The 144,179-nt window shown below is 37.2% G+C and overlaps 8 protein-coding genes, 1 long non-coding RNA gene and 1 other non-coding gene across 14 annotated transcripts; 6 read left to right on the forward strand and 4 right to left on the reverse strand.

Moving 5' to 3' along the window:
- The first annotated feature begins 19,192 nt into the window (after nucleotides 1–19,192).
- Nucleotides 19,193–22,213, forward strand: LOC103433421 (receptor-like cytoplasmic kinase 176). Its single transcript, XM_008371685.4, has 6 exons — nucleotides 19,193–19,764; nucleotides 20,066–20,370; nucleotides 20,637–20,772; nucleotides 20,904–21,046; nucleotides 21,150–21,273; nucleotides 21,549–22,213. The coding sequence occupies exons 1-6, from the start codon at nucleotides 19,713–19,715 to the stop codon at nucleotides 21,971–21,973; spliced, it is 1,185 nt and encodes a 394-aa protein (XP_008369907.2). The 5' UTR covers nucleotides 19,193–19,712; the 3' UTR covers nucleotides 21,974–22,213.
- A 2,401-nt stretch (nucleotides 22,214–24,614) lies between these two features.
- TRNAK-UUU (transfer RNA lysine (anticodon UUU)) lies at nucleotides 24,615–24,687 on the forward strand. Its single transcript has one exon. It is a non-coding gene; the product is annotated as a tRNA-Lys (tRNA).
- Nucleotides 24,688–32,287: 7,600 nt separating this feature from the next.
- LOC114824388 (expansin-A4-like) lies at nucleotides 32,288–34,629 on the reverse strand. Its single transcript, XM_029101183.2, has 3 exons — nucleotides 34,114–34,629; nucleotides 33,633–33,951; nucleotides 32,288–33,023 (listed from the first exon to the last, which is right to left on the reverse strand). The coding sequence occupies exons 1-3, from the start codon at nucleotides 34,259–34,261 to the stop codon at nucleotides 32,714–32,716; spliced, it is 777 nt and encodes a 258-aa protein (XP_028957016.1). The 5' UTR covers nucleotides 34,262–34,629; the 3' UTR covers nucleotides 32,288–32,713.
- A 39,982-nt stretch (nucleotides 34,630–74,611) lies between these two features.
- On the reverse strand, nucleotides 74,612–87,031 carry LOC103433423 (ribonuclease II, chloroplastic/mitochondrial). 4 transcript variants are annotated; one of them, XR_011579677.1, is made up of 15 exons: nucleotides 86,613–87,031; nucleotides 86,050–86,209; nucleotides 85,772–85,885; nucleotides 85,586–85,663; nucleotides 85,385–85,516; nucleotides 84,362–84,583; nucleotides 83,967–84,149; nucleotides 83,741–83,803; nucleotides 83,523–83,629; nucleotides 83,298–83,447; nucleotides 82,551–82,710; nucleotides 76,577–76,972; nucleotides 76,322–76,448; nucleotides 75,716–75,940; nucleotides 74,612–75,349 (listed from the first exon to the last, which is right to left on the reverse strand). XR_011579677.1 is itself a non-coding variant. In XM_070819961.1 (14 exons), exons 1-14 carry the CDS (start codon nucleotides 86,891–86,893, stop codon nucleotides 75,227–75,229), a joined length of 2,376 nt encoding a protein of 791 aa, XP_070676062.1. In that variant the 5' UTR covers nucleotides 86,894–87,030; the 3' UTR covers nucleotides 74,612–75,226. The 4 variants fall into 4 exon arrangements, 3 of the variants coding, with proteins under 3 accessions (XP_070676062.1, XP_028957017.1, XP_028957019.1); XM_070819961.1 differs by lacking the exon at nucleotides 76,322–76,448 and having other exon boundaries at nucleotides 86,050–86,191; nucleotides 86,613–87,030; XM_029101184.2 differs by lacking the exon at nucleotides 76,322–76,448 and having other exon boundaries at nucleotides 86,613–87,029.
- A 921-nt stretch (nucleotides 87,032–87,952) lies between these two features.
- LOC103433422 (RHOMBOID-like protein 2) lies at nucleotides 87,953–91,612 on the reverse strand. Its single transcript, XM_008371686.4, has 6 exons — nucleotides 91,077–91,612; nucleotides 90,161–90,324; nucleotides 89,809–89,972; nucleotides 89,446–89,711; nucleotides 88,762–88,888; nucleotides 87,953–88,244 (listed from the first exon to the last, which is right to left on the reverse strand). Exons 1-6 carry the CDS (start codon nucleotides 91,406–91,408, stop codon nucleotides 88,122–88,124), a joined length of 1,176 nt encoding a protein of 391 aa, XP_008369908.2. The 5' UTR covers nucleotides 91,409–91,612; the 3' UTR covers nucleotides 87,953–88,121.
- Nucleotides 91,613–95,137: 3,525 nt separating this feature from the next.
- LOC114824389 (uncharacterized) lies at nucleotides 95,138–97,028 on the forward strand. Its single transcript, XR_011580102.1, has 3 exons — nucleotides 95,138–95,928; nucleotides 96,596–96,662; nucleotides 96,830–97,028. It is a non-coding gene; the product is annotated as an uncharacterized lncRNA (long non-coding RNA).
- A 5,071-nt stretch (nucleotides 97,029–102,099) lies between these two features.
- On the forward strand, nucleotides 102,100–107,248 carry LOC103427580 (oxysterol-binding protein-related protein 3A-like). The gene is made up of 10 exons (XM_008365641.4): nucleotides 102,100–102,608; nucleotides 103,046–103,139; nucleotides 104,052–104,168; nucleotides 104,266–104,338; nucleotides 104,472–104,590; nucleotides 104,783–104,904; nucleotides 105,128–105,304; nucleotides 105,874–106,018; nucleotides 106,386–106,564; nucleotides 106,806–107,248. The coding sequence occupies exons 1-10, from the start codon at nucleotides 102,505–102,507 to the stop codon at nucleotides 107,050–107,052; spliced, it is 1,377 nt and encodes a 458-aa protein (XP_008363863.1). The 5' UTR covers nucleotides 102,100–102,504; the 3' UTR covers nucleotides 107,053–107,248.
- A 3,285-nt stretch (nucleotides 107,249–110,533) lies between these two features.
- LOC103427581 (telomere repeat-binding protein 5-like) lies at nucleotides 110,534–116,355 on the forward strand. Of its 2 annotated transcripts, none has more exons than XM_017330173.3 (11): nucleotides 110,534–110,822; nucleotides 111,374–111,453; nucleotides 112,601–112,737; nucleotides 112,842–113,628; nucleotides 113,830–114,021; nucleotides 114,162–114,218; nucleotides 114,305–114,384; nucleotides 114,989–115,224; nucleotides 115,372–115,686; nucleotides 115,773–115,836; nucleotides 115,937–116,355. In XM_017330173.3, the coding sequence occupies exons 3-11, from the start codon at nucleotides 112,657–112,659 to the stop codon at nucleotides 116,087–116,089; spliced, it is 1,965 nt and encodes a 654-aa protein (XP_017185662.2). In that variant the 5' UTR covers nucleotides 110,534–110,822; nucleotides 111,374–111,453; nucleotides 112,601–112,656; the 3' UTR covers nucleotides 116,090–116,355. The 2 variants fall into 2 exon arrangements, with proteins under 2 accessions (XP_017185662.2, XP_008363864.2); XM_008365642.4 differs by having other exon boundaries at nucleotides 110,726–110,822; nucleotides 114,159–114,218.
- A 7,341-nt stretch (nucleotides 116,356–123,696) lies between these two features.
- LOC103433499 (scarecrow-like protein 9) lies at nucleotides 123,697–125,678 on the forward strand. The gene is given in 2 exon segments (XM_029101658.1): nucleotides 123,697–124,023; nucleotides 124,110–125,678. Coding segments are annotated over 2 exon segments (1,896 nt in total).
- Nucleotides 125,679–134,724: 9,046 nt separating this feature from the next.
- Nucleotides 134,725–137,863, reverse strand: LOC103433424 (uncharacterized protein At5g02240-like). The gene is made up of 7 exons (XM_008371688.4): nucleotides 137,354–137,863; nucleotides 136,291–136,562; nucleotides 136,140–136,176; nucleotides 135,957–136,054; nucleotides 135,746–135,807; nucleotides 135,151–135,274; nucleotides 134,725–134,997 (listed from the first exon to the last, which is right to left on the reverse strand). Exons 1-7 carry the CDS (start codon nucleotides 137,607–137,609, stop codon nucleotides 134,878–134,880), a joined length of 969 nt encoding a protein of 322 aa, XP_008369910.1. The 5' UTR covers nucleotides 137,610–137,863; the 3' UTR covers nucleotides 134,725–134,877.
- Nucleotides 137,864–144,179: the final 6,316 nt, after the last annotated feature.

The raw sequence follows: 144,179 nt of genomic DNA on the forward strand, positions 1-144,179 counted from the left end.
ATTAGATGAGGCCAATTCCTAGCCCTCTCACCCCCTCTCAAAGCTCTCACTCTTAGAGCTCTCTCTCCCTTAGATAAATACATAATCAATGTAGATGTAGCCCAAACCTTAGGGTGAACCATGATAAATCTTGTGTTATTTACATTTCATGCAGATTCACAGTCGGATTTACATTGTTCCAAGACCTTCGGTTTTGTGCATCAACAACTTATAAGACCCATTTATGTGCCACATCAACACTTAACGAAATTTTTTAACATAATTGTTACGGAATGACCCTATTGATTTGCCACACCTATTTTCAAATACTACATTAATTGATTTTCAATTTCAGGGATCATCTTGATGGTAAGAGTCAGTTTCAGGAACCATTTGTGATAAAAACCCTAAAACTTATTACATGTGATGTTCTCTATCCCTGAATTTCACATTTGTGTTACAAATAAATTGCTTTCACACATTTGTTTTGATCTTATATATTTTTCTTAGAAATTTTTTGGATAATCCAAAACACCATAAAAAATTTACTCCTTTTAAATTGAATAATGTAATGTTTGCCAAAGAATTATAATGACATAATATATGTCACATGGATGGATGTAGAATTACGAAAAGAGACATATAACAAGGGCAGCATTAGGTGAGTGAATCAATGTCATCGAGCGCCTGGGTCCTTTTTGGTCCCATAGGTGGGTTGCCCGAGTGGTATTATTTTGGAAAGTTCAGAGCTGATGATTGCGTAGGAAGATTCCTTCCTCTCCTAATCTCTTTCTGTTTTTTATTTAAATGGTTACGATTAAGCCACGTTAACATTTTATATCGATTTTTTTTATAGAAACAATAAAACGAAAAACAATAAGAAAAGAGGAGGAAAAAATATGAAAATAGAACGAAAGAGAATCTTACTATGATGATTGCCCCTGAGTCAGTAGTCGATGGCGTACTACAATGACCAATAAGACCGCATTTGGCATTATTCGATTGCGGGCCATATCATTGCACGTGTCAACTAGTTGGGTCCGGAACCCTCCTCCCTAAACTAAGAATTTGGGATCTTCTTATATTTGATTGGAAGTTTGTCAGACTAGCATCAGAGATCGGTTGTTCTTGATAAAACAAGAAAAGTCTAAGAAAAGTATCAAAACATAGAACTTCAGCTGCGAGGTTCTTACTTTACTTGAGTTACGAATTTCTTGAGGATTAAAGTCGGGAAAAACTCCATAAGCTGTTGAAAATCAACCTTGTTAGTTAGATTATAACAAGACATTTGTTAGACCACAATATAAGAAGAAATTGATGCATGTTCTTATAGCACATAAAAGTGTGATTTCGTCGATAAATGTCTCGAAAAGCTGATTAGTCTTGGAATGGAACCTTATATCTTTTTTTTACAGTAGAGTATGACTAATTAGTGAGAATTAAACTTCAACTTTAATCATAGTATCAAAGTGAGTTGGTATACGTAGGAGTGTACAATGATTATACTATTCCACGTAACTCATGGTCACTTTTACGAATTAAAAAGAAATATTCTTTTAATATCAAGTGACCAAAAAATGTATGATCACTTATAAATTGAATATGTTTTTAATGTTTTAACCCATAATATCAAACCGACAGTAAAGAGAACGAAACTCGAAGAATAAAATTTCAACTTCCTTTTAATTGAGCCCTAATTATATAATTGAACCCTTTAACAAGAGCAATGTAACCTATTTACTTCTTTTGGCAAACATTGTATATTTCGAAGAAGTTTTGTTTCATAAAATTTGTTTTATCCCAGTTTTGTATGATTGTAGTAGGGATGCAAATTAAGAGCGCCCCCGTGCATGCTGCAAATCTGACCATCGATTAAAGACATCAAGAACGAATTGAGAGAAAAAAAACTAGGATTCCAAATCCATTGACATTAGGATCTTCCCAGAAGAGACAGGGCTAGTGCTAGGATTGTTTGTTTTGATGATTCTACATATGTACCTCGCACCTTTGTAATTACCACCCTACCCTAAGGAACCCATCTCGAGCTACCCTATTAATTGGCACCCTACCCTACGAACCCATCTCTTTCCCAAAAAGACTTATGGTACGATACGTTGAAATCCACAAAAAAAGATAAAAACAATTTAAATAGAATTATCTCATTTTAATTAATATCGAGTTTTTTTTATAAAATTCTATACCTAACGGATTGTGCAAATGGTAATTACCAAGTTGAGACAATATTGATGTTGTTAGAAGTGGGTACTCGGCCCTTCTATTTGATAATTCTACATGATATCAAAGCTAGGGAGCGGACCCGTACTACCACGTCCCTTTGGCCACGCTCGATGATGGTGGGTCTGTTGGCCCTGCATGTAGGGTGAGTCTCATTGGCTTCGCATGGTTGCCGATGTGTTGATATCCACGTGTGATCCACAAAAATAGAGTCTCACATGCGGGAGCATGTTGAATCCCACAACGGCTAAAGGCAAAGGATAAATGCAATTTAAATAGAATTACCCCACTCTAATTAACACTGAAGTCTTTTGTGGTGCAACCCCACACCTGACGGATTGTAAGCCATTTAAGCACAATCAATCAGTTAATTATTAGAATTCAACCGTGAAGGGACCAAAGAATTGACTACGTTACAAAATTCTCTCATCTATGAGAGCACTTCTCTATGAGAGTTCCTCCACCGTGCGGGTTTGCTAGCTGCCTTATGATAAACAACCATTGAATACCCATCCACTGATCAAATTTATTGCTCACTCAACCATCAGATCCCTTTGAAAAAATTTCAAGTAGAACCCCTTTGTAGAATTTAATTCCTACCAACCAAACCCATTTCCACCATAAATTCAAATCCCCTTTTCCATTTCTATTCTATTTAATCATTTCAACACAATTTGTATTGTATCCCTTTCCGTTGTCAGATCATTCCCACTGAGGGTTAGATCTGGGTTTGAGGTGCCGTTTACAGGGATGGCAAGAAGTAGACGGAACAGGACTCCACCCACCAAACATAAATGCATCAGGAAACCTAAGGAAGATGGCAGATAAAAAACGCAAAGCAGTGGGTACAACCATAAATTCAACCAACGAAACCTAGGTAATAAAATAAGGCAAAAATACCTCCAACTGCTCTCTATATCAGCAGTGAAAGCCAACTACTCAGCAAAAATTAATTTGGGCATTAATGTCAAGGTATATGTTTCAATAGATGGATACAAACCCATATTATTATGCTTGTGGTACTAGGGTACCTACAACTAGAATCAAAAAGTTGTGAAGGCCAAAAGAGAGTAGAAAAAAAAAAAAAAAACAAAGTGAGAAATTGGGTATTGGGTAGAGACTCAATTGTCTATCTTTCGTACACTTCGATCAAACAGTCTGTGAATCCAATCAGACTCAGAGACAAATGGCATGAGCAGAAGTAGAGAAGTTAGTGGTCCATCTGGAGAGAAATATGGATCTATCCACCATGGAACAAAGAATCAAACTAGTGGGCACTGCATTGGTTAACAAAACCTTAACAAATGGGGCATTCGTAATATACTTAGATCCTCTTAGAAAGAGTTAAGGGAGGTAGAAGTCAAGTGGGTTAAAGACAACACTTTCATTATCACTGTCCAAGATGAAAGCACCGCAACTATGATCCTAAACTAGGTACCGTGGGCAGTCATGAAGCAGAATTTTTCAATCAAAAGATGGCCACAGAAGTTAGCATTGGAGGAAGTCAATATGGAAGTTGTCTTGTTTTGGATACAAATCAAGGGTGTGCCGCCTTATCTTAACTTAGAAGAAAATGTGAGACGTCTGGCTTCAAAACTTGGAGAGTTTAAGGAATTTGAAGATCCAGCGAGGGCAAAGGGATTCTTGAGAGTGAAGGTAGCTATTAATACCTCGAAACCCCTAAACATTAGGTGCTGACTTCCAAATGACAATGACAACGAGACATGGATTAAGTTTTGGTATGAAAGTGTAAGATCCCATATCGTCCAGGGGAGAGGATGTGATGTGCCTTATATGTACATGCCCACCTCCTAATAGTAAGACGCGTTTTGGGTGGGAAACCAAAAACAAAACCATAAGGGCGTGGCCCAAAGTGGACAATATCTTACTATGCAGACTGGGATATGACAATTTAGTATCAGAGTCACTCCCTAGCAGAAAGTGTGCTGACGAGGGTGTTGGGCCCTTAAGGGGGGTGGATTGTGAGATCCTACATCGCTCGGGGGAAATGAAGTGATGTGCCTTATATGTACATGCCCACCTCCCTATAGTAAGACGCATTTTGGGTGGAAACCTAGGAACAAAACTGTGAGGGTGTGGCCCAAAGCAGACAATATCTTACTATGCGGACTGAGATGTGACAATTTGGTATCAAAGCTACTCCCCAGCCGGATGTGTGCCAACGAGGGCGTCGGGCCCCTAAGAGGATGGATTGTGAGATCCCACATCACCTGGGAGAGAGAAGGTGATGTGCCTTATATGTACATACCTACCTCCCTATAGTAAGATGCATTTTGGGTGAAAACCCAAGAACAAAACCGTGAGGGCATGGCCTAAAGCGAACAATATCTTACTATGAGAACTGGGATGTGACAGAAAGACTACAGGACACCTATTACCGATGTGGGAGAATTGGACACTCAAACACTGAGTGTTCGTTTGAAGCTATGAAATGTGGTATGGCTGGGTATGGAGAATGGACAAAAGCAGCATCAGTTCGGGACTTCATTGAATCTCCAAGACCTCTGGCTATTACTTCGGGGAAACCTAGGTACGCTAGGGCAACAAGAGTAGGATCCAGGATCTCGAATCAACGACGGATAGGGATTGTACCGAGGAAACAAGTGTGAAAAGTGTAAATGATGTTGTGGACCCCAATCCAATAGGACTGTAATAGGAAAAAGGTAAAAGAATGAAAAGATGGCATAGATTACAAAGAAGAAGTGAATGACAGAACCTCAACCTGGCCTAGTGGATAATGGAAGGCAGTAGGCCTCTGGGCATCATCAATTCGTTATGGGCTTCAAGCTTGTGAAGTTACGAAGTGAGTATAGAAGAAACCCATCGGTCATGATTGAGGAAATTCAGGAAGATAACTTTACATAATCCGAAAGAGTAGTTGTGGTGCCACACACCTAACCTCAAAACAAAGTCCAACATGGAAAAGTCTGAAAGTGGGAGTGATTATACTCCATAGGTGGAGGGTTACAGAAGCCCTACATGGGTAAATCAAGAAACATAGACCCTCTATGATCTTTCTTTCAGAAACAAAAATGAAAGATCATAGAATAGTAGGGGTGAGGCGGGGTATGAGATACTCTAATGGGTTTAATGTTGCACCGATAGGAAGAGCGAGATGTCTTAGCCTCTGGTGGGATGATTCGGTACAAGTGGAAATGATAGATTCATCAAAGCATTTCATTGATGCTAAATGTGATTTTGTTTACTCGCAATGTGTGTTCCGATTCACGAGAGTATATAGAACGTCTTATCGAGCTGAGAAGGCAGAATTTTGGAGGGGAATGATTCAAAAATTCGACCTAGACAACATCCCATGGATATGTGGTGGTGATTTCAATGAATTATTGTGGGGTCACAAAAAATCGGGCGGTGCCGAAGTGGGATACAACCGACCAAGATACTTGGAGGAGTTCATGTGCAAGTTGGAGATCATGGATTTGGGTTTCAATGACCCCAAGTTCACATGGAGAGGGACAAGAAATGGGCAATTGGCTCGGCTCGGCTCGATAAGGGGCTTATGAATGAAAGTTGGCAGTCACTTTGGCCCAACACTACAATCACCAATGGTACATGTCCAGTATTAGTGCAATGTGGTCTGTATGTTAGAAAAAAGAAAAAGCTGTTTCATTCTGAGGCCTTCTGGGCAAAAGATGCCGAGTGCAAATAGATTGTGAGAAGAACATAGGATAACACCTGAAATGGGAACTCTTTAGAATGATGGAACTTTAAGATCAATGCTTGCCGAGCCAATTTAATCAAATGGAATATAGAGAAATTCAAATAGCGAGGGTGGTAAATACAGGAGATGATGAGCCAACTGGGTAGTTTTCAACATGATTGGAGTAGTAACTCTCAAAAAATTAAAGCTCTATTAAAAAAAAGTGGACCATCTGTGGAGTTAGAATGAGAGTTTTTTGCAACAAAGATCAATGGTTCAATGGCTAAAAGAAGGAAATGCCAATACGAAGTTCTTCCATGAATCTACCCTACATAGAAAACGAAAGAACAAAGTGGTGTCTTTAAAAAACAGTAATGGGGATTGGGTTGGCAATCCAAGTCAAGTTCGACGGTTGATTGATGAGCATTTCGTGGACCTGTTCACTTCATCGAGGCAGCGGGATTAAGGGCCATCTTAGATTTTGTCACCCCAAAGGTTATTGAGGAAATGAATGCAACACTCACAGGCTTGGTCTCAGTGGATGAGAATAAAATAGCAGCTATGCAAATGAGAGGTCTTAAAGCTCCGAGCCCAGACGGCTTTCAAGGGATTTTTTTACCAATCTTATTGCGATATTATTGCAGCGGATGTGAATGAAATAATTGGAGAGATGATGAACGGGACTCAGAATCCAATACGGATCAATGCTACTCATCTAGTGTTGATTCCGAAAGTTCAACACCCGGAGTCTGTATCTTAGTTCCACCCTATTAGTTTATGCAACTACTCATATAAAGTTCTTTCGAAGGTCTTAGCTAACCGTCTCAAGCAGCCTCTGTTAGATTTGATTTCACCAACCCAAAATGCATTTGTGGGAGGAAGACAAATTCAAGATAATATAGGCATTGCGCATGAGCTTTTCCACCTCCTCAAAACGAGAAAAACGAAATGCAAATTTGAGTTGGGAATCAAACTGGATATGTATTAGGCTTATGATAGGGTGGAGTGGGATTTCTTATTGGCAGTGATGGAGAAGATGGGTTTTGATAATCGATGGAGAAGTCTGATATTGGGTTGCATTTCATCGGTGAACTTTGCCATCCTTCTGAATGGACAACCTGGCTTCAAATTTGCTCCATCGCGAGGCCTTCGGCAGGGAAACCCTTTATCTCCATATCTATTCCTCTTGGTTAATGAAGTACTATCACTTCTTATTCAACAGGTCAGTGATCGGAAATAGATTGAGGACGTACATATGAACCTAACAAGTCCGACAATATCCCATATCTTTTTTGCATATGACACACTTGTCTTCTTAAAGGCAAAAAAGGAAAAATGTCAACACCTAATTCAGTTGATTGATAAGTATTGTTCGGCTTCGGGATAACAAGTCAATAAGTCAAAGGCAAGTGTTTTTTTGGGCAACGTGCCTAATGCATTATTACAACAACTAGTTGGCATTCTTGGCATGGAGAGGGTCGGGGACCTGGGATTGTACCTGGGAGTACCTACCATATAAGGCCGATCGAAGAAATACGGGCTAGCCTATATTAAATGAAGGTTAATGGGAAAGATTCAAGGGTGGAAGCAATCAACTCTTTTACAAGCAGGGCGCGAAGTTCTCACAAAGGTGGTAGCACAAGCAATTTCGGCGTACCCAATGAATATTTAAATTTCCCACGTCGCTCTACAATGAATTAGATGCAATGATTTCAAAATTTTGGTGAGGGCAAAAGAGGAAGAGAATCAGATTCATTGGGTATCCAGGGAGAAGTTGGGACGTTTGAAAGAGGATAGTGGCTTAGGCTTGAGGAGCTTTTTGAAGTTCAACGACGCCCTTTTGGCGAAGCAATGTTGGAGATTGATAATGGAGCCAAGCTCCTTGTGAGCGTCAGTGCTTAAAGCTCAATACTTCCCTAATTGTTCTTTCCTCGATGCAAAGTGGGGCGGGAAAGCTTCATAGGCTTGGTCAAACCTTTTAGTTGGAAGAGAGTGGTGGCGCGAGATAAAGAATGAAGGTTCTTGGCTACTTATAGGTATAGACTGAAGGCTATAAGTGTAGCAATGGCGGAAGTAATAGCTATCATGCACGGATGTAAGCTAGGGATCCATATGGGTTGGAATTCTGTAATCGTTGAGTCAGACTCCCCGGAATCAATCTCTTGCCTCCGGGACACGACAACGATGGGCAGTTAGGAATCATTTCCCATTCGAGTGAAGAGCAATAGATTGGGGGAGGCTTTTCAAGATTGCCACTGGTCTTGGGTTCCAAGACTGGCCAACATGGAATCGGACCTTTTGGCGTCGTAGCAATGTAGGGAAGTATGTGATTATATTTGGGACAATAGACCCCCATCTTCCCTTCTTCATATTCTGTGTAATGATGGTCTTCCCTGCCCCCCCTAAGTATTTAAATGGTACTGTGAGGGGTGATGCTTTTAGCATTAGATGCGGCGTCGTGGAATTATGTACCTCATTGCACTACTCGATTTAATAGATGTTGTTGGCTATTTGTCTTAGGGTAGGCCTCTCTATAAATCTTTGACATCTTTGCCCAGATAATAAAATGTCTTGTTCAACGAAAAAAAAAATCAATTAATCATTAGAAAAATTTTCATGTACCAGTATGAACATTTATACCTGAGTACCGACTCGTGTGCTAGCTGCAAGTGTACCCGAAACACAAGTTTATAGTATAGGTAATGCTAAAGAGATCAAATTTTTTTAACTAAATTGCAACTGTTGGCCAATCAAGGAAAAAAAAACTTTTTTTCCACTTTTATAATAACATATGATCTACTGGTCTATGTTTTTGACACACCTCTTGTTAATTTATGTCTTTTGATCTTTTCTAATTTATTCAATCCGACGATCGAAATTAAAAAAGTGTGTAAAAAATAAAAATGAACAAGTGAATAGCATCTCCGATAATGTGTAAACCCCAATACGATAGAAGAGAGTAGAGTAGGAGTAGAGCGTAGGCAGGCTGGGCAGGGATCAAATTTGAAAAGGGAGAAATGTCATCATGAGGAGGCAGGATGGGACCTAGCGGTGATTGGAGGGGACTGTAGTCCGTGTTTCGCGGCACAAGGAGACGAATTTGATGGAGACTCGACCTTCTGCTCCGCTCAGAACCCCCGCTCAGATGTCAGTGATACGTCTTACGTCCATTTTCCTTAATTTGAATCAAAATTTTAAAATTAAAATGCTCTCTCATTCTTTATTTATATTTTGGTCTTGTCTAAATTGGCACTAATACAATGAGTTTATCTTTGGTCCTTGCAGTTTGTTTTCTGATTGCAATTTTACCCTTCCAGTTGAACAAATCTTGTGTTCATACGGAGTATAACGTTACTTGCATGCTCATAAACAAAATCAAAGGGGACTCCTCCGTAGTGAGAACCATCGTTAGTTTGCTTTCGCCAATTCCGGTATAAGCGATGTATAGGCGAACGAATGATGTAGTCCTCGAGTGAACAAAAGAATGAATTGGCAAATCAAGACAGTGCTAGGTTTAGGATTAATGAGGTGAGACTAGCGATCCTATCCCATGTCAGCTGATGCGTGTGAGTGTCGCTTCTTACATCGCCCCCCGCCACTTTATTCTGTCAAATTAGGTAAAATTTCTTCAAATTTACTAAGAAACGTTTCATATTTCAAAAAACTGAAAAGAATTAGGTAAAGGTCGTACCCAGTGCACAAGGCTCCCACTTTACGCAGGGTCTGGGAGAGGTGAATGTCGGCTAGCCTTACCCCATTTATAAATAAAAAATGCTCTCTCATTCTTTATTTATATGAAAAGAATTAAAATGCTCTCTCATTCTTTATTTATATTTTAAAATTAAACTGAAAAGAATTACCAAAAAAAATTTAATATTCCAAAATATAAAAACGAAATACTGAAATGGTAGAGATACGGCATGCCAACGCATATATATTTCATCTCTACTTTAAAAATGGTATACAAATAGATAGTTAAAATAATATTTTAGCGTTTGTTAGCATATTGAGCCATATGAAAGAATAACGAAACTACAAGAATGAAATGGAAACAAAAAAGTTACAAGAACAAAAGTGAAAACTCAAACAAACTAGGGGGACTTGCTAGGGCAACATGTCCTTTGGTTACTAACCGCATCTGCCTTAGCTGCAGTGCTGTGGGTGGTGGTAAGGATCTTTTATATAGGGAGTGACAGCGCCAGTGAGGAAAAACCCTTCAGGCCACCACTTGCCACTTCCTCCTAATAATATTACCACTGCCAATCTGCCATGCCAGCTGAGCTGCTGCTGCTACCATCTCAATTCTCACATTCTTTCTTTTCTTAATCTGCTTACTCAACTTATTACCATTCTCATATCTCAGATTCCCTGCCTTTAGTTTGTAGCTGACTATTTACTGATTGGGTCCTATATAAATCTTTTTCCTGTCTTTTATTATAAAGGACCCTAAACCCTAATATGCTGCAACAGTCTCTTTTATTTTATTTTATTTTCCCGCTTGTTGACTTCGAATTTTGTTCAGGTGCTTGGTAAAACTTATGGTCAATGGGTAAATAATGCACAAACAGTCCCGTATAATGGTTTTTAACTCCGCACGTAAGATTTTAAGTTTGTTTCGCACATCATGTTGTATACGAAGTGAACGAACGATTGAATGTTTGACAAAGACTTCATGATCATCGTTGTTATCATGGCACGAAACCATTTTTCATAGTTTTGAATTCGATTCATTTATCATGACAATTGGTAATTAATCTGGTAGGGGTATAATTTCAACTTTCATGCAAATTATTATTCATAATTTAATGAGAACATCCAATGGTTTTGTTCTTCCTTTATTCTTTCTTTTCAAAATTTAATTTCGAAATTAATAAACAATATAAAAGTAAAATGTCGACATGTAACATTTTCAAATTAATTCTACTCTTTTATTTTGGTACATTTTAATCCTTTAGAGATTTGGGATGATTAAAGATTTAGTATACAGATACATATGACTTGGAAGAGAATCACTGTTACGGAAAGTTGCTGCTTTTTCTTTATCGTTTTGCTTGGTGCATGGGAGTGCACTGAACGAGTAGCAGTGCAGAGCACAAGGGTTGGGTTTGCTGGGTTTTGATGAGAGACAAGTACATGTACATGCAGCTGCTACAGAAAGAAAAACACTCTCATAAACACAAATAAACTGCTACCGTATCGTCTTACACTAATAATACAACATAATGTATAGGTTTCTAAGTTAGATCTTGATTTTTATGTTTTTAACCATACACCAAACAACAAAAATATCTTAAGCATTTGACATGGAATTTTTTTTTTTTTTACGCAGCACTGTATTATCAGCATAAAAGATCACATTACTAGTGTATCTGTAACATGTAAATTATTTTTGAGATAACCTTGAAATTAGAAAAAATAAAAAATGATTGAAAACTTTGAGTTTAAACGATAAGGACAACATAAAGAGTAAAATAAATAGTACCAGAATTAATTTTTTAATGTAAAAATATAATTTTTTATTAAAATGAATCGTACCGAAAATTTTTCATTAAAATTTTTAAAAATAAAAGGTAAAAATATTGAAGTGACACATCAAGGCATTAACAAACAGACAAAACTCATACGTGTATAAAATTGAGGGAGATCGTCCCCTACAAATCTCATCCCTCTGAGCCTCTGATCCCACATCTGAATTTCCCTGAAAAGCTTAGAGATTTTTCTGTGGTGGAAATCAATGAGTGAATTGCAACTGTCTCTCGGTCCACCAATCACTGTGATAGACTTTGGAAATATAATATTTACTATTTACTTGTTTATTTATTACAGTAAATAGTAAATTGTATTAGTATAGGGATCGGTGAGATGGAGAAAAGAAGAAGAAAGAAGTTAAAAAATGGGAGTCCATTTAACCTCAGCTGGGTATATGTCTGACCTCTCTCTTTCGGTTCAGGCTTTCACCAACTTTGGTTCGGTGAAAAGGAAACATCTTCAGATCCCTTTCTACAAATTCCCCCCTCTTTCTTTATTTAAAAACTCTACCATGATTTTTACTTGTACAAAAATACACATCAATTGGTGGGTCTGTCCCTCTAATATTGTTTTCAACTTATTGCATTGCGGATTCAAAATCTCCTCTTTTTCTTTCATTTAGCTTGTAGTAGTAATATTGATTTGTAATAAAATTAGAAAATTGCACAAAAATGTACACAAAAAAAAAAAAAAAAAAAAAATTGACGATTTTACGGTGACGTTGGCATCAAATCATGAAAGATGAGGGGTTATGTTTGTGTTTTTCTTTAACACTAAAGCCCACGATTGATGGGCCTAACAGAATTTGTCATTTTATGTTAGAAAACCCAAATCCATATTGGCAGCAAATTGTTCAACACCAAATGGGCTAATTTCTCAGGGCCAAATTTTGATGCTCCTTTTGTAAAGAAACTTTGGTATTACTGAGTTAAATTAAATTGTTAACTGTTAGAGAGGGAGATCGGTAGAGATTGAGCCCCCATTAAAGTGCATAGCATGATTGATTTCCGTTACTGCGGTAAAGAGCCATTGTGTTGATGGAGTTGTATACACTACTGTATTTAGCTGACAAGATTCTATGCACAACCGTCAACTTTCCCATTAACTAAAATTCAAAAAAGAAATAGTAGTTACACAAAAATCCATTGCGACTCGAACTAAGGAGCTAGGAACTTGGACAAGGGATTCCGGCCTTTGAAGAAATTACACTATATTTGGATGAAGAAAATAAACTTGGAATTTGGATAAAAGTTAGAATTTTTAAATTGACATGCATCAATTTCCTTATTTGGATTTATAAATATAGAAATTTAGAATTTCCGCGTGAAAAAAAACTTGGAATTTGGGGCCTCCAATTCCCAAGTTTAAATTTCATGTAAATATGTGTCATTTCCCAATTACTATGATTGAGAGTTTAAAATTAACAAATTTCATTCTCAATTTCATTGTTCTTTTAGGTTAATCAAACAAGAAAGTTCACAAATTCTAGAAAATAAAATCCCGTCATTTCAATTTCTGTCATTTTAAAATTCCTTAATAATCTTAAATTTCTTCATCTAAATGTAGTATTACAAATTCCGAAAGACTCAAGTATCTAGTTTTACAACTTGAATGCAGGAATTTTATAAATGACATGGATTTTTTTATAGGAAACTTAAGGAGGCCCCAATCCACTATGTAAGTTCCACCTAGAGAGATGGACCTAAAACAATTATCTCGCCTCTCCTTCGCTTTCTTTTATGGCGTATCCACAGCTTCTCTTTTCGTGTCTCCTCTACTTTTCTTCATCAAATTTCAAGCTTTGATCTTTTGCAAATCTCACATCTTTTCCGTTTAACCTCATATATCACAATTAGACCTGGCATTTTGGATCCGATCTGACCCGACCCGTTAATATTAGTATTTGGATAAATGCTTAAAGGGTCGGGTCGCTAACGGGTGAACTCATTAAATAATTGGTCACTTTGGGTCAACCCATTAGACCCGTTAGCATCTGTTAGCACCCGTTAGTTGATGATGTTTTAGTAATTTCAGTAAAGTCTTAACAACAAAAAATAAACTCTATGTAAAAAAAATAATAATAATAATTGTTAATGGGTGAAACGAGTGATCAGTTAGTTTAACGGGTCGGGTTCAGATGACCCGTTAACTTAACGGGTCAGATTAAATCCGACCCAAATCCAATAAATCCGACTCGTTTACAGGTCTAATCTCAATCCCTTCTTCAACTTCATATCTCATGAGTCATGCCATTCCTCAACCTAAGATGTCAAATCTCATATCGCACTTGCTTGATTTGCACACCGCGTTCTCGATGGCATGCCCCGATCAGAGGTAGATTTGTTGTTGAAAATCGTCAAATTTGGCACATAATCCGTACGCCTTGGTGGAACGGTAGGTAGGAAATTTAGTCTTGAACTTTCGCCATGTGTTCGGACGTTGTTCTAAAGTCCAAAACATTGATAGAACATAAATCTAAGGTGGGCCAAATGAAATAAAAATAAAATAAAATAAAATAAAATGTAAGGTGATTACATTTTTTTTGTTTTGACAAAAGCGATGGAGTGTTTGATACCATGAATAACCACGAACAAGAGGTACCAAATTGGTATATTTTTTTTTAGTGATCAATCTCTTGATCCGGAGACTATTTGCATAAAACACTAATAATTTTGACCTCTATATGGCCACAACAAAAACCACTAAAACTAAGTGTTCTGGAGTAGATATGTTACAAAGACTATAGATGCGACAGACCTAGAGCCAGTGTCTCACATTAATCCATCGCAAACAACGAGGCCACACAAATTATTGTAGCCACACACAAATTCTACATATCTAGCGGTACAACCAATAAACCAAAATACATAAAACTAAACTAAAACTGATACTTGTCAACAAAGAAGAAGGATATGGGTACGAAACTGGCACGAGGTGTTGGAGCATGACACGTGGGTCGTAAGCCAAGCAATTTCTTGCACAACCAATTAACTCAACAAAAAAAGAACAAGTTTTGAGTCAATCAGTTAACAAGCTGGGTTGTTATCGGATCATCCGTTAAGAACCGATAAGATATTTTAGCATTTCTCTTAAGTAAATTGTGCACGCTTGGTTGGAGTTAATTAGTACACAATGCTGTGGGGAGATTACTTTTTCATGAATAGAAGGGGAAATGGAGTGATTGCTTCTATTATTTAGGTGAAGAATGAGAAATAAATTTAAAATATGTTGTTCAATTTTTTATTTTTTTTTAACAAACGAAATTTTTCACACTAAAAAGGGAAGATGGATGGCCTTAGTTTCATAATGAGCTAGTAATAATGTAGTTCAAATCCGCATTTGGAAAGAATTGAACCATAAGTGAAGAGAAATACTATTAAACTGTAATACTAAGTATCAAAATATGTTGTTCAATTAAAGTGGAGACAATGTTCAAAAGTGAATTGATAGCTAAAATAGAAGCAAGGAGGACGCTGTACCATGCAGATGTGTAACCGACACAGCTTGTTATCATCACAATTACGAACAACTATTATGTCCTCTGATAATTAAGAAAAATTGTATTTTTGTTCATTTGATAATACTCACCACTCTGTTTATTATCGTTTGATTAGCTTAAAATTTGATATTTGTGTTTATCCATAATACAGATGTCGAAATTTAGATTCATCAACGATGATAAATAAAGTAATGAACATCAACATTAGTTAGCGATAGTGAGCAAAAATATTCCTATTACAAAAAGCTTTATCTCATTTGCTATATTAGGGTGAAATAGTCCAATGCAAAATAAGTTACTGTTATTACAAGTAAATTAAGAAATAAGATTGAAATCCCATCAACTTATGATTTTTTTAAGTGTACTTATCTTCTATAAACTCCAAATTTCGAGAAGGTCCGTGCGCATACGTTACCAACTGATAGTATTCCTCAAAAGTCATGTTATGGAAAATGGAATTTATGGATGAGAGGCCTAAAATTCTGAGAATCCAATTGAAACCATATTAATTAATTTTTTTTGTCGAAAAACCATATTAATTAATTAATTACATCATGTTTGTGGATGATTCATAAAAAAACGTGTTATAATCCAGGAAAAACTCAATCAGTCTACTCATTCTACAATTTCTAGGAACAAAAAACTCGACAACAAATTGAAAAATGAGACCCTTATTCCATGACATGGTCAGAAATTTGATTAATATAACGTTTAAGATAATCAACTTGATTTGACCAAATAAGTAAATAAATATAGGATATTGATCTAAATTCGAATACATACATAAATAAATGGGTAAATTACATTTTACCCCCTCAGATTTGAGGTCAATTTCAATTTCTTAAAATATTTTTAAAACATTTCAATTTCATACATTTACTTATCATTTAATTTCAATTTCATATATCCGTTAGAAAATACGTTAAGTTAACCGTTAAGTGATAATGTGGCAAATATGGGCTCCCCATTTGTCCTGACGTGGCTACCACATTTGTGCCACGTGGCTAAACACTTAATAATAAATTTAAAATATTAAATAATAATAATAAATTAAAAAAAGAAAAAGAAACCCAGAAATCCCCGACCCACTTCTCCCTCTCCTCCCCTGCAACCCCCCATCCCATCCTATCCCACCCGCACCTCCCCTCCCTTCTCTCTCCCCAGATTAACGCCGCCCCTCCCCATCACCACCGCATAGCTCTTTCTCTGATCCGTCTGCTCTTCATAGAGGTCCTCCGTCACTTCTCAATCTCGCTGTCCATCGGGCCGATTTCCCTTCCTCACAAACCATAGTATCTATGCCACCTCCCTAGGGTTGCTCACAAACCACAGTATATGCACCACCTCCCTAGGGTCTCTCTCCTCAGGCACTTTCGAGTATCAAGCATTTGGGGTAGTGACTTACAAGCTGCGACACCACCTGGGCCACCATTGCTTGCACCTTCATCATACCTCCCCATCACCACCGCATAGCTCTCTCTCTGATCCGTTTGCTCCTCATGGAAGTCCTTCGTCACCTCCCGATCTCGCTGTCCACCGGGCCGATTTCCCTTCTTCACAAACCACAGTATATGCGCCACCTCCCAAGGGTCCCTCTCCTCAGGCACCTTCAAGTATCTGGCATTTGGGGTAGTGACCTGCAAGCTCCGACACCGCCTAAGCCACCATTGCTTGCACCTTCATTGGACCTTCTTTGAGGATTTTGGCAAACACTGAGCACACACCGATGTGAATCATATGCTCCACGCTCTCCAGATCATGGCCGAGCAGCCCGAGTGCCTCCGCCATGTTCTCTTGGCATTCTGGTTTGCCCTCTTTGACCAATTTGAACAAGGGTCCGACTCCACCTTCCTCAATTATCAGAGGTGAAGCATGAGAAACCAACGGCAACCAACTACCACCAGATTGGGAAGGGAGGTAGGGGTGGGGTGGGATGGGATAAGGGGTTGCGGGGGAGGAGATGGAGAAGTGGGTCGGGGATTTCTGGGTTTCTGTTTTTATTTTATTTTAATTTATTATTATTATTTTAATATTTTAAATGTTTTATTAAGTGTTTAGCAACGTGGCACAAATGTGGCAACCATGTCAGGACAAATGAGGACGCCATATTTGCCACATCATCACTTAACGATTAACTTAACATATTTTCTAACAGATGTATGAAATTGAAATTAAATGATAAGATAATGTATGAAATTGAAATGTTTTAAAGATGTTGTAAGAAATTGAAATTGACCCCAAATCTGAGGGGTAAAATGTAATTTACCCTAAATATATATATGGCTAACCCGAAATATATATATATAAGACACATATTTTTATGGGCTTATTTTATAATGTATTTTAACTATTAGAATCGTTTATTTTTTAAGTATTTCCTCAAAAATCATTTCTACAAAAAATTAATCAAATCCGAGACTATATGACCGTTGTATTAAATTTAGTATTTTTTTATAGAATTGTATTCGTTAATTTCTTTGGATTAAATTTAGTGTTTTTTTATAGAATTGTATTCGTTAATTTTCTTCACTATAAGTGAATATTTTAATAATTTTAAATTTTTCTTTTTTTTTCCTTTCTTTCTTTTATTTTTTATTTTTTATTTTTATTTTTTATTTTTTTGCAAATATGATCTATGGCTATGAATAATGTACTAAAATACTGGTTGGATCCTTGAATACATTACGAAGTGAGTTATTACTAAAATAAAAACGGTTTGAATCATTGAATCCATTACGAATTGAGTCCTACTACAATATGAACAGTATTGATAAGCACTAGGCATGCAGCAACACAATATGCATCATGAGCCCTCCATCACAACCATCGAAATATCATAAGTAATGAGTATCAATTAGCTTATTAATTAGAAAAACAATAAGAGATGACACTTTACTTCAGTAACAGAAATCAATAATGTTTATGCACCTTGATGAGGGTTGATCCTTACTGATTCCCACCCTTAAAAGAGAGATAAAGACGAAGAATAGTGAACTAAAACCGACTAGCCTTTAGGCTTGTTGAAGATATTTTGTAAGAAGTATTTGTACTCATATTTGCCTTTTATAAAATTATTTTATTAGAAACACATTAAAATTTAAGTGCTTCTTAAAAAACACTTAAGCAAGGCTTATTCTATTTGCAGCCCAAATATTGTTGAATACACCCCACATACTTAATACACCTCACATTTACTTTTTCAATTAAAAGTTATCTTTATACACCCCACATACTTTCCCTTAATACCTTCACACCCCACATTTTTTTACCTGCACTCCACTTCACATTTTTATTATTTTTTTATTTTTCACTCAATGAAACCAGATTGAAGAAGAATGTGGGGCTGATAGAACGCATCCATGAATCATTGGATTGAATAATTTCATTGTATGTACAAAAGAACCAATCATATGTGCATCTGCGAGAGCTTTTGGTATCACAACCAAAGAGACAAGTATCTTGACTTGGACGTTCCTCTCTTCCCCTTCCTGTTTGGGTTTAATTTGAGGCGTCATAACGAGAATCTGCAAGTTCTGAGTCTCCTCTGTGAAAATCGTCATAACAAAGTAGATTTGTTGATTTCATACGGAGATGAAGTTGTAGTGATACAGTGAATGAAAATCAGGAGGCTATTGATCAATATCCCTGGGCTTTAAAGTTGTGATCAACGTGTTTGTAGTTTCATTAATTTGGGTTTTGTACTACAATAGAGGATGAGATTGGTTTTGAAAGTTGAAGAAAAATAATTGTAGCATATACATGTTAAAGTTGTGATTTGGGGTGTATTTAGATTTTTTATTTAACTTTATGAGGCTAAAATTGTCATTGCATATTAGATATATAAGTGATTTAATATTGAATTTTAATGTGGAGTGTATTCAACATTATGTGAGATGTTAATAAAAAAAGCCAAAAGCAATCCTGTATTTTTTATCCCTAGATTCTCGACATTAAGATCTAGAGTGGATCAAATTCCATGACCATTGATTCCAACGTCTAATTATGTAGGAATAGAATCCTTTCCGTATCTTCTTTGTGGAGATCCGGATGATCAATCAATCGTATCCATTCATCGTACATTATGCAGTTAAAAAATTAAAATTGAATATAAATAGTATCAAACGAAAGCTGATCGCACGATGAAACAGACATGATTGATTGATCTTCGGATTTCCCCCAAGAAGACCAAGAGAAGATCCTTGTCCAATTATGTAGACATGACTGATTCTCCTCTAAGATATTACAAAAAAACGAAATGGAAAATTCAGCACACAGACCAAAACAAAACCAGAGAAAATTATGCAATTTGTAGGCACCAATGAATGTTTTTGTTGGAGTAAAAAGATAAAGAGACTCAAAAGCAAGTCAACCGCGTATAGCTCTGTGCTTCACGAAAGTCTAAAAAGGCTACCAAGAAGCTCCAATGGCAAGAAACCTTCACAGCGACTTTTCCATTCTTTTCTTTCTCCTTGCTTTTTGTTAGCTTCTCATCCAAAAAAACAAAACCCAAAAAAGTAAAAGGAAACCAACCCGAAAGCACCAATCGTCGTCTTTGCCATCAGCTACTGCTAGCTAGGATCTCTGAAAAGTAAAAAGTTGCAATCTTTTTCGTGTCTGAATTGCGGACTTCGCAGTTGGGTTCTTAGTCTTTATGTTCCTCTGCGGAAAGAGTGAAAAATCTTGCTGGCAGATTGAACCCAGAAAACAAAATCTCAGTCTGCAGTTGGGTTCTTGTCTGTTGAATTTGAAGACCTTGGTGAGATACAGAGATTTTGGGAAACTTTTTTTTTGATGGGGGCTTGCTGGAGCAACAAAATCAAGGCTGAAAGTCCTTTGAATACAGGTAACTTTTTTTTTTTCTTGTTCTTTTTTTCTGGAAGGAAAAAACTAATCTGTTGTTGATTTTTCCTCAGAAAATATTAGACTTTATTTTTCCTGGATGTCTTCTTTTTGTTTGACCAGATGGGTTTTTATTTTTGAGGTAATTCTATAGGTTTTATATAGAAATCATGGGTATTTAAAGGTTTTGTTGTGGAAGAATTGTTTTGATGATGGATGATAGAAGTTTATAGTATGAGTTCACCACTACATTGTGGAGTGAATCTTTTGGTGATGTATGTCAATTGGGTTGCTTTCTCTGACAGGATTCAATTCGAAACAAGGGAGTGGTTCAAGTGGCAGGAACTCATCGACTTCCATGCCGGTGACTCCTCGGAGCGAGGGCGAGATCTTACAGTCTACTACTCTGAAGAGTATCAGCTTCAGTGAGCTTAAAACCGCCACCAGAAACTTCCGTCCTGACAGTGTGCTGGGAGATGGGGGTTTTGGTTCCGTTTTCAAAGGTTGGATTGACGAAAGTTCGCTTATAGCATCCAAGGCCGGGACTGGCATGGTGATCGCCGTGAAGAAACTCAACCAAGATGGGTTCCAGGGTCACAAGGAATGGCTGGTGAGTGCAATTACCTCAACATTTTTATGAGTTTTGATGGTGATCTGAAATAACTTGTTATCTGCATTGTATGCTTATGGCTTCATGCCATAGTAGTTTACTGCTCTTTAATTGCGAGAAACTTGCCATTCGAAATTCTCCATATCACCTAACTGTGACTTGTCTATGACTTGCAACTTTTGTTAGATTATGTAATGTCAATTTGGATTTGTTTTCGAATCATATCTTGATACCAGAGTGATGAATCCTACATTTTGGATATACAGGCAGAAATCAACTATCTAGGAGAGCTGCATCATCCTAATCTTGTGAAACTTATTGGATATTGCTTAGAGGATGATCACCGGCTCTTAGTTTATGAGTTCATGCCTAAGGGCAGCATGGAAAACCATCTATTCAGGAGTGAGTTCATTACGTACCCAATAGTGGCATTCGTTTTTGAACCTTTCTCCTCCCCCCTTTTTCTTCTTAGAGAAAGCATGTTGCAAGTTGAATATGATGCCTTGGTACTGAAGAATATACTGTTGCAACAGGAAGTTCTCACTTTCATCCACTTTCTTGGAGCTTCCGAATGAAAATTGCCCTCGGTGCTGCAAAGGGACTTGCCTTTCTCCACAATGCTGAAACACAAATTATACACCGTGACTTCAAGTCAGCTAATATTTTGCTCGACGCGGTATGTTATTCGATACCCTATTTTCATCAGATTCAAGTATGGTTGGATATGCCAAATTTCACTATATCAGGGTCTCCTCACTGACTCCTTGTTTCAATTTCAGAACTACAACGCAAAGCTGTCTGATTTTGGGTTAGCCAGGGATGGGCCAACTGGTGACAAGAGCCACGTCTCTACTAGGGTCATTGGAACCCAGGGATATGCTGCTCCGGAGTATTTAGCCACAGGTGCTACACCTACTTCATTTTTGTCTAAAATCCTTGACCAGTACGAACCTCTTTGGCCTTTAGAAACCAAGCTCCTCTCCGAATGTCACGATTTCTCGTAGTTTTTTCCATTAAGTACCGATTCCCGGCCTTGTCTTAAAACTAATCTGTCAATTTACCGTCATTCAATTGTTGGCCACCGATGGAATGCAGCTGCAATTGCCAAAGTTAAGGTTTAATAATTAATAGAACCAAAGTTCAGTTAGTGCTTATCTAATTGCTGTTTTCTTCGTCAGGTCATCTTACTACCAAGAGTGACATATACAGTTTCGGAGTTGTTCTTCTAGAAATGTTATCTGGACAACGAGCTATAGATAAGAACAGGCCAACTGGAGAACACAATCTGGTGGAATGGGCAAAACCATACCTGAGAAACCAACGCCGAGTTTTTCGTGTCATTGATTCTCGCCTTGAAGGCCAGTACTCAGTCAGTTGTGCCCAAAAGGCTGCTGCCCTTGCGCTTCAATGTCTTGCTGTAGATCCCAAGGACAGACCTGACATGAATGAAGTAGTAACAGTACTGGATGAGCTTCAGGACGTCCCCAAGGGTACTCAGAAAGAGCATAATGCAACTAGTCCCAAGTCCAGCAAAAGGAGTGTTGACGATGCTGCCAACGTGACTGCTTATCCCCGGCCTTCTAGAGACCCACTTTTTGCTTGAAGAAAGAGCTTTCGTGCCGCCCGAGATATAGTGAAAGGTGCGAAGTGAAGTCTTGATAGATAAAATTTGTACATAGCCGAGAATTGTTCAAAGTAGTGTGTAGTGATTGTGTATAATGTCTTCGAGCCTACTGCCTTTGAGTATTTTTTGGTTATTTACGCGCAGAATCACTGAACTTGCGGAGTTGTTTTCGGGTTACTGAAATTTAAAAAATGCAAAAGTGCAACGTGTGTATGAGAAGTGCGATTCGGCTCATTGAGTGATTTTCGTTCCTCTCGGAATTATGGGACCTTGATAACGGCCTCCATTAGTGTATGGATAGTCTGTTTTGCCTCATAGTTGTGTCTCATATTCAAATATAAGATGTAAATCGTAAGTTTCCGATGCATTGGAGATGCTCTAACTCTGTATACAGTTTATGTAATTTTTTTATTCAAACTTCAAGCACAAGAATCAACTGTAGCACAACTTAAACTGGATTGATGTTAAAATCCAGGTTCGAATCCCGGCAGTGGAATTGCTCTTTGCATATCACAAACCTCTTTAAGAACTTACAGAAGGGATCTTAGCCCCTTTTTTGGTTTTTACCGACTGCCCACCAAGAAGGATTGCTGGCAACGAGTATTGAATTTAAATCTTGGTCTAATGAAGAGAATGATCTTCAACAACTCAAGTGAACTATCTGCACTCTTTTTTCAAGTGGGCGCAACTGCCCACACTAGGCATTCCGCCAGTGTTCATGGATGGTCCTTCAGCATAATTTCGTATTGTTTTTTTTTTAAAAAAAAATTGTTAGAATTGTAACATAGTTTTCAGAGTTTAAAACATCGTTAAGCTTGGCATATTGTACAAAATTGTGGGTGTCCAGAGAAAAAGAAAAAATAATTTGGGTGTTCAAGGAAATAAGAGTGTCCAGAGACCATTTTAGGGGGCAAAGTGGAATGTGATGTTTAAACAGGTTCCACTCCTGACAGCGGAAATAGTGTTTGTATTTTCCCTTCTATTTCTCCGCAAATCACGCAACAACAATTGCTCTCACATGTTAGGGTTTCTAGTCAATTGATACAAGTCTTGGTCTTCATCTTTAAACGACTGACTTTAACATTCATCAATTCAATTTCTTGGTGGACCAGCTAACCAAAACCACATAAATCGGAGATAATTTATACTCTGAAGCACTATATCGTTTTCGTTAACTAGTAGTCCAAATCATATATCATCCCTACAACCAGGTAATATGAACAACCGTACCTGCTATCAAGTTCTTCTGGTTAGCAAGTACTAAACAATTAATAAACAGCACCAAATCCACAAGCAATTATTCCATACAAGTTTCTGACGTACCTGTATAGATTACAACGCAGCCGGAAAAAGAAAAACATAAAAACCAATTTGTACGTAAATATAATTATTGGCCAAAAAATTAATTATTTATATAACACCAATTTGCATGGGACGACCAAGACTTATAATTCCATTATCCAGCATCGATTTTGAACCAGTTTGAATTTCCCTGAGAGAGAGAGAGAGAGAGAGAGGTCCCGCCGCCCCGGCCGGGGGGGGGATGGAATTCGTGGTGTGTCTGTGAGAGAGAGAGAGACAGAGAGAGAGAGGTCCCGCCGCCCCGGGGGGGGATGGAATTCGTGGTGTGTGTGTGTAACATTGCTAGGAGATTAGATTTCATATGGACGGACCATTTAAGGATGAGGACCGTAAATAATTGACCCGTTCGCATGTTTATGGTTGATGATCGCGAATTAAAGTAATTGGGTTAGTACTATATATGTATTCAATGTAGGAGGATCAGGAACAAAACCAGTTTGGACTGAAAAGTTTACATTCAACGTAGAATGTCCTAGAGACGAAGATCACAAATATATGTTTTGGTTTCGTATCATGGACACCTAAAAGCTCTTGGACCATGATGTAGTTGTTAGAGATCCTGTGCATATCTTAAGATTTTGAATTCAGGATTTACGTAAAGAATGTACGTGATATAGTATATGTTACTATGACAAATGTTATGTTACTATAACAAGGTGTTAAGTTACATAGACCAAACGATCAATGATATAGTATATGTAAAATAACACTTTGTTATAATTGGTAATTGTACCAATTATTTGTAGGATGTACGTGGAGGATGTGATAGCGTGGGCACAGAGAGTGGAAGGGCTGAACTTCGACTTGCAAAACAGAGTTGTCCTTGAAGACAAGACTTATGCTGGAGAGATCTATTGCTTTAACTTTCACCTTAAATTCATAAGCTAAATCCTACACCGTAGATATATAATTGTATATATAAAAAAGGAAATTTTAACAAAAAGCTTCTAGTACTGTTCACTTTAACAAAAAACCACATTTTTACACTAAAAAGTCAATCCTGATACTATTTACTTTACCCTTTATTTTGTTCGTATCGTTAAAACTCAAAGTTTTTAAGCTCTTTTCATTAGCACACATTCTTCTCAATTTTTGGCTAGCAGATAAAATGGATTGAAGAATATTAAATGATAGAAATTAACAGGAAAGGTGTGTAAGAGGCAAAAAAAAGTGTGTGGATAGCATTCTATAAAACATGTTTCATAAAATCCAATTGTCTTCCGATTTAAATATAAACTATAGCTTAAGATAGCGTCAAGCCGTCTTAGCTCAGCTGGTAGAGCGCGTGGCTTTTAACCACGTGGTCGTGGGTTCGATTCCCACAGACGGCGTTTTATTTTATTTTAATTTAAAATTTTTTTGGATACAATTAGAAATAAAAATAAGGCCCGATCCATTTGAGGCCACTAGAAGGCACCTTTGGGCTATACAAGCCATAGATTATGTTGGGCCTCCTTTACAACTTAGTGCAAAAAGAAAAAATAATTTATGCGCTCTCTTTCGATTTCCAGCACTTTAAATAAGAATAAACTGTTGATTTGCTCTTGGCTTATCACTTAACTTTCGATTTCTTCCTTAAACTTTTTAATTGGAAAATTAAAGACTTAAACTAATTTTTTTGGCTGATATGCCCTTACTGTTAATTTTTCATTCATTCCATCCAAATTTTTGTTAAATGGGAAGCATGTTGCACAACATGTGAGGATAGTTCGGTCGCTTCATTCTTTAAAATTATTGAAAATCTTATATTTCTTAAATATAAACCTATGCAAATATGTGTGATTCTATAGTTTTTGTGTCTGAAAGTCTAGCAAAGTGACGCTTTTGTCCACAAAGGAGAGTCACGTAGTGTGCGCGTGATAAGAGTTAATGTTAATTTGGATGAAATCTATGAAAAACTAATGGTAGGGGGAAGTCGGCCAAAAAAATTTAGTTTAAGTCCTTAATTTGCCAATTAAAAAGTTCAAGGATAAGATCGAAAGTTAAGTGATAATTCAGGGGGCAAATTGACAGTTTAGCCCTTAAAATAATATAGATAATTTCAAATACTATAAATAGAACCACCATGAGGGTGGCCCAGTAATTGTGGATGAATTCCCAACCCATATTCACACGGCACGTCCTGTGATCGATTCTTAGGACTTGTGAATCACACGATGGCCTCTAGGGGGAGGCTGTGAAATGCCTATAGGAATCTTTCTGGTCCTTAAAAGGGTAGACTGTTGTAGCAAAACTATAATTTAGTCCCCTTTTTAAGAAAGTAATAATGGAAAACTAATGAAAAATAGCTTGAAAACTTTGGGTTTTAGTAATAAGGATAAAATAAAAAGTAAAATGAATAGTATCAGGTTTGACTTTTTAGTGTAAAAATGTGTTTTTTCGTTGAAGTAAACAGTACCGTAGATTTTTCGTTAAAACTCCCAAGTAATAATATAAATAGTCGAAAATAGGTAGCCTTAAAGAATTCGTGGCCTCTTGACATTTGGCGTAGGTTGCAGTGTAAATTGAAGAAATAAAATTTTGATATGATTCCCAAGTATAAATTCAAATTCTACCTATATATCATGGACATGATTCATGTGGTCCTCATGACCTCAAAATCCATTTCCGATTCCAAATATGTGACTACTTGATCAAAAGCATATTGAAGGGATAATATGCGAGCAGATTGAAGAATTTTGTTTTTTTTATAAGGCAATATTATATTTTAAACTATTTTAATTTACGAAAACATAAACTCAAACTCAGATGCTGGGACGAATACATGTCCTAACCAACATATGATGCGTTAGAGCATCTCTAATGGGTGCTTTATTCTTCTTGAGGCTACTATATTTAAAGCCTTAGTAAGAAATTTCACTCAATGGGCTTAAAAATTGGGCTAAATCCAGTCACAAAAAGTAGTACGACCCACATGAGATCAAGGGCACAGTTTGATTTCAAATACATATCTCAATGACTATTTTTTGTTACTGTTTGTTTTTTGTTTTGTCAATGGCTAGTTTTTTTTTTGTTTTTGTCAGATATGAAATCCAACGGTGCATAAGTGATGAAATCTAATATTGTCAGAATTTGAGTTTTTTTTTTTTTTTTTTTAAATTGACAAATTTATAATAAATTTTTTTAAAAGAACTCATCCAAAAATCAACTTCAGAAAAGTTAAGACAAAAATAACTTTATCGTGTCTTCAAATTACTACATAGATAAATATATAGCTCCATATAGAGCCTGAAAAGTATATTACTCAACGCCAAGTATTTCTCGTAGCTCCAAAATGCGCTATATCCACCACTTTTTCAGCCTCATAGAGTCCTCGTTGAAAATGCTTTTAGAAGAATATAAACCGTTGACAATTGAGTCATAAACTACAAAGACCTTTGCAGTTTGCCCCAATAGGATTTTGATTTTATTTGTCACCGAAAGTTGTGAGATAATGTGGTGGATAAGGTATAAATGCCAAGCAACTTTTCCTCTTTACCAATTTTACTACTTTTTTTTATAAAAAAAAAAAAAAAAAAAAAAATTTGGATGGCGAACCACGATTATCTATTTCAGACTCAAAAGAGGCTAGTTAAGAATTGCACCTATCCAATTTTACCAATTTTAGTCAATGGAGTACTATTGTCCACTGTTTTTTGGGCACCAACGTTTTCTACCGATCTACATAGAACCTGGCACCGCCTCTCGGGGTTGTTTTGAAGCATTGGGCTTTTAGTTATGGAAGCAAATAATAATGCTCCAATTTTAGCAGCTTGACACATCCATCTTTGGTTTAATTTCAATGAAATCTGCACCGTCCATTCAATATTTTTGTGATATTTTCTCGTATATATATATGCACAAAAAGGGCCACAAAAATTGAGTGCAAAAACATGCAAGAAAGCAAGTAGACAAACAATGTTAATTGCGTCAAAGGGGGTATGAAATTGAAGGGCATTCAAGATATTAGCAACTTGTGTTGTGTTGTGACCATCGGATAGGAACCATTTGGTAACATGTGTTCGCGCAATCCACAATGTGGTAGTCTATATCGTAATTGGGACCTGTTTTAATTGTTCTTTTGAGAATATATCTTTATAGAAAACATTTTGACTCATAAATGCTATCAAAAGTATTTCAGTTATTTACAAGCTAAACTTGAATCAAGTTTAAACCAATAAAAAAGAAGGAATAAATTTCAAACATTAAAGCTTGACATCAAAACTTCTATTGTGCTCCGGAGTATCCAATACTCTGAAACTTTTAACCGTTTAATTTAAGTTTTTATGTTTTAAATAGAAAAAATAACGGTTAAAAATTCAGAATACCATAGAAAATCTTTGGAGCATCAAATTTAAACTGCCGTGGTACAAGATGGTTAAAGAAGAGTAATTATGGACAGGTCTGCATGAGGAGAGATTTTTCAGTGCGACTGATACACGGGATGGTACAGCACGTGTCACTATACAAATTGTAGGATATGTTTGTTAAAAACTTAATAACTTAAAATATAAAATTTTCTACTACTTATATAAAAACATGTGGTGCATCACCCATATTATCACAATAAAAAATTTCTCCTGAATAAGTGGCAGTGGCAGATACCAATAAGGTTTTGCTGCTCGCACTGTCTGGACCAGGATCCTCTCCTGAGCTAAGGATGAGGATCCTCCTCATCAATGAGTGTGGGCCGTTAGATGAAAATCCAACGGCTACAAACAGGGGGGTCCCTTTAAAGTTATAATAATTGTAGCCGTTGGATTTTCATCTAACGGTCCACATCCCTTGATGAGGAGGATCCTCATCCTTAGCTCACAAGAGGATCCTGGTCCGCACTGTCTACCTCAGACTGGTTGGTGTTAATCTGCCAATCACATATGAATAATGCATTAAAACATCTTTTATTCAACTTTATCTCCATTTTTAAAAGAAGATATTGTCGACGCTCTAAAAAATTATGCGATCTTTTAAGTCTATATTTCTTATTATTTAAAGTGCAGATAACTTATTTGAAGTGCTAATTACGGCTCATTTCTCCCAAATGAATTTATGATACTGTGGGACCTAATTAATTTGAGAGAGTTAAGACGCTAGAGTTCTTCGACAAGAGATTCAAGAATAAGAACTTTGCACTCATCCTAGTTCACGCAACATTTAATTTGTAATTAGTGTAAAAAGACCATAAAAGAAATAATTTGAAATGAAGCCACTAAACACGTTTGCCATGCTGCCACAAGTATATTCAGTAAATCAGGACTGAATTCCCTTTCGCTCTTAAAATTTCGAGTGGTTTCTATAAAATTTCAATCTATTAGACCAAAAGTTCAATAAGTACTAAGACCATCTTTAACCGAGGGCTGACCAGACGGCTCGTTTTAGCCATCTGGTCCTCCAAGATGTTAATATTTTAATGAACAGTACATGGTTATATTTGCCTCCATCTCAAACCGAGGGCCATAGGGCTTGTTTTAGCTCTGTCATAAAAAACCGTCTCCAACCAAGGGCCAAAGGATCATAGGGCCAAATATAATTTATTATTTAAAAATTACAACTTAAATGCAAATCTAACGGCTAAGTGACGTTAGCTAGCCGTTGGATTTGAATTTTTTTGGGCTATAAATAGGGTGGATATTGGGTTATAATTCACACAACTTTGAATTCAATCTATTTCAATTCAATCTCTTTCAATTCAAGTTTGCAATGAATTCCAACTTTGGATCCTCTTCGGATTCCAACTAGGGGTCCTCATCCAATTCCAAATTGGAAGAAAAATGGGTGCAGATGAGACGAGAAGATGAGGAGTCTGATGAAGAAGATGAAGCATGGTGCAACGCACAAAACATAGCAGCAGCCATGGCTGCGACCATGGTGTGTCAGCCAACTGCGCAACAACCTGAATGGGGTGGCTCTGTTGATAGTTGCTCTTACAAACCACAAAACAGAGTGATGACGCATGCTAATCTGATGAACAACTACTTCAACCCCAACTCGGTGTAAACATAAAAGGATTTCAGATGTCGCTTCCGGATGAGGCGTTATGTCTTCGAGCGTGTACTTCATGATATCCAGCAGGTCAATCTATACTTTCGAAAAAAGCAGGATAGAGCATGCCGCCCTGGTTTCTCACCTCATCAGAAGGTTGCTGTTGCACTCTGAATGATGGCCTATGGCTCCCTAGCTGATTTAATGGATGAAACTCATGGTATGTCTGAGTCTACAAGCCTTGAATCTCTTCAACAATTTTGTGTCATAATTGTTTAGGTTTACAAAGACGAGTACCTTCGCGAGCCAAATCAAGAAGATCTGGATCAGCTCATTCACAAAGCTAATGACCGTGGGTTTCCGTGCATGATAGGGCCTTAGACTGCATGCATTGGGTTTGGAAGAACTGTCTAACCGGATGGCAATGAGGCTTCTGCGGAAGGTTGAGAAAGCCAACTGTTGTGTTAGAGGCGGTTGTCTCGTATGACACATGGATCTGACATGCTTTCGTTGGAGTCCCTGGATCCCAAAATGACATTACAGTTCTTGGGCGTTTACCTCTCTTTAATACCCTGATGGAAGGTAAAACACCTCAACTTGACTACTACATCAACGGTCGTTCGTACAATATGAGGTATTACTTGGCAGATGACATCTACCCAAAGTGGGTGACACTTGTCCAAGCAATTCCAAACCCTAGGAATGACGTCGAAAAGTTGTTTACCTTACACCAAGAGGCATACCGGAAAGATGTTGAGAGAGCTTTCGGTATTCTACAAGCACGGTGGAAGATCATTAGAGAACCGGCAAGAGGGTGGAGTCGAGAAAATTTGGACTCCATCATAATGTCTTGCATCATATTACACAATATGATTGTGGAGGATGAGCGAGATGGGTATATTGATGGAGAGTCCGATGATGACCAAGATGATCCAAATAGGTTAAGAATGGCTCGTGTAAAAATATATGATGGGCCTAATTTGCCTTTCAATCCAAGAACTGGTAGTATCTCTATAAATGACTACATGAGGCGCTATACAATAATACGTTCCCGTGCCACAAACAAATACCTACAACAAGATCTTGTCGCACATCTTTGGCCAAATATAGCATGGAGTATGAGTTTAAGTTTTATGTTGTTAAATGTTTTTCACAATGTTGTTTAAGTTTCATGTTGTTAAATGTATAATTTTTATGTTGTTTAATGTTATTTAATGTTATTTAATATTGTTTAATGGTATTTAATGTTATTGAAAAAATTAAAGGAAAGATTATTGGAAGAGGTAAAAAAAATATAATGTGAAGAATTGAAATAGAATGGAGTGAGATAGTATGGAATGGTGAAAATTATGTGAGAAATGATGTAGGAATGGCTTAGGTATTGCTTGAAAAAAAAGAGGGAATTTTTAAATTTCATAAACCAAGGCATAATTTAAAATTTTAGGTGTTTATGAATGGCTTAGGAAAAAAAAAAGAATTTTTAAATTTCATAAACAAAAATTTGGCCCCCAAAAAAAAAACATTTGAATCCAATGGTAACTAGCCGTTGAATTTCAAATTTTGGCAACCATTCATGTCGGTCGGTTATATCCGACAGGAATAAGTACTATTACCGTCGGTTATATCCGACAGGATTAATCAAAATTTTGGCCCAACCCGTGGCTAGCTGGCTGGCTGGCTGGATTGGGCAAGCCGGTTGGCCCTTTCAGATTTCATGGGGCTCACCAGCCCTCTGGCCAAACCCTTGGTTGGAGACGGATTTCAGGCAATTTTCAGCCCTCTGAACCATTCGGTTGGAGATGGTCTAACTAGTTAGGGTTTAATCCTCTTTGATCTCAAAATTTATCAAAAACTTATTTGAGTAAAGTAGCTCGTACGTGGCACATACTACAGACGACATCAACTTACTACTGTCGTAGCCTCTTGTGTCTTGGCACAAAGGTATGAGAAGAGAAATTAAGACGTTGCAAGAACCAACTTGGGAAATTAGGGGAAAAGGGGAAAATAAATATAAAATAGGGTGGACCAAGTGGTGGTAAGTTGATATCATCTTTCTTCGTTTACGCTTTTGAAAATTCAAGTTTTGAGATGCATGGCCCTCCACGCAATCTGCTAGATTTCCTCATATGGAGCCATTTCTTCTTCTCATCACTACTTTCCTATGCAACAAAACGTCATGAAATATCAAAAATTTAATTGCACCTCCATCCTTTTCAACTCTAAATTATCACCATTTTTTATTTCTATTTTTCATTTGGTATTTATATGGACAATTTGTTTACAGATAGACATGGTTTTGTAGTCAAAGCAACTTCACCATCAGATGGCAGTCCTTTCCAGGGTTCCGTAACATTCTATAGATGTCTTCGGAAGAGATGGATAACTGTGGCTTGCCACAAGTTGTCCCCCTTTTAAAAGAAAAAAAAAACATTCTATAGATGGGTTTGATGCGAGCGTTCATTCATTTGATGGCGATAATTCTCGAGATTTAAGCTTATGGGTCGTCTGTTGAAAACTGCATTCCCCATCGAAATCATGTTAAAATAAATAACTTATATTTAATTGTCACAATTCCTAATTGCGTCGAGAGTATTTGTAATAAAAATCAGACGTTCCAGGCAATGCAAGTAATTAAATTGAAGGAAGTTTTGCACAAGTACCACCTGAACTTCAAAATATGTGCACAAATTCCACCTAAACTATCAATATATTTAGTAGCGTATTGTAGGTTTTGCGTTGTGGAGGCAAGGCAGCAATCGATCTTAATTTGGGTGATGTATGTATGTTTTTAATTTGTGTAGCTTTTGCCCGCATTGTTGTTTTTCTTAGACGAATTTGATGTAACGTTCAAGTTTATCAAATAAAATTATACTTTAATAAATAAAACACAATTAATCCATCCAAAAGAAAATATAAAAGTAACCCATAAACAGAAATTAAATTTGCAAAAAAAAAGGAAAAAAAAAGAAATATGCTAACTGAAATATATATTATATAAAATTCTAGAAAAGATATGGAAAGAGGTGCGGGCTGCATGTTTGTTCTTTGCAGCCGCTTCAACTCCTTTTACACACTATTTGGCCGGATCACCTAAATTCTTACCACCCTCCCCACTCAAACCAAATAAAAAAAAAGCACCAAAGTAAAAAGTAAAAAGTTGCCGCACACCACACTTGCAAAAGAAGTCGCTTTTCGACCTATCTTACCACCCAATTTTAACTTTTAACCCCCCATCATCTAATACTTTACTTTTATACTCCCACCGCTTCCAAATTTTCCCGGGAAAATTAAGGAAAATCAGATGGCGGGAAATTAAACTTTGATAGTTAAAAAAAAGAGTTAAAAACCCATGGAAAATTACAGATAGTGGATAAACTTTTTTTTTCCTTCTTAATTTTAGACCCGGAAATTCTTGCCGGTGAAAGTTTGTCCGAACTGCCAATCAGCGGGTGCCACGTTGTGGGAGGTGGATGTGCGCCTGTCACTGCCCGTGACTCGAAAGGACAGGGTCTGGCCCACCAGGTCTGCGTTGGATTGCCAGTTTTGTCCCCAGTTGCGGCTCATCGACATCCACCCAGTGTTCGCGCCTTTTACGCTCACCCTCACGATATCCCCTGCGCCCGCGACGTTGGTGATCAGAACCAGGTTGAAGTAACGGAAACCGTTAATTGTGAATCTCACTCCGCCTTGCTTTCTGCACGGAACTCTGAAAAAAGGAACAAATAATAAAAAAATATTAAACGGAGTCAAAATTTTATTACTGCGTTTAAAAAACGGCTTGAGTAGGTTTGACTGGTAAATTTCCGATGCGGAAATGGTGCGATTCCCCATAAAGTTAGTACCGTTTCAATACACGCGTCGAACGGCGTGAAGGGACTGCCCTAACCCAGTTAAAAGACCTATCTACCCTTCATGCCTTCACTAAATTACACTCACCTAAACCAAGTCAATAGGGTTTCCTAGAGTGAGGTTGGTTTGGTCATTTTAAGCAAGGGGGAAAGGGGAAATCGTATTCCCGTTGGTTAGTTTGGGTAAACGACGTAAAACGTGACGGATGCTCAACTAAACATTAAGGTCTGTTTGGTTCGCGAGAAAATAAAAACATTTCTGCCGTTTGGTTAATAAGAAAACAAGAATGTTCTTAACTGAGGAGCACTAAAGTCTAGGCTGGTTTCTCGGTGACCAAACATGATTTTAGAAAGCGATAGAGAAAGCAAAGGCGAGGGTATTTCCGTCCAAACGAAAAATAAACACAGAAAAAGCGAAAGAAAAGGAGACTGAAGTGAGTGTGTGACAGTAAGTTTGGTATACTCACCGGCGGTAGGAGACGGGGACGATGCCGGCCTTGTACTCGGCGATCTTGAGGAACATGGGCATGGCCAGGTCGAAGTGGGTGCGGGGAGGGTTGCACCACCCGCCGTCGTCGCTGGGCTGAGCGAAGTTAGGAGGGCAGAAGTTGGTGGCGGTGACTAAGATGGAGGGGTTGCCTGGGTGGCACCACCTGGGGTCGTCGCCGCACTTAATCTCGAAGCAGGCGCCGCAGCTAAGGCCATTGTTGAACAGAGCAGTGCTCAGCGCCGCGGTGTTGACGCCGTATCCTTGGCTGTAGAGGTTTCCGTACCCGCAAGCGCCGCCTGAAAAATACAGAGACAAATGGGTGGTTTTAGGAGGCTCAGAGCCTGAGACTTTTGAGTAGAAAACAAGAAAATAAAACATGGGTTCTGCAAATCAGAGAGAAAAACTTAAAAATTTGAGAAATGAAATGGGGTTTTGAGATGAAGAAAATGGGTACGTACCCATGGTTCCAGAGGCGTCGTTACCACCGTAGAAGGTGGCGTGGGCGCCCTCCCATGGGCCACCGGTGTAAACCCCTGGAATTCTAGCGTTGGCCGCCATGAAGAGTGAGAGCATGAAAGCAATGTAGAGCACGCGAAGGGAAGCCATTGCCGGAGAGAGTGAGCGAGATAGAAATGGGAGTGAGAAAGCAGAGAGGAGAGAGAGAGTGATGGATAGGATTGGTGTTGGGGCGAATAGAAAGCGGGAAGAAGGTGGGGGTACTTATGGAGGTTGCGAGCACGCATCAGGGGTCTGCATATAATTGGATTTGGATCCTCTCCTGAGCCAATGGAGAGGATCTCCTAACCAAGCATCGTGGGCTATTGAATTTTCATCTAACGGCTATAATTATTATAATTTTAAAATTTTTTTATGTTTTTAACCGTTAAATAAAAATTTAACAGTCCACAATACTTAATTAGGAAGATTCTCTCAATTGACTCATAAGAGGATCCAAATCCCATATAATTTACCTCTCTAATTAATGCCCACTCTCATATCTATTTATTTATTTTTAAACATTTATAATTCTTATTTTCAAAAAAAAAATTCTCGTTTTCATATTTTCCAAGTTATGTTTATTGGGTCACGACTCACCATTCATTCGGGAAACATGAATTGACGTGCATGTGCACCACACATGGGCTCTCTTCACGTTGATTTTGTTCGGTCCAGTGGGGGGGGCAAGTTGAAGAACCAATGGGAGAGAGGGAGATTCAATGAGATAAATTGACCATCTCTCAAATGTCAAATTATAAGAGTTAAATTACAACTAATAGCTGATATGACAATCTAAAATCTTATGTTAAATTTTATTATTTTTTAACTGAATTGTTAAATATCATTTTATTATTTAAATAAAGCTTTAAATGGTCTTAATTATTAGAAAATGTTGAAACAAAATTTTGTTTGGTTGAAATGTTAGTAGAATAAGAGACCTGATATTAAAATGAATTAAAATAGGATAATACTAGGGAGATCAAAACTTTAAACTAAATTTGCAAACCAAATAATATGTCATCAATAGGAAATAAGCACATTAATCAACATTTAAATAATAATTCAATTATCAATATCCACATCATTTGGTTTACAAAATTTGACATTGATGTTAAATATGACTCCAAATTACAAAGCTTTCAAATTCAATCAACAAATAACAATTCGGTTGGAGAGACTTTTGATGTGAAATATGCACAGTGGGTTCCACCTGGAATTTTAACATCTCATTTGAAGATGTTTTACACATTCTGTTTTGTCTTGCTACACATTCATGTTTAACTATATTGGTTGCTTTCAATTGATTTATTCAATCCGATAATAAGAAAGGTTAAAAATGATATAAAAAAATTCAGTTATCATCCTACTTAGTCTTTGATTAAGCAAATTAAGATTTAATTAGCATGAAATTAATTGTGAAGCTAGGGAGGGCCACCCCAATTTGATTTTTCAGATTGATGATGTGAACCTTAAGTATCATTAATCCAGCCACTTAATACTACGGTCTAGTACTGTTCCTCTTCACTTGCAAGTGAGAGATCTTAGGTTCGATTATAGACAAAAGAGAATTATCTACACTAAACGGGAATGAAGTGGGCTTAGCCTTACAATGGACTAGCAATAATGTGATTCAAATTCGCATTTGGCGAGAATCGAACCTAAGACCTCTCACTTATAAGTGAAGAAGAATACCACTAGACTGCAGTATTAATTGACGACTATTTTTTAATAATTAACAATTATCTATGCCTTAATTTGGACCTCCATGTAATACAATGAGTAACCTCATGATTCAGGCTTTTGCATGAAGATATTGGAAACATGATCTCTTAGAGGATGTAGGAAGATGAACGGTTCGGATTCGTTGATATTACGTTTAGAGTTTTACTATTAGTGAAAATATAGCTCGAAGTTTATAAAGTCTCTATAAACTATATAACATCAACTCATATTTTAGTTAACCGTAAATATCAGAATGTTATATCAACGATCCGAACCGTTCATTTTTCTACATCACTAAAAGATCACTTTTCAAAAAAGAAAATCTAAAAAAGAAATTTGGTGAGTAGAATAAAGCGTAAATAGCAATCGACAGTTAAATTTAAATCTGAAGTTTATGGATTATGGTGTTGAATTTCGAAGTTGACCCTTTCATGAAAGTTGTAAAGCTTGCTATTACGAGTGATTGTATATTTTGTTCACATTTTTCACACTTCTACATAATTATTGTTTATTTTATTTATTTTGCACTCAAATAAAAACACTATTCATGAGATTTGGAGGGTTTTAAAAATCTAAATTACCATGTAACAATCGTCTAAGCGTAGATGATGCAATCACAAGTATTTATAAATGCTTTCATATTTTTCAAACTTATACATTAATGATTATGAATTTTATTTATTTTGAACTTCCTTAAAACTAATATCCATGTGGGTTTGTATGGTTTAAAAAATTCAAACGGTGATGTACTTATCCTCAAAGCATAGAGTGACACACCCCGACCCTAAAATCAAGGCGTGCTGGCCGTCACGTGGGCGTAATGTAACCAAAAGTGCGACGCGGAAGCAAAAAGGAAAAAGAAATGCGAAGGAATAAAAACCAACTATTAGCAATAATATCCAAATAATATGCTAGAGTGAGTTTAAGTATGAAACACACATAATCAGAGCATAAGTACTAGGTGCAGTCAAGTAGGACCATTCCTAAATTACAACACCCGAAAGTGAGTCCTACATTTAAGTAGTCTGTCAGAACGCCGTGGGAATCCTCGTGAGCCACCACTACTGCTAACTAGAACCTGGAGGGGCGCAAAACAAAATTGAGTGGGTCAGTAAAACAAAGCTTTTTGAAAATATTTCATTTAATAACACTTCCAACCCATCGCTGTAAAACCTGTATACTTTCCCAGAAAAATATTATATATATAACCATATATAACAACAAATAACTCAAATCACAAGTCTTTAACACTTTCCAGGAAAATATGCCATGCTATGCTTCAAAACATAATAAGGATGAATCAATATAACAGGTGAAATAAGGAATCAACCGAAGACCCTGCAGTTGTCCTATACGGCTAATTCTATAGCTCAATATCCAATCCAGCCAGAGTCACCAACTGTGACTTGTACGGCACTACTTTGCACACAAATCGGAACTATCTGACGTAGTCTGTATGACAAGAATGGTGTAAGAATACGCTCTAGTGCTTCTCCCATCAACAGCTGTATAATAATCTAAAGTCACATACAAGTCGGAACCACCTCTAATGGTATGTACGACATGCACTTACTTGGATCCAAGGTGAGTGTGTGGTGCGGGGTGAATAATATAAGCAATAACACCAGGGGTGCAGGTTATGAGCTCTCAACACAATTCACATCATCAATAAATCACATGAACAACCTAAAACTCATCTGATACTTACCTGTGCGTCCACAACACCATTTAACATATATGCATCAAATACTAGTTCATATATTTCATATAATATGTATGCATGGCATTTTAAAACATACTATCATTTAAATTCAATTTCTGGGAAAAGTTAGTAGTATATAGGTATATACAGAAAATAACTGCCCACTTACTGGTATGTCGAAGGGTTGTAACCCCCGTGACACCCTTGAATGCGCTTGTCCTCGGGATAGGTCTCACCTATATGCGAAACAACTATAAAAACGTTATTTTAAAGCACATAGGCAAAACTAGCTAATAACTTCTCATACGATGCTCAATTTAGGTATATGAATATACCACAGTGACCTACTTGACGTCACGGACGTCGAGATATTTTTAGAATAATTTTCACCGTCGCACGCGCCCCCACGCGCTGGGAGGGACACGGTGCTATGCGCCCACACGCGTGTCATCCCCTACCTCCAGACGTCGGAAAATCTCGCCGGCACCGAAAAACTGGGAAAATTTCTAACTAAGGTTTCTCCCTCGATTCTTCACCATTTCTCACGTAATTTATACCAAAATGAAGCCTTAAGCATGTAGAATCACGTTAAACAAGTTTCTAGGTCTAAAATCCACTAGATTTTACCTGAGGAAGCTCAATAATCCGGCCAAATTTGAAAAGCTTCGTTCTTAGTCCTCCAACGTCCAAATTCTACCAATGAAGTACCCCGAAGCTCGTGAGAACCTCCTTAAGCTCATTGTGAGCTTGAAATTCCCTGAAACACAATGTTTTAAGTGTGCATGAACAGTGCACATTTTCGGGGTTAGGGTTTCACGATGATTTCGAAGGTCTTAAGTCCCAAAATTAGTATGTTTGAACTCAGGGACTCAAGATGAGTTCGATTCTTACCTTAGAACCTTCGATATGTGAAGAAATGGCGTAGAATAAGCTTGTCCGTACGTGCACAGTGCACGAGAAGAAGAAACCGAGAGGGGAGAAAGAGAGGAAGTCCACGGAAGAGAGAGAAGTACTTTAGGTGATGTGTGGTCCTCCTAAGACCCTAACCACACAAAATACACATAATTTTTAATCCAACTTAACTTTCCAAAAACTTAGGAAGGTATGTTTTATTCAAATAAATAAGTCACACATACCTTAGTAACCTTTAAGGGCAATTCCGTCAATTCACATCAAAGACAAATGAAATTTCGGGACGGGCTGTGACATAGAGGATGCGATTGAAAGGGTTTGCATATTTTGTTCACATTTTTGCACTTGCAAATTAATTATTATAATTTTTAATGTGTTTGATATTTTTAATTTTAATGTGTTCTGTTTGTACCATACTTGACCAATCCCGAAACTACTGAGCACCGGTCAACGTTATACCGTCAAGGACCTAGAAGAGTTTCCCTACAACTAGGAGGCCAATCACAGCGCGACACGTGTCGACATCAGAAGCCAATCATAGCGTGACACGTGTCAACATCAGAAGCCAATCATAACACGACACGTGTCAATGTCAGAATGAAACTAGAAACTCTCTTCTATAAATAGAGATCACTCTCTCACAATATTTCCTAACGTCATTTGTACTAAATCATTCACTAGTACTCACTAAAGGAGAGTTTGAACTTATGTACTTATGTAAACCCTTCACAATTAATGAGAACTCATCTACTCCGAGGACGTAGCCAATCTGGGTGAACCATGTACATCTTGTGTTTGCTTCCCTGTCTCTATCCTTTACATACTTATCCACACTAGTGACCGGAGCAATTTAGCGAAGGTTACAAACTTAACACTTTCTGTTGTACCAAAGTCCTCACTGATTTTGTGCATCAACATTTGGCGCCGTCTGTGAGAACGACACTTATTCCCACTTTCTTCAGCTTTGTCAAGCTGGTTTCCACCATTCGTACACTCTCTTTTGACCAAGCATCCCTCTCCAACATGGGGAGCGAAGGAAACCACAACACACAGAATGACACCCCTCTTGCACTTTGTGCGAAGCAACGAAAGAAGGAAGGAAAGAAGGTTGTTCTTCAAACTAAAGTCGATGAGCTAGAAGCTCAAAACAACAAGATAACAATGAAGAATGGTCTTCCAGGAGCAGTATGATAAGCTCTTTGAGACGCTCCACGAAATTATGCGTACTCAAACACGCGAGCTTGTTGCCCTTGTGGACATCAACCATTATTTGGGTGCCCCCTAACACGGCTGGTCACCTTCCTTCAACATGGGTATCCCTGATGAGGAGCGAGCTAATCATCAAAACATTGATCAACATGAGACTTCTCTCAACCCAACTGCTTCGACCCGAAGCAGGAGAAGTGGAGGAAGACACCTCCTTGCAGAAGGGTTGGAAAGATTGAAAGTCGTTTATCGTGGCTGCCGAGACTTCCTAAAGCAATGTCGAGAGAATCCCCTTCACATATGCTCGAAGATCAATGACCCAAAGGTTTCTGAAAAACTCGGTCCCCTCCCACGACCCAGGCCAGCTGCCAATCTAGGGAAGGAATGACATGTCCTAGAGGAACATGAAGGTACATGAGACTCTGAGGTATTCTGACAGACTCGCCCTAGAAGTCAGTACGGCGAGTCCAAGAAAAAATCACACGCCCTTGCTCAAACTTTCCTACTTCCAAGAGGTGATGGAGACTTACGAAAGAAAATCCCAGTGGTACATGACTCCACTCAAGACCTCATTGTCCTACAGCTCCTTGAGGAAGTAAACAAGTTAAAGGTCGAACGTCAGGTTGAGATACTTGACTGGAACCAACCCAGGCCTGGCCTTCTCACAAGGAGGATCCTTGACAGCCCCTTCAAACGAAGACAAAACAAAAGCTTGGTTTACAACTCTATACTGGAAGTGAGGACCTAATTGAACACCTTAACCTATTTGAGTCCACCATGGCATATTGGATGCACACCGACGAAGAGCGATGTCTTCTCTTCCCCTCTACCTTCTCTAGCGGAGTTCTAAACTGGTATTACCATCTTCCACCTAAGACAGTAGACTCATTTGAGGAACTGAGGAAACTGTTTGTCTCTCAACACATCTTCCAGACCGATCGCTTGCATTCTGTAGATGACTTGTACACTATTCGCCAGAAGCCGGACGAGTTACTACGAGAGTATGCTGGTCGTTTCAGCCATGTGTATGCTCGCTGCGCTAAGGCAGATGACAAGACCGCCCTCAAGGCCTTCACGGCAGGCCTACGTGATTGTTTCTTTAAGTACATGATCAATGCCAACACTTGGAACACTTACTCTGAGGTGATGTCATAAGCTTACAACCATGCTTCCGCCGAGGTAAGGACATATCAAGGGAAACCCCCCACAACTATCCCTTATCAGCAAGTAGGGAGTGGAAACCAGATCCAACCAAATGAGAAGACCTCAACCTTCCAAACGGCAGCGGTGCCTCCCCCTGCCTTACTTAATACTTTGCCAAGTCAACAGACACATCAATCTCAGGGCAAAAGGAAAGATTTACATCCTCACCAGTCTCATTTTAGTAAAAGGAGTAAGGGACACTACCGCGATAACCAAGGGTATTGCCATGATAATCCCCGACCTCAGGCCGTCAACACAGTAGGTCAAGCACGTGTCAGGACAGCCCCTACCCCGAAGTATGAGGCATCCACACCTTTGAACACCACATGCGTGGCCATTTACCCTAGCATAGCACACTTGATACCGAAGCTAAAGCCGAGGCACCCGGATTACAAGCCCACGAAGAACACATGCACGTTTTGCTGCTACCACGAGCATAACGGCCATGACGGCGAGAAGTGTATCACCCTTCGTGATCATATTGAAACTTTGGCATGTGAAGGAAAAATTGATCAATTCCTCCTTCACCCTCCAAGGGGTAACCGTAACCAACGCCAGGTAAATGTGATATATTCCATAAGTGGTGGCACACCCATATCTAAATCTTCCAACAGGGCCATGAAAAATAGTGAACGAGCTTTAAGGTTTGGCCACCAAGTGTTTCACGTGGAAGACATCAGGGGAGGTAAGTATCAAAAACCTAACTGGGATCCAGTCTAACTGGGATCCAATATGTTTCTACACTAAGGAAGAAAAAGGTATCATCTACCCTCACAACGACCCACTGATCGTGGAAGCTCACATAGCCAACTTTGAAGTACGACGAATCCTGGTAGACACGAAGGCTTCGGTCAGTATCATATTTGCTTAAGCTTTCAGGGCATTTAATGTAGCTGAACACTTGCTCGACCGCTCGATTTCCCCTCTGATAAGCTTATCCGGTGATATCGTGCAACTTTTAGGGAGTATACACTTACCTTTCACCATTGGTACAGGCCCTTACACAGCTACCATTACCACCAACTTCCTGGTGGTTGATTGCCCAACGGCATACAATGTTATCTTCGGACGCACATGCATTAATGATCTCAAGGCCATGCTATCCACACATATGTTGTTGATGAAATTTTCAACCCCCTATGGCAATGGTTACATCAGAGGAGATCAACTTAGTGCACGATCATGTTACAACACTTCGGTCAAGCAACATCACCTGCATGTGTCCAAGGAAACCCTTTCTATACATGACCAAGTCATAAAGACCAGCCCAGACGAAGCCAACTTGGATCCTCACGGTGGCAACAGTCAACCCGACGATCCTCGAGATGACTCTTTCATCCAGCAAGCACAACCCGCTGAAGAGTTGGAGAAAGTCTTTATCTCAAAAGATTATCCGGATCGCATGGTGAAGATTGGTACCACCTTGTCACCACCCATTCGGTTGGCATTGATCTTTTTTTTTGCAAGAGAACACTGAGGTCTTTGCCTAGTCATATGAGGACATGTCAGGCATCTCTCCCGATATAATCTGTCATCGCTTAAGTATTGACCCCAAGACTAAGCCAGTGAGACAGAAGCGAAAATCTTATGACGCTAAACGATACGAGGTAATGAAGGCAGAAGTTGGAAAGCTCAAAGGCATAGGCTTCGTCTGCGAAGTCAATTATGCAACATGGGTAGCAAATGTTGTCCTTGTTAAGAAGAATCCGACCAAGGAAAGTCTCCTGCTCCAAAAGGTTTTGTAGAGAATGTGTGTCGATTATACCGACCTAAACAAAGGATGCCCGAATGATAGCTTTCCTCTTCCTCTCATAGATAGACTTATAGACTATACGGTAGGGTGTGAACCCCTGAGCTTCATGGATGCTTACTCAAGATACAACCAACTCCTCATGAACCCTCCGGACCAAGAACACATAGCCTTCACTACTGACAGGGAACTATATTGCTATAAAATCATGCCCTTCGGCCTAAAAAATGCAGGAGCGACTTATCAAAGACTGGTCAATTCAATGTTCACCGAACAGATTGGGAAGAGCATGGAAGTTTACGTTGATAATATGCTAGTCAAGAGCAAACATGCTGACTAACATATTACCAACCTATCTAAAACTTTCACCATTCTGAAGAGGTATCGAATGAGGTTGAACCCCAACAAATGTGCCTTCGGCGTAGGCTCTGGCAAATTCTTAGGCTTCATGATAAGCAAACGAGGTATTAAGGCTAATCCCGAGAAAATCAAAGCAATCCTCGACATGAAGGAACCGGTAACTTCAAAAGTCATCCAGAGCCTTACTGGCAAGGTGGCAGCCTTAACTAGGTTTATCTCTAAGGCCACAGACAGATGTGCTCCTTTCTTCAAAGCACTTAAGGGAAGTAAGAAGTACATTACATGGACTGATGAATGTGCTGAGGCATTCAAGAACCTCAAAGACTACATGAGTAAAGCCCATTTGCTCTCCAAACCTGAGGTTGGTGACACTCTCATTATCTATCTGTCGGTATCGGCTTCAGCAGTAAGTTCCGTTCTCATTAGAAATGATGGTAATGTCGAACGGCCTGTCTACTACGCTAGCAAGGCCTTACAAGATGCGAAGACACGATACTCCAACATTGAGAAATTGGCTTTAGCATTGGTCATGTCTGCTCGAAAACTTCGCCCTTACTTCCAAGCACACTCCATCATCGTGCTTACCAATCATCCTCTTCGACAGATACTCCAAAGTCCTGACACTTCCGGGCGAATGATCAAAATGGCGATAGCATTGGGTGAGTTTGACATCTCCTACCAACCAAAGCCAGTTGAGAAAGGCCAAGCAGTGGCAGACTTCATCGCCAACTTCACATATCCTGTCGACATTGTTTCTACGCCTAAAGAAGTGGTTTCATTACCCTCGGCAACTCAGAAAATAGAACCAACAACCCCATCATGGAGTCTATATGTTGATGGCTCGTCCAACCAACAGGGTTGTGGAACAGGACTAGTCCCTACGACTTTTGACAAAGTGGCGATTGAGTATGCTCTTCGTTTCATATTCAAGGCGTCGAACAATGAGGTCGAATATGAAGCCCTCGTAGCAAGCTTACGTTTGGCCAAACACCTTGGGGTTAAACGAATTGATATCTTTAATGACTTCCAATTGGTGGTTAACAAGGTCACCAACAACTTTGACACTATGGATAGCTCAATGGTAGCATATCTGGCACAAACACAATTGTTGCTCAAGCACTTCCACTACTAGATCACCCAAATTCCTCGAGCGGCAAACAGTTATGCAGATGCTTTGGCTCGCCTCGCCTCAGCGGTGGAAGACAAGATTGGGAGAAAAATTCAGGTCGAATAGTTGGCAGCATCAAGCACCATGGCTGCAGAAGTGTGCAACTTACAACAAGGAGATAGTTGGATTACCCCGATTTATAGATTCCTTGCTCATGGCACCATTCCAAATGACAAAGTCCAACTAAGCAAATTCGATACAAGGCTACCTGTTACTTGATCATTAATGACCAACTCTACAAGCAGGGTTTTAACCTACCATACCTAAGATGCCTTACGCCCGCAGAGACGGAAGCTGTCCTTAGGGAAATACATGAAGGAGTTTACGGAGATCATGTTGGATCTTGATCCCTAGCACACAAGGCTTTTCGCCAAGGATATTACTGGCCAACACTCCACCAAGATGCCATCAGAATATCCCGCTCATGTGATAAGTGTCAAAAGCTTCACACACTCTTGATCAAGACAGTGTGAAGCAAAACCAATTTATGGTGCCAACAAGAGCTTCATCAATAGAGGGCAACCACAATTCTCCAAAGCTTCACACACTCTTGATCAAGACAGTGTGAAGCAAAACCAATTTATGGTGCCAACAAGAGCTTCATCAAAGGAGTTCAACCACAATTCTCAAAAGCTTCACACACTCTTTATCAAGACAGTATGAAACAAAACCAATTTATGATGCCAACAAGAGCTTCATCAATGGAGGGCAACTACAATTCTCAAAAGCTTTACACACTCTTGATCAAGACAGTGTGAAGCAAAACCAATTTATGATGCTAACAAGAGCTTCATCAATGGAGGGCAATTACAATTCTTAAAAGCTTTACACACTCTTGATCAAGACAGTGTGAAGCAAAACCAATTTATGGTACTAACAAAAGCTTCATCAAAGGAGTTCAACCACAATTCTAAAAAACTTCACACACTCTTGATCAAGACAGTGTGAAGCAAAACCAATTTATGGTGCCAACAAGAGCTTCATCAACAGAGGGCAACCACAATTCTCAAAAGCTTCACACACTCTTGATCCAGACAATGTGAAGCAAAACCAATTTATGGGGCCAACAACAAGAGCTTCATCAATGGAGGGCAACCACAATTCTCAAAAGCTTCACACACTCTTGATCAAGACAGTGTGAAGCAAAACCAATTTATGATGCCAATAAGAGCTTCATCAATGGAGGGCAACCACAATTCTCAAAAGTTTCACACACTCTTAATCAAGATAGTGTGAAGCAAAACCAATTTATGGTGTCAACAAAAGCTTCATCAAAGGAGTTCAACCACAATTCTCAAAAGCTTCACAAACTCTTGATCAAGACAGTGTGAAGCAAAGCCAATTTATGGTGCCAACAAAAGCTTCATCAATGGAGGGCAACTACAATTCTCAGACCTTCGAAGCAAATTCAATTTATATGGTTCATCCAAACCTTCGACTACTACAAGGTGTGGCTTGCATCACAATCTCTTGCTCAACAGTGTGGAAGCAAAATTTGTATATGTTGTCTCTCACACATTTTCAAATTTCTAGTTTCCCAAAAAAAAAAAAATTGGGAAATTCAACAAAGCTTCATCAATGGAGGACAACTACAAATTCTCAAAAGCTTCACACTATCTTGATCAAGATAGTGTGAAGCAAAATCAATTCATGGTACCCAACAAAAGCTTTACCTACAAAGCTTCAACTCCAAAACTTCACTTACAAAACTTCAACTCCAAATCTTCACCAACAAAAGCTTCATTGAATGGAGGACAACTACAAATTCTTAAAAGCTTCACACTATCTTGATTAAGATAGTGTGAAGCAAAATCAATTCATGGTACCCAACAAAAGTTTCAACTCCAAAGCTTTACCTACAAAGCTTCAACTCCAAAGCTTCACCTACAAAAGCTTCAACACAAAAGCTTCACCCACAAAACTTCAACACAAAAGTTTCACATACAAAAGTTTCACACTATCTTGATCAAGATAGTGTGAAGCAAAATCAATTCATGGTGCCCAACGAAGCTTCAACCTCAAAACTTCACCTACAAAGCTTCAACCTCAAAGCTTCACCTACAAAACTTCAACACCAAAAACTTCACCTACAATGCTAAAATATATATATATATATATATATATATTTATTTCTTTATTTTTTCGAAAATTCGAAAATTCAAAAATTCGGAAATTCAAAAATTAAAAAATTCAGAAATTCGTAAATTTGAAAAATCGAAAAAAAAAATCGAAAAAAAAAAATTGTCTAGGCTTCCTCTTCTTTGGGCTTAACAACTTTCATAACAAATATATATGAAGAAGGAGTTTTGGGCTACCACTTAGAAAGGAAATGCCTCATTCGTCAACTCCCTCGACCGGAGACTTGGGGGACTCCTACCATATGCAACTGCACCTTAATACTTGGAAGTCTCACGACAACTCGATGACTTGGATTTTTCAAGTCTCCAAACAAGAAGTTTTTCTCACTCGGGAAATTAAGGGAGCACTACCTCAACCTACATGCTTTACTCACAAAGCTTCAACAGACAAGTTTAAACAAAAGGAAAAATTCAAAGAACTTAGTGAAGAATGCCTTGGTGTATTTAACACAATACGTTGAAATGAAGCATAGCTTGTTTATTGATATCTTCGATAAGTTACAAATATGTACATATACATGAATCAAAATAAACAAACAAGAGGGAGCCTTCACAAAAGTTGCTCAGGAGAAGTCTCAGCAGTCGGCAGAGCCCCAGAAAAAGGAGGCACCAGAGGATGATTATTCAGAGCCTCAATACTAGGCAGAACCCCAGAAGGAGGAGGCACCGAAGGTTGATCATTTGGAGCTTCATTACGCAGTACAACCCCGGAAGACGAAGGCAATAAATGCCTTTGGAACAAACCCACAAACCTCTGATGATCAAGTAAAATCTGACCATCAGATTCCTGCAGTTGGTCGAGCTTCATCTTCATGTTTGTAGCATAGTTATGTGCGAGCCTGTGCAACTGTTTATTCTCATGCTTGAGCCCTCTGATCTCCTGTTTGAGACTTATCACTTCAGCCGCCAATGATTCAACTTGGCGGGTACGAGCAAATAGGCGTTGGGCCATATTAGACACGGAACATGCACACTGAACATTGAGAGCCAGATAATCCTTAACAGCCAACTCATCAGACCGTTTGGAAAGTAGTCTGTTATCTTTGGGAGTGAGAAGGTTCCTGGCCACCAATGCAGCGGTCATATCATTCTTCATCATCGAGTCCCTAACGGTAAGAGGACCAGTAGGGGATAAGAAGGATGGGCGCCATATGTTGTCTTGAGAAGGCTTGTCTGCCTCTTCACCAAAGTTCAAGTCAAAACTACAGTCGGATGGGCTAGACATTCTTAGAAATGATGAAGGAGAAATGAGGTGCAATAAATCTCTGAAGTAAAGGGAAAATTCCTACAAGCAATAACTCTTTAAATGTACTCCTTGCACACAATTGGTGCCCTTATAAAAGAAAGGGCAACAGGGTTGTTGGTTCAAAAATCGAAGAGGCACCACTCTCCGGATTCCGAAGAGGCAACACTTTCCACACGCAACATCAGCTCTTCGGGTACCATAGATAACTTTGCCAAAGATCTCTGACAAAGTTTAGACACATAAATTTTGAAGGTCCAGCTACCATACTATTACCCACAAGCGTAAAGGAACAACACCACTGCTTGATAACTAGAAAGTCTCAATGTGTGTCAACCTCCGTGCTCCGTGGCAAGGAAAACTGGCAAAAATGCCCAACCTTTACTCACATTCGAGAAAACACTCCCAACAAGATTGATTACTTAAAAATCGAAGAGGAACCACTCTTCGAATCTCAAAAGCCAGACTCCCAACATGATTACTTTCTCAAAAATCGAAGAAACACTGCTCCCCGAATCTCAAGAGTCAGACTACCAACAGAATTGGTTTCTCAAAAATCGAAGAGGCACCGTTCTCTGAATCTCGAGAGCCATATCCCCAACATGATTGCTTGTTCGAAAACCGAAGAGGCACCGTTCTCCGAACTTCGAGGGCCAGATTTCCTTGGATAAAACTTGTCTGCAATCTTCGCACGCAACATCAACTTTCCAGATACCACAGACTACTTTTTCAAATCGCTCTGACAAAGTTAAAACATGTGAAGCTTGCAGCTCCCACTACATTGCTATGACTAAGAAGGGTAAAGGAATAACATTATTACTTGCTCAAAAATCGAAGAGGCACCGCCCTCCGAATCTCGAGAGCCAGACTCCCAATAGGATTACTTTCTCAAAAATCGAAGAGGCACCGCTCTCCGAATCTCAAGAACCAGACTCCTAACAGGATTGTTTTCTCAAAAATCGAAAAGGCATCGCTCTCCGAATCTCAAGAGCCAGATCTTCGACAGGATCGCTTGTTCGAAAACCTAAGAGGCATCGCTATCCGAACTTCGAGAGCTAGATTTCCTTAGATAAAGCTTGTCTGTAATCTTCACACGCAACATCAGCTTTCCAGATACCACATACCACTTTTTCAAAGTGCTCTGACAAAGTTAAAACACGTGAAGCTTGCAGCTCCCACTACATTGCTACGACTAAAAAGGGTAAAGGAATAACATTACTACTTGTTGTTAGGGAGACTCCTATATATGTCGACCTCAATCATCCACGAACAAGCATACCTACAAAAATACTCAACCCTTCCTCATATCTGAGAGGGCACTCCCAACAAAGCTTCTTGAAATACTCAGCTTTCTTCCCCCTGATAATACCTATGCAAACCAGCCACACCAGAGCAAGAGTATCTCATATCATCAGGGTCAAAAGCAAGAGTATCCCACATCATGATTTTTTCCCTGTCTTTTCCTTTGCCCTTGTTCTTACCTGCAAGACAAGGAGAAAGAGAGCAAGCAGTCAGCACTTGGAATCAAGCTTCCAGTCAGAAATTGACTGCTTGGAACCCCTTGCCTGATTACTTACCTGGCATTGCTCTCGAGTACTTATCTTCAACATCTTATGCTTCCAGAAAAGATACCACATCTACCTGAGGAACAGATAGGGCAAGTAAGAATGATACAAGGAAGCATGTGGAGACAAGCGTAACAGAACACATGCCGATTCATCTATTACTTCGTCAACAGCAAAAGTATCCCATATCATTAGGGTCGAACGCACTATTGATTTGATGGACTTGTTTTGACCCTCAAATTCTTGAGTCGGCCTTATACTCTAGAGGAAACCCAAAAACCTTCCAGCCCAGTTCAAGAATAAGCCTATGGAAAGTTACTTCTTCAAAAGCAAAAGTATCTCATATCATCTCTTCTCCATTTGCTTCTCCTTATCCTTGTTGCTGTTTACGACACAAAGAGAAGGAGAACAATCAACCGGAAGCCGAAGTTGAACCTCCGATCCAGGTTACTTGCTTAGAAGTTTGATTGCTTACCTTGTCTGTTACCTCTTTCGGCAAATCTCCTAGCTCGGCGACCTGGGGGACTCCTACTACAGGGTTTTGTATCGCACTTGACCAAGCCCAAAACTACAAGTAAGCTTCAAGTGAAATTGATACATTACTTTGTGCATCTTCATCGGTTAAAGATACCACCCCTGGATGGAGGAAAAGTACTTCCAGAGAAGATGCCACATCTACGTATGAGACAGATAAGGCAAGTGAAAATGATACCACACTTCGGTACTTAGAAGTTTCGTGATTACTCAATAGCTTGGATCTTGCAAGTCCCCAACCGAGGAGCTTCCCTCACTCGGGAACTTAGGGAAGCACTATTTGTACCATACTTGACCAATCCCGAAACTACTAAGCACCGGTCAACGTTATACCATCAAGGACCCATAAGAGTTTCCTTACAACCAAAAGGCCAATCACAGCGCGACACGTGTCCGCATCAGAAGCCAATCACAACACGACATGTGTCAATGTCAGAATGAAACTAGAAACTCTCTCCTATAAATAGAGATCATTCTCTCACAATATTTCCTAATGTCATTTATACTAAATCATTACTCACTAAAGGAGAGCTTGAACCTATGTACTTGTGTAAACCCTTCACAATTAATGAGAACTCCTCTACTCAGTGGACATAGCCAATCTGGGTGAACCACGTATATCAATCTAACGAATGTCACAAACTTAACACTTTCTGTTGTAACAAAGTCCTCACTGATTTTGTGCATCAACATGTTCTATAATTTTTTAATCTCATTATTTGCCTATAGTATACTAAAAAAATAAACAAATAAAACTTAAAATTTTAAAGTTTATATAGAATAATAATTCATTAATACATATTTAATAAACAATATATACAAATCCACTATAGCCATTGTATTTTATAGTAAGTTTTTTTAGTAGTTTAAAAAATTGTGTCGAAATAGGTTACTTATCTAGCACTGCAGCCTATGAATTTTGTTTCAACAGTTGCTACCTGGGACGTCTACAGATAATGAGAAGCTTAAAAAAATGAAGGAAGAAAGACTTGTTGGGAGAGAAATATGCCTTGAAGAAGCGAGCCCATTTTAGAGAAAGCCATTGTTAGCTAGCGTATTTTCGTGTTTCACCTTTGTGTAAACCTGTTAAGGACCCGTTATAAATAGGTTCTTATTATGTGACCAAATAACGATCCGATTAGTTATCATGTTAACCTGAAACTCATTATCTTCGTATCGTTTACATGTCATGTTAACAGGTCGTGTAAGAAATTGTTAGGTCTACCCTTAATGTGGATAATATTTTTTGTTAAAGAAAAAAAAATTATAATTATTTGGGATATTACTTTCACTCATTTACTTTTTTTTTGTAAACATTTATGTATATTTTCGTCTCTTGATTCTCCTATAATTTATTTAATTTAAAAGTTATAAATTAACAACTTTTGATGTTTAGTAATCAAGATAATAACTTCAGCGATGTGTGATCTCAGCAATCTGTTTAGTCAATTATTTTTCAATGTTAACCACCAAGGGGTGGCCAGTGGTTCGGGATGAATTTTAGGCTCATATTTCACATGACACATCTTAAGTTTGATTCCTAACGCTGATGAATCGCACGATGATAGTCAGGCGAAGGCTGAAATGCCTCTACGAGTCTATCAGACTCCTAAAAGGGTGGAGCCACCAACTTATCTTTTTAAAAAAATATATACATACATATATATATATATATATATATATATATTTCAACGTTGTTTATTACAAGACATGTAGCGGCACGCTCTCCATCCCACCAAAAGCATGAAAATCTTGCATCGATCCACAATTTGTCCGATGTAAGTTGTGAGAAAACAATATGTACTCTCTCTCTATCTCTACCTTATCTTTTTAGTATATGAACTTTTTCCCAAATTGTAATTTGGGGAAAAAAACTAAGTCCAACCAAAGCAGACATGTTTAAAAGATCAAAGAAAACAATACAAAATTTGGGCAGCATAAATTACAAAAATAAATAAATAAATATCCATAGAATTTGTTCAAATTCATGAGGAACAACAGAAAAAAAGAAGCAAGTGGAAGCCACATCTGGCTTGGATCACAAGCTGAGCCATCAGCAATGGCTGCAATTTGTCGAGAAAATTGGCATCTTCCCCTTTTTTTTTTTTTTGTGAAATTAAATTTGTTTTGTAAAATTGAAAAAACGATAAGAAAGATGAACGTGGGAATCCAAAGCCCCGGGACCACCACTTCCTACTCTCCTCCTAACCTTAACTACAAGGGCACAAGGGACAAAATAGCAACCTTGAGACTCGAGATAAGTTCCGAGCTTGTGAATCTGCTCGACTACGGCCACGAGTATGGTAAAATTCTCCATAGTCTTTTCGGATCCGAAATGAGTGAATAACCGTGACTTACCACAAATTATCATTTAAAAAAAATAAAAAATAAATAAAAAGAAATAAAAACTGTAGTGTAAAGCGTGTAAAACTTTGGGACCCAATATCTCCTCAGCAGGGTAAGAGGCTTAAAAAGGGGTTGAGAACGGTTGGTTCTTTTTGGAATGGTTGGTTCTTTGTATGTAGACCTGTAAACGGGTCAGGTTTATTGGGTTTGGGTCGGGTTGAACCCGACCCGTTAAGTTAACGGGTCATTCAAACCCGACCCGTTAAGCTAACGGATCACCCGTTTCACCCGTTAACACCCATTAACAATTATTATTATTATTTTTTTTGCATAAAGTTTATTTTTTGTTATTAAGACTTTACTAAAATTACTAAAATATCCTCAACTAACGGGTGCTAACAGGTGTTAACAGGTCTAACGGGTTGACCCAAAGTGACCCGTTATTTAACGGGTTCACCTGTTAGCGATCCGACCCGTTAAGCATCTATCCAAATACAAATATTAACGGATTGGGTCGGGTCGGGTTAACGGGTTGGGTCCAAAATGCCAGGCCTACTTGTATGCAATGAGTAATTTTTCTTTATAGTTGACATGGCATTATTTCATACAAATGTTTTTTAATTTCATTCGTTTATTTTTTGCATCATCGTCTAGAGATGATATGTAAGAAGAATTCATTTGATAAGGAGGACGTTTTGTCATCCATATAAATCACTACAAATTGACATTTCATAATAAAAATATTACTAACATAACTGTTGATTTGTCTAACACATGTGAAAGGATAAACAATCTCCAAATCTAATGATTTTTTTCCAGAAATAATGTTATAGATGATAATAAAGAGAATGAACGGTTCTGATTTTAACGTTTGTCGATGAAATGTTATCACCTCATCTTTGACAAATAAATGAATACTCACATATATAATAATGACTAATTATTGTTTGTAAGCCATATTAATTGTGCATAAAGCAATTTACATTAAACGGATTCGCTACCATTATAGTGTCATAGTCTAACACTGTTCAGTGGAAAAGAGACATACTCAAAGCATTACATTATTAAATCATTGACACGGCATTGGCAGTGAAACCGTTTTGTAGATCAAATTTGTAAGCTATATGATGTGTTATTAATAAAAAATTTTAAGCTATATGAGGGTTCACGGTGATGCACAACTCATGCTTACTGGGACGAGCTCCGGTTTTATTCCGAGTTCTCGAGTCCCTCTTCCAAGTAAACTAGGTAAACCAACATTTTAGATCAAATTTGTAAGCTATATGATGTGTTATTAATAAAAATTAAGCATGTTAATCAACATTAAGTAATAATTCAATCATAAACAACTACATCATATGATTTATAAAATATGTTTAAATAGATATCATTTAGTATTACGGTTTAGTGGTATTCCTCTTCACTGGTAAGTGAGATGTCTTAGATTCAATTCTCGTCAAAGATAAATTTAAACCACATTATTACTAACTTATTGTGAAGTTTAGCCCACTCCTTCATCCCCTTAACGTAGATGATATCGTTTGATAAAAAAAAAAAAAAAAAAAAAGGACTCCGCCTGACTCCCTCCTTTATAATCTAGTTGCCTATGATTGGGTTGAGCACATGGTGCGTCCACCAATATCAACTGCCTGCCCTCCTCTTTTGTGAAAATCCATTTTAATTGCCTCCATTTCTTTTTCCATTTATAAACATCATGTATTTATTTCGGAGAAAGGGAATTCAATGATCTACTTCTTATATAAAATATTCAAAAAATAGAAATATCTTCCAACAAAAAAAAAAATGTAAATATATAATCCATATGTATCAAGAAGCAGAAACCCAACTTGAAAGCTACTTTACAAATATGGTAAATTGCTTCAATTGTATCTTGAATTTGTTGGGGGCTAGTGTGAGCTTATTATCTATTTAGCTTGTATATGTGCTCATGAAAACTTCTCGATACCTATTAGCTAATCTCGTGACGAAAGATATATAAAAATGATTGAACACTTGTTTCGATGACAAATTTTTTTCTAGGGTGATCCTTTTAACGACTTGAGTTATATAAGTCGAAGAGATATCTGTGTGGTTTTGGCAATTGAAAACCAATCAAATTGTACTGTTATATATATTGTCTCAACCTAAACTTTCGTGAGTCGTGACTTGCATTAACAATTCAATAATATAACATGCTAAGATGAATTTACATTGTATTAAAAGACGACTCACAATTGGAGAATTGATGTGTACCTTAACCCTAACCAAAGGATTAGAAGTAGTAGTTACAAGTTGCTAAGTATCTAAGTAATGCCCATCAAAGACCATAAGGCGCCGTGAGTCAAAGGGCGGAGGGAGGTAAAGACCAAACAGTGATGATTCAAAGTTCATACCTGGCTAGCTGAAAGTTGAAACCCTAATTGCTGAGATCCTCATCCAAAAAGGTTCAATATATCCATGTAACTGGAATTTTGTACTTGAAGTATCTTAAACTTGTCCTACATGAGTGACACACCCCGACCTAGATCGAGGCATGTTGGCCGTCACGTGAGGGTGACGTATCCATGTGCACAGTGAGGAAGCGACAAAGATATAAGGAATTACGAATAAACAAAAACCAAATCAACTAGAGTACTAACTAAGATAGAGTGCTAGTGCGAGATTAAGTGTGAAATACACAACCAGAGCATAAATATCCTAGATGCAGTCAAGCATGACAAGTACTAATTATTCAACACCCAAAGGTGATCCTACATTAATGATATTCTATCAGAATCCCCACCGAAATCCTCGTGATCCACCAAGCACTTCTACCTAAAACCTGGAGGGGCGCAAAACAGAAAGTGTGAGTGGGCAAAAACAAGCTTTTCAAAATCATTTCATTTCTCAAAATTTCTAACCCCTCGTCGTAAAACCTGTATAATTTCCCAGAAAATAATAGTAATAATAAGCTGTATCAGAAATCATACTCAAGATAAAAATCCATAGAAGTATACCATGCCAAAGTATCTCAATGCAATGCTATAAGTAATCCAAGCAAAATATATCAATGACAAATATCGCATCAACCAAATCCCTCTAACTCAAACTGCACGGCTAAATATATAAATAGCTCATAACCAATCTCAATCATATCAAATCAAATCCTGCACACGAGTCGAGACCACCTAAAGTGGTCTGTACGACAAGACTAGGTATAAAATAAATATTCTCTAGTGCTACGATCACGCGAAGGTTGTGCGAATGATTGCGGGTCACCTACGAGTCGAAACCACCTAAAGTGGTATGTACGATAAGCATGTGTATCTAACTTGGATCCAAGGTGAGCATATGGTGCGGGAGGTGAACATCACACGAAGGACTGTGCCCTAACTCTGGGCGGGAGCACTAACACCGAGGTGCAGGTTTATGTGCTCTCAAAACATCACATCATATTTCACATAACTGAAGTAACCTCATATCTTAAATTCATGAACTTACTTGGCACTTACATGTGCATCCGCCGCACCAATTATAAATATATGCAACTACTAAAGCATAATTAAAATAGGCAGATACTTTGCGTGGCAATTCAAAACGTATACTTATTCAAATTCATTTTCTGGGAAAATCTCAAGTATATAGGTATATATGGAAAACCAAAAGCCCATTCACTGATATGTCGAATGGTCCTAGCCCTGAGCCTCGATTGATGGCGCTCGTCCTCAGGATAGGTCTCACTTATATGGGAAATAACTGAAGAAAAAAAACGTTATTTAAAGCACATACACAAAACTAGGAAATAACTTCTTATATAATGCTCAAATGGGGTATTTGAATATACCATTGAGACCTACTCAACCTCAAGAACATCCTCATATTTTTAGAAAAAATTTCCGACCTCCCACACACCGACCAAGGCACGGCTAGACGCGCCCCAATGCGCAGCCAAACCCTAACTGAAGCTTAACTGCCGTTAGGAATATTCCATTAAATCGTAACAGAAGTTAATGGCATTACTTGATGCCGTTAGAATATTCCGTTAGACTTGACGAAATGTTCTTCTTCATCTTCCTTGGGTCACTGGCGCTAGTTTCTGGAAAAACAATCAAACCTTCATATCTTATTCGATTCTCAACCAAAATTCTCAAAATTTATATCAATTTGAAGCTTAGGATGAGAGGAACAAAACCTTACCACTTTAAAGCCCTAAAATCCGCGGGATTTCGCCGGAGAACCTTCGATAATCCGGTCAAACTTGAAACTCGCCAAACTCAACTTCCCGACGTCCAATTCACTTCATTTTTCTTCTCTGAGCTTTGTGAAGATGTCTTAAAGCTCACTAGTGGCTTAAAATCTTCTAAAAACTTCGAAATCACAAGTGCATGAACAATGATCAAATCAGAGATTATGGTTTCTCGGGATTTTTGGGATTTTCACGTCCAACCATCACTACCATTCGACTCCTAAGCTTGCAAGGAGTCCAAAAACATTGATCCCAACCTCGATCTGTGAAGTTTGAAAGGGTTTTGAGGGTTGTCTATATAGGTTGTACGGAAATGGCAAGAAATCAGAGAGAGGGAGGAGAGAGAGAAGTCAACATGAGTGGTGTGTGTGGTCCAGTTTTGGGCTACTAACAACCACAAAACCATAATTTTTAAGTTCTAAAAACTTAGGAACTAATTAGATTAGTCTAACACCCAACTTAAATCACAACACTACACCATATACTCAACATCCAAGGGTATTATAGTCAATTCACACCATCGAAAAATATATTTCGGGACGGGCTATCACAATGAGTGCTTTTAATAATAAAAAAATTGTTATTATGATGCGGGGTCTTTTGATTTAGGCCCAGTCAATTTTTCTAAAAACATGGGGGTGTTAATGAGGTTGAGTAAGCCATAGTGGTATATTCAAATACCCCAATTGAGCAATGTATGAGAAGTTATTTCCTAGTTTTGTGTATGTGCTTTAAATAATGTTTATATAGTTGTTTCGCATATAGGTGAGACCTATCCTGAGGACGAGCGCAGTCAAGCACGGCTTGGGGGTTACGACCCTTCTACATATCAGTGAGTGGGCTTTTGGTTTTCAGTATATACTTATATACTTGTTATTTTTCTCAGAAAATGCGTTTAAATGAAATTATGTTTTGGAATGCCATGCATATTGATTTATACTTGGAATATGAATTAGTATAGTATGCATAAATATGATTTGACGATGTGGATGCTCAGGTAAGTTGTAGACTGTTTATGTGTGATTTGATGATGATGTGAGATGTGTTGAGAATTTATAAACCTGCACCTCGGTGTTAGTGCTCCCGCCCGTGGCCAGAGCACAGGCCTTCACTTGATGTTCACCTTTCGCGCCATACGCTCATCTTAGATCCAAGGTAGGTGCATAATCCTGTCGTACAGACCACTATAGGTGGTTTCGACTCGTAGGTGACCCGCGATTATTCGCACAGTCTTCATGTGATCGTAGTACTAGATCATATTTATTTATTTACACCCAATCCTACCGTACAAACCACTTTAGGTGGTTCCGACTCGTGTGCAGACATACTTGTTGAGCTATAGATTCAGCCGTACAGGCCACTTTAGGGGGATCCGGCTAATATGTTATTTCACCTGAGTTACTTATTCTATTATTTTGAGATATTTGGCATGGCATACTTATGAATATCGTTTTCTGAGCATGGTATTGAGATATGTATATATATATATATATATATATATGCATTCTATTTTATGGGAAACTATACTGGTTTTATGGCGAGGGGTTAGAACTTTTGATAAATGAAATGGTTTTGAAAAGCTTTGTTTTTGCCCACTCACACTTTCTGTTTTGCGCCCCTCCAGGTTCTAGTTAGGAGTGCTTGTCGGTGGCTTACGAGGAATTCACAGCAGCTCTGACAAATTATTACCAATGTAGGATTATCTTTGTTGTTGTATAATTAGTATTCGTCCTACTGGACTGCACTTAGACTATTTATGCTCTGATTGTGAACACACACTTAATGTCGCACTTATACCTTACCTTATCTAGTGCTCTAGTTAGTTGGTTTTTATTTATTCACATTTCCTTATATCTTTATTGCTTCAGCACTGTGCATATGGTTACGTCACCCTCACGTAACAGCCATCATGCCTCGATCTAGGTCGAGGTGTGTCAGTCTAAGCGTAGATGATGCAATCACAAGTATTTATATATGCTTTCACATTTTTCAAACTTATACATTAATGATTATGAATTTTATTTATTTGAACTTCCTTAAAATTACTATCCATGAGGGTTTGTATGGTTTAAAAAATTCAAACGATGATGTACTTATCCTCAAAGCATAGAGGATTTGATTGAAAGGGTTTGCATATTTTGTTCACATTTTTTGCACTTGCAAATTAATTATTATAATTTTTAATGTGTTTGATATTTTTATTTTTAATGTGTTCTATAATTTTTTTAATCTCACTGTTTGCCTATAGTATACTAAAAAATAAACAAATAAAACTTAAAATTTTAAAGTTTATATAGAATAATAATACATTAATACATATTTAATAAACAATATATACAAATCCACTATAGTCATTGTATTTTATAGTAAGTTTTTTTAGTAGTTTAAAAAATTAAAATCATCACAATATTTTTTTTCTTATTGTGTCGAAATAGGTTACTTATATGGCGCTGCAGCCTATGAATTCTGTTTCAACAGCTGCTACCCGGGACGTCTACAGATAATGAGAAGCTTAAAAAATGAAGGAAGAAAGACTTGTTGGGAGAGAAATATGCCTTGAAGAAGCGAGCCCATTTTAGAGAAAGCCATTAGTAGCTAGCGTTTTTCCGCGTGTCACCTTCGTGTAAATCTGTTAAGGACCCGTTATGAATGGGTTCTTATTATGTGACCAAATAACGATCCGATTAGTTATCATGTTAACCTGAAACTCATTATCTTTGTATCGTTTACGTGTCATATTAACAGGTCGTGTAAGAAATTGTTAGGTCTACCCTTAATGTAGATAATATATTTTGTTAAAGAAAAAAAAACTATAATTATTTGGGATATTACTTTCACTCATTTACTTTTTTTTTGTAAACATTTATGTATATTTTCATCTCTTGATTCTCCTATAATTTATTTAATTTAAAAGTTATAAATTAACAACTTTTTGATGTTTAGTAATCAAGATAATAACTTTAGCGATGTGTGATCTCAATAATCTGTTTAGTCAATTATTTTTCAATGTTAACCACCAAGGGGTGACCAGTAGTTTGGGATGAATTTTAGGCTCATAATTCACATGACACATCTTAAGTTTGAATCCTAACGTTGATGAATCGCATGATGGTTTGGCTCCTAGAAAGGTGGAGCCACCAACTTGTCTTTTCAAAAAAAAAAAATATATATATATATATATATTTATTTATTTTTTAATTTTTTTTTCAACGTTGTTTATTACAAGATATGTAGCGGCACGCTCTCCATCCCACCAAAAGCATGAAAATCTTGCATCGATCCACAATTTCTCCGATGTAAGTTGTGAGATTTGTTTAAATACCAAACCCATTAAGGAAAACCAAATAGTAATGAAACTAATTGATTCTTTTTGCTCAAAGAATGCTTGAGAATATGTACTCTCTCTCTATCTCTACCTTATCTTTTTAGTACATGAACTTTTCCCCAACTTGTAATTTGGGGAGGGGTGTGATATCCACACACCCCTTTTTACTTCTCACACACCCTTCTAATTTTCGGCCATCGGATCGGATGAAATGAAAAAGATCTAACGGATAGAAATTAACAAGGGTGTGTGAGAAGTAAAAAGGGGTGTGTGGATAGGCACCCCTAAAAACAAAGTCCAACCAAAGCAGACATGTTTAAAAGATCAAGGAAAACAATACAAAATTTGGGCATCATAAATTACAAAAAAAAATAAATAAATATCCATAGAATTTGTTCAAATTCATGAAGAACAACAGAAAAAAAGGAGTAAGTGGAAGCCACATTTGGCTTGGATCACAAGCTGAGCCATCAGCAATGGCTGCAATTTGTCGAGAAAATTGGCATCTTTCCCCTCTTTTTTTTCGTCAAATTAAATTTGTTTTGTAAAATTGAAAAAACGATAAGAAAGATGAACGTGGGAATCCAAAGCCCCGAGACCACCACTTCCGACTCTCCTCCTAACCTTAACTACAAGGGCACAAGGAACAAAATAGCAACCTTGAGACTAGAGATAAGTTCCGAGCTTGTGAATCTGCTCGACTGCGGCTACGAGTATGGTAAAATTCTCCATAACCTTTTTGGATCCGAAATGAGCATATAACCGTGACTTACCATAAATTATCATTAAAGAAAAAAACTAAAGTGTAAAGCGTGTAAAACTTTGGGACCCAATATCTTTGTACATCCTCAGCAGGGTAAGAGGCTTAAAAAGGGAGGTGAATTGTCTGCCCTCCCATTTTCATACTCTTCACATTCCCTTTTGTTTGTGTGGTCACGGTTAAGTCATGTCAATATTTTTTATTGATTTTTTTATAAAAATAATAAAACAAAAAGTAATAGGAATATAAAATGTTGATGTGATTTAATCATGACCACACAAAATAAAAAGAGTATAGAAATGGCAAGGCAGACAATCCACCTCCTTTAAAAGGGGGTTGAGAACGGTTGGTTCTTTTTGGAATGGTTGGTTCTTTGTATGCAATGAGTAATTTTACTTTATAGTTGACATGACATTATTTCATACAAATGTTTTTTAATTTCATTCGTTTATTTTTTGTATCATCGTCTAGAGATGGTATGTAAGAAGAATTCATTTGATAAGGATGACATTTTGTTATCCATATAAATCACTACAAATTGACATTTCATAATAAAAATATTACCAACATAACTGTTGATTTGTCTAACACATGTGAAAGGATAAACAATCTCCAAATCTAATGATTTTTTTCGAGAAATAATGTTATAGATGATAATAAAGAGAATGAACGGTTCTGATTTTAACGTTTGTCGATGAAATGTTATCACCTCATCTTTGACAGATAAATGAATACACATATATAATAATGACTAATTATTGTTTGTAAGCCATATTGATTGTGCATAAAGCAATTTACATCAAATGAATTCGCTACCATTATAATGTCATAGTCTAACACTGTTCAGTGGAAAAGAGACATACACAAAGCATTACATTATTAAATCATTGACACGGCATTGGCAGTGAAACCGTTTTGTAGAAGTTCTCTTTCATCGTGCGGCTCATTGGCCATGAGCCTTAACCATAAGTAGGACCCACCTTGGAGGGTTCACGGTGATGCACAACGCATGCTTACTGGGACGAGCTCAGGTTTTTTTCCGAGTTCTCGAGTCCCTCTTCCAAGTAAACTAGGTAAACCAACATTTTAGATCAAATTTGTAAATTATATGATGTGTTATTAATAAAAATTAAGTACGTTAATTAAAATTAAGTAATAATTCAATCATAAACAATTACGTTATATGATTTATAAAATATGTTTAAATAGATCGCACTTAGTACTATGGTCTAGTGGTATTTCTCTTCACTGGTAAGTGAGAGGTCTTATATTTAATTCTCGTCAAAGATAAATTTGAACCACATTATTGCTAACTTATTGTAAGGTTTAGCCCGCTTCTCCACTCCCTTAGTTAGCAATAAGTTAGTTGCCTATCATTGGGTTGAGCACATGGTACGTCCACCAATGTCAACTGCCTGCCATCCTCTTTTGTGAAAAACCATTTTAATTGCCTCCATTTCTTTTTCCATTTATAAACATCATGTATTTATTTCGGAGAAAGGAAATTCAATGATCTAATTCTTATATGAAATATTCAAAAAATAGAAATATCTTCCAACAAAAAAAAATGTAAATATATAATCTATATGTATCAAGAAGCAGAAACCCAACTTGAAAGCTACTTTACAAATATGGTAATTTGCTTCAATTGTATCTTGAATTTGTTGGGGGCTAGTGTGAGCTTATTATCTATTAAGCTTGTATATGCACTCATGAAAACTTCTCAATACCCATTAGCTAATCTCGTGACGAAAGATATATAAAAATGACTGAACACTTGTTTGAATGACAAATCTTTTTCATGGTGATCCTTTTAACGACTTGAGTTCTATAAGTCAAAGAGATATCTGTGTAGTTCTGGCAATTGAAAACCAATCAAATTGTACTGTTATATATATTGTCTCAACCTAAACTTTCGTGAGTCGTGACTTGCATTAACAATTCAATAATATAACATGCTAAGATGAATTTACATTGTATTAAAAGACTACTTACAATTGGAGAATTGATGTGTACCTTAACCCTAACCAAAGGATTAGAAGTAGTAGTTGCAGGTTGCTAATTATCTAAGTAATATGCCCATCAAAGACCATAAGGCGCCGTGAGTCAAAGGGCGGAGGGAGTTAAAGACCAAAGAGTGATGATTCAAAGTTCATACCTGGCTAGCTAGCTGAAAGTTGAAACCCTAATTGCTGAGATCCTCATCCAAAAAGGTTCAATATATCCATGTAACTTGAATTTTGTACTTGAAGTATCTTAAACTTGTCCTACATGAGTGCTTTTAATAAAAAAAAGTTGGTATAATGGTGCGGGGTCTTTTGATTTAGATCCAGTCAATTTTTCGTTTAACTCAGCATTCATGTTGTTTCAATTAAAAATCTAATTTTGCATTTATTTCTTACCTATACATTCAGTATCAAAAGTCCACTAATGGTATCTATACATTCGGTATTAAATCCACCTACGGTACCTATATCAAAACACAAAATACCTATAAAATGGGTATCAAACCCGCCAACAGACTTTCATGAACAAAGATATATACAGAACATCGAGTAATCAACCTTTAACTAAGGTAGAGGGGGTGTTGAGAGGGAGCGAAAAGTGCAATCGCACAGAGCCCCAAATTTGAAGGGGCCCTTAATTTTTGTCATCTAACATCATGTAATAATGTTCTATATTTAAAAAAAAAATTGCTTTTGTTAGCATTTTAAAACCGCATTGTGTACTCCTTATTAGAGATTTTTTTTTTCTTTCTAAATATAAAAACTTGGTACAATGAGATATTTTGAGTGTCTAATAATACCCTAAAAATGAAAGTTTCTTAATTTTATTATGTAACAACGTTATATATTCAAGTAAAACTTTAAAGTTAGTGGTTTGAAGTTATTTTTTTCATGTTTGGTTGTTTAAGATAAAATTGCTTTTGATTATTTACTGAAGATTAAATTTTGTAGATCTTTTTACTTATCATTAAGGACACTTGTAAATATGTAATCAGTGAGTGCTAAAGTTTGTTTTTATTTTTATTTTTTTTGAACAAACGATATTATCTACATTAAGGAGGTGGGGGAGAGGGTTAAACCTCACAATGGGTTAACAATAATGTGGTTTAAATTTGCATTTGACAATAATTGAACATAAGACCTCTCACTTCCAAATGAAGAGAAATACTACTAGACCGTAGTACTAAGTGACTTTGTTTTGATTTAAGTGAATGTTTTCTATTATCAATACATTGTCATACTTTTTTTAAAACTTAAAACTATCTTAAGAAGGATCTCTTTTACAAATTTTGCACAGGGCTCCCAAAATCTTAGAGACGACCCTGAACTAAGGTATTCTACCTCTAGTATAAAATCGAGTTCAATTGCAATAATTCACCTCTCAAACCGATATCATTTTTCATTTACTTGTGAGCGTGAGCTTCTCTATGACCAGATCATGAAAAACTTATCGAACGATTGTGTTTGAAAATAAAAAAAAATTAAATTTCAAACTAAACAATCCAAAAAAGAAATAATATTTACAACATTAATGACAAATGAAACAAATTCAAGGCGTCGTTGCTACATGCTTGCATAAAATTAAAGCAGAAAATTCATATTTTTTTTACCTCCGCTCTAGAAATTATAATATCAAAAATCAAAAGTTGTCTATTGGGGCAATTCACTTATCTTATTTCCGCACACATTTTACAACAATTTTTCATATATCTTTTAATTATAGAATAAAATAGGTGGGTAGACATTCGAAAACATTAGGTAACGGCATATAATATGTAATGTGATGCTCGCTTTGCATATATGTGGCATTGTGATATACCTAATCAAGCCAATTATGAGGTTTTGCTATCCATCACTGTAATATTTTTTGGTGATGCGGGTTTCTGTCAGAATAGTTGGAATGCCATGTTGTGGAGGAGTAATTCTTTGCTGGGTGTAATTTGGTCTTGTTAGTACATCGAAGCTCCTTTACTGTCTTGAGTGATACCAATCCGCCCTAGTTACAAGACTAATCTGCTCCAGAAGAATGCCCCATTAGACCAATCAAAACGAAGAATTGCATGAATGAAGGAAAGAGATAGAAAATGAAAGAATACCAAATTGGTGATTCAAGGAATAGGTGCGCCTAAATTCACCTGAACAGGTAAGGGGGAACTCATTCTACTCATTGATTGAAAGCCCTACTCTCTCTTTCCTCGGGCTGGTTTGGTATTGTTGTGCTTTGAAAAAAAACTGCTGTGAGAATAAGCAGCTGTTGTGAGAATACGTGGCTGTGAAATAAATCAGCAGAGTGTTTGGTAAACTTTTTTGTAAAAGTGCTTTTGGAAAAAAAAAAAGCAGTCTGATAGTGGGTTTTTTCATTAAAGGAGCACTGCAGCTCCGTGTGCTTTGAAAAAAAGCCAGTTTTCCAAAGCTGCAAATAGCAGCTTCATTTTTTTTCCTTTGATTTCAGCTTATTCTCACAACAGCTTCCAAAATAAGCCCTTTTTTTTTCAGTTTACCAAACACCTAAAACTCTCACAGCTTTTTTTCATGGGTGCTTTTTTGTTAAACACCTCACTCTCAAACCACCTCTTCATCAGCCAATGGAGGCCCCATTTTCTAATACCTCTAAGAAAGAGGCGTATTGAAAAAGTTCTTGATTTCCTCAGAGATCAAAATTTTAATATATTTTGTAAATCATGTGATGTGGCAATTGATGGTCGGACTTCTTTTTTACATTATTAAAAAAGAAGTTCAGCCATCAATCGCCACATCATGTGGTTCATGAAAAATTATCTAAAAATTTGATCTTCCTAATATTTTACTAAAAAAATTTATTCGTAGAGGACCTCGAACTAAGGGAGCTAGCTATATATGGCTAAATAAATTGGACAAATATAAGCATGTTACCATCGTGAGATAAATGGAGAAACATGCAACATGATCGAATGATAATACCCGCACACTAAATTTGACAATATCATAATAATGCATGGATTAATCACTTTTGCTAGTATTTATTCTGCAGAATATCCCACAAAGAGTCAAATATTATAGTCTCCGCGCAGTTTTAACCTACATGTTATGTGTTTCCTCCTTCTTCTTCTTCTTCTTTGTTTTATTTTGGTTCTTACATATTATTCTCACGTGACAATGTGTCAAAAAAGGTGCACATATGTTGCTTTGACCACCACCTTTAATTGCGCGTTCATTTGTTAAGGTATCGGGTATGCAGACGGGACGGGACGGAACGGAATGGGACGGGACAGGACAGGATGGAACGGAGAGAGAGCAAAATGCCCTCAGATGGAAACAAGGAGGAAGAAGAAGGAGACGGAGAGGTTATAATTTTGTGTTCCACGAATGTGGAATGAGTCGTTCCATGGGGGTGAGGCGGAACGAAAATTCACCCAAAATTCGTCTCATGGAATAGCGCGTTCCACCCGTTTTAGGCGCACCAAACGTGGGACGGAACGTCTCTTCCTACTTCGTTTTGTCCCGTCCCACGTACCAAACGGTACCTCTGTTGGGTTGAATGTGTATAGGAAATACTTATGTTCATAAAATGCCTTTATACGTCGAAAATTTTGTTAAAATTTCAAGTGCTTTATGATTAAGTACATTTTCAGAAAATATTGAAATTGTTTTAGTAACATAAAACACTTTTGAGTTTCTGTTACACTAAAAACTATAAATTTAGTTATCTAAAAATGCTTTTAGCATTCTGAAAACAGTTACGACGAAACCCTCAACTCAAAAGATGGCAGATTGGTGATCTTATGGTTAGAGACTAGAGAGGACATGTGTGGGCTGGAAGGTGTAGCCAGCTAGCTAGTACTTTTTGATGGAAAGGGGGATCCCTTCCTCCTAAACCATCAAGTTCGGGGATCCGGGTCATTAAAATTTGATCTGACGGCTACAAACAGGAACTCACTTTAAAAGTTATAATAACTTTAGCCGTTGAATCAAATTTCAATGGTCCGGGTCTCCGGACTTGGTGGATTAGGTGGAAGAGATCCGTAGAGGATCCCTTTCCCTTTTTGACACCTAATGTGTTTTAAACTTAAAAGATGTCCCACTCATGCACCGACCAACCAGATCTAGCAAATCTGCCAGGTCATCATCATCACCAATATCGATCGGCAATGGAGTTATGAAGGTTGGCTTTTGCCTCAACTAAACAGCACCAACCCCATGCATGACAAGACATGTGAACGTGCCACCCAGATCGCCTTTGAGCCCTACCTCTTCGATCTCTCCTTCTCCTCCCCGATCCAAAATTTTACACGTTATGTAATGTGAATTTGTGAAGGAGATTAGTGAGGCATGTGATGAAACGTGTATCGATGGTGTTGCTTTAGCTTATTACGTACGTACTCAGCTGCTGCATGCTGCAACACTAGCACCACTTGGCCCCCCTCCCAATACGGCCTTCCATTTTTGTGTGTACGGAACTCAAACTTTGTTAATTAAATCAAATGTATCAAGTCAATATGCATGCATGGGCTTTGCTTAGTTCGTAATTTGATCCCCATTTGTAATGTTTCCGATCATCAATTGTCTTTTTATTGATTCTATACATTTTATTTTGTTAATGTGTTTATAGCAAGTGGGTACCCGATTCAAGAGAAATAAAGAGAGTAAAGAATGAGCGAAATGCAAAACAAATTGCACAACCATCTACGTTGAAATGAAAGACTATCGATGAGTGCTAATTTTAATTGATGTAACGTATAACATGACAATTGATTATTTGTTGTAAGTAAGTGAGATTTAAGTAAAGAGAAATCGAATAATAACTTCCATTTCTTTAGCAAATGAGCATGCCTATAAACAATCAGTATTTACATACATGGATAATGCTTTTGTCCCCCAATGGGGGTCTTACTTGTCATTTTACTTATTTTTAACGAACTTTTACCGTCACCAAACATCATAATCGAAACCGTTCATTCTTTTTATATATCATCATCTAATGATCACATCTGAAAAAACTATGCTTAAAAAATGGACAGTTCATCATACGAATGCTACTTGTTACCAAACCACTGATTGGTTTAACATGTATGGATGAATAAACGATTTCCAAATTGAATATTTTTTGTATAGAGGTGATCTTTAGATGATAATAAAGAGAATAAATAGTTCCGATTATGTGTTTGGACGGTAAATGTTCGTTAATCTTAAGTAGGGGGAACAAGTAAGTCCTCATAAGAGGGACACAAGCATTATCCTACAGACATTTCAGTGCTTAAGTGGGACAGATTAAGACTAATTAGTCTCTAATATCTAACTAAACTCTACTAATTAGCAAACTGTTTTGACATCTAACCAAGACTTCATAAAAAAATAAGTGAGATTCAAAGAGGCCGAAATATATAGACAAATGAAACATTTGTGATATTTGAAAGGTTTAAATATCATTTCTTATTGATAATTCAAAAATAAATTATCTTAAATATTCACAATAATAACTCTAAGCTTGATTAGTGATAAGTAGACACCCAATAATAACACTAAGCTTTTATTTACTTTATATTTGGAATCTTTAGGCCTAGCCATTTGATATATAAAAGAACAAACTTGCTGTCCATTTCGAAATACACCAGCCGATCAACAAGAATTAATTAAATGAGTAATGGGAATTCTAAATGCATGCAAACCAACATGGTTTATTCTTATAAAAATGATAAACTTTCTATATTTTAATTAAAAATTAAAAAATATTTTTAAAACACAGCCATGCATGCCAAGCAATGTTGTAGCTTAATTACTAGTAATATAAAATTTATGGAATTGATTATAATAGTTACATGTGTTTAATCTAACGGTCAAATATATTAATGTGAATTTAACCGTAAAAAATTATGATTATATTAAATACATATAAGTATCATTGCCAAATCTCAAATTTTTAGAGTTGAGCCCTTGCATAATGGCACGGGTTCGAACTCTGTCGATAACTAATCTAACATCTAATCTAACAAAATATACGTTTGACAAAAAAAAAATCTCAAATTTTTATATCCAAAAAAAAAAAAATTCTATTTATGTATAGGATGAGAGATGAGTTGGCCAAGGGCCATACATACATATGGCTAAAGTATCAATGTATATTATTGAGGTTTGACCATTGTTTAATATTTTAGCTATGATCCGAAGCAGAGAGTGACCATGTTCAAATTAATTCTGCTGTTTTCTAACCAAAGGACAATGCTCCAAATTATTCCGTACCCTCTGATAAGCAAAGGGATTTTCATGTTAGCTATCACCTGCCTATCATTAAATTATGGTATTATACTTATCGACGACTCTAATATATATTTGTTCATATATAATACAAACTCACATTAATTAAACAACATTAACATTAGTATTTTCCTATCTGTAGAACATAGTAACATGCTAATAGTGTTCTAAATTATACATTATTTGGCTTCATCTATTGACTTAATATTTCTAAATGCATTGTCGAATTTTTGACTTTTTGATTTGTGTATATATAATTGTTGTTTGATACCAACTTGGACATTTAATTAACAAGAAAAAGAATGACACGGTTTGCGTAATCACATAATGTGTACGGCTAATTCTATATTGTGAGTTATATTTATTTTATACATCTATAAAAGAGAACCGGGATTTCTTGTTGACCACCCCTTCTCAATTGCATGTTGTTGGAAGCATTTGTCATTTTTAATGGAAATGCCTTTCTTATTGTACAAATTACTAGTTGATGAAAAAGTCTTCGCTGACTGATTACTGGAAAATGCAAATGGGATTCTCTCAAAAGTAAGGCTCTTCATGAACTATCTATCACTTCATATTTTTTGCACAATATTTTATAATGTTAGCATGTGAATTGATATTAAACTGTGAGATGACAGATAGTCTATAAAGAACCTTACATTTAAGAGAATCTCTTAACATTTCTCACTTATTTATATCATACATGGTAGATTATTTTTCCCGTTTTCATTTGTATAGATTACATAAAAATAAAACTCATAAACAGTGTAGAATTGTCGCACTTCTAAGCTTCCTAATCTAATATCATTAGCTCAATTCAGCAAATACATTGAAAATAAAAAATTATTCCAATCACGGAGATTGATTTGAATTCATCTAAGTTGTGCCGCGACGATTTCTGGTGCTTCCATGAAAATAAAACCTAGATATATAAACCTACTTTTAACAAATACATTGAAAAGAAATAAAAGCTTGTTGTCTAGAGTCAAATCCGAATTAACGTCAACTAAAAATCAATACCATTCAAGAGTTGTCACAATTTATATTTGCTAATATTAACTACTTTTAAGTTAAAAAAAATACATTGGAAAATAGTAAAGGAATAAGAACCTATATAAATTCTCTCATATGAGAGAGCTGTGTGAATATACCATGAAAATTCAACAAAGAAGAAAGAGAGAAGTGGATGGTGTGAAAAGAAAGATCGACAGCGGCATGCCATGTGGTGTCGGTGAAAAAGCTAACGATCAGAGGGGTCCTCCACGGACTACTTTTCCCCTGACCTATCATCCATCAACACAACTCTTGCAGATTTTCTGCTCTTTCCATGTGATCTCTCACTTCTCTGCATCCCTTAATTCGTCCAAACACAATTAAGAGAAGTGTGATCTCGCGAATCTAATAGTTACTCTTGCCTTAGGATTCAATGTGATTTTTTCGCACTACAAGAAAATGGGCATATCAGTGACGAAGCAAGTGCAGTTATTGCTGATGTAGTTATTTTTAAATGAGTGACAAAGTGTTAGACAAGAAGTAAAAAAGTTATCATACATTGGACTATTTGTCATGCATTTAACAACAACTTGTAAGAATTAATCTGACCTTTAAAAACAACGAAGAAGATAATGTCATACTCGACTTCAATAGTAAGCTTCTCCTCTCTTGTGGAAATCAATATACTCGACTTACAATAGGTCTCTTAGTCCAATAATGAGCCGTTATTCTGTTAGAGTTAGTGTCCACAATTTATATAGACGATTAATCCAAATGATTTCCTTATTAAATCCATATATGACCAAAATATAAGTGGTAAAAACCAATTTACATACTAAGTCCAATTCCATGTAAATTTGGACAAGTAATCCTCTTTTCATAAGCTTTTCTAAACCAATTTGAACTCAAACATCCCTAAATGCACCTACACTTATGCTCATATTCTAACATAGCTACGCCAACAACAGCTATAATTGCTCCGTGGCTGTTGCCTTTGAATACAGTGTTCTAGCCGGGGCAGACAATTATTGAAATGAGTTAATGACAGAAACGCCCAAAATGAGGTAAATATTCTCTTTACTCCAAAGACTATATAAGAGTTAAATTTCTTGCATTGTCGTTTAATACATGCAACTATTAAGTGTACGAGCTTTTGTTGGGCAGACTGGGACCTTTACAAGGATTTGCTAGATTAATATGTGTATATCATACTCTGATGTGATTTACAAACAAATCAAAACATGTGATTGATATCTCAGATTAGCATGTAATGTTGGCAGTTTGGGGACACCTGCAGAGGGGCTGGCTAAATAAAAGGACTTGTCAATGAGTAGTACCCATCGAACTACTAACTTTGATCGGACCAAATATAAACTCCTAATTTTCTGAACAATAATGGTGATCCTCGTATCAATTTACGCATATTGTATAATGAATTGTTTGAATCTTCGTTAAATAATGACACGGTTAACATGAAATCTATAACTATAATGACATTTAAATCATATTTGCACACCCATATAACCGACTCGATCTCGGTGTTTCTGCCCGGCCCCTACTATCATCATCAAGTCCCACATATATCAATCCCTCAAAAATTTTGTAAAGCCCTTTGTTTTCTTTTGGATCGATCCATGAACCCATCAGCCGATTATCACAACCCAAGCCATGTGTTGGAGTTGGTTTTCCTTGCTATAACTCTTGGCTGCACAAAAGAATCACTTCCTTTTAGTATCGGAAAATGAGGAATTAAACTTAGAACCTTGTTTAACATTGAGAAGAGAACTACTAAAGATCTAATAGACCACAGTGATCATGCCTCTATAATAGTATGTAACCTAAGTTTTGCGTTTGATCTCGATCATTTGACCATAGTTCATAATCATTTCGATGATTTTGCTCTAATCTTGCATTTTAAGCAAAACAACGTCAATTTTAAGCTACTATACTTTTCATCGTCTATTTTCATTCACTAGTGAAAAAAATAGGACATCCGATAGTAAGTGAGCAAATTGAGAGGGTCCTCCACCTCTTAAGTGCACACACCCTCTCATTTGGTAGTTAGCTAGCTACCTCATCATGCATGCCCATTTGAGGACAAAACAGAAGCCAACTCTAGCTAAGCTAACAACCGTTCATATTATGCCCTAAAGGGGTCAAAGCAATTAGGTACAGCCTCACAAATGGGGGACACAAAACTAGTAAATTAGTAGTAAAGTTTGTATTTGGTGACCATTGGAGATCATGTGTCAATGTTAGTGCACTACTACTACACATGAACCCTAATTCAATTTTTCACCATATATCTTGCACCTTTTAGCACTTTAATTTAGCCTCTGAAACATGTGAAACCCTAGACAAGTATTATCATGTACGCAGCTTTGCTATTTGATGATGGAGGATCCCTGTCAGGTGAATCTCGTGAAAATCCTGGAAAGTTTCAATGCAGTTTTTGCAATTTCCCTATATATAATTATTCTATGGATTAGATATCAAGCAGCAGCTGCAGCACAGAAGTTTAAAAGCATGTCTCCCTTGCCGTACGCAGTTTGAAGGCAATTACTACTTACATTTTATCTAGACCGTGTAGTGTTTTTCGTGTTCGTATCGTTTTCGTGTCATATCCGATATTTTAACGGGTCATGTCATGTAACACCCGTTAAAATAAACGGGTAAAATGACCCAACCCGAAATCGACCCGATAATATTAATAGGTAATATGACCTGTTAAGGAAAATATATTTTAAACCAATAAATAATCAAATGAAAAACATAATACTAAATAAGTATATACATACTGTATTGTCACATCCAAAACATAAAAACGCATTTTTCTTTTAAGTATATTTTCACTTACTTAAAGTCTTTAATAGTTTTTTAATTACTGTGGAAGTGTAAAAAAAAATATAGAAAAAAATATATATAAACTCTCGTAATGACAAACTTTACAACTTTCATGAAGAGCTTAACTTCGAAATTCACCACTATAATCATATAAATCATAGATCAAAATTTAACCGTTGATTGTTGTATACATTTACGCTTCATTGTTCTCATCAAATTTTGTTTTTTTAGATTTTCTTTTTTGAAAACTTGATCTATTAGAGAATGCAGGAAAATGAACGATTTGGATCGTTGATATTATATTCAAAGTTTACGGTTAGTGAAAATATTGTTTGATGTTTATAAAGTTTCTACAAACTATATGACATCGACTCATATTTCAGTTAACCATAAATATCGAAATGTTATATCAAAGATCTGAACCGTTCATCTTCTTACATCCGCCAGATGATCATGTTTTAAAAAAAGAAAATTCAAAAAATGAAATTCAGTAAGAAGATAAAAGCGTAAATGAAAATCGACGGTTAAATATAAATTTAAGGTTTATGAATTATAGTGTTGGATTTCGAAGCTGACCCCTTCATGAAAGCTGTAAAGTTTGTCACTATGAGTGATTGTATATTTTTTTTACATTTTTTACACTTCTACAATAATTATTATTAATTTTTCCCTCAAATAAAAAACATTATTCACGAAGGATTGGAGGATTTTAACAATCTAAACAATAATACAAGTGTAACCATTATCTACTCGTGGAGGAATAATGATGAATCACGAGTGTTTATATATTCTTTCACATTTTTCATATGTGTATATATGTCTTCTTAGTTCTTGCCTATACAAATACTATATTAGTTTATTTTAATTTTGGACAACAACATGTTAAGTAAAATTTATCCTAGTAATGAAAATAAGGAACTCTCATAATAAAAATAAATAATGACAAAAACTTTTTTTTAAAACTTATATAGAATAATAATACAAAACTATATATTTAATATAGAACTAGCCTCTTGCCATATGGCAATTGACCTTTTTTATATTTTTTTTATTTAAATAATTAATTTACATATTTAAAAAAATTAAAAAAGAAATGAATTAATGACGTGAAATCACCCACTAACGTGTGAGGTTTTGGTTTTGTTTTTGTTTTTTTTTTCCTATAATTTTAAATATTAAATTCATTCAAAGTAAAAATATGGTTAAATACTTTAGGTTATTTTGGTTCAATTGTAATTTATGAAATTCTTAAAGGACAATTTATGGTATTTTGAATGTTTCACCATTTGAGGGTGCTCGCTTTATATATATATAGATATATTGTATATATTAATATGGCTATTGTATTTTATAATAATTCTTTTTGTAATTAAACTTTAAAATTATCTAAACGGGTCACCCGATAATGACCCAATAAGTTATCGTGTTAACCCGAAACCCGTTATTTTCGTGTCATTTTCGTGTCGTGTCAGAAACTGCCAGGTCTAATTTTATCCTCTCACTTGATTGACTGTAAAAGCTAACATGCACGATGCAGCTATAGACGACAACAAACACACCAAATCTTATCTCATTAAGTGAGGTCGATTATAGAAATTCTATAACAACATTGTGTACGGTTCTGCACCAAGTACTTCATATTTTTACAATGTAGCTATTGACATCTTCTCAAAATAAAATATCGGTAGGGTTGTTTGATTTAAGTAATGTCTAGTAGGACTGCTTCAAGTGGAATTGGACAAAATCGGACGAGACCAAAATATGAATATAAAAGGAGTCATGCCTTAGTAAGAGATTCATGTGGATACATGGCGAGACACTCGTACCTAAGTTTGTTATCCTCCCTACATAAACCTCCGTAGATACGCTAACATTTCTAATTCTGCGTATTTTAGAAGCATATCTTTAAATGGGTGGCAAAATATAATTGGCATTGCAGAGGCATAGAAAAAAAATGGAAATAACAATAAACAAGTAATATCAAGTATGGCAAATGGTACTTTACCGCAGTAGTGAAAAGCATTCATGTATATGCATTCTAGCTCTGGTTCGATTCCCGCTGATTACCTTTCCCTAAACAACTAACTATTTAATACACTGAATGCTATCGCTCTATTGAAAAAATAGGTAATAGCAAGTATCAAAATGAAACAATCGGATCCATTTTTCTACAACCTTGTGCAAATTGACAAACCACCACCATTCCACAAACATTGAAGGTCGACTGAGAACGGAAAACTAACATCTTTTACTGATAATATTTACAAATGCACCACTTTTTCGACATTCATTATTTCAAGGATCCCATAGTATCTCGAGTTTTCTCAAAACTTCAGCTATGCAAATTTACACCATTGTCTGTCCTGACATCTTCAAATTTTCTGATTCATATACTATTTCCCAAATTTCTGCTAGTTTTGAATTGAACAGATGATATACAAATGCTTGCTTCTAAAATCAATCAAAATTCGATGCGGGAAATACACAAAACTTGCTAGGAAATGGTAACCCCCGCGTCCAATGCTGACCTGCCATTTTGGCCATGTATTGAGCAATATAGCCCAAGAAATTGGATGCCAATAGCCCACAGAAAAACATGGAGTACGGGCCACATGCAGAGCTAAGGTCTTGCAGCGAATTCCTGTTCATCATATTTGACGGTTTTCCTGGAGGGTTTGACAAGAATAATGCTCGGGCATCAACTGCTGCAGGTGGCGATGCTTACAATAATTCCTCACAGCTGGTGTAACAAGAGAACATCGCTTACCCATAGAGATCATTGTCATATCAGCGACTGTCTCTGATGACAAAATCCGGTGAAACGAATCCATATTTATCCCTCAAATGACAACCTCTTTCAGTAAAAGCACATCATCGCGTGGATGAGCTTCTTCTACCCGAACAAGAACTTCATCTCCAATTTGAGCTCCCACGGACACCCACACGGAAGATTGAAGTCCCACCTGCAAAATTTCAAGTTGGATACAATTGACGTATATGTCCACACTCGATCTGCGTATACTATAATTCCACAAAAGTCCTTATAATAATATCATAAAACAAAAATGCTACTCTTACCACCTAGTGTACCATCATTTATACCACCTCTCTAATAGAGATGGGACCCACATGCGTTGGTAGGCCCTATCTCTATTAGAGAGATGCTACAAATGATGGTACAACTAGGTGGTTAAGTGTGTAGCTTTACTCATCATAAAACTGTATAACTAAATTATTCAGACGTAATACAATACAAGAAGTTCCAAACTACAAAGAACGCATGACACGAATATCTACATTTACAATTAAAAGATGCAAGGGGATGATACCTCAACTAACAATATGGCCGCAATCCGATCCTTAATGAATCTAAGAATCAGCGCACGATACTTTTTTTCTTTTGGCTGCCTTCTCAGATATTCTAATATCCAGTACCGAAGACTGCTGCTGAAGAGCCTCCTTGCTACTCTTACATTCATGTTCACAACAGATGCCATCCCTTCTAACTGACCAGCTGAGAAAGGAAGAGATTCCCCTGCAAGAAATGCTTTCACCTACATAACAAATCCATTCATCAATGCTTAACGATATTATCTCAACAATTTGGCTGAATGCGGTATAAAAACAAAAATTTACAAAACATGAAGAAATCATAACACTTGGCCCTGCCACCTTAAATTCTCTGACCTTGGCTTTGTCGAATTTAAAAGATTTAATTAGTAAGGTTAAATAAATGTGTGCAACTAGGACGACCCTTATAGAACTGTTCAAAAGATGTGGTGAAGCACCAATTTTCTTCCAGATTAAATTCCCTGTGAGAAGAATATTGCTAAAGACAGTTTAAAAAGGGTATATACATAAAATACCTGCATTTTTATTCTGCATGCAAATACTATCGCACAGAGGAAACATAGACAGCAATATGTTTTGATTACCTTCATACATCTGGTTTTTCATTTTCTTTTTTAAAACAACCCTCTTTCCTCATCTGTTTTGAACAGTAGACTCGACATAGCAGTGACACTTAACTGAAAGCCATTCATTCATGATCATATTTTTTGTCTGCTTGCAAAAAGGCAGACAAGAGATCAAAAACACTATGATTTTGTTGATAGCAGACCCAAAAAGGGCAAGGTCCACATTTTACATTGTAGATTATTAAGAACTATACTTATATGAAAGAAACTCACCTGATAGTGAGCTAGTAGATCCATATATCTACGGATAGGAGATGTAAACTGAACATAACCCGGAAGTCCTAAAATTCCATGGCGTATAGGTTTTCTGAAATCAATTTCAGCAGCACGCATTAGTTTAACAAGAGCAGAGCTTCTAACAGGTCCTTCTGGAAGACGTGCAAATACAGAGGTGTCGATGTTGGATTGGGGTTGTCCTCTGTAGGGTAAAGGAATGTTATTTCTAGAACCAAATGTGGCTATAACTTCTCCGCAGAGCACCATCATCTCAGTGACAAGTCGCATTGCAGGGTCTGCCTGGTTTTCTACGTACAAATTAATCACAGGCTGCGGATCCTCTGGATTAACCACTTTGATGCGTGCTTCCAATGTGGCTGTGTCAATTGCACCCTGAGAAATGCACATGGTTATTGTCAGAAGAATTGGAGAGTTACTGATATATATCATTACTACAAAACCATCCTTGCGGAGATCTTAAACCAATATTGTCCTTTTAACAAATGTAAATGCATGTTTGTTTTATCAATGAAATGTTGGGCGGTGAAGCATCAACACGTACACAAAATGGGTATAGCGGAGATGAGGATGCTTCGTTGGATGTGTGGGCACACGAGAAAGGATAAGATTAGGAATGAGGATATCCGGGGTAAAGTAGGAGTAGCCGAAATTGAAGGAAAGATGAGAGAAAATCGGTTACGGTGGTTTGGACATGTGCAAAGAAGGCCTACTGACGCTCCGATTAGAAGATGCGACTATGGGACAGAGGTTCAGGGCCGAAGGGGTAGAGGAAGACCTAGGAAAACTTTGGAAGAGACTCTAAGAAAAGACTTAGAGTACTTGGATCTAACGAAGGACATGACACAGGACCGAGCACAATGGCGTTCTAAGATTCATATAGCCGATCCCACTCAGTGACTTGGATTTTCCAAGTCTCCAACCGAGAAGTTTTCCTCACTCAAAAAATTAAGAGAACACTACCCCAACCTACATGCTCCACTCAGAAAGCTTCAACATACAAGCTTCAACAAAAGAAAATTCAAAGAACTTAGCGAAGAAGGCTTTGGTGTATTTAACACAATACGTTGAAATGAAGGAAAACTTATTTATTGATATCCCCGATAAGCTACAAATATGTACATATACATGAGTCAAAATAAACAAACAAGATGGAGCCTTCACAAAGGTTGCTTAGGAGAAGTCTCAGCAGTCGGTAGAGCCCCAGAAAGAGAAGGCATCGGAGGGGGATCATTCGGAGCCTCAGTACTGGACAGAACCCTAGAAGGAGGAGGCATCAGAGGTTGATCATTTGGAGCTTCATTACGCGGTACAGCCCCAGAAGACGAAGGCAATAAATGCCTTTGGAACAAACCCACAAATCTCTGATGATCAAGTAAAACCTGACCATCAGTTTCCTTCATCTGGTCAAGCTTCCTCTTCATGTTTGTAGCATAGTCATGTGCGAGCCGGTGCAACTGTTTATTCTCATGCTTGAGCCCTCTAATCTCCTGTTTGAGACTCATCACTTCGGCCGCCAATGATTCAACTTGACGGGTTCGAGCAAATAGGCGTTGGGCCATATTAGACACAGAACCTGCACACTGAACACTGAGAGCCAGTGAATCCTTAACAGCTAACTCATCAGACCGTTTGGAAAGTAGTCTGTTATCTTTGGGAGTGAGAAGGTTCCTGGCCACCACCGCAGCGGTCATATCATTCTTCATCACGGAATCCCCAACGGTAAGAGGACCAGTAGGGGAGACGAAGGATGGGCGCCATATGTTGTCTGGAGAAGGCGGGGCTGCCTCTTCAACAAGGTTCAAGTCAAAACGACGGTCGGAGGGGCCAGACATTTTCAAAGGTATTGAAGAGAGAAGAGGTCGGACAAATCAAGATCTTAGAAGTGCAAGAATGGAGCTTCTACTGGTGGAGATTCAAGTGTGCTTTGGAACTTAATGCCAGCCCCTATAAAAAGCTGCACTCGACGGAGCTTCAGACATCGAAGAGGCGCCTGCTCAGAAATCGAAGAGGCGTTTGCTTTCTCAAAAGCTGGGCTGCTTAGAGACCACGAGGGTTGATCTCATAAATCGAAGAGGTGTTTGCTTTCTCAAAAGTTGGGCTGCTCAAAGACCACGAAAGTCAATCTCAGAAATCGAAGAGGCGCTCCCTTCCTCAAAAGTTGGGCTCCTCAAAGACCACGAGGGCCGATCTCAGAAATCGAAGAGGCACCTACTTTTCCAGCCTTGTCAGCACCTGTCACACGCACACTCAGCTTTGCGGAAATTATGGGTATTCTGTCGAAGACTTTTGGGGAAGTAGAAAACACATGAATCTTACTGTCCAATCACCCACTTCCCACACGCAGCAATAGCTCATGGGTACCACAGATAACTTTGCCAAAGTTCTCTGCCAAAGTTGAGCACGTGAAGCTTGCAGCTCCCACTACATCGCTCTGACCAAGAAGGGTAAAAGAATAGCAAAGAAACAGCACTAACAAAGTTTAGACCCATAAATTTTGAAGGTCTAGCTACCATATTATTACCCACAAGGGTAAAGGAACAGTACCACTGTTGGATAATTAGAAAGTCCCTGTGTGTCAACCTTTGTGCCTCGTGGCAAGGTAGACTAGCAAACATGCCCAACCTTTACTCACATTCGAGAAAACACTCCCAATAAGATTGCTTGCTCCAAAATCGAAGAGGCACCGTCCTCCGAATCTCGAGAGCCAGACTCCCAACATGACTACTTTCTCAAAAATCGAAGAGAGGGTAAAGGAACAGTACCATTGCTGGATAATTGGAAAGTCCCTGTGTGTCAACCTCTGTGCTTCGTGGCAAGGTAGATTAGCAAACATGCCCAACCTTTACTCACTTTCGAGAAAACTCCCAACAAGATTGCTTGCTCCAAAATCGAAGAGGCACCGCCCTCCGAATCTCGAGAGCCAGACTCCCAACATGATTACTTTCTCAAAAATCGAAGAGACACTGCTCCCCGAATCTCGAGAGCCAGACCTCCAGCATGATCGCTTTCTCAAAAATCGAAGAGGCATCGTTCTCCGAATCAATCGAAGAGGCGCTCGCTTTCTCAAAAGCTGGGCTGCTCAGAGACCACGAGGGCCGATCTCAGAAATCGAAGAGGCACCTTCTTTTCTAGCCTTGTCAGCACCTGTCACACGCACACTTAGCTTTGCGAAAATTATGGGCATTCTATCGAAGACTTCTGGTGAAGTAGAAAGCACATGAATCTTACTGTTCAATCACCCACTTCCCACACGCAACAATAGCTCATGGGTACCACAGATAACTTTGTCAAAGTCTCTGCCAAAGTTGAGCACGTGAAGCTTGCAGCTCCCACTACATCGCTCTGACCAAGAAAGGTAAAAGAATAGCAAAGAAACAGCACTAACAAAGTTTAGACACATAAATTTTGAAGGTCTAGCTACCATATTATTACCCACAAGGGTAAAGGAACAGTACCACTGCTGGATAATTGGAAAGTCCCTGTGTGTCAACCTCCGTGCTTCGTGGCAAGGTAGACTAGCAAACATGCCCAACCTTTACTCACATCCGAGAAAACACTCCCAACAAGATTGCTTACTCCAAAATCGAAGAGGCACCGCCTTCCGAATCTCGAGAGCCAGACTCCCAACATGATTACTTTCTCAAAAATCGAAGAGACACTGCTCCCCGAATCTCGAGAGCCTGACCCCCACCATGATTGCTTTCTCAAAAATCGAAGAAGCCTCGTTCTCCGAATCTCGAGAGCCAGATAACACATACCACTTTTTCAAAGTGCTCTGACAGAGTTAAAACATGTGAAGCTGGCAGCTCCCACTACCGTGCTATGACCAAGCAGGGTAAAGGAATAGCATTACTACTTGTTGTTAGGGAGACTCCTATATATGTCGACCTCAATCCCCAACGGACAGGCAGACCTGCAAAAATGCTCAACCCTTCCTCATATCTGAGAGGGCACTCCCAACGAAGCCTTTCGAAATATTCAGCTTTCTTTCCCCCCGATAATACCTTTGCAAACAAGCTATACTAGAGCAAGAATATCTCATATCATCAGGGTTAAAAGCAAGAGTATCCCATATCATGCTTTTTCCCTGTCTTTTCCTTTGGCCTTGTTTTTACCTGCAAGACAAGGAGAAAGAGAGCAATCAGTCAGCACTAGAAATCAAGCTCCCAGCCAGGAACTGACAGCCTGGAACCCCTTACCTGATTACTTACCTGGCATTGCTCTCGAGTACTCATCTTCAACATCTTATGTTGCCAGGGAAGATACCGCATCTGCTTGAGGAACAGATAGGGCAAGTGCGAAGGATACAAGGAAGCATGTGGAGACAAGCGTAACAGCACACGTGCCGATCCATCCATTACTCTGTCAAAAGCAAAAGTATCCCATATCAGCAGGGTCGAACGTACTCTAGATTTGATGGACTTGTTTTGACCATCAAATTCTTCAGTCGGCCTTATACTCTGGAGGAAACCAGAAAACCCTCCAGCTCAGTTCAAGAATAAGCCTGTGGAAAGTTACTTCTTCAAAAGCAAAAGTATCCCATATCATCTCTTCTCATTTTTCTTCTCTTTATCCTTCATGCTGCTGCAAGATGGGGAGAAGGTGAACAATCAGCCGGAGCTCTGATTGCTTACCTTGTCTGTCACCTCTTTCAGCAAATCCCCTAGCTCGGCGACTTGGGGGACTCCTACTACATGGTTTGTATCGCGCTTGACCAAGCCTGAAACTACAAGTAAGCTTCAAGTGAAATTGATACATTACCTTGTGCATCTCCACCAGTTAAAGATACCACCCCTGGATGGAGGACGAGTACTTCCAGAGAAGCTGCCACATCTACCTATGAGACAGATAAGGCAAGTCAAGATGATACCACACTCCGATACTTAGAAGTTTCGTGATTACGAGATCATTCTCCCACAATATTTCCTAATGTCATTTGTACTAAATCATTCACTTGTACTCACTAAAGGAGTGCTTGAACCTATGTACTTGTGTAAACCCTTCACAATTAATGAGAACTCTTCTATTCCGTGGACGTAGCCAATCTGGGTGAACCACGTACATCTTGTGTTTGCTTTCCTATCTCTATCCATTTATATACTTATCCACACTAATGACCGGAGCAATTTAGCGAAGATCACAAAAAGCGACCGTTTTCGCTACCTAGGATCTATCTTACAAGAGAACGGAGAATTAGATGGAGATCTCAACCATAGAATACGAGCTGGATGGATGAAGTGTAAGAGTGCATCCAGCATTGTTGTGTGACCGTCGTAGGCCACTGAAGCTCAAGGGAAAATTTTATAAGACGGCAATAAGGCCAGCGATGTTGTATGGCACAGAATGTTGGGCGGTGAAACATCAACACGTACACAAAATGGGTGTAGCAGAGATGAGGATGCTTCGTGGGATGTGCGGGCACACGAGAAAGGATAAGATTGAGAATGAGGATATCCGAGGTAAAGTAGGAGTAGCCGAAATTGAAGGAAAGATGAGAGAAAATCGGTTCCGGTGATTTGGACATGTGCAAAGAAGGCCGACTGACGCTCCGGTTCGAAGATGTGACTACGGGACAGAGGTTCAGGGCCGAAGGGGTAGAGGAAGACCTAGGAAAACTTTGGAAGAGACTCTAAGAAAAGGCTTAGAGTACTTGGATCTAACGGAGGACATGACACAAAACCGAGCGCAATGGCGTTCTAGGATTCATATAGCCGACCCCACTTAGTGGGAAAAGGCTTTGTTGTTGTTGTTGTTGTTGTTCCCAAGAATTATGATCTTAACGATTTTGCATATGCTTAATATTTATAGTAGAATCTCTATAGGGTCCATGTTATTATGAATAGTACAACCATGATTATGAGGATCATGAGACACCAAAAATGTCTATTGGAACTTTAAATCACACTGCAAAGGTTCAGAATTAAATTGGCTCTGGTTCTTTAAGTTCAACCTGTTCTCGACGCCATATTGACCGGAGAGTTGCAGCCTCAGACAGGATTTTCAGTTCAGCCTCTTCTTGCAGGTTCAAATGAAGAAGCTCAGATGCACTCTCATATGTCAACATGTATGTTGGTTTAATAATTGAGTTGTCCACTGAATATTCTGCAATACTGCCAAACCCCAAAGAAGGTAGAGTTAGTTCATTAGTAAAATTTAGTTTGCAAAAAGAAAACTACCCTTCAAATTAGCGAAAGCTATGATGCTTTAAAGGAACATCCACCCAAATTGTTCCGAATGATTATATAATCTTTCAGTGTAAATATCACAAAGGTGGGAACATTCTAAGAATCTAAATATATAGTTGGTAATCGAAGACTCCTAGGTTAAGTTGGATGTCTTAAACTCCTATGCAGTACCAGACATAAGTCAACACACAGGTTGCCATTCATTTTGGCGTAAGAGACATAAATATGGTAGTGGCATAAAACTAAGGTCATAATACACACATCCAGGTGAGACGTACATAATGTGGATTTTGGAATTATCCTACTGACAACAGAATGATTTACTCATTCCACTGTCAGTAGAATACGGATTCATTCAAATTCAAAATGCATCTAACCACCACCTTCATACACATATCCAAGTATGAAGTAACAATCCCCAAGCCGTCCGTGTAACTCCATTAAAATAAAATACAGAATCAATTGGGATGAGATCTCAAAGAGAGGGGCAAATACAAACAAAAAAGTTTTACCTTCCATCGGAGTGCAGCACCACAGATACAGTAACTGCATTGCAAATCTCTCCTTGTTGCAAACTCATTCCCTCCATGGCAAGTTTCTCTGGGAACATAGGATAAGTAGCAGTGGGCAAGAATACAGAAGTTCCTCTTCTCATTGCCTCCCTATACATTATAACTAATAAAAAATGAGTGAAACACAAACATTTATCCATTTTGTTTTGTAGTGTCAAGAGCTACCTGTCTACTATGCTCCCAGGTTGAAGAAACCTAGTTGCATCTGCAACATGAATCCATATTTTAATGCGTCCATCTTGTAGCCTCATTGCACTCAGGGCATCATCGAGCTAACATATTACAACAAAAAATTTCACAAGAGAGGTCAAACTTTGACGTGGCAAAATTTACTTTTTTGACAGCAGAGAATGATATCATTATTAGGCATGTGCAAAACATACCTCATCAGCCTCATCCACATCAATAGCATAGACCTTCAAGTGAGTGAGATCTCGCCTTTCAATCTGCAGAAAGAACATTTACAGCATTATTGTCTAATTATTTAACTAATTATTTTCACACACACAAAAAATGATTCCACATAGCATTAAGTACGTGATCTGAAAATTGTATACTGAATAAGATTCCCCCATGAGTATTACTAACTGAAAAAAGAAACAGGCTAACCTCATCTGAATCAGAGGAACCTGACAAAAGACGCTCTGCAGATGATATAACTTCATCTGAATGATCAGTACGGATGTTCAATTTCAACAGCTCAAGATTCACATGTACAGGAAAATAGCCAATGTCTATGAGGAGATTCAAAGCTGATGAGGCTGTTTTGACCATCCCCATTGTTCTTAGGATCTGACAAAAATGTATATACAAGAAGATATAGATCAGGAACAAAGCATCATGTATTATGACATAGAAAATTAGGGTAGAACATCATTCAAGATCTTTTGCTCCTGAATTATCATATGAGGGTAACTTTTCTCTTGGAAACCCATACATTTACAGAGCTTAGAAGTAAGTACCTATCACAACAACTAAAACAGTGTCGTTTAAGTCAGACTTACTGTTCCAGCTGTTTTCCTTTGGTCATCAATTGTGCAAGCATCAATAGCATAAGCTTCAAGAGACTCAATTTTGTGTCTGGTTTTCTCTTCTACCAACCAAGAAGATTTGAGAGGTTTAGCATCTAAAGGCATTGCCTTGGCAGATTTCAGTAATTGTTTAAACTCCTGCAGTTCTTTCTCAGCAGCCTCCTTTGCGAGCTTCCTACACAGAAGTTCCTCAACCTAGTTCCTCAAACAAAATGACTTTCATGTTAAGACTATTGGAAAAGCAAACAAGTAATCAAGATGAAGGCTATCACAGATTACTCAACCCAATAATCTTGCATTCACTTCTAACAGATAGAAAAGCAAACAAGCAATCAAGATGAAGGCTATCACAGATAACTCAATCCAATAATCTTGCATTCACTTCTAACGGATGTCAAGAATAGCTGTTTTTTTTCTTTTTGAAATATATCATAGCACCCTTATATTGTCAGGCCGAAACCAAGACAAAAGCACTGAACTCTAAAAAATCACTACACGGTCAATGCATGGCCACGAAAAGGTCAATGCAAGGGCACTAACCTATCCCACTCCATGAACAATGAAGCAGGATCCCTCTTATGAAGCTCCCCCTATATGTCAAGATGCCAAAACATGAAACAAAAGAATATTTTTTAGTTGAGTGGCAAGATTAGTATTTGCCAGTATGCTGAAACCATCCTAAGACAATCAACTTCAGCATGGACATTATTAAATTATAAATCACCTGGGTAATCTGCACCAACAGACTACAACAATTAAGTTCTAATAAAATGTCTTCACCATCTAGTACAAAATTATGAAGATAGAGTGACATACAAATGACAATATCACTCATTCAAGCATACATCTTACTAGAATCACTCTTTCTTGAAACACTTGTAACATGAGGAACCATAAAGTTAGACATGTCCAAGCCAAGGAAACATATCTAATAGGAATCTGGACCCACATGAACCATTTTTTTGAACAAAGATGTTGAACCAACGTATAATGTACCTGCGAAGCAGGTCGAGGACCATATATAGAGCGAGAACCTTTTGTCTCCAGCACAGTGAAGTATACTTCATCTTCTGAAAGCAACAAATGAGCACAGTAGCATTCAAGAGGTTCCACGGTACCAAATATCATCTGTGTGGATGAGCTAGTGTCATTGAAGGAGCAGTAGTACATAAAAACTTTAACTGGAATGTACAGTACCTCGGCTAATTCTTCTGCCGTCACCCGCTTATTCTTTTCAAGGAGCTCAACCCAAGCGAATTCAAGTAGTGCTGGATCCTGCACCAGACCAACAAATATCCTTCACCAAAAAACACAAACCAGCTGACAAGAAAACGTAAACATTCTTATCCACAACTACTTTTGGGCAAGAACCAATTCACCAACCAAGTTATCTTGAGCTTTCTGAATAAAGTCTGATATCTCTGTGTGGTCAAAGTTCTCAACACCGGGAACAATATAGGTAATTTGTTGTGGTTTAATTGACGATGTAACACCATTCTGACATAAGTACAACAATCAAAACACAAATTTCAGAATACCAGCAAAACAAACAAGTTACAACCTTTGCGTTTATTAAGGCTAAGAACAAAGAACATTGAGTTTTCCAACACCTAGCAACCTATTAATATGCCGCATTAGTTGTTTTGTGTTTCTAGTAGAACCTGATCGGACACCATCCAGTTCTTCTTGCCATCGGGTTTCTGCGCAATGGCCAGCAACACTCTCTCTGCATCCTTCTTGAACTCCAGTAGCAGACCTTGCTGCAGTGTCCAGCTCACAAGTTTATCTTCTACAATCCCTCCACTACTTGTCAGCTCCACCCTACACAATAGTAAATATCATACTTTCATTAAAGTTAAGCCTTTTTCTTTCTATTTAACCAAACATCACATAATTACATTAAGTTTCGTTTGGCTCTAGGATTGGATGGGATTGGATTGGACTGGAATGGATAACCGAAAAGGTTTACCGGAGGTCATTTCGAGGGGATTAGACTGGGATTAGACATGAATGTTCTCCCTTCCCTTCTTATCCTACAATGAATAAGTTTTCTTCTCCATTAATCCATCTCGTACCTCGAATTTCCCCACATTTATTCCCTTCACATATCCAATCCAGTTCTCTATACCAAACGAGGTCTAAGTCCTCTAAGTTCATAATCAAGGATAATGAAAAGAAAATTAAAAGAAATGTGATAATTTTGTGAGGGAGAGGGAGAAGTTACTTGGCGGCAGCGCGAACTAGCCTCCGTCTGCGCAGGGCGCCGAGCTCTTCCATGACGCTATTGACGAGGCTGTGAACGGAGGTGCTTTGAACGCCGCCATGGCCGGGAGCTAGCTTACCGGACCGAAATATAGGGAAACGAATGCCTAATTTGGAGAATCGGCGGAATTGGAGAGTAGTGAAACGGCAAGGGCAGCAGCGGAAGGAAAGGAGAGTGGGGGAGGAAGCGGAAGAGGAGGCGGAGCGGAAGACTGTGGAGCTTCCGACGGCTCGAACCGCCATGGCGGATGAAAGGTTTGGGGAAATGCGAGCGAGTGTTTGGTTTGCTCTGCTTCTGTTGATGAAATGGGATATCACTTGCTACTGCCAAATGTTTGTTCTTACACCCGCCCTTCTGTTTGAGTTCTGTCACACCCAAATAATATAAGTTCTCACACTCAATATTATGTAGAAGTGCGCCTGTTTTGTAACTATTTCGTCTTTTAGTTTTGTGGTACAATTATAGAAAAAGCATGCAAGAAAGTTGAATATAATTTGTTTTTAATAATGGGATTATGGTGCGGAGTTGGATAAGTAATACATTGAGTTGTAATTATTGAAATAAGACGCACAAATGAAAGTTAAAAAACATAAATTGAACTCGCAATTTATAAGACTCTAACCGAAGATTTTTACCCACAAGTGTAAAAAGATACCACAAGATTGTAGTGTTAATACAAGTTAAAAATGTTTTGAGTTGTTTTTACTTCCAAGTTTTATGTTTTTATATATTATTCATCATTAACATTCTTTTCCACGTTAACATAAATGTGAGGTTATTCATTGTCATGTTATTATTTAACGGTCAAATAAACAGATTGATTGAAATCGTAAGTTTGTAAATAGCATTTAAGTGTTAAAAATATATGAGGTAGGAGTTTGCAATTGCTCAAAAACTTTGAGAGGGGTGAGATGTAATTTACCGCTTAAGTAAATTTTTGTGTAAACATGGTCGGTTGGTAAACTTGCAAGCAGAAAAAAATGCAAAATGTGACACGGATAGGATATGTAGCCAGCCTTCAATTTTGAATTCCGAATCCCAAATGATCGATCCAACTTACTGTTGTTCCAGAATTCTGTACTAGTTAAACGCGTCTACACTTCCTCTCAAGTTATGCACAAAACAAAACCACCAAGCGTTTACATGATAACAATAAAAAAAGACGAAGAGTACAAAATGACATCAGTACATGTAACTCCAAGAGTACAGTATGTAAGGGAAAATCCGTAGAGCATACGCGTACTCAAATTGACAATGTAAAGGCATATTTTCGCATGCATTCACTTGCTGCTGGATCCATGTTGTATAAAAAAAGAACAAATCAATCGTATTGATGTTAAAGATCAAGAGTAAAGGTTACACAGATATATGAATACATAAAAAAACAAAGGTATCAGACCGAAAAAACAGAAATCCGTGACAGTAAATTTATACATCTGAGCAACTCATGGAACCTCTCGGCTGCAAAAATCAACTGCAAAGCTGAGAACATAACCCCTGGATCTGAGAACTGCTTGCATTTGGAATCGCATACGTGCCGTTCTTACCATTGCTCGAGCATGTTAAGTAGATTTGATCACCCATCTGGTTTGTCTGCAGTGAGATCATAGCACACACGAGTCAGATCGATGCAGTTATCACGAGATCAGTATTGGAAAGACCGTTTTTGCTCACTAGTGCCATACGTACATTGCCTCAAAACATTATTGCATAGAGAACAAGACTAGATATAAACTGACTCTTTCTAATGACCAATTGCGTCTGACACACACGGACTTGGACAATTAGCGTCTATTAATAACTTTAACAAGATGTGTTATCAATTGAAGGTAATCTTCTGTTTTCATGGTATGTCTTCATGGGTATTGAGATTCGAGACTATCAACTGCTACTATCTTTCCTCAATTCCCTTACTCTTTTTTTCTAAAAATTTACACAACCTAGTTTTAAGTAAACTCAGATGACAATATTTTCAGTACATCGATGGTCAAGACCTTTTTACCCAGACAAAAAGTTGATCCAATTTTAGAAAAATGGTTTGAATTGTAAAAATTGATTGCGCGCTTTATATAATATGCAGAAGGTGGAGCAGGCGTAGAGTGTTAAGTACCGTGCAGTATGCAGGCTCCGTGTTGCAGCTCCATCTTGAAGTAGGGACACAAGATAAATAATGACACCAAGAACAATGTTTATTGGCATCAACTCCCCGAAGAAGCATAACCAGGCCAACTGTAAACCTGTAATATCAGCAAAAATCTGTTTAGATTATAAATTTATGTTACGTAATTGACTACTAAATTTCCAAATTACAAAAATTTCCTAGCCAGGCGTAAATCCAAACTACCTAAGTTTACTATATATGATATCCCTTTTGTACCAATTTTGACATGACCTAATAGAAGGAGAACATACAACAAAGAAGAAAAGCAAGAACAAAAATGAGTGGCTGCAATTGAAGATTCAATGAGAGAAAATCATTTAAGGTGGTTTGGACATGTAAACCGAAGACCTACAGATGCTCCTAGTTAGAAGATGCGATTATGAGATAGAGTCGGAGCAAAAGGGGTAGCAAGACTTAGAAAGAGACTCTATAAAAAGACTTGGAGTACTTGGAGCTAACGTAAGACATGGCGCAAAACCGAGCGCAATGGCATTGTAGGATTCATATACCCTACTTAGTGGGATAAGGCTTTGTTTTTGTTGTAGTCTTTGATTTATACTTTTTCTACAAGTACTACGGCAGCCTAAAATGGAAACCAGAAGTGTATAGAAGCACAGAAACAAATTGGCTTACCCAACAATTAAAACTATCACAGAGAGGACCCACATAATGCACTGATAGGTCTTGAACTTCGATTTTGTTTGAGATGAGGCATATCCTGGACCGGGAGCAGCATATCTTTGGTTAACCCATCCGAACTGGGGGCGGATAAGAAACACAAACCCAAGAAAAAATCCCGAGAGGAATCCTCCAATATGAGCAAAGTTGTCAACGTGTGGGAGTATTCCCACTGCCAAATTGATTGCTATGATGATCAGGAGGGTGAAAAGTGCTCCAAACTGAACAAGAATAATGACTTAGATACGGGATCCTGAATGTCACCAACTTTTTTGTTTTCTGAAGTATGAAGCTCCTTTAAAGTAGTTCAACAATTACCTTACTAGCATATAATGTCCAATTAGTGATAAGTTCAGAAAGCATGGCTCCCAGCAACCCGAAAAGTGCACCAGAAGCACCAACTGAAATGTTTGTTTGGATGAAAAGCGAAGACAACAAACTCCCACCAAGTCCAGAGATGACATATAGCAACCCAATCCGGACTGCAACGAAAACAAACAAGAATCATGCATTGCAAAGGGCATGACCTACAGCTTTGTATACAGACAAGAAGTTAACTAAACCGAAAGCATAACTTGTTGCATTGTAAAAGAAGAACCATCAGTCCTTGAATAATGAAAATGCTTATAATCACAAAATTAAATAAACAAAACTGATTTGGAATACATACCGAAGCCGAACTCTTGCTCTAGCCGATATCCAATGACTAAAAGGCTCAGCATATTAGCCAATAAATGGAAGACGCCCGCATGTAACCAATTGCAAGTGATTAGAAGCCACCCCTGGTGTCTGTCAACCACCTTCTTTACATCCAAAGCCCCCATCTTTTGCAACCTAAACCAACCAAAATCCAATAAAATACCAGTTCATACTTACAATATCTTTCAATTAACAACCTTTACAGCAACAAAAAAAAAAAAAAAAAGAAGCTAAAGTGTCCACCCCGATCGAAAATTCTGATACAAACACCCACCAAATGATTTCAGATCAATCCCCAAACTTGTAAAACATGTTTTTACAGAAACAGAACAACGGAAACAATAAAAACCAGCAGTCTGCTTAAAACGCAAATTGGAACGAGAACAAACAAAATGTATCAAATCAACAATTTTCGCAAACATGGGTTTGGTCAAGTTGGCTAGAGCAGTGCTCCACCCTATGCAACTTCGAATCCCTCTCCCGTAGTTTAGATGAATTTAGTGTTATTATCCTATTGTTTGTCAAAAAATTCAGTCAACAATTTTCATAACATAAACAGCTAAAAAAGGGTCAGCCACAAATGAGATTAAAAGGTGAGACAACACCAATTGGAAATCTAATTCCAAAGCTCCAAACACCATGATTCCACATAAGGTTCTAAACTTGAATAAACATGTTTATACAAAATATGAAGGGAACTGTTATTGACACTCCAAAAATCTCATTCTACCCTCCAAACTTTCTATATTTGGAAAGAAAAATACACTTGTGAGGAGTGTAGAATGAGAGTGTCAATAATACTTCCCAATATGAAAACTTAAAAAGCAAAATCGAAGCGACAAACTAATACAATTATTCAAATTTAACAACAGAAATTAAGAACTCACGTCGATGACGACGGTCCAAGAAGTGGGTTCTCCTTAAAAGGCTGGAAGGAGAACCTCCCCAAGAACGTGGCAATGCAAGAGATGGAGTTCTTGGGACAGTTGTTGACATACATGGTGATGATGAACATAACAACGTTGGCAGCAACAAATACAGGAATCAGCCAGACAACCCATTTCTTAAAATGCTTGACCTCTCTGTACACGGGCGGAGACGCGGCCGGAGCTGGGGAGGCAAGCGGCGGCGTCTCGATGTCTGCTGGGTGGACCACGTTGTAGTGCCGCCGTGAGTTCACTTTCATTTGGGCCCCCGATGACGGTGGCTCCCCCGCCATTGTAAGAATCGAATGATTGGTTCGGGAGATGAAGGTTGTTGAATGTGAAGAGGAAGATGATGAGAGAGAAAGAATGGAGGTTTTAGAGAGAGAAAGTCAGGGAAGCGTGGCCGCTTTAGTCAACGTTTATCTGCTGGCCTAAAACTGAACTGCTTCGTTTGGCCGACAGTGTCATCCATACGTGTCTTCGCCTACCAATTCTTTGCCTTCAACACATTGTTTGTTATTTTTTTATTGTAACGGAATACGAATGATACATCACGTGTTATTATATAAGTAGTAGAAAGTTTAATTTTTATTTTAGTTATTAATGTTTTAACACACATATCCTACTATTTATATAGTGATACGTGGTGTACCATTCCGTGTTTAATCACATTGAAAAATCTCTGGTTTATCATAACTTTTAACTCTTTAGACTCATCTTTATTTTTCGTCGTCAAATAATAAAATTGACATAACTTTTCACTTTAGGGTTCGTTTAGATGTGTTTTTAAAATGACTGAAAACACTTTTAGAGAAAATATTTTTTTGTTCCAAAAGCACTTAAAGTGCTTTCTACAAGAAGCACTAGTTATGTGCTTCTTCCAGAAAACACTTTAAGTGCTTTTCAAGAATTTACTTGCATTTTTACTAAAGATTGGTTCCAAAAACATTTTCACCGAAAGTGTTTTCAGTCATTTTAAAAGCACATTCAAACGAGCTCTTAATCTCTAAGGTTTAAAATCTATAAAATTGGTCTTTGAGTTTATCAACTGTCAATTATTTTGTCTTTCCGTAAAAAATCTCTGTTAAATAAAAAATAATAATATCAATTTTAAATTTTAAATATCAAAATGAAACGATTCTAACTAAAATCCCATAAAAATGTTTGCTCCATGAAATTTTGAATGTGAAAATTGTTTATTGTAATTACATATTTCATGCGAGCAGAAAGATGGATTTGGATCCTCTCCTGAGCAGGAGATCAGGATCCTCGGGATCAAACAACATGGGTCGTTGGATTTTAATGCAACGGCTATAATTATTATAATTTTTAGAAGGACCTCTATTTGTAGCCGTTAGATCAAAATCCAACGGTTTATGTTGTTTGATCCCGAAGATCCTAATCTCCTGCTCAGGAGAGGATCCAAATCCCAGAAAGATGATATGAAAACTGTTGTCGAAGGATTGCAGCTGTCCAGGTCAAAAATGGATTGTATGACTCGCGGTATCCCACTGGGGATTAAATAATAGTGAATAATCAAGTGATTGAATGATTCCATGCGGAAGTTCATGATTGAGTATTAATCTATGGATTTTGTATGGAGCATGATCTTAATACAATTTGTAAAGCTGCTTCCGGTGTGAAAGCGTGTGAATGATAGGGTGGCAATGGCCGGATAGGCTTTGAATGTTTCATTTTCAAAATTGAACCTGTTTATTTTCTCAAAATTGAACCTCTTCATTTTCAAAATATAATTTTTTTTTTTACATGTTCTATAACACTTGCTAAACTTTATCTCATAACATAGCGATTTTTAGGGCTAGTTTGAAGTTCTAGTGTTTTTAAAAAAAGGTTATTAAAAAATTTGGACCGTAAAACAAAAAAAAAATTAAAAAACTGTTGTTTATGATTATGACAATGGAAAAACAGAAGCAAAAAGTGTTTTTTTTTTATTTTTTATCAAAGCATAGTGACCAGTGTTCATTTAATGAAAATTTCAAATGCAAGTATACCCGGCGTATTTTACAAAACTACAATCTTTGCTCCTCCATTATTCTACTTGGCAATTATTCACATTAAATCCAATACCATTTTTAGTTATTCAATATATTTTTATATAAAAGTTTAACTAACACTCAAACATTTTTTTTTAAATCACTTTTAAAAAGTGTTTACCAAACACTCATCAATTTTATTTTACACTTGTTTGTTCTCACAACAAAATATAAGCAGTTTTTTAAAAAGCACAGTAAATCGAAGCTAACACTTACCAAATAAATAAGGCACTTTCTAACAAAATTTTAAAAAGCGCTACGCACTAGTAAGGTGGCAGCCTAGCGCCTAGTCATTTAGCTGGAATGTGACAACCCGTCCCTATATTATTTATGTAACTTCTTTCCGACTATGTGGAATGACTATTATGCCCTTATTGGCAAGTGACGTGGACGTACTTATATCGCTTTTATTTTATTTCTCGCTATTGCATTTAAATTTGTCCACGTTGTTACGAGTGTACGAGAATTTCTACCAGTGTAGAAACACTGTTACAAGTATGTTTCATTCTTTGTACTATAGAAAATCTAAAAACTTAACCATATCTCTTCTTTTCTTTTAATGTAACCCGTGCCTTCCCCTTTACTCACCACCAATCAATTTCCTTCCCATTTTCTTTCACCCAATCAATCACATCTCTTTCTCTCTCCTAACCAATCAGAAAGCAACCCTCACATCACTCTCTCTCTCTTCTCTCTCTCCCTCACCGAGCTCTCTTCTTCTTTGCAACCTTCTCAAATCCACACCAAAACACACAAACGTGACAAGCAAACTACACCATTGTGTTCATCTTGACTCCACGAACTCAACCATACCATTTGATCACATGTTGACCGCGTTTTGGACGTCCAAGTCGAAAGGTCCGACTCGGTGAGTTTTGGTTCAACGATTTTCATCACGGCTTAGGTAAGCCTTGGGAAATCCTAAGAACTTTCATTTCATTCCTATGAGTTGATTCTGATCTCGTGTACATGTTTTGAACGAACGTCTTAGCACATAAAGCTCGAGGGGGGAGACTGCTCAGTTTTCTAGCAAAGGAACCGTGACCATTTGGTCACTTTCAGCTCATTTTTCCAGTCAACCTTGACCACGACTGGACTCCTAATAAGTATAAACTTATTCTCTATATTTCTAACTTCAAAATGGCTTTTGAATCACTGAGTTTGGTTAACTATCGAGTTAGAAAACAACCCTAAAAGTTGGGAAGAAATTCCCAAAATTCTGGAAAAGTTTGACCGTGGCCATTTGGTCACTTTCAGGCCAAATTCTTGGACGACACGAACCACATTTGAACTTTCTATGAATATAGATCGATTCATCTCATTTCTAGCTTTAATTTGGCCTTTGTATAATTGTTTTTGGTTGAGAATCGAGCTCGTTAAGAGCTTGGGAAGTTGGTCCAAAACCTGCAAAAATTTTAGGAACTCGCAAGGAAGGCTAGTACGTATGTACTTGCAGGCGCGTGTGGTCTCCTACGTGTCATCAACGCGTGCAGCCACTTATGGCGGCGCGTCCTGCCTCCGGTCGGCGTGTGGTCGACGTGTGTGGGTCCATGATGTTGAGTAGATCATTTTCGTATATTCAAATCTTATGTTTGAGCAATCTACGGAGGTTTTATTTAAGTTTTTGTATATGTGTTAATTAGGGGTGGGCAAACGGGCCCTAGGCCCGCAGGGTGAGCCGGTTCCATACGGTTCGGGGCGGGTTTGAAATTTGTAAAGACAAAACAGGGCGGGCCGGGGTGGGTTCACAAAATTATCGGGGCGGGGCGGGTGCAAAAGCCTGAGAAAACGGGGCCCCGCTGGACCCGTTTCTCCCAATTATCACAAAAATATCTGCTGTGTTTTAGTGGTACTGCATTTGTTTACCCGAGTGGTAGTACATTTGTACTACATTGCTTTCTTTCCTCATTTCGTTTTGTTTTGTTTTTTAATTTTATTTTTTAAGGCCCCGTGTACATCACTTCTCACCAACTCCATCACTACTCTCTAATCTCCATCACAACTCTCTCTCTCTCTCTCTCTCTCTCTCACTCACTCTCACTTCTTCCTCACCTCCTCACCAGAAAAATATCAAACTTGAGTGTTTCAAAAACCTGAGTTTTAATCCAAAGTTCTCGAAAACCCAAAAAAGATGAGGAATCTTGAGTTTTTTTATGAAGCAGGACACTTTCCCTTTCCCTGATTCGTCTTCTCTTCTCTCCCTAACTTGTTTTCTCCTCTCTCCCTGACACGTCATTTGTGGGTTTTATTTATTCATTATTATTTATTATTATTTTATTTATGGTTCTGATTTTGTGTTGGCTGGGTGGGTTTTATGGTTTTAGATCGATGATGATGACAACTAAGGAAGACGACTTGAACGGTCTGACTCCGAGCTGTATCTGGGTTTTCTGGCACCATCTAGCCATTGATGCATCTGGGTTTTCCGGCACCATCTGATTTGAGCATCTGGGTTGTGGTGGAGGAAACAGGGAAACAGTTGCTTGACAACTGAGGATGACGACTTGAACGACGTCGTTCCTTCTGTGTTTGACGAAAAAAAAAATGTAATAGGAACCGTAGACCCGCTTCGAATCGGTCCGTTTCAAACCGGGTTATGTCCGGTTCCAAAATTCAAAAGCCCTCTACCCGGCCCGGCCCGTGCCCAGCCCTAGTGTTAATAAACTAATTAAATTAGTAATTTCACATTTAGGGAAAATGTATCCCGAGGACGTACGAGGTCAAGCAAGGCTCGAAGGCTTCGTTTCAACTACGTATCTGTGAGTAGGCAGTTTATTTTATACCTATACATATTGATAGTTTCCCTAAATGCGTAGTTACTTCACTTTTACGCTTATTGCCAAGTATTCGTTATTGTGATATTGAATGTGATAAATGCTGCTATATGGTTGGGATATTACTGTCATGACATTCATACATATCTGTACATGCTCATCTTGCTGCACCGGTGTTAGTACTCGCCCCAAGTCCAGAGTCAGTCCTTCACGTGTATGTTCACATCGCATCATTCGCTCGCCTTAGATCCAAGTTAGGTGCCAGTCCTGTCGGGCAGATTGCATTAGGCAATTCGACTTGTATGTGACGTGCTTCTGCACTAGTCTTCATGTGATCGTAATACTAGAGCGTATTGATTACACCCAGTACTGTTCGTGTCAGAAATTATCTGTTCGAATTTATGTGTCAGCTTAGATGGATGAGCACTTGGCTATACCTGATTATCACATGATTTTATTACTGTGGCATTTATATATCATGACTTGGCATATTTCTGGTTATAATGTTATTGTATTATTTTTTACATATTTACGTGGTATGTTTTAAGGAAACTAAACTTGTTTTACGGTAAGGGGTTAGTATATTCGAAAATGAGGTTTTTACAAAACGTTGTTTTGCTGACCCACTCAACTTTGTTTTTCTCCCTTCCAGGTTTAGTAGTTGTGCTTACGTATTTACAAGGATTCTGGCAAATCTCAGGAGATGGTTACCTTCAGTGGTATAACCCTCATCCTATTCATTATACTGTCATATGCTCTAACATCACGTGTGAAAAGGGTTCAATCCCGCTCATCCGCGCACTCCTTTGTTTAGGCACTTTTAAGTTTAAATTTATTCACATTCTTTTTTCACTACACTACACTTTATGACTTTGTCACCCTTCAGGTGTCGGCCAACATAACTCGATTCGGAGTCCAATGGAACTTTCCGGGTCGGGGTGTGTCACGGAGGCTTGGGTGATCTTTTTATTGTAATTAAATTTATTTATAACACATAATAAATGTCTATTTATACTTAAAACAAATATATAATTGTATTAACGATACATAAATTGCAAAATATAATAATATATAAATCTAAAATACTATAACATATTTTAACTATGGAGAACAATAATATAATGAACGTGCATCCAAAAAGTTTGTTACAATTTATTGAAAAAATAAAATGCAAAAACGGAAGTAATTTATTTTTTTAAGTGAGAGTCGCGACTTAAACGGGTGTCTAGACATACGGCTAAGCATGTCTAAATGCTCTTTCTTATTTTTTAAGTCCCTAGAAATTAATTATGGCTTAGCCAACCATCTAGCACTTATGTAGACCTAAACAGCGCTATGGGAGTCTTTTACAACATTGCTTTATAAGCATACTAACATAGAGCACACACTTTGTGTGTGTGAACAATTTCTCTTAATAAGTATATTTTTTCTTAATATTGCATAATTACTATTTTGTCATAGGAAAAATAGGTATATGATTGTCATTTTCTAAAAAAATGAGGGTAAAATAGGAAAAATAGGGCTATGATTGTCATTTTGTCAAAATGTACAAAATTAAAGCCTCTACAACTGCCTAGCTCCTCTCACGTTCTCCTCATGCGCAACCGCTTCAGTTCATTCAAACTATCCAAAAAACATCATGATTTTCACTTACGTGTATGAAAAAATGATGGTGGGACAATTTCTCTTAGTAAGTGCATATTTTTTATCTTATGTAAATATTTCGATACAAAATTACTATTTTGCCCTCCTTATGTAAATATTGTGTATAAAAAGTGAGGACAAAATAGGAAAAAAGAGGAAAAAAATCAAAACATACAAAATTACTATTTTGCCCTTCTCATGTCAACATTGTGTATTCAAAAGTGAGGGCAAAATTGGAAGAAAAGGGGGCAAAAAGTTGACAAGCCCTCTTCTCTTAATAGAATACTAGCATTTGCTTACACACTTTGTGTGTATGAACTCATTTTTTTAGAAAATGAGAAGGAGATAGGGGGAGAGAGAGAACGTGGGGGGAGTGGGAGGTTTTTGTTTTTGGTTTTTTTTTTTTAAATATTGGAAGTATTTTAAAATCACCTGCAGGTAAGGTTTCAATACAAAACAGTAAAATTTGGAATGTGAAGTTACATTATTGTCCATCATTTTTTTTATGTAATAGAAGACTAAGTAGTCTTTTCACCATCTTTTGATTGACAAAGAGGGTTTCATTAATTAATAGAGATACTAGAAGATGAGCACACACTTTGTGTGTGAACAATTTCATTTTCTTTTTTGTTTTTGATTAAGGAGTGTGATTAGTTTTTTAAATTTTTTAAAAAAGTATGAGACAATGATGATAGGATCTCTTAATAAGGGCATATTTTTCTTAATATTACATAATTACCATTTTACCCTCTTTATGTAAATATTGTATATCAAAAGTGAGGGTGAAATAGGAAAAATGTGGATATGATTGTTATTTTCTCAAAAGATACAAAATTACTATTTTTCCCTCCTTATGTCAATATTGTTATTGTGTATTAAAAAATGAGGGTAAAGTTGAAAAAAATAGAGAAAAAAGTTGACAGGGTCTTATTCGAATAGAATAGAATAGATAGATAAGAATATATATATATATATATATATATCTATATATATAAAGTGAGCACCCTAAAATGATGAAACATTCAAAATACCATAAATTGCCCTTTAAGAATTCCAAAAATAACAATTGAACCAAAGAAGTTAAATAATTCACCACATTTTAATTATAAATTAATTTTAAACTTTAAAATTATAGAGAAAAAAAAAACTCCCACGTTAGTAGTGGGTGGTTTCATGTCTTTGCTTAATTTCCTTTTTTTGAATAAAAATATAACTTAGTTATTTAAATTAAAAAATATAAAAAGGCCAATTGACACACGCGCGTTGTGGCAAAAGACTAGTGTGTATATATATATAATAGATATATTGGACAAAACTTGTATAATATATAAAATACACCGACGAACCACAATTGCCTATTTTCTTTGAACTGAGGTTTAAATTGCAACATGTATGAATCGGTATTTTACTGATCACCAACCATTTGGGAGATAATATTTGATAAAAATAAAGGGGAAGAATAGGACAAATGAAGTAACCATGTTTTATAGGTCACGAAACCAAACCAACCGACGACTGTCTCATTCAATGGTGACAGATGGTGTCATCAGTATGTGTTCTCAAATTATGAATTCACATATAGCTTTATATTATTAATCTAAGACGTCATGTGCGATGGACCCGTTTCATGAAAATATTTCTTCTTTAGCATCCAACTCTATTCAATTTTAGTGATTTTATGCGGATTCATATGAATCGTACATGAACGGTTGTCATTTCAATCAAATGTTGAAATATCTTACATCGATCGTATCTTAGAGAAAAGAACTTTGCTCCTCCTCTATCCAAGTTTGAACAATCTGTTTTGAATAACGAAATTTGTGCTAGTTCATGCACAACTCATTGGACGCACGGGCATCGACATGAGAAAGACGAAAGTGTCGACTTAAAATTTTAGAGTTTGTTTGGAAATACTTTTGAAATAACTGAACTCCTCTTCCATCAAAGTTTGAACACTCTGTTTCAAATAACAATGTGCCAATTCATGCGCAACTCATTGGACTCCTGCCTATCAACATGAGAAAGTCTGAAAGTGTCGACTTAAAAGTTTAGAGCTCGTTTGGAAGTACTTTTAAAATAACTGAAAATGTTTTCGGTGAAAATATTTTTGAAATCAATCTTTAGTAAAAATACATGTAAATCATGAAAAACACTTTAAGTACTTTATAACCCAAAACCATTTTTTTTCCTAAAAGTATTTTCAGTCATATAAAAAACACTCCCAAACAAGCATTTAATCTTCTCCTCCACCAAGAAGCCATTCTAACTGTATCGAAACAGTTTAAGATAAAATTTCACGCCTATCTTGCCCTTTTGGACGAAGGGTTCGGCCTTGTATAAAAAGGTCAACAAAAAAGCACACCGATGAGAAATGGGCCTTCGTAGTCGATTGAACGGGCTATGGTCTGGCCCAACGTTTTTGTCTTCTAAAACCAGTTTAGCCCAGCCTTTTAGTCCAACAACCCAACCCATTTTACCACCTCGATTCCCTGCCGGTAAGAACAAGCATGGTGATCCAATTGCGTGATAGCAAAGTAATGCTGACAAGCATGGTGATCCCAAAATAATTCGACAAACCATACAAAACCTAGTTTACTTAGTTACATCTTTTGTACCAAGAGTTGAGGGAAGTGAATTTAAACTCATGTTTACTTGAGTTGTAAGTTTTAACTTGCTAGGACGTATCGAAATATTTCATATCGAAAGTTTAACAAATATTAAGGAGTTTCAATACTTCCTATATTGCTAATCAGTATAGTTGAATTTTAATTTTCTTCATGACATCAGAGCCAAGTTACCCCATGCCTAAAGTTTACTGGGCACATGTGTTCTGCATCCAATTTATATTTGTACTGTAGGTCTAAAAATTCACCACACGTAAGGAAATGTGAGGTTATAAAGAAGTATTCCGCATCAAAAGTTTGTCGAAGCTTGTTTGTCTTAGAAGGAGTTGAACTGCTCTACATTTTGCCAACTGGTCAACTTTCTTCATATCTAAATGCATTTGTTATCAATGAGCAATTGTGATTTGAATATTTTGTTGTTGTTGTTGTTTAGAACAAACGAAATTATCTACACTAAAATGAATATGGTTTAAGCTAAGCTTCACAATGTGAGAATCGAACCTAAGTTATCTCACTTATAATAAAGAAGAATATCACTAAACCGTAGTACTAAGCGGCAATTGTGATTTGAATTTGAAACATTTTTCAACATTAAAATGATGTTGAGTTTGGAATATTGTCAACAGTGGACATGTGGAAACATAAATGGGTGTACAAAGTGTAGTAGTAGTGGGGCCCACATGGCCTAATAACACATTCAATGATAATGATAATGGACAACGAGGCCGAGCCAGCCCACCCGATTCTTTTAATCGCCACCCACGCGTCTTGCGTGTCCAATACGCACATGTCTCTTTGCTTTGCTTGCGCTGCCGGCTTTCCAGTTTTGGTGGTGGATTCGATGCTTCCGCCTTCGCCCCTTTTATAAGACAAGGATAGTATGCTCTCTCACTTTCAGTGTCTTATCATATTCTCTTGTTTGTGTGGTTACGATTAAATCACGTCAATATTTTATATTATTATTCATTTTTATCTTATTATTTCTATAAAAAAAACAATATATAATATTGACGTAGCTTAATCGTGATCACACAATAGAAATACATCGAAAGTGAGAGAGGAGAGAATCCTTATCCCCTTTTATATGGATTCTTCCCACTTCCCACGCTCTTTTGCCCAAACGCATCGCCTCCACAATTTCATTTTCACTTGTAAAGATACTTCTTGTAACTGACCACGATAAATCAGATTTTCATAATGAATTGATTATAAATGGGTATTATTTTGCATCCACGTGAGTTGAATATGAGATCATCTTTAATTAACTAAAGACATACTGAATGAGGCTAGAGTAACTATTAACATGTATACCCTTCGAGAGTTAAAATTAAACTAAAAAGAAGAAATACCTGTTGATCGTCACAAAAATACCTTTACGATGAGCTGTCAATCATTTCAATAACAAGTCACATTGAACCACAACTTAGTATTAAACTTATAATAAATGTATATCTTTCTCGCACCGGCATTGGTTGAACTTGATAAGTAAGGGCCGAATATAACTAAGGGTTTGTTTGGAAATACATTTAAAACGATTGAAAGCGTTTTTATAAAAAATGTTTTTAAGTTCCAAAAAAACACCTGAAACCAAAATCATTTGTGCTTTTACTAAAAATGGATTTAAAAAAACATTTTCACTAAAAACACTTTCAATTATTTAAAAAACACTTATAAACGAGCTTTCATCTACCATTTTTTTTACAATACACAAGATAAGATGAACTGATATTTAACAACTAGTTTGAGACTATTCAAATCTAACTAACATTAATACAGTGATACATTATCGAATTTTCGCAAGTGGAAGGAAATGTGCATACGCTTTGAAGAGTTTGAGATTACATTCAAAAGGAGAAAATATCCTTCCGGTCTTGCTGACTTCAAACACAAGTAGCGCCAACAAGAATCGTTGCTAATCCTCGCTGTTTCCTCACTTAATTTAAAATCTTTAAAATCTTAGGAAAGTTAATGAAAAAAATTTGAAAACTTTGAGTATTAATGATAATGACAAAATAAAAAGTAAAATAAATAATATGATGATTGATTTTGTAGTGTAAAAATATGATTTTTCGTTAAAATAAACAGTATCATGAACTTTTTGTTATGATTCCTTAAAATCTTTTGTTCAAAAAAAAAATAAAAATAAAAAATCTTACAAATCCAACATTTACACCTCACACCCCCTGTGTCTCCGTCTTCCTCCCGAAATTATCCTTTCTCTCGGTCGCTTGGTATTCTTCTTCTCCAGAAGCTGTTGCAAGAGCGAACCAGGATCTAGGGTTTTACATCGGCGATGGCTCCCAATCCCAAGGATCCGAAGCAAAGCGGAGGTTTCTTCGCCTCCATGGCTTCCACTTTGACCAATCTAGGTAGCGCCATGACCAAATCCGTCAACGGGTATAACTCAAATCCCTCTTTCATTTCATCTTTCGAGCTGATTTGATTCTTTTGGAGCTTTTGGGCATTGAGATTTGGATTTTTTCGTTGAATTACGCTTTCTCGGTGTTCAATTTTAGCTCTGGTAGTGTTAACTGTTACTATGAGCTTCGAATCTGATTCAATTTGTTACTAATTTGGGATTTCTATTAATTTGTAGATTAGTTTAAGTGATTTATGATAAATGGGGATCTAGTGAGCTGGATTTGGGGTAATGTTTGCCGAATCAAGGTTTTCTGTTATGTGGTTGTTCCAGATGCAATAGATTAGTAATTCATACCCATTTTACTAAATTCAAAATGCATGATTAGAAACTAATTTTGGATGTGTGTTGATAAACTAGTTTTGTATGTTATGACGAATCAGATTGTGACAATCCGTGTTATTCCGATGTGCAGCATAATGGGTTATGAGGGGCTGGAGGTTATCAATCCAGATGGAGGCCAGGAAGATCTCGAAGACGAAGCAAGGAAAGGAAGATGGAAGCAGGAGGTACACTACTTTTCTGCCATAGCAATACCATTTGCGTACTTGATAGTACATAAAATGCTACTGTCTTGGGTTTGTTCTTATATATATGTTACGGCTGCAGCGATAATATTATATTTGCATTTTGAGCACGAAGGTCTGCCTCCATAGCTTGTTTCTCATGGCCTTTGAAGCAGCGTTATCATAGAAGACCATACTGTAAACAGTAATAATCACATAGGTGATTTAGTACACCTCTAAAATCATGCATTATGACATTTCTGTTTTTTCATTGGAGAAGATGGACCATCTTCATTATCAGGTGACTTAAAGGAAACCTCCTAGGAAGAAATGAATGACCCAAAATTAACAATATATCACCTGTGCTGTTATTTTGTGACGGAATGGTTTACATTAAGCAGAAATATACTGAATTTAATACTACAGGAGGCTCAGTATTGTTTATCTCATGACAAGAACTGATCATGTTACAGATATTAGTTAGCCTGTCACCCGCTAGATTGTTTTTGTTTTGGCTAAGGTAAACTAAAGGACACAACCTTAGCTAACCTGGAAAGTATCTCAATGGATTTGTATGGCTGCCCTCATCTGGGCCTATTGCCAATAGATATACTAAGCCCATTTCAGATTCTATTTTTTCCTTCAGCGTCAAAACCAATTTTGCTCTATTCTCTTTTTAAAATCACCTTTGATTGCCTTGAGAAGTTTCCCACTTAGTCTTGCCGAGTGTAGTAATTCAATCAGAGCAACAGTAAAGCATGTAAGATGTCATTTACTTGTATAGCAGCTTCCATGTGTCCCATATATTACTTTTATGATAAGATCGTACTGGTGTTGGAAAAACCTACAAATAATTCTTTCTAATGCTTTCATGCATACTCATTACAGAAGTTCTTCCCCTTTTCTTTTTTTCAGGATCGGGATGGTTACTGGAAGATAATGCAGAAGTATATTGGCTCTGACGTCACATCAATGGTGACCCTTCCAGTACTTATTTTTGAGCCAATGACTATGCTGCAGAAAATGGCAGAGGTTTGTGTTATCTGTAATTAAATGGTACTAGAAATTCTTTGTTCAATCCGATCCTGTTCTGCCCAGAAAATCTCACAGTTGTCCAATTATGTCACAGATTATGGAATACTCCCATCTGTTAGATCTTGCAGATGAATGTGAGGATCCATACATGAGATCAGTATATGTTGGTAAGTATTCTCTCTCTCTCTCTCTCTCTCTCTCTCTCTCTCTCTCTGTAGACATGGTTGTTTTCCACTCTCCTCCCTCTCTTCTATTTCTGTATCCACTGTTTGGAGACTAACCTACGATTGATGGTTGCAGCATCATTTTTCATATCTGTCTACTTTGCCTTTCAACGAACCTGGAAGCCATTCAATCCAATACTTGGTGAGACTTATGAAATGGTTAATCATGGGGGCGTTAGTTTTCTATCAGAACAGGTGTGTTCTAAGCACCAAAACTATGAATTCTATTTTTACTTGAGATTTATGATGCTTTGGTATGGAAATAAAAGAATGTATTTGTAAATGAATCTCAAATTGTTTGGTTTTTACTGGAAGGCTTACTGTACTCATATAGTTGTTGCTGCATTTGTACTTAATTAAATTATATTCTTCTTGTATTCCTTCCAGGTCAGTCATCACCCTCCTATGAGTGCTGGTCATGCTGAAAATGAGCATTTTATTTATGACATAACGTCGAAGGTGAAAACCAAATTTTTGGGGAACTCACTTGATATCTATCCAGTCGGAAGGTAACCCTATATGATCTTTCTCCGTAGCTATAATCTTGTCACTAAGTGATTTCATATCTCAACTCCTTTGAAATTCTTTATAAGCTTATATCATGAGATTTGTAAATAAAAGCATCTCACTCATCTAATGACTTGTCTTTAAGCGAGAGCCAAAATTGCATAGTCAGCATAATCTTTATTCTTTAGTAATAACATATGTAACCTTTAAATGTTTTCAATGCAGAACGCGTTTGACCCTCAAAAGAGATGGTGTAGAATTTGAATTGGCACCCCCTCCAACAAAAGTTAACAACTTAATTTTTGGACGAACATGGGTCGATTCACCAGGAGATATGGTTTTGACCAATTTGACCACAGGGGACAAAGTTGTGCTGTATTTCCAACCATGCGGCTGGTTTGGGTATGACATCTTTCTAGTGCTCATCACGTGTAACATTATTTGCATCAGATGAATGCTTGCCTGGTAACATCTTGCGGGAGGGTGTTTTGGCCATACAGTTGAAGTTCCAGGTCTAAGAATAACCTTCTAGCCATCTATTAAAAAGAAGTTATTCTAAAATTGTGAGCCTACCTGATGTTGTCTTGTTAGTTGCCTACTTCAAATGTGAACAGTTATCTATAATTATTTCCTTTAAACACCATGTTTAACTGCGTTCTTCCTTTGGTCATGATTGTATTATTTAAATTCATGCACCATACGGTTACTTATGGAGCACGATTGGTAGGGCACACTATTCACATGATGCGATGATAAGAAACAAAAATCCGCTAACGCTAAGATTTTAGACAAAACTGAGTGGCAGGGGATAATTCCAATGATTGAGGACAAACTGATATAAGAAGACATGTAGCTAAAGCCCAGTCTTCTGGGATAAAGACTTGGTTTGGGTTCAAGGATTTTAATTTATCAACTAGTGTATGCTGTATGTCGGTTTCACGCTTTTATCTGATGTAAATTTGTGCTTGCAGATCTGGTCGCTATGAAGTAGATGGATATGTTTATAATTCTGCCGAGGATCCTAAAATATTGATGACTGGAAAATGGAACGAGTCAATGAGTTATCAACCCTGTGACTCCGAAGGGGAGCCACTTCCTGGCACTGAACTGAAAGAGGTTAGTTTCATACCAGATACACCTTGCAGCTTGTTGAATCTTATTTAGGAAAACCTGGAGTGAACTTCTGTACGGTGCCTATAAAGTGGAATTGCATGCCCTGCCTCCTAAAGGAATTGAAAGCTATATTTGTCCTTTATATATCTGGTGTCCACTTGATGTTTGAAGTTGTAGAAACCAATGAATCTTTAGAGTTAATAGGTGCTCTAATGCTTATCGCCGTTTTATAGAACATTGGTTAACTATTTATAAAGTTTCTGCCTGTTTCTGATGCGACAAAAGGAACACTAGTGAAATTAATCTATTGTTTCATTAGAGGAAATTATCCTAGTAAGCTCATAAGAAATTACTTTAATCTTCATTACAGGTTTGGAGAGTTGCTGATGTTCCAGAAAATGACAAATTCCAGTACACACATTTTGCACACAAAATAAACAGCTTTGACACTGCTCCTAAGAAATTATTGGCATCAGATTCTCGCCTGCGTCCTGATAGATACGCGCTGGAGCAGGGGGACCTATCCAAAGCCGGTTTTGAAAAGAGCAGGTCTGGATCTATCTTTAACTCTCTCTCTCTCTCTCTGTCACACACACACACACACACACACACACACACACACACGCACACGCACGCACACACACACAAAATATATTTTTGAAGGGATTGGTATGCCTTTAAACCAACAAGCTCGATGCTTTGTTTTGATTGTATAATTTGACATCCATTAATAGCCTAACCCGAATGAAGAAACTGACATCTTAAATACATCTACCTACTCATTGACCAGCTTGGAGGAGAGGCAGAGAGCTGAGAAGAAAAATCGACTGGAAAAAGGACACGAGTTTACTCCAAGGTGGTTTGACAAAACAGATGAAGTCTTCAAGACAACATGGGATGACATGGAAGTGTACCGTTACAATGGAAAGTACACAGAACACCGGGCTGCAATAGACAACTCGGACAGCGTCGAAGCGATTGACGTCAAATCAATAGAGTTCAACCCCTGGCAATACGAGGATTTGGCTACTGCTTAAGGTGTATCGTGTGATTGTTTTCGCCTGTATAATATTTTTGCTTATTTATTTGTTCTTACCTCTGCTCGCTCCCCGTCGGAGTTGGTATTATGATGATGGAACTATAAGACGGTTAGGCTTTTCCGACTATGATATTGTTGCGTTGTGGTACATCTCTTCGAAATTGGAAGCCTGACTTATTTTTGTTTGCCTGAAATTCTACAAATTAAGTAGCAGTCTGGGTAAGCATTTTTGATCGCCACCTTAAACCATAGGTGCATTCTAGCCGCTTAATTAAATTGCTGCCTTGCGTCTCCTGAGATAACAAGTATTTTTTTCTCAAATACAAGCGATATTTTATTCTAAATTATGTTAAGACGAGCGGAGAAGGGAGAATTTGAACTCGGAATGAAGTGGATTGAAGAGAAATACTCTAATTACTAGGGGATCCCACTTAAATTACCCTACTTGTATTTTATTGGTCGTTAACTACAAGTGAACATTTCAGATACACTAGTGCGTGTGGCAATTATTCTTTTTATATTTTTTATTTAAATAATTAATTTAAATATTTTTAAAGAATTATTTAAAAAAAAAGAAATGAATTAAAGACATGAAATCATCCACTAATGTGGGAGGTTTTGTTTTTGTTTTTTTCTTTCTATAATTTTAAATATCAAATTCATTCAAAATAAAAATATGGTTAAATACTTTAGCTTCTTTTGGTTCAATTGTAATTTATGAAATTCTTAAAGAGCAATTTATGGTATTTTGAATATTTCACCATTTTAAGGTGCTCACTTTATATATATAGATATATAGATAAAGCGAGTGTTTGACCAAAGTATTACATCTTGATTCCTTACATCAACTTTTAAAAGCATACCCTGCTTTCTTTAAGAGCGGAGTTGAGCTTTTGATGAATTTTTTTTTGTTCCCGCTAATTAGTTTTTGGAAATAATATCGTCTACCTTACTATCGTATTTTGCACACATACTCTCTCCCTTGGGAGAACAAACACACTGCCTCCTCCCCACCTCAACCCCGCCAGGCTGCCACTAACACCACTATCACCACCCACCACTATTGCCACAATCACCATAACGCCACCACTTTCTCTCCTCCACCAGCCCCCCCCTTCATTTCCACCCGACCACCAATGTCACTAGCGCCATTGCCACAATCACCAACACCATCTTCGCCCATTTTCACCACCAAGTCCCCACCCACCCCACCGCCACCACCACCGTCCCCGCTACCGTAAATTCATGCCAATACCATTTTTTATACCAGACTGTTGAATTCATAAACATTTCAAAATCATGATCACTTTAGTTATTATACTCAACTACAACAATTTTATATCACAATTTAGCAAGCAGTGTGACATTGTTTTCATACCCACAACACTTTATACGGTTTAACAATGCTTAACTGTTTTAAAATTAATTATTCTCAAAGTATATCAAAAACATTTTTTTATAAAAAAAACCTACAATAATACCAAGCTGAGACACAAATGGGTTTGTTTGGTTCCAATCAAGTTGAATAGAATTAATATTATCATTACAGCAAGAGGCTTGTAGCAAAAGTAATCAAGAACACGAACGCCTACAACGAGGTTCTAGATCCAACTCCCACTTCTCCAAAATCGCTTGCATAAATAAGGAAAATATTGTAAGATTTAACTGAATTCATTTGTAGTCATTGGGTTCATCATATCGCAAACAGGATATGGTTTCAACTAGTTTGCTGTAGGTATGCAGCGACTGGAGTTGATGAAGCTGCCATGGATGTTGGGGAGAGTAGAAATACCGGCTGGTAAACATGAGTTACTCTCCAAGGTGACAAAACAGACGAAATCTTCACCACAGCTTGGAGACTTGGATGTGTATCGCGTTACAATGGAAAATACACCGAACACAAGGCTGCGGTAGACAACTTCACTGCGTCAAAGGGATTGACGTCAATGGAGGTTCAACCCCTGGCAGTACGAAGACTTGGCTAGCTGCTGCATGTGAGGTGCATGGTGTGATTGTTTTCGCGAGTCAGTGTCATGACGATGGAATTATAAGACAAAAAATGATTTCCGCACACTTTTTTTTCCTTATCCACAAAGACGGATAGGCTTTTCCGGATATGACATTGTGATGTGTTGTGGTATATATCTTTAGCTGATATCGTTTTTCATGAATAGCAGTAGCTCAAAAGTTGGATTCTGAGAATATTTTCTACAAATTTAATAGTATATATTACACGTGTAAGACAGTGAGCTGCTTCCAAAGTTCTCGGCGATGTAGCCGTTTTATCAGAGAAGCATTAGGGTTTGTCTTTTGAGATGTCTGATGCGAAAAAGAGGTGAGAAAGTGGTGGGGGTGGCAATGCTTTCTTTCTCTTTCAGTTTCTCCTTCCTGTAACTTCGTTCTCTCTCAAAAGACCCCTCAGACTTTTGTTTTCATCACTTGGTCCTCCCTTATCCTCTCTCTCTCTCTCTCTCTCTCTCTCTCTCTCTCTCGCCACAAAAAATGAAGCCTCACTTATCCCCTAACTTATCGTACGTTCTTTTGCCTTAATTTGTGAGCTTGATTGGACCTCATTTTACTGCAAATTTTAATGTGGATTTAGGGTTTAATTAGTGTTTACTGAATTTTTGGTTTGTACCAAGTGATTGGATATGCCTTTCTGTCTTAAAGGGATGCCAAAGTAGCTTTCATGTCATAAATTTTGCCCAATAAACATATTTTCCTTCATATTTCGTTGGGGTTTTGATTGGTTTGGCAACCATCTGTTGCTCTTTTTTTTGGACTCCAAATTTTACCCACAAGTCCTTATATCATACATCAATGTATAATATAAGTAGCTCAGGTTCACTCGATAAAATTCCTTAAATCAGAGCATATTCCGCTATTAGATTTAACAATATTATATGTCATATATTGATATTCTATGTCATTGGCGATATAACACCATTTATTCCTTTTATATTTTTGTAGGAAAATATTTTATTTATAAAATATCATAAAATTTACGTTGGATAGTCATCACAATCAATCCACAACCTAATCGTAAAATAAAAAACAAAAACACAATTTTAAGTAAAAGATACGCTGAATGAATATAATCATATATATGCAACAACAATATTAACATTAATTAACAATAAGGTTTTAGCTTCTTGTTATTTTTTTCCATTTTTGACAAACAATAATGCTAGTAAATTAAATTGTTAATTGTTAATGAAGATGATCAAATCTCCACTACCGATACACGTTATATAATTAACTTTCAGTAAATATCACAAATTGACTTTATAAATTGAAGTTTTACCCATTTTCTCCCCTTTATTTTTTCTTTCTTTTTGGGTAAACAAAGTTTTACCCATGATTGGTTGGTCAGACAAAGAACGTGGAAGTCGGAGCAAGTGCAGCAATGGTCTCCCCCATACGTACGGTAAATTTATAATTTTTGCAAGTACAAATTTACCCCAAAGACATGATTTTATGTGAACGAGATAAGATTTTAACCCAGGAATTCGGAGACAGTTACACGTGTCGAAGACACAAGTGATGTGGCTCAAACGTTGGAACTGGTCCAAAGAGGTTTTGGTTGACCAGTGTAGCCGGTAAACCCCCGCCAGTTACCGGTCGGCTCTGAATTATGGGGACGAGGTTCAGAACTTTATATAAACAGTTTCGGGGGGTTTAAGAAACAAAAAAAAAAAAGTTGGGTGGTTTTTTTGTTTGGGGGGGGGGGGTTTTGGTGATCCGACACAGACAGACCCATTTCCGTAGGTGAGAATATTTGTGTTTTTAGACACGGATTATTGTGGCCTTTTTGTGAAGAAACAAGTATAATTCTCTCTTTTGGTGCGGAGTTTTTTGTTTCGTTGATGAATTTTGAATTGGATGGGTGTTTTTCTTCATGAAAAGGAAAATCCAGATCAGATTTTTGCATTTATTTTTTGTAGAATCTAGGATTTTTGTGTGCGTTAAATATTTTGTTTAATTTTGTTTCCTCTGATGTGTTTTTGTGTGTTTGCACATTTGAATTTCTTGGAATTTTTGTCTTCCTCTCTCATTTTAAAATATATGAATTCTACGGAAGTCTCTCTCTCACATATAAATATGATTTTCGAGACCTGAGCCAAGGTTGGCTAAAACAAGAAAGTTCAGATTAGATTATAATATCGCTCATCATATAAAAGATATGTATATATAATTTTATGATCTGCCATTTAACATTCTGTCAGGGTTTAACATTCTGGTTTCCTGCTGTTTTATTAAAATATTTACATCAATATATATTTTTTATTGTTGTTTGAATACGAAAATGGTTTTTGCAGAAACTGAGGTTTCCAGATCAGGCTCAAGTTATTATATTATTGTACTTCGAAATGGAGGTTTTCCAACTGCCCTTTTACCTGTAAGCCTTCTTCACCCTTTTCAACTGTCAACCTTCTTTTCTGCATTGATGCATTTGATTTACTTTTTTATTTATTTTTTATTTATATATTATAGGATTATATTTATGTCCTATATTTAATCCTTCTTACCATTCCTTGGATTTTGACGATCAGTTAGTATTAAATAACATGTTTGGTCAAGAATTAAAACTGCATTGAACCTGTGAAATGCTAAAAAGTTAGAGGCTAAATTTGATTAATAACCCCGTGGTAATAGAATAGTTGAAAGATAGTACTGTGGTAAAAAATATTAGACTCTAAACTTCTGTAGTGAGGTTTGTTAGGATTTAGGTCTAAAATTAAAAGTTTTGTTAACTCTCTATTAATTGTAAGCACGTAAGCCTTACATCTGGCTAAAAAGATAAAATTAGTCTCACATGTAAGTTTCACGTGTTAACAAATAAATGAGAGTTCCATTTTAGCCTCACATGCTCACTTGCTAACAATTAATGGAGAGGTGTAGGAACTTAGAATTTTGGACCTAAATTCTAACGGATATCACCACGGAGGCTATCTTCTGACTACCTATCACCACGGGACTAATAATCCAATTAGGCCAAAGTTAAATGAACAAATTCCCAGAGTAAAGGAGAGGAAAGCGGGAAAACTACATTTGCTTGGACAGAATTTGTGGAATTTATTGACTGTGATCTTCCGTTGTTAAATCTGTTGAATTGTGCTTTTCTTGGTTGAATTGGTCCCGAAATTAGTCTTCTGTTTGTTTCAGAGCTCAATTTGGCTTTAAAAAGTTGGGTTTTGCAGCAATTGGTACAACCAGGAGCATATAAGAACTTATCTACATTATATAAGTGTTGTTAAAGGAAGAGTATGATTCGTTTGATATATTTGTCTTAGTGTTCTTGGTCAATTTCCTCTTAAACTGAGACGATATTGGAACGTCACAAAAACCTGTGCCTATATTGGGAGTGTTATATGCTGGTCAACTTGTGTGGTCATTTTTCTTCTGCACATGCATTTGATGCAGGAATTTCCTGGCTGCTAATTTGCTACTTCTCTTGTCTCCAGTTTCTGTATATATCATGATTGAATGCAGATGCGAATATCAAGTCATTACGCTTATCAATGTTGTTTTTGATCGTATTGCAGCGGTGGTTGTTACTTTTAGCAGATGACTCTTTGTACTTGTTATGAATGTCTGAGATATGGTATTGCAGCGGAGGTTGGATTATGGCTTCAGTGGCTACCGGATGCCCGAGGTTCCTCGAGCTTCTAGATCAGCTAGGGTAAATAAAGGCTCCCATGACCCATTTTATGGTTTTCTATTGGCAATTTTTTTCGTGTGTATAAGGAGTCCTGATCGCATTTTTCATTATTATCTTTGTTTTAGGGGAGGGGACCTATCAGGAAGAAACTTGAGGCCAATCAGATTCATGCGTTTGAGATTTTGGCTAGTGTAGCTGGTAAATTATTGCAGGAGAGCAAGGATCCCCCACCGACTGATGATTCTTGTGGAAAGGACCAGCATTTCAAATTTGGCGGTATTACTAAAAGTGAACAACAGGATAAAGGAAGCTTGTTGAAGGAAGAACCTTGTGAGTTGGGAAGCTGTGATGAGGAAACGTTTTTATACGTGCACGGGTTGCAAGAGCGCAGGAAAAGCTATACGTTGAATGGGGTTTCACATTCTCAGGAAGATTTTAGTTATGAGATCAACACGGTGTCAAAAAGCCTAGATTCAGAGAGGATCAATTTTGGTAAGGGATTGGGTGCGGTTGATAGCAGAAATTCTTGTGGAAGCTTTTCTAACAAAGTAGTCGATGACTCTACCCTATCTGGAGATTCCATTGCAGAGAAGCCACAGGGTCTATTTAAGAGGAAGCGAGTGACTGAACCATCACAGGATACGAGTATAAAGGAAGAAAGAACCGAGTTTCTCGGCAGTTCAGAGGATGTAATGGAAGTTGAAGAAGGGCCTCATGAGCTGGTCAGTTCTAGACATGATGTGAAGACTCTGTTTTCAGGGGACTGCAAAAATCACGGTCCTTTTCTCTGCCATTGTGCTAACATTAGAGTAGTTAATAGAGATGATGACGAAAACACCATGACAAAGGAATTTGAACATCCACCAGACGACGGTGATAAGAAAATAACAAATCTGGCTGCACCCGGTCATGGTAATCGGCTTTACAATGCACTCTTGTTTTTAATGTAACATAGGCTTTAGGTTCTATGGTAGCAATTGATGATCATATCAATGTTCTTGGCTTAGGGCGGAAACTCTTTTTCTTGTGTCCTTTTATTGTAATGGCCACACCTTTCTGGATTTTATGTTTGTATGATAAATAATAGCTTTGATACCGAATTGATGTTTTCAGATGGGCAAATAAGGCAAGCTAACTGTAACTGGAGAACTTGTTACGCACACCAAAGGTCACAAAAGATATATCCTTTCAAAAAGAGAAAGTTCTTTAATTGGAGGCCACTCGCTACATCTGATAGAGGGTGTAACTGTGAAGGCATATTTAGCTCTCCTGACAAGATACTAAATGGCGACAACTGCTGCGCAGGTTAAATTTTTCATGCTGTCTGCTTTCCGTTTTCTGCCTATATGTAGATAATGATGTATACTCTCCGTTTACGTTAAGGGTTTAGATTTTAGGGATACATTCAAGTTTGGCTGAACAATCCTAGCTCTTGAATGCAGCAGTTGGATCATCCTCAACAACGGGTCAGCAAGTACCTCCAAAGTCTAACGATTGTAATGGTAAGAATGTCTGCAATAAAATTCTACAACATATTTGTCATTTTACTTTATAATTGTCGTGGACACTTCTTTCTTTTGTTGACCAGTGAAGCTTAGCATTAAATCCTTCAAGGTTCCAGAGCTCTTTATTGAAGTTCCTACAACCGCAACTGTTGGTTCGTTGAAGGTTTGTATTATTGCCTTTTTTGATCTGCTGATGCGTCAATTTTGCTTGCATTTTGTTCTCTAGGCCTAGTTCTGTCTTTTGAGGGGATGGGGGTGGTTAAAAACACAGTGTGGTCTTTCCAATTTCATATGCAACATCAGGTCAAATGAAATGTGTTACACCCGAGCGATTGAAGGTTACTTCAATTTATGTCATACAATTTTTCAACATTATTTTGATACTTCTTAAGCTGGATAAATTAAGCATGGCTGTCATAGATGATTTGGTTGATTGTTGTTTCTTACACCGAGCAAGGTTGGTTAGGTGGAGTGTATAGTTTCAGCCCTGGTTTTCTACTTTTGGGAGCACTAGTAGCGGAAGTAAGGAGGCATTTTGCTTTTTTTGGTAGTTCATAGCTGGAACTTAACTATTAAGTTATGATTAAGAAGATGCAGAAGGTATGCAATCTTTATCTATCTTAAAATATTTCCGTTTACGTAGTTGATGAGGCCTCTTAATTGTGTTGGGGAAGAAAAATAGATCCGTTATAGGGTTCAAGATATCTCACTTCAATCATTTTGTCTAGATTTAATTGGTGATATCTGATTAGCTAATTTTTCTGCAGAGAACAGTAATGGAGGCAGTAACGTCTATACTCGGAGATGGATTACATGTTGGCATCCTGGTCCAGGGAAAAAAGGTCAGAGATGACAACAAAACTCTACTTCAGACAGGGATTTCTCAGGATGACAAGCGACATAATTTGGGTTTCATCTTGGAGCCCAAACGGGCAAAGCTTACATATCCTCCATGCAGTGAAGATCCATCTTTGGTATCTGGCAGATCTCAGGAGTTAACCAGGTGATCACATAATAAGTGTTAACTTATGAATTGAATCATCATACTCGTGCCCCAGTATGGTAGCTCACACTCGCAATTACTTCTAGTTTTCGAATCTTAGGTTTAATCTCGTTGCTTATATTTATGCGAGTATGTTTTTATTGTCAGGCATTCGGCATCTTTGGTGTCACAACCTGGGACTTCAGATGTCTCGATGAGTCCTCCAGTACTAAGTTTGGGTGGCTGCATTGAAAGAGACTTCAAGGAAGTTCCTTCTCTTGCTAGTACCTCAACTGACAAAAACCTGCCAACATCCCAAGCTCTCATCGCAGTTCCACCAATTAGCATGAAGGCATTGGCTGTGGTTCCTTTTCATCGGAAATCTGGGCATCAAGAGTATGTACAGCGCCGAATCAGGAGACCTTTCTCTGTTCCAGAAGTAGAAGCATTGGTTCAGGCTGTTGAGAAACTCGGAACGGGAAGGTTGGCTTGAACTTTGATTATACTTTGCTACAGTTGAGAAAAACTAGTACCATGATGCAGATTGTGAGAATTTTCTCCGGTTGCAGGTGGCGCGATGTTAAGTTGCGTGCTTTCGAAAGTACAAAACATCGAACTTACGTGGATCTGAAGGTGAGTGTTTCATTTGATAATTGTTTAGCAGAAGCTTAAAGGGAATGGCGTTCAACGCTGTTGTCATCTCAACAATATTTGGAAAATTGGGATGGTGCAGGACAAGTGGAAAACATTGGTGCACACAGCGAGGATCTCCCCGCAGCAAAGGAGGGGAGAGCCGGTTCCACAGGAGCTCTTGGACCGCGTCCTAGCCGCCCATGCCTACTGGTCTCAGCGGCACGCCAAGCAGCAGGTGAAAGCGGCGGTCTGAGCTCGAGGCTTTGTAACAGAGAACCGGGAAGAAGAAGGGTATGTTGTCTATTTGTAAAAATTACAGACAGAAAAATTGACATGTAAACGTGACCTGATGCAAAATGCTGTCTTAACTTGGCTCACAAGACACCAAATCTTTTCGATCCCAATTAAGAAGTGTCTTGTGAGATCATCTTCAGTAGACATATCAAATAATTATTGTCAAAATTTTATTCGATCACTAATGTGGACAATTGAATATACATGTTATATCTTCTTTTCATACGTGCATTTGTCAAATATTTATTTTATTGATATATTAAATCTCAAGATTACAATAACTATTGAAAAATAATTTTTATTTTTCTTCTTTTGGTTGGTAGTGAGACCCATGCATTGAAAAAATTAAATAAAAGCATTTGACACCTAAGAGCTTTGTGCTGCCAAAAAGGACAGCCAAAGGCAATGCAGTGAATCCATGTCAGCTTACATAACATTTTTGGTCAAAAGAAATGTTGCTGTTTTTTGTCCCACACGGCATTTCACGTCACATTTGAATGCTTTGACATGCAAAATAATTTGTTTTCAATTCAATCCACAATTGATTTTTCAAAAGTTTGAGCGTTGTTTGTAGCCACATTTGGCTTGTGAATTATACCTTATTCTTAATGTTGTGACACGAGTCAGATGCCAACTTGCCACAATGGGTCACCAAATCACATGGAATATGAATCCTATCCCTCTCTTTCTAATAGTTAGTTTTGCCAAAGCCCTTTGGAACAATATTAACAAAACCATTTTTATACCAGAGTTGAAGAAATAATAGTTATGAGTTCTTCCTGCACCTGAAATTCAAGAGATATTCTCATTACTAATTCATCACGTGACAAGTTTTTATTGGACTAATGGTTCAAAATTTTAACATGTTGTAAGCATTGATTGATCGAGTAACGCCATAAATTGATTGCAACTGAAATTATGTGTTGTGTTTCATATTCTCATTATTAGTGCATTTGAGGTTTTATCCAATTCCTAGTATCACTGCACTTGTGTTCCTTCTTATCCCAAGTATCAGCTGTAAATAAAAAAAGAAAATGAAAATGATAATCAGCGGCAGCTCCTGCTTCTATCCAATCATAAATAAACACATGTCCAAATAATTGATATAGTAATCACACATTGAACACATGTCCATTTGTGATTGGTTAGAAGCAGAAGCGTTTGTTAGATTTGCAGCAGCCAAGTAGTGTCCCCTTGCGAAGCGCATGTGCTTAACTTGGGTTGATCAATTAATTAAGCACTAATTGCAGCTAGAATTATTATTTAAATTGAGTATCAGGTAGACAGTTATATATGGTCAGCTCTTACTACACTTTTTCTGCTAAAGAAGTATTATTTAAATTGAGTATCAGGTAGACAGTTATGTGTGTTCAACTCTTACTACATTTTTTCTGCTAAAGAAGTATTATGTATTTGATAAAGTACTAATCTTTTGGAAAGATGAACCTCTTCAGATCCGCTTTGTAGAGATTTTAGGGATCTTTACGTTTTAGCCGTTCAACCTACATCGTGCGGTTAATTTTTATCAGGTATTATTTGTGTTTAATTTTAATAAAAAAAATCAAATGATTTCTGACTGCATGCACGATGAATGACTAAGATGTGAGGATTCCTAAAATCATCACAATTTGAATCCAGATGGGATCCAAATCCAATCTTTTGCATCTCCAAAACATAGTTAAATTTGTATTTTTCAACGAAATTTTTTAGTGTAACGGTCATACTGTTACATGGATGTTATTAGTATTTTAGTATGTATTTACTATACTTAGTACTACAGTTTAGTGATATTCTTCTGCACCTGTACATAAGAGATCTTAAATTCGAATTTTGTGAATGGCGAGTTTGATTTCAATATATTCTCCTCATTCCTTTGTGTAAATATATTTTTGTACATGTTGCGTCCCAAACGTTTTTTTTTTCACTAGGTGAGGTGCTAAGGGATATTCCCAAGTTAGGTGAGGTGCTGGAGGTTGAAACCGATTCGAAAGGATTGGTTCAAATGCTCAACAAAGAGATCCAAGCTGATGTTTCTATGTAGGTCTTTTTGGTTGATATTTGGAATATGATGTGGTCATTCCAGTCGATGAAGTTCATCTTCACCCCTTAGCAATGAGCAAGCAACCCATATGGTGTTGTGAATAGGCCTAGCAAACGGGTCGTGTCTGTCGTGTTCATGTCGTTTTCGTGTAACACCTGTTATCTTAATGGGTCGTGTCGTGTCACACCCGTTATCTTAATGGGTCCTTAACAGGTCGGATCACTTTATCCAACTGGTAAAGTGACCCGACCCGTTAAGAAAAATATTTTTTTTTCTTAAATTTGCACATACCACACATTGCCACATCCATACACTACTAGTCTATTACAAAATATTAAATGTTCAAAGATATGCAAAATAAAAGAGTTTTTGTTTTCAAGGTTGTGAGGCCTTTCTCAAAAGTTTAAACCTTGCCAATGGAACTCAAAGCTTGCATATTATTCATTTTACAAAATCCTCAATTTTCATCAATCATCATGACATGAGATTTTGTGGTATCTACTAGTGTAAATATTTTAAATTAAAGATCAAATTCATTCATTGTATTCATATACGGTCAAGGAGTGTAGCTGTAAAAAATAATCAAAATCGGAGTTAAAATAACTGTTAAATCGTGATTTTTAATTGATAAATTTTTTGTCCCGTTACTTGATCTCTGAATGTTTGTTTTTTTGCGATTTTTGGCGTATGCGATCTTGAAGCATATACAAACAATTTTGACGGTTGGATCGTTGAAATTAGTTTTGTAGAATGTGTATCCCATCAAAATGATAGATTCACTAACACTTGAAGTTTATTTATATTTTCATTAAGTATAACATAAGATTTTGTGGTATCCACTAGTGTAAATATTTTAAGTTGAAGATCGAATTCATTCATTGTATTCATATAGGGTCAAGTAGTGTAGCTGTAAAAATTCATCAAAATCGGAGTTAAAATAACAGTTAAATTGTAATTTTTACTTGATAACTGTCGAAAAGTTTTATCCCGTTACTTGATCTCTGAATGTTTGTTTTTAGTAATTTTTGGCGTATGCGATCTCGACGTATATACAATCATGTTTGACGGTTGGATCGTTGAAATTAGTTTCGTAGAATGTGTACCCCATCAAAACAATAGATTCACTAATACTTAAGAGTTTATTCATACTTTCATTAAGAATAACATAAGATTTTGTGGTATCCACTAGTGTGAATATTTTAAATTGAAGATCGAGTTCATTCATTGTATTCATATAGGGTCAAGGAGTGTAGCTGTAAAAAATCATCAAAATCGGAGTTAAGATAACCGTTAAATCGTGATTTTTCGTTGATAAACGTCGAAAAGTTTTGTCCCATTACTTGATCTCTGAATGTTTGTTTTCTGCAATTTTTGACGTATGCGATCTCGAAGTATATACAAACATGTTTGACGATTGGATCGTTGAAACTAGTTTTGTAGAATATGTATCCCATCAAAACAATAGATTCACTAACACTTAACAGTTTATTCATACTTTCATTAAGTATAACATAAGATTTTGTGGTATCCACTAGTGTAAATATTTTAAATTGAAGATCGAGTTCATTCATTGTATTCGTATAGGGTCAAGGAGTGTAGCTGTAAAAAATCATCAAAATCGAAGTTAAAATAACCGTTAAATCATGATTTTTCGTTGATAACCGTCGAAAATTTTTGTCTTGTTACTTGATCTCTAAATGTTTATTTTTTTTGCGATTTTTAGTGTATGCGATCTTGAAGCATACACAAACAAGTTTGACGGTTGGATCGTTGAAATTAGTTTCGTAGAATGCGTATCCCATCAAAACGATAGATTCACTAACACACTTAGAGTTTATTTATACTTTCATTAAATATAACATAAGATTTTGTGGTATCCACATCCACTAGTGCCAATATTTTAAATTAAAGATCAAGTTTATTCATTGTATTCATATAGGGTCAAATAGTGTAGCTGTAAAAAATCATCAAAATCAGAGTTAAAATAACCGTTAAATCGTGATTTTTGGTTGATAACCGTCGAAAAGTTTTATCCCATTACTTGATCTCTGAATGTTTGTTTTTTGCAATTTTTGGCGTATGCGATCTCGAAGTATATGCAATCATGTTTGACGGTTGGATTGTTGAAACTAGTTTCGTAGAATGCGTATCCCATCAAAACAATAGATTAACTAACACTTAAGAGTTTATTCATACTTTCATTAAGTATAATATAGGATTTTGTGGTATCCACTAGTGTGAATATTTTAAATTGAAGATCGAGTTCATTCATTGTATTCATATAGGATCAAGGAGTGTAGCTGTAAAAAATCATCAAAATCGGAGTTAAACTAACCATTAAATCGTGATTTTTCGTTGATAACCGTCGAAAAGTTTTGTTCTGTTTCTTGATCTCTGAATGTTTGTTTTTCGCAATTTTTTGCTGATGCGATCTCAAAGCATATACAAACAAGGTTGACGGTTGGATCGTTGAAATTAGTTTCGTAGAATTCGTATCCCATCAAGTTCAATGGTGTGTGTATATATATATTCATTAAGTAGATTTAAATTTATTTATTTTGTACGTATAATACTTAAGAAATTGAATGATATGTATATTTAAGCCGATCCAATGGTCACCAATTTTTAATATTTAATTTAATATATATATATATGTATATAATTATTATAGTTTTTTTTAGGGTTATAAAATTATAAAATTAATATTTTGCTTATCGTGTATCGTGTTACCCACGTGTATACCCGAACCAATCCGTTATCTTAATAGGTGCTTATCGGGTTACCCGATAAGACCTGATTCGTTATCGTGTCGACCCGAACACCTGTTAATTTCGTGTCGTGTCGTGTCGGGTTATCGGGTCGTGTCAGGAATTGTCAGGCCTAGCTGCGAACATTTTGAAGCATGGCGGGATAATATTTTTATTTTGTCCTTCTCGTTAAAACTCAAAGTTTTCAAGCGCTTTTCATTAGTTTTCCTTTAATATAATTCTAACTTTCGACAAAAAAATGACAACTTCTATTAACAAATAGATACATGTGTTATAACATAAGTGAATTAGTAACATCACTTTACAATATGACGTACTGAAACTCTCTTTCTGATAAAAGTAAGACCTACTTGTATTATGAACTCTACATTTATCAGAGAGAAAGTTTAAACGTGGTTTCTCTCCTTAACATCACCCGTTCAGCTTTATCCTCTTGCATTTCCCTTTTTGTTTTTTGGGTAACTGCGTGATTGAACAAATCGATGAATGATGAACGTAAACAAATAAAGAAGTGCAGGTTGGCTGGTGGCTAACAAAAATCAAAGACAGTAGAGAGCCACACAAACACACATGCGATCGAAAAACTCATCCTTACTTTGATGGCACTTTCAGTTTTTTGAAAGATGCTCCCATGCCCACGGACCATCGTCATCTGTCATGCTACTTTCACTTGGTATTCTGTCCAACATTTAAAATGTATCCGAAATTCAATGTTTCACATTGATTTTTCTTTTCTATATCAAAGAGATCAAAAAGTTTGTTGTTGGTTTTTTTTTTTTTTTTTGACAAATAAAAACATTAGTGGGTTAATTATCAGTTGTTAATAGAAAGAGAAATTTGTGAGAATCAAACTCGCACTATAATGACATAATTCCTTTCCGGTAAAGCGCCATGTGCAAGGGATAAAAAGTTATAATGATAATAACACCCTTATAGTCAAGATTCTAAGAGTAAAATTTTGTTGTCACTTAGTATAGTTAGCCCACTCTGTTTATTAAGAGAACATCTGGCTCCTTAAAAGTGTGGAAGAGTTCCTTACTCAAGATGCTTTGTTACCTGTTTTTAAAACTTCGTGCTTATGATCGAAATCTTCTATATATAAATTATTCTATAAAGATCATTCTTTAAAAAAAAATTAATCCAAATAAGATTGTTTAGTCAATCAACTACATCAAATAGATAGACAATTTGTAGTACTTTTACCCTATTCGACGACTTGTCTTTATACATTTCAATGACTTGAGGAGAAACTTGAGGAGAGACTTCTCCTCATCCATTGTGGAGCCAAGTTAATTCTATTTTCTAATTTTGAATATGTGGCTAAGGGAATTTCATCAAATCGCTTTCACATACCCTAATACAAGAGGTCCCCTTAGTTTTATGTGAGCGCACGGATGACCCGGTTCTAGGCCTTACAAAGACAAAAATTTAAATAGATGGGTTTCCTCCATGATCGGGCTTAGTTCAATAATGCATTGTCATTATTTTTTTTATACAACTACACATTATTAGATCGTAACGCGACACTAATTTTGTTACATACAAATTATTCTCGTGAAGGTGGCCCGGTGGGTTCAGATGACCTAGGACTGTTCTCCAAAAGTGGAAAGAAAAAGGAGCCATGCGGGACAACTCAGCGTTTACCGATCCACACGTGGCCATGAGGAATAAGCAACGTAGTTTTTTTTTGGTAAAGGAATAGTCAAGGCAACGTAGTTGAAGTCCACAAGACCATGATACGTAGGAAGATAAGATAACACCGCTCCGTCTCATGAAATGGACAGCCGATTATACTCGTTGAAATTTTAACGGACTCCAAATCAACAGTTGTTGTTCCTCCGTAACACACACAATAGGACAACATTAAAATTCTAAAACCCAAACCTCTGCTTGTTCCCCCTTCTTCTCCCCCTTCCTCCTGTAATATTATCTTTCAGTGAGCTTCAGAGCTGAACTCAAAGGTGAGTTTTTGCTATGTTGTTGTTGTTCTATATATAATTATAACCCATTTAGCGTTTTTTACGGCATTCCTGGGTTTTTGAAGTGATTTCTGTTCATAGTTGGCTTAATATTGAATTAATGAATTAAAATGCTGTTTTTTTAATTGAAAATTTTGGTCTTTTCTTCTCATATGCATTTTTCAGTGCTTTTTATCTGTCAAATTTAAGGTTTCTGTTTGTTTTTTTATGCTTTAGTTTGTGAATTTATGAGGTTTTAAGGTTTCCATGTGTGCAGATTACTTGCAGAGGGTTTGATTTATCATTTTTGTATTTTGATGGAATTTAAGGGTTGAAGAAGGTAACTAATTTGATAGGAAATTCCGCTGCTTTTTGTTTGGATTTGGATTTGGTTTCTCTCTCTTAGTTGGGATTCTAGAGAGAGAAACTGTAGACAGACAGACAGACACACACACACACACACACACACACACACACACACACACACACACAGAGAGAGAGAGAGAGAGAGAGAAATTACAAAGTTGATAACAATGGATCCTCGTCGTAGGGGTTTCTCTGATTCTTTCAATGGAGTTCAACTGGGTAACCAACCTTTACCCATTCTTTCACATCCAACCGTTGTAGCCGGATCCCGATTCGATAGTAATACCTTCTTTGACAATAGTTACAGAAATTTTAGTTGCCCTCAACCCGGTCTTACCCCGAACGGTGTATCTATGTACTCAAGTGTGAGCCTGGGGATGATTCTGCCGAAGATTGTGACTTTTCAGATGTGGTCTTGAAGTACATTAACCAGATGCTTATGGAAGAAGATATGGAGGACAAGATTTGCATGCTTCAAGAGTCGTTGGAGCTTCAAGCTGCCGAGAAGTCATTCTATGAGGTCTTTGGAAAGAAATATCCCCCCTCCCCAGAGTTATTTCGTCGTTACGCTAGTCAATATGGTGAGAGCCCGGCTGAAAGTTCCTCTGGAACTTGGAGTAATTATATCACTAGTAGTTGCAACAGTGGTGGTTACTTTGGTGATACTACGTCGATTCAAAGTCCAGATGGATATTCATCTCAGTTACAAGGTCTTCCGTCATATAGCATTTCTCAATCATTTAACGGGTCTTCAACAAGGGTCAGTAGCCTGGATGGGCTGGTAGATTCTCCTAATAGTAGTATTTATACCCAGATTGGAATACCGAGAGCCAATCTGTTTGACAATTCAATAAGGGGGTTGATGAGGCTAGTAGATTTCTTCTTGGAGAGACTAATTTGGTTGTTGAACTGGAGGCAAATGGGATGTCAGTTCACACGCCAAAGGTTGGGGCAGCGGCATCTTATGTCAAAGTGGAGAGAACGGATGAAGGAGAATATTCTTCTGGTGGGTCAAGGGGAAGGAAGAATCTATATAGGGAGGACGAAGATGTGGAGGAAAAAAGGAGTAGCAAGCAAGCGGCTGTTTCGTCTGAATCTCCTTTGCAGTCAGAGATGTTTGATGTTGTATTGCTTTGTAGCATAGGGGAGGGTCAGGAGCGTTTGGAATCTCTTCGTGAGGCCTTGCAAGATGGAATGAGCAAAAGTGTGCCACAGAACGGGCAATCCAAATGATTTAATGGAGGAAAAGGTCGTGGTAAGAAACAAAGTGTTAAAAATGAGGTGGTGGATTTGAGAACCCTCCTAATTAGTTATGCACATGCGGTTGCAGCTGATGATCATAGGACCGTTAATGAACTACTAAAGAAGGTCAGACAACATTCTTCACCTTTTGGAGATGGGACTCAGAGAATCGCTCATTGCTTTGCCAATGGCCTTGAAGCACGCTTAGCTGGTACAGGTAGCCAGATTTATAAAGGTATTGTTAGCAAAAGGACATCGGCTGCTGATATCTTGAAAGCATACCATTTATACCTTGTTGCATCTCCATTTAAGAAGATGTCTAATTTTGTCACGAACGTCACAATAATGAATTTAGCTGAAAAGTCGACAAGGCTCCATGTCATTGATTTTGGTACCCTTTATGGTTTCCAATGGCCCACCCTTATTCAACGGATCTCGTGAAGGGAAGGTGGACCCCCAAAGGTTCGGATTACTGGAATTGAATTTCCTCAACCGGGATTTCGGCCAGCTGAGCGAGTTGAGGAAACAGGACGACGTTTGGCAGCTTATGCTGAGAAGTTCAATGTGCCGTTCGAGTACAATGCTATTGTAAAGAAATGGGAAACCATTACACTTGAGGAACTCAAGATCGACAAGGATGAAGTTCTTGTTGTGAACTTTTTATATCGGGGTAAGAACTTGCTCGACGAAAGTGTGTCTGTGGACAGTGTAAGAAACATGGTTCTTGATTTGATAAGGAGAATCAATCCAGACATTTTCATCCATGAAGTTGTTAATGGAGCGTACAATGCCCCCTTCTTCGTTACCAGGTTCTGAGAGGCGTTATTTCATTTTTCTTCGCTGTTTGATATGCTTGAAACTGTTGTACCCCGTGAGGATCAGGAAATGATGTCAATTGAGAAAAAGATCTTTGGCAGGGAGGCTTTAAATGTTATAACTTGTGAAGGCTGGGAAAGAGTGGAAAGGCCAGAAACATACTAGCAATGACACGTTCGTAACTTGAGGGCTGGGCTTGTGCAAATACCTTTTGACCGAGAGCTTGTGAAGGCGGTAGCTAAGAAAGTAAGCTCTCTTTACCACAAGGACTTTGTCATCGATGAAGATAGCCGATGGCTGTTGCAGGGATGGAAGGGACGAACTGCCTTTGCCCTTTCTGCTTGGAAACCTGCTTAAGAAACTTAAGAGGGCGCAAGAATAAGTGCTTGTAATCTACTTCTTAGTTCTTCAGCAATAACACGGATACTTCTCTTCCGTAGATTTGGATCGTGTGATATTCTCTTACTATGGTGTCTGATAATCCAATAGAACCATCCAGCAAGGTACGAGTTTGTCACATGTTCACAATCTTATCCAAATATAACAACAAGAACAGTTAACTATGCAGTTTTATCCCAGCTGTATTTTTATGAAAAAAAACTCTTTACTTGTGCTCATCAGTCTCTATAACTCTTAGTACTTCTGTCCTTGCTTCAAAAGGCGGAACTCTCATTCTGCACACCTTCCTCCCTTGTATTTTTAATCAAAGAGGAATGTCGATGACTATTTTGGAGTGCTAATAGCATTGTTCTTAACATATGGTATTTGATGTGATGAATAATAATGTAGTTGGTGTCACAGCCCGTCCCGAATTATTTCTATTGGTGGTGTGAAAAGACTAAAGTACCCTTGAACGTTTGTGGTGTTGTATGGTTTAGGTTTTGGTTGTGGACCAATTAAAATTTTTCCTAAGTGTTTGGACCCAATTAGAAAAGAGATTTTTGTTTGTTTTGGGTTGGTAGCCCAAACTGGACCACACACACACACCCAAACCCCCGTTGACCTTTCTCTTTCTCTCTTTCTCTTGGATTTTTCTGAAAGTCCGTACAACTGTACCGACAAACCTCAAACTAGACCATTTCTTCACGGATCGATGTCAAGAAGCCTGTTTTTGTGTTCCTTGTGAGCTTAGGAGTCAAATGGTGGTGGTGGTTGGACGTGAAAACCCCAGAAACCCGAGAACCCAGTATCTCAGATTTTGAGCACTGTTCATGTGATCGTGATCGTGGATTTCGTGGATCAGATTTTGAGAACCCACAATCTCAGATTTTGTGGATTTCAAGGCTTGAAATTGGTAAGGTTTTGTTCTACTCGTTGTAAACTTCATTTTGAGACAAATTTCATGAATTTTAGTTTGAGAAATGAAGAAGATATGAAGTTTTAAAGTTTTTCCAGAAATCGGCAATCATAACGGCGCCGGCGACGGTCTCCGGCAAACCAAGGAAGACAAAGGGGAATATTCCGTCAAGTTTGACGGAATATTCTAACGGTGTCAAGTAACGCCATTAAATTCTGGTAAGGTTTTAATGGAATATTCCAAACGGCGGTTAAGTTTCAGTTAGGGTTTAGCTGCGTGCGGGGGCTCGTCTGGCCGTGCCTTGGCTAGCGCGTGGGGGCGCGTCTGGCCGTTCCTGAGGTTGAGTAGGTCATGGTGGTATATTCAAATACCCCATTTGAGCAATGTATGAGAAGTTATTTCCTAGTTTTGTGTATTTGCTTTAAATAACGTTTATTTAGTTATTTCACATATAGGTGAGACCTATCCGGAGGACGAGCGCCATCAATCGAGGCTTGGGGGCTACGACCCTTCGACATACCAGTAAGTGGGCTTTTGGGTTTCCGTATATATTTGAGATTTTTCCAGAAAATGAATTTGAATAATTATACGTTTCGAAATGTCATGCAAAGTATCTGTCTATTTTATTTATGCATTAGTAGTTGAGTTGGAGCAGAAAATTTCAGATACTCCAATTCTCCACTAACAAGTAATCTTGAACACGTTGAGAAGCCTTGGACACCATCTTCGCTTGTCAACAATGAGAGCGGGGGAACTTGCAAGAAAACACTCCGACGCTCAAGTCAGTCGTTGTTCAAAATAATTGCAAGACATTGTAAAGCTATCTGATACTTCCTTTTTTTCCTCTCCCTGTTCTCGTGGGATTCTAGTTCCTTTATAGACATAAAATACTTGGGCTTCAAGTTCCACTTTCCTCCTATTTCTCCATGTTCCATATTCCATGGAAGTGTTTGATCATGCTCCTTTATTCTAGCTTCACTCTCCCAAATTTAGGTAATGGCTCATTCCTTGAGCCTTAATTTTTGCACCCATAGATGCCCTTTTTTTTCTCTACAAACACATATCATCTGAATTTGTAGAGGAAAAATATTTCTTTTGCAAAAATTCAATTGACATCATTTTGTATGATACAACCAAACATGTAAGATTTCATGTGGATTATCTTCGAACATGAGTTTAGTCTTCGGCTACGATTGTAGTTTAGCCTTTGGCTATGATCACACAGTCATAATTTAACCTTCGAGGTGATCATATGGTATTTGACCATGGGTTTTGGGTTTTCAACCCTCGGTCTTGGGCTTTGGCCATAATTCGGTCTAGGGTCTTTGACCCTCGGTCTTGGGCATTCGGCCGTTTTACAATCTTTGTGTTTATTGCCTAAATTTGTGTTCGATCATGATCCTTTTGACCCCATTCGGTCTTAAGTTTCAAATTCAATTCGGTCTTAACCCATTTGATCTTGGGTTTTCGATCTTAATTCGGTCTCAACCCAATCGACCTTGGGTTTTCGATCTTAGTTCGGTCTTAACCTATTCGATCTTGGGTTTTTTGATCTTTGGGTTTTCGATCTTAGTTCGGTCTTAACCCATTTGATCTTGGGGTTTTTATCTTGATTCGGTCTTAACCCATTTGGGTTATCGATCTTGATTCGATCTTAACCCATTCGGGTTATTGATCTTATTCGGTCTTAACCCATTCGATCTTGGGTTTTTCGATCTTTGGGGTTTCGATCTTTGGATTTTCGATCTTAGTTCGGTCTTAACCCATTTGGGTTATCGATTTTAATTCGATCTTAACCCATTTGGGTTATCGATTTTAATTCGGTCTTAACCCATTCAATCTTGGGTTTTCGATCTTAAATTTTGAGGCGTTAGTTTAATTTTATATTTTTGATCATTGGTCTCAAATTCATAGATACCAGTTCATGATAAACCATTCATAAGCAATCATTATAGTAATAGTGGAAAAAAGTTGGACCTTAGCACGTACGCAAGTTGGTGCAGCACCCATAGTTGTTGCGCCTTAAACATTCACATGCTGAATTCTTCTATTCGAACATTCCTCTCAAGCAACTTCATCGCCGATGGAGTTGATGTAGAGTGTTTTTCTTTTGCTCAGAAGTCTTGAGTACACTCCCTATAAGTGGCTTTTCAATCTTCTCCTATCCCATGTCCTAATTGCACAAATGTCTTCAACAAATTTTTGTTAGACTTAACTTGGTTAAGCAAAAGTTTTGTTCCTTCATGAGAACTATGCGTACTTGTGCATATAAGAGCAATTCAACTCTGCATATTCACATATACATCTTAATAGCATTGTCCCAAGGTTATGAAATACATGTTGTAAAATAATCACCAACTGTTTTGGTGTTCAAGTGAGGCATGAGAGTGTATCTTCTCTACCATATATCAATAAGCAATGAACCTAGATCCATATATCAAATGAGTAAAAAATATAGTTCAAGTGAGGCATGGGGGCCTGCATTCCTGATGTTAACGGATAATGAATCAAGTTCTACATATCGACATGCATTGAGAGCTATGAAAAGAGAAACAAAAAAAAAAAAGAACTGGTATGTTCATATGGGAGCTTCAACTCCCACAAGCAAAAGCAAAGCAGCCGTGTCAATTTTCTCACTATTTGCAAGTCAATGTATGCAATAGTCATATTATAGTTTCATACAATGTCATGTATATACCTTCCATTTAAGTTGATATACCAAACAGAGCGTGTCATGTCCCATGAATAGCATTGCTTTCCTGTTATATTAAGCCTATGAAGCTTAATGGAAATTGACCTCGAAGAAAATATTTGATAATTGAGAATCTTATCACGATCATATTGTCAAAAATTAGAATATAGTGAGAAGTCTTATCTTGTTAGGTGACTAAGAAATTCCTCTTAACACCTGCAATTTTATAACCTGTAACAATATCGTTTCATGCAAATGAGATTGTAAAAGAGGGGCCCAAAAGAATTCTTCTCTTGGAGGCTTTAACTTGTGCCATAAGTTCAGTCTTCTACCATGCAAATGATACTCAGTCATGAGTTTGGCCCTCGGCCATGACTGTGCCTTGGAGTTGAATATTAGTTGCCCTAAACTATTCAACACATAATGGAGGGATGTGCATTACTTATTCCCTTCTTTTCTTATCTGCAGATGACTCTTGAGACAGTGCCCTACATTTAATGCACCTTGTGAGAATTAGGCATTTGAATGTTAGTTGCTTGCACCTATTGGATCTGCTCCATTCAATAGACAAAGTATATGGAAGCATGAATTGTGAATAATTTTATTGTCGCTCTTGGTAATTTCAATAACAACCATCATACATAACCTAGACTAGAGATAGCAGCTATGTTACCTTGAGCTCCTGCCTTTCTCTATTGGTTACTAAGAATTTCACTGCACAAATATGACTTTTGCACAATTGGACGACTGCATACATTACTGGAAAGCTTAGATGCCTATATATGACATTTGAGAATTTTGAACATTTCTTTTGTACAATTCAGAGCCATGAAGGGATGATGCTCATTCCCTCATCTTAAGTTGTACTAAAGAAGACCCGTAGTGAACTGTCTTACCGTACCATTTTGTTACATGCTATGATAAAAATGCATACTTCACACAATAACCTTGAAATAATAAAAGAGAAGAAATCTTCCCTGCTTAAGGTTTAGCTCATGCTCCATTTCCAATTAATTGGTGCTTAATGGCTTTATTAGCTCATTTGAATTAGCATTCTTGGAAGGGTCCAAGCCTGAGACCAACCAATCATCTCATTTTAGACGACAATGAAGTGGATTGGAATAGCTGCAGATGACAAAGGCTTGTATGTTGCTGGGGATGAGTTGCGATTGCTTCAGCCTAATTTCACTTTCAACACTTGTTGCATTGTCAAAGGTTCTTGCTCCCATTCAACTGTTTACTATCAACCTGTTCTCTATTCACTGAATTGTTTGACTCATGCCCCCACTGTAGCATGAATAATATCTACAAAGCAGCTGTGGAAAATGGAGGCTCGTACGCTGCCGAAGTTGGTTGGCGCAACGCTTGACTCTGAATCATTACTTTATACCAGGACTCTGAATTGATAACAACGATTAGTATTGTTGATATTTAATTAGGATTATATTATTATCATCAAATGTTATTTGTAATTTCTTGCTGATAAATACTACATAAAGAAGCAAATAAGTTCTTATCTTCTTGTTCGCATGATACACGACGTGCCCCAAATTCTTGGCTAGTCTCATGTTTAGTTTCCATTATCCTATTTCCGTCTGATCAAAAGCATCATTATCCAATAATAATATATTGTATTCAGGCTCATCCAGTGCATTTTTCTTAAATGGTGCATTCCAACACCATAGCCCTTTTGTAAATGCCACTTGAAATCCGAGAAGCTGGTTAAGAATAAAGCTCTTTCCCTGGTAGGCATGACCAATGATACCAATGGAGACAACCTCTTGATCCCTCTGGAACTTCCTATTCTTGTCGAGGAAGACGAGCCGTATCGGCTTCAAAGGGCCCGTCACCGATCGTAAGGGCAAGGAAGATAACAACGGCAACGGTGATGGCGATTAAGAGTTGTCTTCAACTCTGAAAATTTTCCCATGCTTTACCCTCTGAAGAATTTCCCATGTTTTACCGTTGCTCTCGGTTACGATGTCTTATAATGATTGTGCTTTCTTTCATCCAGTTCAATTAGAACGGGGGATAGAGAAACAGTCGAGGGTTATAAATTGGGCAAAGAGAAGAAAAGAAAAACTTATTCAGGTTTTTAGCCTGTGCCCCCATTGTGGCGTGGGTGAAACCATGAGTTCTCAAATACGGCTTTTTGTACGAATTCCCACAGACGGCGCCAACTGTTGGAGCGAAAAATTTCGGATGCTCTAATTCTCCACCAACAAGTAATCTTGAACATGTTGAGAAGCCTTGGACACTATCTTCGCTTGTCAACAATGAGAGCGGGGGAACCTGCAAGAAAACACTCCGACGCTCAAGTCTGTCGTTGATCAAAATAATTGCATGACATTGTAAAGCTATCTGATACTTCCTTTTTTCCCTCTCCCTATTCTCGTGGGATTCTAGTTCCTTTATAGACATAAAATACTTGGGCTTCAAGTTCCACTTTCCTCGTATTTCTCATTGTTCCATATTCCATGGAAGTTTTTTTATCATGCTCCTTTATTCTAGCTCCACTCTTCCAAATTTAGGTAGTGGCTCATTCCTTGAGCCTTAATTTTTTCACCCACAAGTTGCATATATTTATGATTGGTGCTGCAGACACACAGGTAAGTGCTAGGTAAGTTCATAAATTAAAGATATGAGATTGCTTCAGTTATGCGAGATATGATGTGATGCATTAAGAGCTCATAAACATGCACCCCGGTGTGAGTGCTCCCCCCTAAAGTTAGGGCATAGTCCTTCACGTGATGTTCACCTCCCGCACCATATGCTCACCTTAGATCCAAGTTAGGTGCACAAGCTTGTCGTACAGACCATTTTAGGTGGTTCTGACTCATAGGTGACCTGCGATCATTCGCACAGCCTTCATGTGATCGTAGCACTAGAGCATATTTATTTTACACCTAGTCTTGTCGTGCAGATCACTTTAGGTGGTTCCGACTCGTGTGCAGGATTTGATATGATTGAGATTGGTTATGAGCTATATACTCAGCCGTGCAAGTAACGTTAGGTGGATCTAGCTGATATGATATCTGACATTGATATATTTTAACTGGATTGCTTATGGTATTTCATTGAGATACTTTGGCATGGCATATTTATGAATATCGTTTTCTGAGCATGATTTTGAGATATGTATATATATTCTATTTTTTGGGAAATTATACAGGATTTACAGCGAGGGGTTAGAACTTTTGAGAAATGAAATCATTTTGAAAAGCTTTGTCTTTGCCCATTCACACTTTCTATTTTGCGCCCCTCCAGGTTTTAGGTAGAAGTGCTTTGGTGGCTCTCGGGGATTTCGACGGTGGTTCTGACAGAACATCATAAATGTAGGATCACCCTTGGGTGTTGTATAATTAGTACTTGTCCAGTCGGACTGCACTTAGGCTATTTATGCTCTGATTGTGTATTTCACACTTAATCTCGCACTATCACTTTATCTTATCCCATACTTTTAGTAGTTTGGCTTTTATTCACTCGTATTTCTCCATATCATTATTGCTTCTGCACTGTGCACATGGTTACGTCACTCTCACATGACGGCTAGCATGCCTCAATTTTGGTCAGGGTGTGTCAGTTGGCATTTCCCTTGTTTATTTAGCTTGAATGGTTTCTAAGACAATATTATTATTACCCACTTTCTCGATAGATTATAATATCTTCTGAGACGTCTGGAGTTATCCTGCATATAAAATTTGGTAGGCAAACTATATCACAGAAGTGATTGTCGCACATCTCTTAATCTTTTTACACATCCCGAATCTTTCTCAAAACATAGATAAATAGGAACATGGAATGAGAAAACTGGTGTGCGGAAATCATTTCTTATATCATAGAGAAGCCAACCTTTTGGGATCAATGCAAAGATGCCACTCACTAATGGCTGTTTAATTAATCCTTTCACTTAGTACATGAACAATGATAGAACAATAGTTAGGGACTATGATCATTTTGTGAGGCAAACCCATAAAATAACGCAGTGTAAGCTGATCATTTTACGTCTCTTTCTGCGTTACTTGAATGCGTCCAGGGCTTCATGTCACATTATGCTGACAGTAAACTTGTTCCAAGAAAGTCTCTTCGCTTAGACAATTGACATGGTTTTCCATGTACGGAATTTCTAATATTCTTAGAGAATTTGCGGTATCACAATGTGTATCCCTTGTCTTTGTCTCACTCGTCAAGTTCTTCAGGCAAACTTAGCTCGTCAAACCATCGAGGAGGATCATATCAAATCCCACCTACAAAATGTAAAATGAAACAGTTAACCTAAATTCCCAGATTCCTCAAAAAATAAAATAAAAAAAAATTTAAAAACCCAGAAAGGATTAAAGAAAATCCCAACAAAGTTAATTAGGGAATGTTAAGTTAAATAGCAAGGGGATTACAACGACAACTTCGCCAAGCAGTCAAGAGGGAACCTTTTGCAAATCCGTACTTCTTGTAAGCTTAGATTTGGTGTTCAACGACTAGAATTAACTATTAAGAGAGAATGCGCATACAGTGAAAAATAGTGTGTAGAAATCGCTGTTATTTGTGTTGTTTAGGCCATCTCCAACCCATCCAGCTAGAGGGTTATAAGGCTAAAAATAGCCCTAAATGACACAAAAACCGTCTTCAACTGAAGGCTAGGCTAAAGGGCTTGTGGGCCCCACCATGCCACAAAAGGAGAATCAGGCCAGCCCAAACCAGCCATCCAACCATCCCCCGCCGGTCTAGAGGTTTGAATCCTAATGGCTAGTTGCTGACGTTAGCTAGCCATTATATTTGAATTTAAAAAAAAATATTTTAATTCTATTTTTTTCCTATAACTACCTAAAATTCTATTTTTTTCCCCTTAACTATCTAAGCCATTAAACAACATTAAATAACATTAAGTAACATTAAACAACATAAAACTTATACAACATAAAAAAAAAAAAATATTTAACAACATGAAACTTAAACAATATTAAAAAAAAATATTTAACAATATAAAACTTAGCCTACTCCATGATTGAGGTAGTTTAATTGAAGTAACCATATTAATTCAATTAAAATAATAAATTATATTTCACCTTATAGCCCCTTCAGTTGGAGATGTTTTTTTGTTTCATGGCTATGTTTGTTCTATAGCCCTCTGGCCTTTTGATTGGAGATGATGAGAAATATAGTATGTCACTATTCATTAAAATATTAATTTCTTTAAAAACTATAGGGTTAAAACAAGCATCCCAGCTCTCATTCGGTTGGAGATGGCCTTATAGTCCAATTTAAGTTGGAGGAAGGTCGAGAAACACTTCAACAATCAAATCATGAGTTTTTTCTTCAAAACAAAGTCTTTTTAAAGTGTTTTCCCTGTCAATGAACACCAAATCCACACACCAATCTACGAAAAAGGTACAAAAACAAAGTCTGGTGCACAGACATACGCTAGTTCCTTGATCCCTTTATTACATATTAAAATTGTTCAAACTGCATACACATGCTAGCTCCTTTTCTGCTGTTTTTTTCCCAGTACAAACAAAACAAAACTCACAAGGGAAGATGTTCTCTTTGGCATTACAGATATTAGCCGAAGATCAAAATCGGGTTGTGATCTGGGAAAACAAAGCCTTAAAATCCTTGGTCGGTGTCCCAGTTCCCTCCGGCTTTGAGGCCAAATCAAATGCCTTAAACTTGGCCTCCTCGAACTGCAGTGCCTGATCAAAATATAGAAAGCAAACAAATCAGTACAATACATGGCCATTGCCCAAAAAGTTGATGCTGAGATGCATCATGCATGCAAGCTTTGAGGTAGGCAGAGAAAAAGGAAACTGTGAAACTGTTTATTTGCACACCCATGTACACAATACCTGAATGCAGACTTCTGCAACATCAGGTCTAGCAATGGTTCTTGTTTCGGTCTTAAGAAGCTCGTCATCCTTCCCTATAAGTAGTTCACGGATGCCGCCTTCTTTGTCTTGCAAGCCTCCGGCCCTAATAAAACCATGGAGATTTAGGTCAATTGGAAGCCATGTAGAATAACAAGAACAATCAATCAAAACATGAGTAGTTAGAAGTATAAGGTATAGAATTCAGTGATTTGAGCTTCTATTGTACGCTACACTGATGCACATAACACGCGGACAAGCTTTAGTATGAAAGCAAATCTAGGTATTTGTCAATCGCTCCAGCAGACAAGCTTTGGTATCCATATTCATCAGGGGTCACAACAATAAAGGGATGCTTTGGTGTTTTAGAAGTTCTCAAACATTGTGTTGGAAAAAAGATATAAAACCCAAAGCAAAGTAGCATAAACAATGGCTTCTTACATCATTGTGAGGGTTGTTGTCATAAAAAGACTTCCATTTTTCCGGTAACAGTAGTAACGAAAGCAGCTAGTGATGTTACAGAGTCTATTTAATACGAACATATTGTTTGAACAAGTCTGAATATAACTGGACCAACCTTATGATTGTGTATGGAATTCCGGAGTCAGCCAAATACTGCTCAGCCTTCCTCTTCCAAACCTGAGTAGTAAACATAATGCATAAACATTTATAATTAACATAGAAGCAGGAAGGAATAGATCAGCAAAGTCAAATTCCATTTCCACAAACAGAAAGCTGAAAAGCAACCACAAAAGGCGGTAATTCAAATGTAGTAAAGGATTACTTACCAATATATTGCCATCACCCAATTTGTTCAGGGGATTGTTAAGATCCGTTCCACCCATAGACCCAACCAACACAATCTGCTTCACTCCCGCAGCCTTAGCTGTTCGCATTGTCATGTAATTCAAAACTCAAAGCTAAAATGAACCATGTTTTGAATGAATGGAAACAAGGATAAAAATTCTCACCAGCATCTATTTGGTTTTTCTGTCCAATCCAATCAACCTAAAATGCAAACCCATCTATCAGAACAATAGGATAAAACAAAGATTGTAAAAATCATCATTTTAGAACCACGTATTTACAGTGATCCGAAATTCATAAAAATGACAGAACTACCTGTTCAGGATATGACCCGTCTTCAAAATAGAACTCAGGCCTCCCACCTTTAGTTGGATCGAATCCAGGTTTCATCTTAGGCACAGCACTTGTAAGGATAACGAGAGCATCGATCCCTTGGATTGCAGGTAGAATGCTGTCAGCATCCCTTATATCTCCAATATAAAGATCATCTGCTCCACCAATGCTCTGTTTGCTCTCTTCACTCCTAACCAGACCCCTCGCCACATACTGGTCTGACCTCTCCTTTAACTTCTCATAAACCAGTTTACCTGCCAAGTTTCCACCAATGCTACATCTAAATCACAAACCCTTTCCTCAAACAGAGGAGGAAAAACGATTTCCTCTTCCGCTTCCATCGCCATAGATAATGAGTAAATATAACCCAAAACAAACACATTCACAGTAACAAAACACAATTTCATTGCCATATATGTTAAGTTCAACTCACATTCACTATGCACTGACTGTTATTTAAATCACGAAACCTAAACCCTAAACCCGCGTACCCTTACAGCGGTGCACACACCGGGAATCTCCCCCACTCCATCAGACATGCTTCTCCAAACACCCAATTATCTCACACATTTCTGCTCACACTATGGGACTGAGTAAAAAAAAGGGTTCTATGCGCAGACGTAAAAGCTCCACAAAACCCATTGCCCCACCATAAATCCCACAAACCCAAATACTAAAATACGCATCTTGTAATGCTTTGTACAAAAAGTTCTTAACTTTATTTAGATTCATAATCCAGGAATGACAAACAATAAATCGCCTAAATCCGCAGACCTGGGTTTAGCCAAGTTAGCTAGAGCACCAAGTTCCATCCTATGCACTCAGGTTCTAATCCTCGTCCCGTAGCTTAAATGAATTTAGTGTAATTATCCTATCGCTTATTAAAAAAAGAAAAAAACCAAAATCCGGATTAAAACTACATAATCTAGAAATCCCAGCTCTCAATCAACACCTATAAATTAATTAAAACAGTCAACTTTATGTTAACGAGGAGAGAGAGAGAGAGAGAGAGAGAGAGAGAGAGAGAGAGAGAGAGAGAGAGTACCAGTTCTACCACCAGCTCCAGTGACAAGGACTGTGCTTGCACCCGAATCCGCCATCGCCTTTGTGACAACTCCTGCTCTCCCAAAACCCCTTCTCGCCCTTCTCTGGATAAACAAGGATGCAGCAGAAAATGAAGTGGATTGAAAAGAAAGGGTCGAATTTTGTGGAGCTCCTACCCAACTACATTTATGACTTTGACGGATGCTATTATTTGAGATAACCAATGGGACACGTGGGGCCACTGCCACTGTTGCCATCGTCACTGATGAGACCCAAGACTTAGTTGTACAGACCAGTTTCCATGCACCCTTCGTCACTCAACTGCCACCAGCTCCGCCAGAGAGAGAGCTTTGCTGAATTGTTCTTCACTGGTAGCTGTTACTACAACGAGTTTGGTTGGTCGGTTGCTTCCGCCTTATCTATTTGTCATTTGGATATGGAGTCATGAGTCATGACAGGGCCATATCTCATTGCCCATATCACATCAAGTTTTAATAGAGAAATAATGATCAATTAGATGAATGCTTAACTGGTAATTATATGGGTTTAATTTTCTTCCTCAGCAGAATTTGAAAGTTACAAACCTTTTACACAATTTGAAACTATTACAAGTAAGATATATTTTGTAATCACAAAAAGAAGATATTAGGATCACAGATTTAGTAAACCAAACTAGATGAAGCCAATTACATTTAACATATATATAGTAGTCCTCGATAAACACATATTAAGATAACAGATTGGTTTAAGTACACACGTGAATAATCCGATATACGATAAGTAAAATATTAATTTAATAATTTTATATCTCAAAAATACTATAATAATTATATATATTAAATTAAAGGAGAAATTAGGTTCACGTCCTTCTTTTTGCTACTTCATTGATTAAAATCATATTCATTTTTAATTTTTGATCAAGATCCTTGAATATTAATAACATCATTAATTATTTGAATAATAAAATATTTTTACTTTTAAATATATTCCTTTAGTGTTAAAATGTTACAATTAGTATATTTATATTTATGGTTAAATTTTTTATCATATATTTTTATTTTTAGTTTGTACCCATTTTTAATTTGTACCAATTTTTTTTTCATTTTTAATTTGTACCCATATATTAGTTTCTTTTTGTGCCCATATTTTTTAAAGTTTTATTTGTGTTTGTACTCATGTGTATACCATCACGTGATATTGTATATTTAATCAATGATAGAAAAATTACATATGGCATATTTATGTTTTATGCCTAAACTTTGTATCATATATTTATATTTTTAGTTTGTACCCACTTTTAATTTGCAACATTTTTTTTTAAATTTGTAGTATTTTCTTTTTTATTTTGTACCCATGTATTAATTTCTTTTAGCTGCTATATTTTTTAAAAATTCATTTGTACTCATAATTTTTTAATCTTTTATATTTACCCTAATTTATTTATAATGTACTCATTCTTCTTTTATTAATGTACCACTTTGTTATATGTGAAATGTACTTAATGACAAATGTGTTTTTATGTTTTGAAGTAATATTTATGTGGTATGTGCAAATCTAAGAAAAAAATTATTTTTATTAACAAGTTATAACGGGTCGGGTCATTTTACCTGTTAAGTAAAGTGACCCGATTTGTTAAGGACCTGTTAAGATAACGGGTATGACACGACACGACCCGTTAAGATAACAAATGTTACACAAAAACGACACAAAACACGACAAACACGACCTGTTTACTAGGCCTATATGTAGAAGAAGAATTGACGCGTAAGAATGATCTAGAAGACATGTTCAGCAACGGGTGAAAGAAGTCTTCTACACTCAAAAAATCGAAAATGTTTTGTACTATCCATTAGGGCTTAACTCAATATGAAAAGATATCATTGTGAGTGTAGGGACCTATCCTGTATAGCCTCTCAAACTATAATCGACTCACCTACGAAAGTCGGAATAGGAATCATCATGGTTAATTGTCAACATTAAAGTCCATCTATACCACTACTTTTCAAATTGATAGTCTTAATAGAAGAGTTACAATATGATCTTTGACATAATGACTCTGTTGCACCTAAATATGATGCAAGAACACATTCTATGTGATTAAACACACTCACAATCTTACATTCTCTCACTTGAGTGTTGTGTTAATACTCAAAATTTGAAGGTTAATAAACTAAATGATAAACCCTTGGTGCGTTTTGGGTAATAGTTGAAACAAAATGAACTCGAAGATTTAATTGGTTCACTCTCGTAACTAGGCTACGTTCACTGAATAAATTATATTAGTATCAATTTCAAGGCTAAAATAGCGCTCAGCTAATACATAAGTTCTCTTTTCTCTTAGTCATCCGACCCCTATATGTGGAGGTTTACATCTCTTTGTATAGCCTTCAATGAACCTTCCTTTCTTGGGTATTCCCAACTTGGCATTTAATGTGCCACTTTCGTAGACTAGCATGCTGACACATTTTCACCTATCAACTAGAAATTCAGCAGTGAAGTGATGTGTGTTTAGTCGTGATGGCGCACCTTTCTACAATAAAGCAACCCAAGCGCTACACTCGGCCTTGGTTTTATTTCTCCAAACGCCACTCCGACTACCTTTATGTCCCATCCTAGGCCTCTGCTGCTGATAGCGAATACCCATGTGGGATGATTGACTTCTAGATAAACTGGCTCTTGGGTGTTTGTGCTATAAAGTTGTCAGTTGGCCCATGTGTCCATGCGGTCGGCATTTCATTTCCTATGAGCGGTCGGCTACAACGCTCGAAATTATCTTCTTTTAAACCCCTTGGGCCTTGGCCTTCTTAGTCCTCTTTGGTCTTGCCCCTTACTTTTGGGCTTCCTGTGATCTCTTTCCCAGCCAGCACCATTTCGAGGGCCTAAAAGTGCCCCGGCATTAAGAAGTCCCCTAACTCCTTGGTCAAGAGTTCCTTCTTGGGCATGTAGTTGTAATATTTGGTCCGTATTGCAAACGGTGCTCGGTTGGAAAGAGCGTTGTAGGTACTTTGCTGGCCACTCGACGTGTTCCTATCTCGGCTTCTTATAGACACGTTGTCGGGGAACGTTTGGGTGCCCAAGGCTTGTGACAGTGGCGGATTGGTGGAGTAATCTTTCTGTTTTAATTTTAAATTGACCGTTCAGTGGGAAAATTTGAAACTTTGATACGAATAAGCTGAGAGATTCATGAACATCCTCCAACTGGAATCACTCCAAAATTTGTCCGTTTGATCATGTTTTTCTTAAGAGGAAGTCGAATGTCCTATATTAAGAATATAAATCAAAGTATCAAAATTTCACTAAAATGCCAATAAATTACGACTAATAAAAAGATAAACTATATAGCATAATATCGGCTCATCAATACTCACTACAAAAAGGATGCATGTATGATGGGAAAAAATAATGGTGAATTTCAAACCATCACAAGTATGCACTGAATCATTCTGTTTTTATTTTATTTTGCTTTATAAAATGAATTTTTTTTCCCTGGGTTCCAGCCAGGTACTTTCTAGCATCAATCTTGACAATATGATGTAAAAATTTCTTCTTTCTGTTTTCTTTTTCCCAATTTATTGAAATTGCATTTCATTGTTTGCTATTACCCTTTTATTAGAAGCCACTCTTCAATTGTTAATATGTGATATTATTTTCATTTGGTTTTCGGCTTTGTGCTTGGCATATATTGCACGGTTCTCCTTCCTTGCTAACATTCTTGAATGTGTTAATTGTTCGTTCTTCTTCCTTCTTCCTTATTTTCCTAATTGTAAAGCAAACATAGGGGACTGTCATTATTTAAAACAAAATGTCATGTGCAACAATGCAATTAGAAAGTCTAATTGAGATTGGCAATTTGGCATCTACGCAGTAATATATAGTTGAACAATTTTTGCGTATGTGTAATGCTACAAGTTTAAGGCCCTTTTTTTTTTTTAACAAATAGAGTGACGTTATGTATTTTCCGATGGTGAGGTTAATTTGATGAAAAATTGACTTTGAGATGAAAAATTGAATAAGGAAGCAGAGGGCATGGAGTTTCTAAGTAATTTTTGCTTCTCTCTATTATTTTTTTAACAGATTATTTCATCCTGTCTTTGATTGGATGCAAGTGTTCCTAAAGCAATACTGAAATTTTTAGTCATTTTCTTAAATTTATGTCCATTTTATGTACTGATCTATTTGTGAGAGTTACTTGATGACAATTTAAAGTGGTGTATTCACATGCAAATTTGTCTGCTATCATTTGTAAAATTACATGGTAACCATATAATTTGCGTGATTAAATCAAGCAAAATTACATGGTAACCATATAATTTGCTCATCATGATGTGAATAGGCATTTTTTTTTGCTCAAACCAGCTTTTGGAGGAGATAGGCATTCTTCCCATAGAATGGCAACTTTGATTTACAAAAGCAACTCAGCAGCGTGCAGCACCTATTTATAACTTATAGTGTAATTGTACAGAACAGAACCAACGATCCCGATCCTGATTAGTTTAAATCATATGCTGTCTAAAATCCTTGTCCAATTTTTATTTTCCGTACTTGTTTTTTCTTTTTTGTAAATTCGTTCTGCAACTAGTAAGTGGTTTGAGAATTTAGTTTGTTGTATTTGTAGAGATCTACTGAGTTTTCTGTAGCACCTAACTATTCTAAGACTTTGAATTCCACATTCTCAAAATCTCAGTCATTCCAGGGAACCAATTCTCCATTTTCACGAGTGTGGTGGTGTGTTTTAAGATTCTAATGGCAGGCATGATAACAGTCAAGGAAAGTAGGAATGAAACAGTAAAATTGCAATTTATAGTAGATACCCAGCTTAACTTGTAAGCAACCTCTACGGTAATGAAATTTGGCAGCTTGTACATTTGACACTTGGCAATTCAGTTAACCTCTGTTATTACTGTTATTAAGTTGGCATGCAAAAAGAAACAAAATCCTGAAACTGAAAGCTTTAAATCATATGTTCTCTCTCTCTCTCTCTCTCTCTCTCTCTCTCTCTCTCTCTCTCTCTCTCTCTCTCTCTCTCTCTCTCTCTCTCTCTCTCTCTATATATATATATATATATATATATATATATATATATAGTAATGCTAGAGATGTCATATCCCGGCCCAGGTTCACCACATCCCGGGTCCGTTCCACCACCGTAACACGATATTATCCGTTTTGGACCCCGACCACGTCCTCACGGTTTTGTTTCGAGGAATTCACGAGCAATTTCCCAGTGGGTCACCCATCATGGGAATGCTCTGGTCACCTTTTCGCTTAACTTCGGAGTTCCGACGGAACCCGAAGCCAGTGAGCTCCCAAAAGGCCTCGTGCTAGGTAGAGATGAAAATATGCATTTAAGGATCACTCTCTTGGGTGATATGAGATGTTACAAGAGAGATTAAATTTGGAGATTAAATTTGCAAATTAAATGATGTGTCACTAATATGAATAAGTACGTTTATCAACATTTAAGTAATAAACCAATCATCAACTTTCATGTAATTTAGTTTTCAAAATTTTATCTTCAAATTTAATTTTCTAGAATTACTCTATTTATAAGGAAAATACACCAAAATAGTGAAACTTTCAATATTCACGAAATACTCTTAAAATAAAGCGATTTAATTGAAAAAACCAAACTAAACAAAAAAAAAAAATTACAAATAAATAATAAAAATAAGATGTAAAAAAGCAAATTGCCACACATTCATGCATGTGGGCAGAGGCTAATTAAGATATGGAATGTGGGCAAGAGATTTATTTTTTTTATTTTTTTTTATCAATTTTCAGTTTTTATTGGTATTCCATTTATTCCTAACAAAATGTTAATAGGCTCTACGAACCTCACAATTTACCATAAAATTATCAACAATACTTGGCTAATCAAAGATGAGTAGGAACTCCTACTCAGAACTTTTAGTATTTGAATCACAGAGTTTTGTGCTTATGATACGAACCGTTCATCTTGTGAATCACACTATAAGGATCATATCTCTGCAAAAATTGCATTAAAACTAAGGAGTTTAGTCAATCTATTCTAGCAAATACAGAGACGGTTTGTAATATTTTTACCAACTCCGTTCATTTGTTTTTATACAGTTCGATGACTAAACGACATTAGTTTTAATTGATTTTTGTGCAGAGACGATCTTTATAAAATAATTTATAATATGAACAGTTCTAATTAAAAACCTGAAGTTTTATAAATTGGCAACGAACAATTGTAAGTATGAACTTGTACTTATTCTTTAAGTATGAATTATTGCAGCCAACTTACCTATAAAAAGGCATGATTCACCTATGCATATATCCACCAAAGATAGAACTTCTGAAAAATTGGGAAGACGATGGCGTCGTTCGCTGGAAACGTAATGTTGCTACCGTTGGCTTTGTTGTTCACATTAACCATTTGTGCATCTGGCCACTATTCCCTTTTTCCAACGATACATGTCCGAGTCATAAATAAATTGAGTAACAGCTTGACGCTTACTGTTCACTGCAAATCGGCAGATGATGATATCGGTGTCAAAGTGCTTGCCCCAGATGGCTTCTTTGAATTCAAATTTCGATCACATGTGGTGAAATCTACACAATTCTACTGTAGCTTTCAGTGGCCAGACGTTCTAAAGTGGTTTGATGTCTACACGCAAGAGAGAGACATGAACAAATGTACCAAGTGTTATTGGAGCATAACACAAGATAAACCATGCAGGTTAAATGAGAAATCTGGTTTGTATGACAATTGCTTTGAGTGGAACAAGCCTAAATATATCGTCTCTTAAGATGAATCCATATGATATGTAATAGCTTTTACATGGAATAATAACAAATAAAGA

Source organism: Malus domestica, chromosome 04, assembly GCF_042453785.1.
Source record: "Malus domestica chromosome 04, GDT2T_hap1".
In the NCBI taxonomy this organism is placed as follows: Eukaryota; Viridiplantae; Streptophyta; class Magnoliopsida; order Rosales; family Rosaceae; genus Malus; species Malus domestica.

Coding starts and splice junctions, on each gene's coding strand:
- LOC103433421 (XM_008371685.4), top strand. CDS start 19,713: ATGGGGGCTTGCTGGAGCAACAAAATCAAGGCTGAAAGTCCTTTGAAT. Junction 19,765..20,065: donor TGAAAGTCCTTTGAATACAG/GTAACTTTTTTT, acceptor TTTCTCTGACAG/GATTCAATTCGAAACAAGGG. Junction 21,047..21,149: donor CTAATATTTTGCTCGACGCG/GTATGTTATTCG, acceptor TTTCAATTTCAG/AACTACAACGCAAAGCTGTC.
- LOC114824388 (XM_029101183.2), bottom strand. CDS start 34,261: ATGGCTTCCCTTCGCGTGCTCTACATTGCTTTCATGCTCTCACTCTTC. Junction 33,952..34,113: donor CGACGCCTCTGGAACCATGG/GTACGTACCCAT, acceptor TGTATTTTTCAG/GCGGCGCTTGCGGGTACGGA. Junction 33,024..33,632: donor GTCCCCGTCTCCTACCGCCG/GTGAGTATACCA, acceptor TCCTTTTTTCAG/AGTTCCGTGCAGAAAGCAAG.
- LOC103433423 (XM_029101184.2), bottom strand. CDS start 86,893: ATGGCGGTTCGAGCCGTCGGAAGCTCCACAGTCTTCCGCTCCGCCTCC. Junction 84,584..85,384: donor GTCCTCGACCTGCTTCGCAG/GTACATTATACG, acceptor TTGAGGAACTAG/GTTGAGGAACTTCTGTGTAG. Junction 83,804..83,966: donor GTTCCTCTGATTCAGATGAG/GTTAGCCTGTTT, acceptor TTCTTTCTGCAG/ATTGAAAGGCGAGATCTCAC.
- LOC103433422 (XM_008371686.4), bottom strand. CDS start 91,408: ATGGCGGGGGAGCCACCGTCATCGGGGGCCCAAATGAAAGTGAACTCA. Junction 90,325..91,076: donor CTTGGACCGTCGTCATCGAC/GTGAGTTCTTAA, acceptor TGGTTGGTTTAG/GTTGCAAAAGATGGGGGCTT. Junction 88,245..88,761: donor CGGAGCCTGCATACTGCACG/GTACTTAACACT, acceptor ATCTCACTGCAG/ACAAACCAGATGGGTGATCA.
- LOC103427580 (XM_008365641.4), top strand. CDS start 102,505: ATGGCTCCCAATCCCAAGGATCCGAAGCAAAGCGGAGGTTTCTTCGCC. Junction 104,591..104,782: donor TTAGTTTTCTATCAGAACAG/GTGTGTTCTAAG, acceptor TATTCCTTCCAG/GTCAGTCATCACCCTCCTAT. Junction 106,019..106,385: donor CTGGCACTGAACTGAAAGAG/GTTAGTTTCATA, acceptor TCTTCATTACAG/GTTTGGAGAGTTGCTGATGT.
- LOC103427581 (XM_008365642.4), top strand. CDS start 112,657: ATGGTATTGCAGCGGAGGTTGGATTATGGCTTCAGTGGCTACCGGATG. Junction 115,225..115,371: donor AGATCTCAGGAGTTAACCAG/GTGATCACATAA, acceptor TTTTATTGTCAG/GCATTCGGCATCTTTGGTGT. Junction 115,837..115,936: donor GAACTTACGTGGATCTGAAG/GTGAGTGTTTCA, acceptor GGGATGGTGCAG/GACAAGTGGAAAACATTGGT.
- LOC103433424 (XM_008371688.4), bottom strand. CDS start 137,609: ATGGCAACAGTGGCAGTGGCCCCACGTGTCCCATTGGTTATCTCAAAT. Junction 136,055..136,139: donor GAAAAACCAAATAGATGCTG/GTGAGAATTTTT, acceptor CAATGCGAACAG/CTAAGGCTGCGGGAGTGAAG. Junction 134,998..135,150: donor TTGCAGAAGTCTGCATTCAG/GTATTGTGTACA, acceptor TATTTTGATCAG/GCACTGCAGTTCGAGGAGGC.